We start from the raw sequence: 139,469 nt of genomic DNA, 5'->3' as shown, positions 1-139,469 counted from the left end.
GGTTTAACATACAAGAACCATATAATACATACACTCTGTTAAAGGAATTTAAAAAAAAAAAAAAAAGACATGATCACCTCAACAACTGCAGAAAAAGCATTTGATCAGAACCCAACAGTGTTTCGTGATTTAAAACAAAACAAAACAAAAACACTCAGCAAAGTAGAAGCAGAAGGGAACTTGCTCACTGGATAAAGGGCATTGACAAAGCAAGCACCATATTTCATAGTGAAAGACTTAAAAGTTACTTCCCAAGACCAGGAGGAAGACAACACTGTGTACTCTCCCCACCTCGACTCAATGTACTGAACGTTCCAGCCAGGGTAATTAAACACACACACACACACACACACACACACACACACAGGAGAAAAAACACACCAGACTGAAAAGGCAGAAGTATGCTACCCTATCTGAAGATGATATGGTCTTGTACAGAGAAAATCCTAAGGAATTCAGACACACACACACACACACACACACACACACACACACACACAGCAGAACTGATAAACGAGTCGGGAAGGTTGCAGAATCAATACATATTGATTGGTATGCCCTAGCAATAAACAATGAGAAAAATTAACTTAAAAAAGCAATTCCAGGGTTGCCTGCGTGGCTCATTGGGTTAAAGCCTCTGCCTTCGGCTCAGGGTCCTGGGATCGAGCCCCATATTGGGCTCTCTGCTCAGCGGGGAGCCTGCTTCTCCCTCTCTCTCTCTCTCTGCCTGCCTCTCTGCCTACTTGTGATCTCTGTCAAATAAATAAATAAAATCTTAAAAAAAAAAAAAGAAAGAAAGCAATTTCATTTATAAGAGCATGGATGAGAATAAAATACTTGGGAATAAATTTCGCCAAAGAATTGTGAGCTTCGCATGTTAAAAGTTACAAAAACATCACTGAAAGAAACTGAAGATGCAATATTACAGTCGCAAACTCCCAAACTGATCCACGGATTCAAGCCCTGACAAATTGCTCGCTGCTTTTTCTGCAGAAATTGCCAAGCTGATCCTGAAATTCAAACAGAAAGACAATGGACCCCCGATAGCCAGAACAGCGTTGACCAAGAACAAGGTTGGAGGATGCACACTTCCCGATGTCAACCTTACCAGACCCTGCCATCATGAGGACGGTGCGGGGTTGTGCAAGGAGGGACGTAGCCTCGAGGGTCCAGAAATAAACCCTTACATTCACCATCAACTGAGTTTCAAGAAGGGTGTCAGGTCAATTCAACAGGAGGAAAACAGTCTTTCAACAAATGGACGATGACTGGACATCCATGTGCAAAAAAATAAAGTAGACCCCTTCCTCACACCACATACAGAAATGAATTCAGAATAGGACAAAGACCTAAACAGAAGAGCTAAAACTAGAAACTCTTAGGAGGAAACATGGTTCTAAATTTTCAGGGCTGCATCCCCTAAAATCATCCTGGGCGCACAAATTTTGGGCAACTCTGGTATACTATGGTCTCAGGTCACAGGTGAGACGAAGGAGGCCCAGAGAGGGGGCAACCCTCTGTGCTGCCCCCCCCCCCTGTCTAGGAACCACCTTGGTGTGGGCTCTCTCCAAGACAAGGACAAACGAATGAATGAGGAGCTTCTGGAAACCTGGAGACATAGCCACAGCCCCTGGCTGTCTAGAATTTGGGGCTTGCTGGCCCTGGAGGCCGTCCAGGCGGGTGCTGCTCTGGGGGAAGGGGCAGGGAGCGTGGACACTGCCAGGCTGTGTTGGAGGACAGGGTGGAGGGCCCTGGACCAGCACAGGATAGGAAGGTGGCCCCAGGGTTGGGCAGAATTCACAGCAGGCACCGTGGTGCTGAGCCGGGAGACCTCGGGTCCTGGCACCGTGCAGGAAAGAGCCTCCTGCTCCGGGTGGCAGCCGCCTCTCTGGGAGCGCAGGTCCCAGCAAGTCTGCAGAGGCCTCTTTCTCGCCAAAAATGCAGCTGTAGGGAAAGGCTCACAGGCTCTCTCTGGGGCCCAAGGAGACCTGGGGCCCCTGAGGGCAGGCACTGGGGGATAGGATGGGAACAGCTGCCAGCTCTCCCTAAGGCCAGGGGTGGAGGTGCAGGGACCAGGAAGGACCCTGGGGGTAGCTGGACGGAAAGGCCAGGGTCCCAGGGCCTGTCCCCTGTCAGCCCCAAAGGAGGACCCCCTCGAGACACCTAGAGAAGGTGCTGGTGCTCCCCCACCCCACATGCCCACCCAGGCCCGTTACACCAGCAGGCATCTCAGGACCAGCAGGGAAAGGAGAAATGGGGTGCCCTGCCCAGGCCCTCCAACAGGCACCCTCTGCAAAGGGCACAGTCAGCCCAGAGCCCAGAGGGGTGACAAGCACAGGGCTGGGTCACTGGCGGAGGTTTGGGGAACCTGTCCAAGGCTGGCCACACTCGGCTCTGTGCTCTAAGCCCCTTGTCCTTGACAGTCAGGATGACATTTGGTCTGGGAGGTACTCCGAAAGGCCTAGAGTCCCCCAGATAAGGGGATGGGGACTCACTGCCCACATTCTGTGGCTGACCCCACTGGGGAGGGACATAGCCCTCCCCCTCCATCCCCAGCCAACCCTGAAGCCTGCAGGGGGACCCCACTTAGGGACCATCTCAGAGAAACTTGGAGGGGAAAGAAGTATTTCTGTCCATCTGTCTGTCTGCCCTGCACATCAGAATCACAGAGGGCCTTCAGGCTGTACACAGCACCTGGGAAGCCCTGATGGAACATGGCAACGCAGAGCCAGGGGCCAGAAAGGCTGGGGTGGGGGTTGGGGGAGCTCCATCCCCCGGGAGCGCCAGGCAGGGGCCTCCGGGGCGGCAGGCCCAGCAGGGAATGGTGTCTGGTGCACGGCGGGGCGTCCTCCCAGGAACGCTGCCCACGATCGGCCGGCTGGGGGCCAGACAGCAAATACGCCACATTTTTTGGCGGCTCAAGGGCCTGGTTGGAAACAGTCACCGTTTTATTCTGCAGGAACCACACGCTTTGCGTCCTGGTGCCCTGCAGGGCGTGGGGGTGGAGCCCGGCTGCGGCCGCCTGGGGTCTGGGCAGCTTGGGGTGACAGGCCGGCTCCTGTCCTCTGCTATCTCCTCCGAGGCCAGGCTGGGTGCCAGCCACGACCCCGGGGTGACACCAGGGCCTCCTCCTTTGGTGCAGTCAGGACAATGGGAGATGGACCGCAGGGGCCCATCCCTCCCTTCATGGGCTGCTGAGGAACCAGAAAAGACCGGACCCCCAGCCCTGCCTGAGGTTTTCCAGCTGGGGAGGAGACACACTGGGACCCGGGAAGTCACTTGGCTGAAGGTGTGAATGGCCCAAGTGACCTGGACTAGGAGGGGAGGGCGGAGAAGCTTCCCAGCCCTCCCACTGGGCCCTCCTGCACCTCCACCACATGCCCTGTGCTCACAGCCTGGCGAGGAAGAGGGACAGGTGCGGGTGTTTGGACACCGCCGTCCCTGTCTGAGAAACTGCCTGGGTGGGTGGACGTGTAGGTCTGAGAGTTCTGGGGTCTGTGCGCCCTCCCCCTCATGCTCCCCCAGCCTGGAGGGCAGCTCCTCCCTTACCCCTTCTCTGTGTGGCAAGGACCCTGGGACCCCACCCCAAGGGTCTGCTCGGGGTCAAGCCCTTTGCACACACCAGCACAGCTGTCCACAAATGGCTTCTGAGAGCAGGAAGGGACCTACCAAGGTCACACGGTGAGGACACCCAGAGTCACATGGCAAGGTCGTCCAAGGTCATAGGAGATACCCAAGATCACACTACCGGGTGGTTCACGGCATGGAGGAGCCCAACAGAGCCACATTCCCACCCCACACCCTTGGCTGCCCCCAACAAGTGGACGCAAAGGGTCCATGATGGACCTCTTTATAAAGAGCCCTGCTCGGCCAGGATGGGCTCGGGGCATTCGCTCTGCTTCAGTTCATGGGCCCCAGAAACACTAGCTCCTCCCAGCCCACCCACTCAGGCCCACGCAGGCGTGTCCCATCCACCCACTTCCCCCCAGCAGAGGCGGCCTGACAGTGCCCTCGGGCCCTCGGCCCGCCTCCTCTGGTGCCAGGAGGGCCCCTGCCGAACTCAGCACTTACATGGGCACTGCCATGCACAACTGTGGTGGGCAGCTGCTCCAAGAGGCACTCGGCAAGGCTCCTTGGGTCCCATTGGCTGGAGCCCAGCGGTGGGCACCAGCGGTGCTCAGGGCTCCCTGCCTCATCCCGGGATCTCTTCTCTAAGAGCTGCCTGCCCAGCAGCCTTTCTCCAGCTCTAGCCTGGGGAACCTGGGTTAAAGGTATGACCAGGGCACAACTTCATGGCCCCCAGCTCTGTGGCCACATGGCCGGCCGCCTACCATCACCCGGGAGTATGACTGTCCCCAAAGCCTGGCTAAGGCTGCCAGCCACTCAGCCACCCGGCACTGCCCGACCCCTGTTCCACCTAAATTGTTAACTGAAGCAGAAAAGTCACTTTATATCACTGCCAAAAATGAACTATCACAGCACCAAGGCACCGAGGCGAACTGAATTTGTAATGCAACGTTCAGTTAATGCAGACCCATCCCAGCCACACGGGGAAACGCTGAGTCTCAGTCTGGGCCTCTGCAGAGTGGGCCGCATGACAGGCAGGACAGACGGACCCACATGTCCCCTTGCTGCCTCCATCCCCAGAGGGCTCTGCAGGCAGAGTCTGGGGTGCCTACCACAGCCCAGCCAGGCCCTGGTACCCGGAGCCCCAGGACAGGGCCACTTGGGAGCCACCTGGGATGCAGCTGGCAGGGTCTAGATGGGGACAACAGCAGGCTTCCCAGGGGAGCTGCAGCCAGGAGCCCAAGTGGACCCAAGCGGGGAGGGGACCAGACTCAAGTCCCACCTCCAGCTGCTGCCTTGGGGGATGTCTGAGCCTCGGAACCTCTGTTTCCATTTGCACGAGGAGGTCACAGGCCCTGGCACGGACGGTACCAGTACAATTGTCCCCACAACCCTGACACCCACCAGGGGCCTGGCCCCAGGACCAGGCGTCTCGGCTCCGTTCCAGGCGAGGCAGGACGTGGGAGCACCTGGGATGAAAGGTGGGCCGGCCTGTGTTCTGTGGGACACGGTGTCGGCAGCAGTGACAAGGAGGAGAGGAGCTAGAACTCAGCACTGCTGGGGGTGGAGGGTGGGCGGAATGGAGGAAGGGGCTCACAGGACAAGGGAGTCGGGGATGGGAGTAGAGCACAGGGAACGCAGTCAGTGAGGCTGAAAGACCGTCCTGCGGGGAACATGGGAGTAATGAAGAGAGCGGTCCAGTCCCCACACTGAGTCCGGAGCCTGCAGGGCACCATGCCAGCCATGCTTCCATCCCAGGACCCCAGCTCAGCAGCACGTGCCCGGGGAGGACCTGCTCTGGGGACAGCCCAGAGCTCAGGGCCCTGGGTGCCCCCCACCCAAGGGCTTCTTCCTCCTCTGCTGCTCTCCCTGGGGGCCTGGGTGGCAGCCATTCCGGACTGGGTCCCACAGTGGCGGCTCCAGGGACAGATGCGTGCTGGCACAGGGCATGGAAAGGCCGCCATTGGGCCCCAGGCGCCTGACACCCACAGGGCCAGCCAAGGCCCCAGCAGTGTGGAGCATCCGGCCTGGCCCACTGGTCCCTGGCAGAACGCTGCCTGCCATCCTTCCACTGCTTCTCTGCTCAGGGCCCACCCCCGGGAGGGTCAAGGGCATGCCAAGGGCACAGTGCCCTGTCCTTCGTTCCCACCCCCTGGAATGTGGGAGGTGCGCACGAGAGGCCTCTCCCCAGCAGCAGCTGAGACTAGCCCAGGCTGGCAGGCGGCACGGGGACACACCAGGGACAGCCACCCAGCCAGGTGCACCCACTACGCAGACCAGGACACCAAGTCGGTGTGGAGTGGGAGCTGCTCTGAGGGAGGTGGGGAGGCACCTAGTCCATCTGGCACCTGGCGGGACCCCCGACACAGGGCAAGGACAGGTGTGACCAGTGGCTATGGGTCTCCAGGCAGGTGCACCCATGAGAGACCCACCAGCCCAGGGCTTTGCCCCTCCGCAGGGCCAGACCCACAGAAAGGAGGGTATGCCGAGGGTGGGGGGACGTGCTTCTGTACAGGGAGGCCAGAGACCCTGAGGCCTGTGCTGGGTCCTTGTGCGCCTAATATAGAATCCTTATTGTGTGCCGGGCTACCGTCCCCAGGAGGTACAGACAGAGGCCCATGGCTCAAGAGCACAGGGCTTGCAAGAGTGCGAGGGACCAGTCCCAAGCAGACGCTGACTACTTGGGCGCACCCAGGTGCAGCCCAGGGTGACAGGCCGGGAGGGGCCCAGGCAGGAGCAGAAATGCCAGGAATGCAGGGCAAAGCCGCAACAAAGCCTGTGGGCCGCGTAGGCCTGCAATCCAGAAACAATCCCGCCACAGACCGACCGCAGCCTCCGCTGGGCGGGCGGCAGCCCCTTCCTGGCTGGGCGTGGAGGCCATCCGCCTGCCCCAGCTCCGCCAGCAGCACAGGCCCTGGCCAGGGCAACAGGCATACACCCCGGGGCTCTGAGCCCTCTTCCAGCACCGTCCCCTCCCCAGAAGCACCCTGAAGGACAGACAGGTCCTTCATCAGGCAGCTTTGGGCAAAGGAAAACAAACTGGGCAGTACTGTCAGCATCTCGGAGAAACAAATCCATAAATCACATGTTGTCCACCTACCATCATACACGTCTCCACCGCCCCACGTCCCAAGCAGCGCAGCTGCGAGACGCCCAGCACGGAGCCTCCACGGGGACAGAGCCTTCACGGGCCGCACACAGCTGAGCACGAGCTGGGGGGATGCTGCCATCTCTGCCCACCCCTCGAGCCCCTACCCCCTGCCGCCCTTCGCGTGAACTGCAGACCAGGAACCACACCGTGAAGATGGACTGCTGAAGGAATGCTTTTATAGAAACTCTCCCACGAACACACCAACTCCAGAGATGCTCGCTCTTGCTCCGGAGACCCCACAGGCAACAAAGGGATCGTGACAGTCACACAGCCTCTCTGTTTGGAGCAGGGAGAGGTCATGGGCGACACAGGGCGGCTGGCCTTCCCGGGTTCAGCCCGCGGACACTGAAGTCAACTCACTTCCGGATGAAGGCCATCATCTGCTTCGCTGCTCGGGTGGGCGCCTGGCCTCCGTCTCCACGAGGCCGCACACCCAGGCAGGACGGCATTGTCGGCCCATTACCATCAGATCCCGGAATCCCAAGGGCAGGCCTCGCTGCGCAGGCTCTGGTGGTGGGGTGGCCCGAGGTACCCCCAAGCGACGGCCCCAGGCCGGGAGACAGGGTCTAGACTCAGTTACGCAACTAGAAAAATGTGACCACAAAGCACTTTTCACGTGTATGGGTTTTGTTGGTGGGTTTTTCTTTTTCCTTTTGATTCAAAGAAAAAAACATAGCAGGCTCTCAGGTATACAAAACTGGTAATATTAGATAAAAATACAAACTTCACCTTTACAAAACAAAAACAAAAACACAACACACACACACATTTCTGTTGAATACATGTAAAGCGTAACATCTTACCAAAAATAAAGAATTCAGATTCTGTCCAAACACTGGCACAGGGCCACCTCGCCAAGGCGAGGACTGGGAGCGGCAGGCCCGGGACGGACTCGATTGGTTCACGCATAGTTCTCTCGAAATGGCTTAAATTAAAAGGCAAGATAAAGTGGGGGCAGGGGACAAACACGTAAAGCCAGAAACATTTAGGAAGTGATGCATAGGTGGATATACCATGTTTATTTTAATACATCTCATTTGTTCGCATCCTGCGAGGGGAGATACGGTCCCACTGTCCTGACTTACAGCAGCCTGGTGTTATCGGTGTAAATGTCATCCAAGAGATAATTAAAAAAAAAAAAAAAAAAAAAAAGGCTAGCCAAAGAGTAAAAAGGAAAGCTTAATAATCACTTTATGGTGTAAAAAAAAAAAAATCCACTTAAGGCTCTCGGGAAGGTTTCTGTATAGACTTAAACACTACAGCAAGGAGATGTGTTTCTAAGTCCCGTGGCAGTTCTGGGACATCCCTGCTCCCGCGTGCCCTGCAGGGCCCTCGGCCCCCGCCCGGAGTCCTCCAGAAAGCAGGCTGTGTCCCTGGCAGAAGCACCTGTGACCCTGGACAGAAATCCGGTCGGCCGAGGCATGTCGCTTCCATCCCACGGGGTGTCCCTCCATTCCGACAACTGTTTAGATATTTTTGTGAGTCAGTTTTGTTTGTCATGTTTTGTGGTTCTGTTTGCTCTGTGTCTCTCTCTCTCTCTCTCTCTTTTTTTTTTGACAAGGAAGCTTCTTATTGTTTCACCGAGTGCTACAATACTTGCTTTGATGTCACATTAAACAAATGTATACTGTCTCTTTGTTCTCCCGAGTGTGCATGGAGACAGTTTTTCACGGAGGAGAACAAAGACCGCACGCTGGCAATGAGCACCGTACATAGTAGGTTCAGGAATGTAACACGCCATGTACATCCGTGTCCCGGAAAAGGGCTGCTGGCTTATCCTCACCTCACATCTGCAGGGAGAGGGGAGAGAGACGGACACTGACAAGGAGCCGAGCACGCATGCCGCCGCAGTGATAGTGACCACAGGGAAACACACTCACACACACCAAGACAAATCTCAGGGTTTCAGGGCTTTGTGGCATTTTCCAAATCAAATATGCCTCAGTACCCTTTCTGTAACCTCCTACCAGAACTGGGATGAGGCTCTTGGGATCTCATAGAACATTCCTTAGAACAAGCCCCATTCTCCCATTGTACAGATGAGGGAAACTGAGGCCCAGAATGGTTCTTTCTTTGCCTTTTTCCTCGTGTTCTTTCTCCACCCCCACCCCAGCAGAGGGCTTGATGTGATTTCTGGAGCTCTGGCAGCCATCCTGGGCCATAAGACAACCCTGAGGATGGGTGCTGCCAAGCAGACAGGTGGGGTCTTGGTAACCAGGCAGATCTACACTGAGCTCTGGGCTAAGAACAGCTCTTCTCCGTCCACATCATCTGTACCACTCACAAGCTAGCAGGGACTCTACGTCCCATGCACTTGACATCTCTGTCATCGGCTGGCCCATGGAGGCCAGAGCCCAATCGATGGTGTGCAGACTGGGTGCACATGCAGGCACAAAACCACCCCCAGAGCCACACCCTCAGGGAAAGCAAAAATCACAGGCAAAAAATTGTTTTGAGGCGACTTCAGGAACCCACCCTAGTGGATCCTTTCCTCCCCAGAGGAATGGACGAGACCCACCAACCTCAACGCGGCTGACCTGGCAGCTTTCTGCATCACTCAACCAGCACCTGGGCTCTGAGACACCATCTCTGAGAATCTCTCCCACAACCACCTGTATGGGATGCCGTGGGCTCACACGTGGCCAGAGGAAAGGACCAGGCTCTCCAGAAAACACAGGCCAACAACAAGGAGCAAGAAGGCTGGAAACTACCTTCATCATGACTGTGGCTGCCCAAATCCCATTTTCTTCTGGGAAGCAGCAAGCCTCTCTACAAGACTACGCTGCCCAGGTCCTCTTGCAGCTGAAGGACAGCCAGGGTATCACAGCAGAAGTCACTGAGTGGGACCTCTAAGAGGGTTCTTCTGCCCCTCTCCCAACTTTACTCTTCTAGCCTGGAGTGTTGATGTGATTTCTGGAGCTTCAGCAGCCATACTGAGCCATGAAGCAACTCTGAGGATAGATAGCCCCCAGACGCCACACCTGCTCCTAAACGCCTGCCTCACCCCAGCCCTTGTTGGTTTTGGTGTTACCAGCAGCCAAAGAGAGTTTCCAACACAGCAGTCAACAGCCCTACATGTCTATGAAACATTTCCAGACAGGACCCCCGCAGTCTTCAATTCTCTCACCTATCCTCCCTGTAAGCCTCAGTCTTCCATCTGTCAAATGGGACGGGTAACCTGCCCAAGGTGATCCCGGCTAATAGACATCAGAGCTACCCCACTGCCGTTCAGGAACCCGACTCACTCCACTCACGTGACGCCAGGGCCTCCCCCATTAACGCAAGAGACCCAAGCCAGAGCGGGGACTCGGGAGCAGCAGGACACGCGAGCGAGCAGACCCGCAGCCCAGCCAGACACCGGAAGCTTGCAGGCCGATCAGGGCCGATCAATCAGAGCCGCGAGCTGGCTGCCGCGGGAGGGATTCGCCGTGTGATCAGCCGGGCACCTCCCCCCGCAGAACCACGGCGCGGCCGCACACAGCGCCTACCTGGTTGACTGCGTTAGGTGGGTTTTAACCTTTTTCTTTTCCGTTTTTTACCTGACTCCCTACGCCTTCCTGTTAACAGAAGGGCAGGGAGGGTAAGCGGGCCTAAGGGTTAGGGCTGCGGACCTGAGGCAATAAATAGCTGAGGTGTTTGTCTTTCTGCAAGAAAACGCGATTAGCTTTGGCACAGAGACACTTCCTGGTGCCCTGGAGCGGGCCCGACGCCGCGGGTCAGAACGCCACGCTGCCTCGGGGCAGAGTCCGCCGGGGACCAGGGACGGGAGGTGTCCCGGTGCCGCCCCAGCCGCGCGGCTCCCGGGGGCACCCCGACCCGGGCGGGGACGTCCAGTGTTCCCCAGCAGGCCACCGGGGCTGGCGGGCGCCCCGAGGACTGCGCCAAGTGAGCCGAGGCGGAGGCCGAGGGGACGGGGAAGGAGGGGCCGCGCCGAGGCGGGACTTACCCGTCTCCTCCTCCCGGTGGTCCGGGTTCGGCCCGCCGGCGGTGCACGTGCATTCCAGATGCTCCTCCAGCCGCACCTGCACTTCCTTTAACTTTGGCTTCTTCCTGACGTACTCCACCTTGGCGACCTGCCCGAGACAACAGCCCCGCCATGACGGCCGTGGCCACGCCCCGCACGTGGTACACCGGGAGCCCCGTCGTGCCTACGTGCTCAACCCCGCCCAGGCCGACCTCTGACCTCCAACCTCTCACCTCCTCCCCGCAGAAAGGCAGGAGCGCCAGGGGGAGAGGTAACTGTGGGCATTTGTGGTTTGGGGCAAGTTCACTGGAACCTGACCGACCGCAGAGGGGGACCCCACAGGCGCCAGGCCCCCCGCAGCCACCTGGAGGCCTTCCCGTGGCTCCCCAAGCTCACCTTGGCCAAGGGAACGCCAGCCTTGTCAGAAAGATGGGCATGGACCCAGGCTGTCGTCCCAGGACGTATCAGGCCTAGCCCTGAGCCACTGACCCCTGCAGCTGGGCCTCCCCGGTCCGCTCAAACCTCTGTCGGCCCAAATCATCAGGGGGCACGATGCGGCAGACCTGCCTCTCTCTGCACCTCTCCCGGGGAGCCACCAGGAGCACATGGCTGTGTCCGGCCCATGGGCACAAGCCCAGGCAGCCGAGAAATCGAGTCCCTACGGACCCCAGCTCGGGTCTGGGAAACTGGCTCACTCTGTCGTGGGAACACCAGTCCACCCTCCACAAGTACATGCGTGTGCACACACATGTCCTGTCCCAAGAGCAAGCTCCATGCTCACACGTATATGCACATGGCGTCCGAGCACACTCCACACTCACAGTGAGCATGGTCGAGGTGGGCTCACTCCATCCCAGCTCACGAAGGAGATACAGAACACTAGACAAGCTTTCCTCCAGGGGGCTCCCCTCCCAAGCACCCAGCCTGAGCTCCGTCCCCAGCAGGGATGGGACCACCATGTCCCCACTGCCCTGGACCCCGAAGATCTAGGCACACTGCCCATGCTCCCATCTGTGTTGACACTGGGCTGCAGTCCTGGGATTGGCCTCCAGGGATAGCCATTCCACCCCATTTGCTTGGGGAAACTGAGGCAGAAAGGGATCAGAAAGGGGTTCCTGCAAGTTATACCCCAAGCATGTGGAGTCATCAGGGAGTTGGCAGGGGTGAGGGGCTCCCTGGTGGAGAGCAGAAGCCCCCAGCCTGGGGCAGCTGGGAGGGGAGGTGAGGGGAGGGGGAGTTCTAACACAGAGGCCTGGAGCCCAGAAGCCAGAGGACCCCAGGCAAGAAGGATGGGCCCCCCCCCCCCCACAGGTAAGCAGGTCTCAGGGCTTGTCCAGACCCACCGGTAGCCGCTGGGCCACATTAATGGTTAACCTGCCGTGCAAAGGGTGCCGGGTGCCCGCCAGCCACGGGAAGTGGTGTGTGGCCTCAGGTGTGAATGCGGACAGCCAGGTGTGAGCTCAGAAGTGCAGTGGCAGCCAGGCCAGGTTTGGGGCTACACCTGGCAGGTTTCCTAAGGAGGGAAGAGGTAGAGGAAAGGACCACGGGCATGAGCAGCCCCAGCTGCGGGGCCAAGTCAGCTCCTCATGGCACCTACCGCTCCAGGAGACCAGGACCACAGAGAGAGAGAAAGAGAGATCCTCAGGACATGGGCGCAGAGAGCCTCCACTTTCCCGTCTATAAAATGGGAACAAGGATTGTGCCCCAGGGCTTCACATGTATATAAGTACCTAGAACTTGCCACTGGGCCACCTTCTGTTCAGAACAAGCAAACCCTGTCTCAGCACATTGAGCTTAGCAAAACCAGCCCCTGGGGCCCAGAATGAACCTCCCCTCGAGGGCACTGGGTGGGGTGTACCTCAGTGGGCCTCCTGAGAGGGCAAGGGATCCCTGCCTGAACCTGGCCAGTGTGCCAGCCCTCTGGGCATCAGAACTTGGGGTTGGCCTCAGCCCCCTCCCGCCCCCACCCAGCCCCAAGGCCTCTCAGCCGGTAGGTCGGAGGCTGTGGCCCCCAGCTCGGAGCACTCAAGCACCCCATGCACACTGGACTGTGTTGGGGGACACAGGGAGGCTGAGGCAGGCAGGGGCCTGGCCCTCTGCACGGCACAACCTCTGCTAGGCGAGTACCTCACCTACTTACTCTAGGGGAGCGGGTACTTGGACCCCGGCTCTGGGCGCGGGCGGCAGGCTTGTTTTCCACAGACCAGCCATGGCGGGGAAGGCAGGCGCTCCAGAAAACCCCCCCACTGTCCCCTTGGCAAAGCACTCCCAACACCGGCCACTCCAGTCTGGGAACCCACTTTCTCTGCAGACGGGCTGTTTTTATCAAAGAAAAACAAACAACAATCTATGATTGCACCTGCTTCTGGGTATGTGAGGATTCCAAGCCGTTCCACCACCTCCGTCTGGCCAGGAAGTAGCTGCATTTTTCCCCCGAGAACACACTGTGAATATTAACTTCTCCAAGCAGCCTCTACACCAGCCAAGTCCCCAGAACAAGATGTTTGTGTCTCTGGGACCCTCGTTCCTGTCGCCTCAGCCCCCAGACCCATCCTGCAGCCCAAACAGGATCCCCATGCCCCTCCCTCCCTTCTCCCTCTGTCTGTGTCCCAGGTGTCTGAGCTGCGCCCTATAGAGAGGACAATCCACTTCCCGTGGTGAGGCCGTCTGGCAGGAACCACCCCACCTGTACACTCACAGGGCAAAGCCACCCAAGTGTGCCATCCAGTGATGCCATTACTCCTTCCAGACAAGGGACACCGAGCACAGAAGCCCTGAGCTCCTGCTACTCATGGTGTCCCAAGCTGGGCCAGGGAGAGCAATGCCCCTGTGGGGACCCCCTCCCCAGGTTATAGCCTGACCACCCCATAGTCAAGGGCACAGCACTGTCCACGACAAACACCAGCATTTACTGAACCCCTGTGTCGCTCACTGCAATGCTCACAGCTACCCCATAAGGACCCACTTACAGTCTGTTTTCCAGATGGGAACACTGAGGCAGCTCGGACAGGAGATCCACGCTGCTGGAGTCCCTGATTTCCCCCAAGGTCCCTGAGCTGTATCGCACACTCCATCAGGGTTCAGAGGCCCATCCTGGGTTCCTTGGCAGACACACCCAGACCCAGCTTCCAGAAGTCTGAGGTCAGGTGACACAGAGCCACAGCCGGCTGCCCCATGTGTGGCCCAGGGGCTGGGTCCCAGCTTCTGGAGACCTGGGGCCTAACCAAGTTAACAGACTTGGGTGTAAACCCACAGGATGCCCTGAAGAAAACGGGAGCCCCCAACTTCCAACGTCACGCCGTGAGAGGCTGGAGGTCCGCCCCACAGCCCCAGCCGATGCGACCTGACCAGAGTCTCGGGCCCTGCTGTCTACACCACCCCTTCTCCTAGCCCTCAAGCCTGGGGTCTAGGGGACAGGGTCAGCTGCCTACAGGGTCTGGGAGCAGCATTCCCTGGGGAGAGGAAGAGCTGGTTCATCTGGGACCCCAGTCAGGGAGCACGCTTGGCCCCCCTAAAGGCAGACCCCAAATGCTGAGCACGGCGAGCTGACACAGGGACACACAGGTGTGGCCCCAGCCCGGACAATGTGTCCACCCCTCCCCAAGATCTGACGGCAGCTGTCCCTGCAACCCCAAGGGGACCACCCTGAAGGCAGGTCCCAGGAGACAAATGAGGGCCCAGCCCCAGAGAGCAAAGGGCCCACACCCAAGACCATTAGAGGACTAGAGGCCCTGCCTAGAAGCCTCAGGCCACTGTCCCTGGTGGTCACAGAGCAGAGGCAGCCATCCACCCCAGTAAGTCCTGACAGTCAGGGCCTGGGGGCCTTCAGGGGAGCATACCAGACAAGTGACCATCTGGGCCTCGTGTTGGGGCTGCTCTCAGCCTGCCCACTTCTCCATTAAGTGCCTCTAACTGTGATCGAAAGGCCGTAAACCAAAAAAACCAGGCATGTGTCAGCTCGGGGCAAGACCTCCCACCTGCCCAGCCACAGGGGCCCCCGGTAGCCCCAGCACCCCTCACAGACACTGGGCGCAGGACTCCGCCAGGCCTACCAGCCCGCTCCGCCTCACCCCAATGCAGCGGCCACAGCTTCCTGGGCAGCCGAGGGGACCAGGCCGCCCTCCACAATGGACCTCCTGTTTTCACTGACCTTTTGTCCCTTCTCGGCCAAAACCCCCAGTGTCTGGGGCCGGATGTTTTCCTGCCAACCCTCTGATGGGTGGGCAGGGAGAAGGAGCTGCCTTCCCTGAGGGAGAAAGAGGAAGGGGTCCGAGAAGGGCAGGGCCGGACATGGAAGCAGGCCACCAGGCTCCAGCTGCAGGACTCAGCCCGTCCGTCCCCTTGGGCAGACCGCGACCCCATCCAAGCAGACGAAGGCCTGTGCGGGGAGCCCTGGCTGAGCACCACCACCCACTGAGTCCTCCGGGCCTATGCCCAGGGCCGACGGGGGCCCCTCCCAGGAAGCAGCCCCTGATGCCCACACACCCGCCCACTCAGGGTGGGCTGGGAGGAGGGGATCACAGCCCATACCAGGACCAGACACGCCCCAGTCCTTACCCAGGAGAGGCAGGAGCCCACAAGGCAGGGAGCCCCACTTCATTCCAGCACTGCTGTGTCTCCGAGAGACCAGCTGGACGCCCAAAGGGCAACCCTATGCCCAGCGCCCACGTGTGGGACTGTCATTGGAGCTCCAGCACCCCCACTCCCAGCAACAAAAGATCTCAGGTGTCTGGGTTCTCAGGGCTCACAAGACCCCCTCACAACATCCCATAAGCAAGGACACAGAGACCCAAGGGGTCCCACAGCAGGCAGCAGGGGACAAGTCTTGGTGCGGAACGCACAGCCCCATCCCCTTGGGCCTGTTTCCCCCTTTAACAAAGGGTACAGAGCTGGGCCCCATGCTGGCTGGGGGCCCTGCCAAGACCGGAGCCAGTGCCTAGGCAAGTGCACCAGGCCGCTGGGAGCCTCTGCCGTGGAGAGCACAGCATGGCAAGCCGTGGAATTTGCTTACTCAATGCCCCAGGTGCTCAAGGACCAAGTCCCCGGAGGTCAGGTGGAGCCCCAGTTATGGGCCTGACGTGCCTTCTCACGTGACAAACAAGTGTCCCAGCCAGCTCCATGGTCCGTAAGTAAGAAAGTCTCCCCTGCACTTCACTCTGGGGCCAGGGGCCAACATCCAGGGGCCCCGGACTGGCAGCGGGCCCACGGGCTCTGAATCTCCAGTTGAGGAACAGCTTCTGACGCACCCCTAGAATCTGGGGAACATGGATGCACTGGCCGCTGGAGGCTTAGCTGAGTGGGCAGGCCATTGCCACTCGGTAGGTGTCCCGCTGCCCAAATCCACAACCCAGGTTTACATGGGACCACAGCCTTCCCAGAGCCAGTTTCCAGGGATGGCAGCCCCCTCCCCTAGACTGAGAGCACCCAGGACTCTGCAGCCTAGCCACACATCAGAGAGCCCAAGACACTCTGGTGCTATCCTTTCGGAAGCAGAACAGCTTCCCTCCAAACGGGGGCCCAGCTGCCCTGGGACCCACATCCCACACAGCCTGAGATAGCACATCACCATGATTCAGACCCATTGCACAGATGGGGCAAGTCAGGCCAGAGAGGAACAGACCCATGCCCCAGGAACTCCTCCAGCCACTGGGCCAAAACACCACCGTCTGGCCAAGATCCCAATATGGCAGCCCAGGGCGACCTGAAGAGGCAGATTTCCCACAAGGACTAAGGCAGGAAGAACAAGGAGCCCCCGCACTGGTAATCTGAACGTGACCTGGAAGTCTCCAGGGCCAACGCCCTGCCCCAGACAGGGTTCTGGGGCAAGCGCCCAGCTGTGTGCCAGCACCCAGGGACTACGGCGAAGACGGCCAACCCAGCACCCATCCTGAGGGTCTCCGAGCAGAGCACAGCTTCCCAGAGTGAGGGGAGGGGCTGGCTTTGCAGGCCCAGCCCCCAGGACTGAGGCACCCCCAGGAGGGCGCTCGGCAGGAGTCCACGGACACCTACCCCACAGCAGAGCGGGGTGCCCTCCCAGACCTACAGACAAGGGACGGAGGCTCAATGTTGCAGGCCCTGCTTCCCATGTGCTTCCGGGGAAAGGCTGAGAGGCCCCCGCACCCCTCTTGCCACGCGCCATGGCCCGTGTCCTGAGGTCGGTCCACGATGTCGCCTCACGCGGAGACAGGGGGAAGGGAACCACACACCTACCCCCCCTCCCCCGCAGCCGGCCCAGCCCCGGGTCCCGGCTCTTCCAGCACCCTGCTGTGCGCCCGGGCCTGGCGGGCACCCCGGGGCGGGCCGGCTCACCTTGACGCTGCGGTGATGGACGCGGGAGGGCTGACACTTGACGCTGCTGGTGTTGCAGCAGCCCGCACAGCGCTTCACCTCCACACACGGCGGCCAGATCAGGAAGTTGGCGGACGTGGGGTCGACCTGGCTCCGAGGTATCTCGTAAATGACGGTCCTGGTCTTGCAGACCGCGGGGATGGCTTCCTCTGCAGAGCAAGAGCCACGGTGAAAGCCGGGCCATGCCCCGTGGCCCACAGGAGCCCAGCACCCCCCCAACCTGAAGGCCTGAAGGGGGCATGTCCCCACGTGGCTGAGTCCCTGCGGCACATCAGGCCGCCCTAGGGCCCATACACTGGGCCCCCAACAGGGTGCACTGGGGCTGGCCCGAGGAGCAGCAGCAGTGAGGGCCAGGCAGGGAGTCTCCAAGGGAAGGGCACTGCTGGCAGAGGGGGCCACGTGAACAAGAAAGCCTGATGCAGCCTGCAGGGGGTAGGGAGAAACCCAGAGCTGATGGGGTGGGTCGGGGGTTGGGGGTGGGGGGAGTCTCTTCACAGATGGTTAGGGAGCTCCCAGGGCTAGTGGAGAATGGGGAGAAACAGGGAAGCCGAGGATGGGACCCCAAGAGCGAGAGGGCAATGCCCCCCACAGCCACTGGACAAATCAGGGCCCAGCCCCAGCAGCTGCCACAGCCCCTAGGCCAGGCCCAGGAAGGCAGGACACCTGAGGTGGGCAGGGGACGCAGGACACGGGACTCAGGTCCACCTCCCCAGCCCACGAACCACAGACCTGCTCACTAAAGGTCACCAAGAGAGGAGGGACGGGCTCTACATTCCGCTCTGTGCTCCTCGGCACGGGCCATCTGTCTGACCCGAAGCCCCAAGCGCAGCAGAGGCCAGGGCACCACTGCCCGATGAGACGTCCACCTGGGGACCCCAGCATGTGCACCTTCCTCCCCACATGCTGCCCTACGAATCCACACCAGCCCCAACGGCCACTGGGCCTTGAGTAATCCAGGGCTGGGGAGCTCGGGCAGGCAGGCAGGACCCCAGAACCCACAGCGGGCCCAGCACGACCCGCACGGCCAGCACCAGGCAGGGCAGGGCCCCGTCCCCTGCAGACAAGCGAAAGTGCCTGAAATGCAATCGAAATACAACAGGGGCCTGCCTCCGCCCCAACACCAGGGACAGGTGCCCGCCTCTCCCTTGCCCATCCCCCCCACGAGGGTCAGAAGACTCCTGAGAGCCCCAGGGACTGGGGGGCCTTGCATTCTCCTCCCCAATGGCCTGGAAGCACCTGGAGAGGGGGAGTGCTGGGTCTCCAAGAGCAGGCCTGCCAACATGGAAGGCTGGGCACCGGAAATCTGGCCGCCCCAGCGTGAGGAAAGGGCTCTGCTCATGGCAAGCAGCCCAGTGCCCACTGGCTGCGAGGGGCCTGGGGGCCCTGGCCGGATGGGGCCGAGGGTGGAGCCAGGGAGACGGCCCAGGGCTCCCCATCTGGAGCAGGACAGGCCTGCTGGAGCGCCCTCACCTGTGACACAGGTCTGGAAGACGAGAAGTCTACCACAACAAACGTCATCTGGGTGGGCCCACCCGCCTTCAGAAGGAACCCTCGCCCACATGCTGCACCCCAGGCCAGAAGCTACTAAATCTACGTCCTGGGAGGAATCTAAGCTCCAAGGCAGGGAAATGCAGTGCGGGGGGCGCACCCCACGCAGTTAGGAATGGAGGAGGGACCCCCGGGTGGCATGGGACTCAGGGCAGGGGGAGTCACACTCCCTGACCCCGCTCGCTCCCAGGGCAGCAAAGTGCAGGCCAAGATCTGTCTCAGAACTGAGCCACCCGCAAACCCCCACAGCCTCGAGAGGCTACACGGACACGGGGTGCTCTGCTAGAGGATAGGACACAAACACCCCCCAAACCCGCGCCCAGCGAGTGGGGTGGGGGCCCGTGCCGCAGCCGCCTGCCAGGCCACGCACTCCAGACTGGAAAGGAAACGCGACCACGTTTGCAGCAAGTCCTCCACCAGAACAGGCCCCGACAAGACCGGGCACTTAAGGAATTTATGACGGCTCCCCTCTCCTGGAAACTCCTGGCCCAGGCCAGGCTGCAGCAGGCAGCAGACGGGCTGGGGCAGGAGGGAGGCCTCCAGAGAGACGGCGGGAGGCCAGGGCTGAAGGCGCTGGGGCCCCTGTGCAGGCTGGGCCTTTGTTTTGCTTCACTGAAGGCCCAGTGGGGAGAGCCCCCCAGATCCCCCATGCACCCTCCCCTCGCCCTGGCAGGCCCAGGGCTCACCAATGCTTCTCTTCCTCCGGATGGGCACGGGCCGCTGCTCAGGTGCATGCTTGGGGGCCCGGCCTGCATGGGCTCTCACACTCGTTTCCAGAGCATCCTCGGCCCCTGCAGGCAGAAAGAGGAAACGGTGACCAGCCGGCCCACATCCAGGTATGCCCGGGGGGCCTGTCCAGCAGCACTGCCTACCTGCTTCCAGGAGACAGACAGGGTCCCCTGGGAGAGCCGCCACTCCCACGTGCCCCAAACGTGGCACCCCTGCTGTGCTCTGTGGCGGACCCATGCGACCCGTGCGGAAGGGGCAGGTGATCTCCCTGGGTGAGGGCCGGCTGTCCTTGTTGTTAAGACCCAGAACTACCAGGGCCGCTGCTCCTAGCCAGACCCACGGGGACGGCCCAGAAGGGGCAGCAGACGTGGCTGCGTGGCTTCCCTGATGTGTGTGCATCTCTCTCTCTCTCTCTTTTCTTACTAAACCATGGAGCACCCTAACCTTCGAGGCCCAATTAGGCCAACAGCCGGACCCTGCTTGTTCCTGGAGTTAGTCCACTCAAGAGGCTACAGGAAATGCAGGTGGAGGAATAAAGGGCCAGGAATCCTGGTGCCTAGCAGAGGGGGCCAGGCAGCCGGAAGCAGACCCACGGTCCTAGGGTCAAAGTCAGAAGTGGCCCCCAATCCCCAGGCCTGCAGTAGTGCCTGGTACATTGCCTTCGCCCCAGAGCCCCTCCTGGGCAGCCTAGAGTCCCAGGTCTCTCAGATTCTTAGAAGGGACACACGGTCCCACCACCTGCCACCGGGACCTACCCGCCTGGATGAGGCAGGTCACCCCAGGCCTCCCTGCCTTGGCCCCAGACCCAGCTGGGGGCTCTCCTTCTACTTCCCCCTCCATCCCTGGCTCCCCAGTAGATCAGCAGGGGCACCAGTTCCTGAGAAGCAAGTCCCCACAGGGAGGGGCTCCGGCGGCTGCGCAGACCTCCCCCGTGTCCTGCTGTCCCTTCCCTGAGAAGGCAAGTGGCTTCCTGGCCAGCAGCCCGGCCCAGAGGCCCCCCGCTGGGTGCCCGGCCCACCGGGGCCTCAGCGACTGTCCACAAACCAGCAAATCCAAAACCGCCGCTCCCTTAAAATGCAAACTGAAAACCAGGCAAAAGGTGCAAACAGCAAAAGATGCGTCTTTTCAGAAAACTAGAGTCTGGGAAGAACCCAAGTTCTCACTTCAAATGACTCAATGTTCCACTGCCACTAATTTTTCTGAGACCCAAAATAAGATCAGAACACAACTATTCATGCAGTAAGAATTTCCCATCAACCAACTGTTACAAGAAGCATTTTTCACCAAAAAGTGACATTTATGAGTCACGTCCTGGTGGTGGCCATCTTGCCATCCTCAAACCAAAGAGCAGCCAGCCCATCCTTGGCCTCCAGGAGAAAACGTCCCTTCGGCCACCATCTTCCTAGCCGCCTGAAAGCCAGGTGTCCCGGCTCCACGGGTGACTCGATCCTGATGTGTCTGAGGAACAAGGACAGGACCGCAGGAGGGGGCCGGGAGCCCCATTCCAGCCACTCGCCTGGACGGACAGAGGAGACCACAGCCCTGAAACCCAAACCAGTGAGCAGACAGCTTGCAAGACAAGAGCCCTCCCCTGGCCCCCGATCAAGATGGGTGGTCGCCGTCCACACTGATGGGGGAGCGGCCTTCGGCCTGACACCACTTGAGAAATGACCCAGCAGTGACTTAGCAGAGAAGACCCTGCTGGAACAAGGCTCAGGACAGTTAATCAAGGGGGTTTCCCTTTTGTCTTGCATGCACAAGTGTCCACGTGACAGCTCAAGATGGGGACCAGTCATCCTGCCTTCAGTCCTGGGGGGAGCACTAATGGCCCAAGATGGGGAAATTCATGTGTTCGACCCTCAGGGACCCCACCGCACAGGCACCAGGCCAGGCTGCTCAGAGAACAAAGCTCCCGGGCCGTCTCACTGCTCGATGGCTGATTTTTCAACACACTCAACGCACAAGTCCCGAACTCCAGCCACTGGTCATTCAGAGACCACATGCTGTCTCTCCACCCAAAAGCCCTGCGTGCAAAGTCAGCTGCCCCCGAACTCCACGCGAACTCTGGGAACTCTCCAGCTCCATGCTGTTCTCACTGCTCCTGGGAGAAGAACCCCATCGCCTCCGGCTTCATCTGTAAAATGAGGATGCGGCCACCTGCTGTCCCATCCAGAGTTCATCACAAGGCCCCTCCAGGGAGGAGAGGGCCTGGGAGAAAAAGTCTGCTTCCCAGGCCTGGTTAGCTCTACACCCAAAAAAACACCAACCTGAAGGGGCTGGTTCACCCTTGGACTACCAAATGGGTTTCTCCACACCCCAGCTCCTTTCTCAGGGATCCTACAGAGACCTCCAGCTGGACCTCATGGTAGGGGGGGGTCCAGAGCCTGGAGAGCGGCTTAGTCCTCAGGTAACTGACCCCCACAGCAGCAAGATCTGCTCCAGCTTTGGGCGGGAACGGGTGTTGGGGGAAAGAGAGCAACTCAAGCTCTGGGAGCACCCGACGGCAGCTCCGGACTCCGGCCAGAAACTGGGCCATGCCCTGCCCTGGCTCACAACTTCCCGGTCTGCAGGAGGGTGTCAGACCAGGACGGAGACCCACGTTGGGATCTGTGTCACAAAGGGCCTCCTACGGTGAAACCCAGGGAGTAAAGGTGATCCTAGAAAACCCCCTCTGTTTGCACCCCAGTTTCCTAGGCATGAGGAGTCCTACCCCAGAATCCTAGTCAGTCAGACCCCAAACCATGTGACAGAAGGTGGAGGGCAGGGGTGGGGGTGGAGGGCAGAAGGGGAACACCCAGGGATTTTTATAAGGGGGCAATTTGAAACCAGTCAGGGAACTGGCTGAGGTGTCCCGCCTTTTCAGTTTGGACCCTCCCAAAGAGGCTCTGGGCCCAAAGGCCCCCAGGTCAGGAATGCCATCAGCATAACCCACCAAGCTGCAATGCAAAAAGTGTTAATGGAGGGGGGGGGCGGGACGGCAGAGACCAGAATAAGAATGGCCCCAACAGAAAGTGAATGGCCCATTTCCCGGTGGCATCCCAAAGCCATCCCACAGAGAGGCCCCAGCCCTGCACAGGCCTTGCTCCAGCAAGCCAAAAAAGAAAAAAAGGCCTGAATCTTCTTGGGGAGGCAGCCTCCCCACTTTCACAGATCCGCCAGGGACCAGCAGAATGTAGGCGAGTGTTTTCCTCAGCTAACCAAAGCCAAATCCTTCTCCCCAGGGTTACACATCAAGGAACCAGACCAAAATCCCCCCTGGCCCAACTCTGATCTCCAAGTGAAATTCTACCCCCTTCCTGATAAGAATCAGCCAAAGGATTTCCTGGGTCACGAAACTACAGAAACCATCGGCCTTGCTAGCAAATGGTCTTGGCATGAAATGAAAATAGTTCAGGCCTCTCCACCACCATAATTAGGTACAAATTTCCAAATGACTAGACCATGTGATTTTACTTAATTCCCCCCCCCACGCCTCCCTCTTTGAGGATAGTCTGCAGCGAGAGCGAAATCTTCACTGAGAATTGTTCCAACCGACCTCTACTACCTTCAGCCTTCCATCTGACAAGCCCATTTGGGGCCTCTTTTTAACCAGACATTAATGAGACATGTTTCTGTAACTAACCCTCAAACGGGTGTTGCCCCACCAATTACTAACTTGGAGCAGGACACCGCAAAGATGTGGGCCAGAATCCCTGCCCTCTAGGAAAAGGCACCCTCCCCGCCCACACCACAGCCCCCACCCCACCAGCAATAGCCTGGGTCCCTGGCGACCTTTCCCCGTCCGTCCAGCCCCTCCAACTCTCTCACTGACACCAAGGAGGTTCAAAACTATGCCTTTACAAATAAACTCTCTTCTAAAGTGGCTAGACTCCAGGGCCTGACGGTGAGCCCCAAAATAGTCCCCAGACACCAGATGTGTCCAAGATGCGCCTCTTTATGGGCCTGTGAAAAGGAGAAAGGCACGGGACTCCTGCAACCACAAAGGCCGAGCTGCGGCAGGAGCGGGCCACCAGCTACCGGCAATAACAAAGCCGCCCCGGCCGGGGGCAGCTCCTCCCGCGCGTGCCTGCCCGCAGGGCATGCGTCCAGGGCTCTGCGCCCAAGCCCCGGCCCGCTCAGCCGCTCCTCCCGGCCCCACAGGGCAGGCCCGAGGCCCGCACACCTGGCCCGGGCGCCTGCGCCCTCTGCGCTGCTGAACTTTGTGTGACACGCGCGGCATTTTCCTTAAATGCAAAAACAATCCCCAGGCGAGCGAGCAGCTCGCGGCCGCCGCCGGGAGAGAAAGTGGGGACTGGAAGAGAAACTCCTGACTCATCCGCCTGGGCTTTTATGGCCCGGGATTGGATTCTGACCTTTCGGTGCGCTCCTGCGCTGCGCCCGGCCGCCCGAGCGCTGGAGGCGGCGCGGGGCGCACACCCCGCACACCCGCCCCGCGCGCCGAGGGAAGGGGCGCGATTTACCTACGGAGTCTATCTCCAGGAGTCGCTGGAGGTCCCGGATGCTGTGGATCTGACTGTACGCCAGCCTCTCAATCACCTCGCGGGGGATCTCGGCGTCCTGCAAGCAAAGCCACACGGTCAGCGCCCGCCGCCCGACCGGCTCGCGCCCGCGCCCCCGAGAGCGGAGAGCGCCGGGTCCCCCAGCCGCGGTGGCCCGGCCCCAAGTCCCAGGCCCTCCCAGCTCGCCGGCCGTCCGACCCCTGCCCGGGGCCCTGAAGTCAGACGCGGGGAGGGGGGCGAGGGGGAGGGGACTGGGTGCGACCCCAAATTCCCGGCCCCTATCCAGGTCCGCCTTTGCAGAAAGCAAGCCCCCCCACCTTTAAATTTGCAAACAAAAGCCCGGCACCCCGGCCCCACCGCCCCCGGTGTCAGTTACAGGAGGTCTAGCGGCAGCGAGGGGACCGAGGAGTTTCTGATTTAATAGTGAAATCGACATCCAGAAAGATCAAGTTGAAATGCGTCACGGATCGGCGACGAAAGTCACGGCAGCCCTAACACTTTAATCTAGCCAGGGGCTTAAATTTCACACCCCAGAATCCCGGGCCGAACCTGTGGGGTCGAGGGTCTCCGTCGCAAAAACGCGCGCGCGCGCGCGCACTCACTCGTTCACACGCGCGCCCCACCCGCTCTGGCCGGGCTGCGGTCCTAGCACCGCCCAAGGCGCCCCAAATCCAGCCGACGGCTGGAAGAGGCTGCCCGGCAACGGGGGGGTTAAATCTCCACCTCTAGCAGCTCCCGGTTCCTGCCCAGACCACCCCCACCTCCCGGGCTCTCCCCACTCTCCAGATTTTTAGAGGGAGTCGGGGGTCGCTGTGTGGGTGTGGGTGTGGGAGGGAGGGGTCTCAGGCACTAAGTTCCCACGACGGGGGCTGCAGAAAAGTCATTCATCACAGCAGAGTTCCCGGGGATTGGGGATTCGACATGGGGGTGGGGGCGGGGGGAACGCCCGCGGTAGGAGGACGCGGGCGCCTGGCCCGGCCCCGGCTCGTCTCGCTCAGCCACCTGTAAGCAGGCCCTGGGCGGGCGGGACTGCGCCGGCCCGGCCGCCCGGCCGGGCTCAAGAGCAGGGACCGGGGGGCTGCGGACCCGCACCGCCCACCCTGCCTGCCGGGGGCTTCCGCCGCAGCCGCCCTGTTTATCCGCCGCTCTTCTCCCCTCCCTGGTTCCGCCAGGTCACACACACACCCCTTTCCGCGCTCCCTGCACCCCGATACTGCATTGTCCCCCGCGCCCCGGGCCCCCCTCCCCGGAGAGGAGCCCGCGCCCCCCGAAGTTTCTCCCCACTCGTCCACCCCGCGCCACTCCGTCCCTCCACGGCAGAGCGACGCAACACGCTGGAAACTCACCAGACAGACTTCGGCATGGCAGAAAATAAAACCCAGTTGGAAAAAATAAAAAAATCCGACCACCCGAGCAGAAATCAAAACGCGCTCTGCAGAGCCCCAGAGCCCGAGGCGCCCCGGCCCGCGGGTGATTGCAGGGGGCGTGCGCCGGGGGAGTCGGAGAGGGGACGGGGCGCGGGGGTGGCACCCACCTCGGCCAGGGCATGGGCGAGATATCCGCAGCCGAGGAGTAGCAGGCAAGCCCAGGTCCTCATCGCGTCCCGAGGCGCTGGCGGCTCGGCGGGGAGGCGAGGCCGCGGGGCGGGCGCTCCAGCCGGGCTCCTGTGGCGGCGAAATTCAGTACCATCCCTCAGGGAGCGCGGCCCGGAGGAGGGTGGCGCGGAGAGCAGGGAGCCGGCGGAGCGCGCCCGGCGCGAGCAGCGAGTGCGGAGAGGCAGGCAGCGCCAGCGAGGAGGAGGAGGAGCAGGGAGTGCGCGCTCGCCGCGCCCGCCGCGCCGGGAGCCTCCTGGGCCGCCGGGTAGGGGGTGGGGACGGAAGGGGCGGAGGGCGGGGGCTGGGCCTCTTCCTTGGTGCGTTCCCGGTGCTGGCCGCCGCCGCGCTCGCTCCCCGGCGCTGGCTTTAGGAGCGACCCGGCCGGTAATTCTGCATATTTGCGGGCGTCAGCCCCGAGAGGGACCCCGGAGCGAGGCTGGAGCCGCCGCCGCCGCACCACCCATCACCTGTCTGGACGCCCGGCCGGGCCCCGGCCGCGGGCTCGCGCTCTCCCTGCGGGCTGCGGGCGGCCCTGCGCGCCCACCGCCGGCCCCGCGCTCGCCTCCGGCCTCCTCTCGCAGCCGCCGCCCGGCTGGGCACGGCGCGGCCCAGCACGGCGCGGCCCGGCGGCCTGCGTGCGCCCCTCCGCGGCGTGCCCTCGGCTCTGGAGCCGCGCTCCGCCCTCCGCCGGCCGGAGCCGGGCAGCGCCCGCGGCCGCGCCGCCTGGCAGCCGCCGCCCGCCTGGGGCCTCGCCGCGCCGGCCTGAGGGCGGGTGCAGGGCCGAAACGGAGCCGCCGCCGGGGAGAGGAGGAGGAGGAGGAGGAGGAGGAGGCGCGGGCAGGCCCGGCTCGCCGGAGTTGTGCGGGCTCCGCAGGGCGCGCGTGTGGAGCCGGCCGGCGGCGGGGAGGGGGTTATAGCGCCGCCGCCGCCGCGCCCCTCCCCCGCCCCCTCCCCCTCGCCTCCCCCGGATTCCGGGCCCGGGACCCGCACCTCGGAAGCGCGCGGGGGCCGCACGGGCCGGGCAGGGCCCGGCCGCCGCCGCCGCTGCAGTGAGCACACAGTGGCGCTCACGCAGGCGGTGAGATCCATCAAAGCCCCGCTCCTGGCTGCGAGCACAGCCGCGGGGCTCCGCTCGCCCGGCGGGCTCCCCGCGCGCCCCTCCCTTTAGCTTGCCCACCCTCCAGTGGCAGCTGCAATCCTGCGGCACCGGACGGGGAGGGGAGGAGGCCGCCGCAGAAGAGCCGCCGTCGCCGGCTCGCCTCCCTCGGGCCCCAGCGGCGGCAGAGGGCAGCGCCCAGAGCTGCTACGCCAAAAAGGGCAAAAGCGAACCTGCCCCCGCCTCCGGCCCCCCGCCCCGGCGCTCGGGCCTCTTTCCACCGTTAGGATCCAGGGCCCCGGCCTCCCCGTCTCCATAAAAGGAGGGGGAGTGAGTTTCTGGTGAGAGGTGGGGCGGGTCTAGGGGCGCGTCTGGGGCACTCACCTGGCGGCTGCCACGCGCCCCCGCCCAGAATCCGATGCCTGGGGCGCCTGAGTGAGGAACCTCCACCCGCATTCCGAGATGGGAGAGCGCCCAGGTCGGAGGAGGGGGTTGCAGCGTGCCTGGTCCCCACCCTGGGACCCCGCGTCCCCACTCCCTCGGAGAAGCCTGGGCTGCGGCCTGAGCCGGGAACTCGAGGGGGCGGAAGGGAAGGAAGAGAAAGGAGCGGCTCGCGAGGAACCCCCGGAGTCGGAGCCTCCCACGCCGGGATCCGCCGGGCGCACAGAGCGCCACCTCCGGCCGAGGCGCCGCACCGAGCGCGATGCGGGGGAGCAGCGCGCCGGAGGCCGAGGCCTGAGGCGGCTGGACCGCTCCCGGCTACCAAAGGGCAGGTGCACCCGAGCTAGGCAGATCCTGCCCGCCTACGGCAGGTGGGATCGGACCAGCGGGTCCCTCGAGGGGCTAGCCGAGCCTGGAAGCAGGGCTAGGAGGGAAGACCGGCCTGGCGACCCCAAAGCTAGACGGGGAGGCCCCGAAGGCTCGGAGACTCCCTGGCGGGTGGGAGGTTGGACGGCGGCCGGGAATTCCTCCCGCCCCAGGCCTCCGCCCCCTTCGGCCCCATCCTGTGGATTAGGCCTGCGCCCTGCCGCGGCCGCCCTCCCGCCAGACAAAGGCAGTAAAGGCGTAGCCCCGCGGGCAGTCTTTCATCCTTGGCTCGGCCGGCTCCGGCATTTCAAAGGCCAAGTCGGGAGGGCGATTCGGGGGGTGCTCGCTTTCCCCCTAATACCTGGGGAGGGGGAGGGGGGACCTCTTCTGCCACTCCCAGGAGGCCGGGGTCTACTGGCGTCCTTCCACAGGCTTTCACACCCCTGCAGCCTCCCAGAGCCCCTGCCATCCCCAGGCAGCAGCCTCACTCGACCACCCACCACCAAGCCCAGTCTGCGAGTGTTGAGGGTGACGAGGGTGAAGGAGGACAAGGCGGAACCAGGGAAAGCTTGGAGACGTTTAGAAGCACGTGAGGGCCAGTCCTTGTCCATCCAGGTGGAACCTTCTGTGATTTTGGAGGGGGACACCGTGGCCGGTTTGGGGAAGGCAGCGGAACATGCACCACCAGGACTCGGGCTGGACTCCCTCCGAGCCATCGCCTCTGCAACCCAACGGGACTGCCTCAGGTCTGGTTGAGCCTTGGACTCCCCTCGGGCAGAGGGACCTGAGGACACGCCTTCAGGATTAAAGGACTGGGCTCCACAGTGGGTATAGGAGTGAAGGAGGGAAGACCGACTTGTGTTTTGGCAGGGGGCCCTTCCAGCCCCCACCCCGCCACATGTGCGCCCCTTCTCCCCGGCCTCCAGGGGTGCCCAGCTGGAGTTTGCTGCCAGCAGGGGAGTTAAGAGGGAGCCTGCCACAGCAGTCAGGCCAGCTCCAGGGCGGGAAAGCAAGGGCACCTAGGGCGAGGCCTAGGTGCATCCCACCACCACCACCCCCACTAGAGAGCCACGGGGGAGGTGGGGGAGCAGCGCCTGCGGCCCTCGCTCTGGCGGCCCTCTCTAATCGCCCGCGGCTATTAAAAATAAAACCTCGGCGAGTCGTCATAGCGACCAGACAACAGCGGCTGCGGGAGGGTGGCAAACCGCACCACCGGGCGCCTCTGGAGGGGACTTAGGACACTGTGCGTGCTCCAGCTGGAGTGGGGCAAGGACCCCCAGCCCCACGAGCCCCAACCTCCCTTGATTCCCAGAAGAAACCAGCAGAATTAGGCCCAGGAACCCAGTTTCCAAGAACTGGACGTGGAGACAGGAGAACCGACTTGACCAAGAGGTCACCAACTTAGATGAGAACGCCCACGGATGGGTTCCCTCCCCAGCCCTGGTTCCTCCGGACACCCTGCCCAGCCTATTCAGGTTCCCACCACCCTCCTTTTGGCCCTCGGGAAGGGGTGGCCGGGTGAGGAGGTGGGCTTCGGATGCTCCCCCCAGAGAGGGGACCGTGAGCCCGGAGGCAACTGCACCTGCCCAGCGCTGCTGTCCCTGATCCTTGCCGGGCAGGCGTGGTCACGTGCTCCTTCCGCCCGGGATCCAGTTTCACTTCCAGCCGCTATTAGGCGGTTCGCACGGTTCATTGCAAATATTTGATAATGAGGCTGAATATACATGGGAATTGGAGGAGGCGTGGGCGGCCATGCCGAGTGCGTGGGAGCGGCATTCCCGGCTCTGCGGGCATCCCCGCCCAGGCCCCAGCAGAGGCTTGGGCCCACAAGCGGTGGGGGAGACCTGCCCCGGGTGCGCCGCCCCTGAGCTATTCTGACCCCAGCCTGGGCACTGTCCGGGAGGCCAGCCAGAGGGCCCCGCGCGGAAGTGGGGGGCGCCGCGGGGATCTCCAGGGTGGGGAGGTGCTGGCGGGAGGGGACAGTGCACCTGGCGGAGGGCCGGGATGTCCGGTCGCCCCCGGAGCCGGTGCTTCCGGGCTATCTTGGGCGTCTCTGGCGCGCCCCGACGTGCCTGCAGGCCCATAATTAAAGTGAGTCAGGTGCTCCAAAGAGGCTGAGAGTGGGGCTGCCGTGCGGCAGGGGTGACTGGTTGGGCGTCCGCCCCTTGCTGGTGGCCTGCCGGCACTGCCCATGACCCCGAGGCCAGGAGCAGTGGGAAGGGCCTTGGCCATTCCACAGAGCCAAGTAGGGGGCCTGTGGGAGGGGCATCTGCCATTATTAAGCACCTTGGGGGTGCACGTCCCCCTAAGTTCACCTCACAGCCAATGTGCCTGTGTCTGCCTGCTCCCTCATCGCTCTGATGTTGTTCCCCCTGCAGGAGTCCTGGCTGACACCCACTGAGCCTCTCCGGTTTGGCGTGATTTCATTTCACACACACAGACACTGAGCAATGGATCTCTCCCACTTCTCCCCACGTTACAGATGGGAACATGTAGGGACCCGGAAGCCAGGCCATTTGCCACAGCGCCAGGGCCGAGGAGTGGCACGGTCCCCGGCGGTCAGCCCTGTTAATACACCGAAGCAGAAGTCCTCAGGGGGCATTTGTCCCGAGGCACACGGATGGGAGCATGAACGACGCTGGGTCCCCCAGCAGCACAGGTACCAGGACTAGAGCCCATCCCACTTGGTCCCCAGGCCCAACATGCACAGGGCAAGAGGGGCACACCCCAGTCCTGGCTGCCCTCTGTCTTGGCATGTGTTTGTTCTTAGACTACCTTGTCTCAGTTCTCTCTGGAAAATGGGGGCCAACCCCCCTTCCCACGGCCAGCGACACTCCCTACCACCCACACGCGCACACACACATCCACACATGTGCACACACACACACACACCCATATACAGAGCTGTAGGGCCCTGGCACCCAGGCTGGTTGGCACGGGAGGGTGCCAGCAAGGCCTCCAGAGCCGGAGTGGATTTCAGAACAATTTGTAATGACGAAACACCACATTTCCCTTTATCTCAGGGCAAGGATTTCTGGGTTCAGGGCTCTTCATCCAGGAGCAGCCCCAGCCGAGTGGGCACGGCTCCTTGAAGATCAAGAGTGCCTGTGGGGGCGTTCATTACGTTGTTAGCTCAGGCTGCCCCAGGCCCCAGTGGCTGGGATTGGGTCTTTCCAGCCCAGGCTCCCCAGAAGTGGTAAGAAACCTGCCCACAGGGCCAGGAAGGCATTCTCTGTGTTGTTTTTTGCTCCCTATTAAATGCTTTTATTTTTCTTTTTAAATACACAAACAGAAACAGAGTGTAAAACAGTTCTGAGCCCATAGGCATCTTGTGACTATTTTGTGCAGGAAGACCTGCGCTCAAGGACACCTGGTGGCTCAGATGCTGTCCTGTGCAGGAGCCACCAGCCCCCTGTGGCCACGGGCATGTGAAACGTGGCTGCTCTGCCCAGTGACTGGCTGCACAGGCAAAACACACGCAGCCGAGAGGGCTTCATGGGGAGGCAAAGAGTGCGAAATTTCCCGTTACGAATATTCATGTGAATTACACGTTGAAATGATAGCATTTTTGAGGCATTGAGTTAAATAAACTACAGTATTATAGTACAAGAGATTAAATTCACTTGTTTTTCTTTGTTTAACACGGCTCCTAGAACATTTGAAATGCCCTATGTGGCTAAAATGGTATTTCTATTGGGCGAAGCCAGTGTAGACGCATGGAGTTTACACCTGCACTGTAGAGCCAGCCAGGTGAGTGGGGGCGGGCCACCCCTAGTCTGGAAGCCAGCAGAGCTCTGGAAGCGCTGAGACCCCAAGACCAGGGCTGGATCCAGGGCTCAGTCACAGCCCACCAGCCTCACCAGCTATGTGACCTTGAGCAAACTGCATGGCATCAACATCCTCCTCCAGGTTGGAGGGTTGCTTTAAGGAATGCTCACTCACACATCCAATAGATACTCATGTTCCAAGCACTACACGGGGCACTAGGGACACAAACTAAAACAAAGCTCTCCTGGAGCTCGGCATCTCTCCCTAAGCAAGTAATGGATAAGCATACGCTATTTCAAGTAATGTATTTTGGGGATGGTCAGTAAGGCCTGTTTGAGAGGGAGCCAGCTGGCCAGCGAGAAAGTCTAGATCCAGCATTCTAAGCAGAGACAGCCACAGCACGTGCAAAGGCCCTGAGGCAGGAACTGGCATGACTTGTTCAAGGAACAGCAAGGGGCAGGAGGTGGTGGGAGAAGGTGAGCTAGGAGAGGTAGGCAGTAGGGCAGCTCACACACACCTCGAGATCAAAGCAAGGCATCTGGATTTTATTCCAGGGGCATGGAAGGCATTGAAGGGCTGGGGCAGGAAACACAAACTGTGACAGCATAGACGGGAAGCTTAGCTGCCAGCCTCCCAGCCCAAAGCAGCAAACCCCTCCTCCCCTCCCCTGCCTCCTGGGGTCTTCCGGACTCATGGCCAAGTTTCTGTGTGGTGTGTGTGAATTCCAAGGATGGGGCTGGTTACCCAGTTTGAACCCAGAGCCACCCCCACACTTCTCACCCTGGGTCCCTATTGGGTCCATGACTGTGGATGGGGTGGGAAGAACCCGCAGTGCCCCTTGGCCATCAGACAAGACAGGACTCAGCCCCGCCCAGACAGAGGTCAGAGTGTGGGGCTGGGCCCTGTGCACTTAGGGACCCAAGGGGCAGGCCTGTCACGCCTCCCTTGGAGAGGACATTGAGGTCACGCCCTCCAGAGACCTGCTGCCTCCAGGTGGAAAAGCCTGTCTGTGTCCCGATGGCCTTGCCCCCCACTCCACAGGAGCACAAAGCAGATCAGAGACCTGGGGTCAACTCGGGGGTGCGGGCGTCACTCACTGGGGGAGAGGGGAGATGCCAAGTGGCCTGCAGCAGCCAGGGTTGGGGGCTGAAGGTGTGTGCAAGAAGCACAGAGACTTCTAGAAGGAAGAAGAGCATGGACATGTACGAGAAGGAAGTAAACGCATCCTAGAGCTATAATAATCAGAACAGCGTAGCTCTCGTGTGACAAATGGATCGGAACCATGAGCCTGTTTGTTCAATAAGACAGTTTAGAAAAGCGACCTGACTGACCCTCACCTTACCCCCCAACACCAAATCCACGTCAGATCAAGAAATGTCTAGAGAGACATTCAGGAACGAGCGTGGGCTGTGTGGGTCTTGGTGTCAGGAGAAGCTCGCACGGCCACCTGCCGCACTCTTGCCAACGGGTCTTATCTTGGTCAGCCTTGAGGAAGCAAGGGGACACATCGGGACAGAGAGGCGTCCCCAGACACCTGCTCTGACCTTCAGAACATCATCGTCACAGAGAAGCATTGGAGGGGGCTGTTCCAGGGACAGCAGATGCCGAGAGCGTCTGGTCGGCCCAGGAAGGATCCTGGTAACACCACCGTCGGGGCACAGGTGGTCTCCCTACCTCTCCAGAGAGGTCATGGGACCGGGTGACACAGCATGAGGTCTGTGGCTTATTTTCAGTGGTTGGGGGTTGGGGACTGTAGATGACAGACAGACAGATGACAGACGGATGGGTTGATCGATACAATGATGATGGACAGAAGACCGAGGACAGTAGATGCTGCCGGTGCATGTGGACGGGGACGCGGGAGGCGGGGGAGAAGGGAAGGGGTCATAGCTGCTCACTGTACCATTCTGACGACTTTTCCGTAAGGCTGAAAGTTTTCAAAACATAAAATTATGAAAAAAAAAGGCCAATTCCTATTCTCTAATTTTCCCAGAGTTTACCAAACTTCTCTAAGGCTGAGAACTTTCAGAGCTCCAGACGACAACACAAATCACAAATCAAAAACCAGCAGGAGGGTCCTATCTCACATTCTTTAAGTTTAAAAAAAAAAAAAAATCCAATTTGACAGTATAGAAATGTAAAACATAAGGGTAAAAACGTAAAGACCTGAACCAATGGAACCCTTCCATTGCGGGTTCTGATTGTGTCCTGGCTACCCTGGTACCTCCCATCTGTGCAGAACACGTGTGTCAGCCAAAATTTAACAGACATTTATCTGCGGGGTCTCTGCCCCCGTTCTCTCCTCGGGAAACCGTGGACTGACACCGACAAGAGGGATGACAACGCGAGATGAGCCTGCCGAGAGGGCACTTGGCGGCCCTGCCAGGGGACGCGTCCGGCGGGGGTAGGGCAGCGCCGGGTGGGAGGGGGTGCTGCCGCTACGCTGACAGCGACTTGGCACCCGGAGCCGGGGACGTGGCTGTGACCCGACCCTGTAGCCCTGGGTCTGGGCACCTGGCCTAAGAAAATGGCCTGGCAGCAGAGCGGCCACGTGTGGGCTCCGGGAGGCACGGCTGTCGCCACAAACATTGGAAACAACCTAAAAGCCCAGGTGTGAGCAGGCCTTGTTTTCCTGGCCCTCTGGCTGGAATCCGTATCCACTCCCGGGGCGGCGGCGAAGAGGGTTTCCCGTGGGGTGCAAACGGACGGATGGGACGCTGACCACGGCGGGGTCAGAGCATGGGGCCACGGTCTGGCTTCCTTCTGCCCCACATCCAGGTGGTCTGTGATGGGTGGAAATGACTTGTCTGAGCGATTCCATCACTTCTGGTTTGGCGGGCAGGGGCCTGGGGCCTGGAGGACTGTCTTCCTGCTCCCCCAGGGAGGTGGGCGGTACCGCTCCCCAGGCTCCCTTCATCCCCACTCCAGGGCAGGGCGGCACTGGGAGCTGACGGGCCGCATCTCAGGGGCCTCGCCGTGCCCCAGGCCCCAGTATACCCCCGACCTGCCCCAGGCCTGCCCACGAGGGCTGCTCCGTCCCGGTCTAGCAACTGTGACCCCTGCCAGGTGGGGCATCCGGATGGGGGCACGGGAGCCCAGGGCTCCCACCTCTGCTCCGGGCGACCCTGGCAGTGTCCTCCCCCCCCCCCCGGGGGGACGAGGGCTGTGGGCCCAGTAGAGGGGGAGCCTGACAACCCCTCCCTGTCTGTGACTGCTGGAGAAGCTATTTTCATCTGTGGCTGTTTTTCTCGACAGGAGAGAGCAAAGTACGTCAGATAATCTTATCCTTGTCCTGCTGTGACCCTCGGGGAGATGGGGTGGGGTGGGGGGGACTGGCAGCCTCTCCAGCAAGCTTCCCTCTGGCCAGCACATACAGGTCCTTCGGCTTCCTGAGCTCCTACTATGCACCTGCCCATGGGGGTGTCAGAGGGGTAGGAAAGAGCCCAGGCCCAAGGCCCAGCGAGGGGACAACCCAGGTCTAAGGATGGGTCCACCACCGTCTGCTGTGTGACCTGCGGCCAGTGGTTTCACCTCTCTGAGCCCCTGTGGCCTCACACGTACCTGGGAAGTGCTCAGCCCCGGGGTATGGAGAGCACAGCATGCGGTTCCGGTTCCGCCACGGCTCTGAGGTCCTCCACCCCTGGACCCCAGGAGCCCTGGGTGGGGCAGCCGGGGGCAGCCAGGGACATCCTGCACATGCCTCGGGGCCCTCCATGCCCCACGCCACCTGCCCTCATTTACCTGGGACAGTGCTGAGCTTGGCCCTTTAAACCTCCATGTCTGGCTACAACCCTAGGGAGACCTTCATCCAGAGAGTCCAAAATAAAGTCACCAGCCCCTGAAACCCAAACTTGGGTATACATGGGGATTGTTTCCGGGTCCTGCTTTGACAACATGCTAAGACGCGTTCATTCAGCAGACATTTGTCATGCACCTCGTGGGAACACCGTGTCTCTCCAAAGACACAAGCATGGGTAACAACATCACTGCCCTCGTGGAGCTGACCTTCCAGAAGGTGGAGGGAATGGGTGGCAAACACGGAAGCAAGGGACCTACCTGCCTGCTGATGGTCCTTGGCTGGATGCTTTCAGCTCCAGAGAAGGAAGCTTACACAATGAGGGATCTTACTGGGAAGCACAGAGGTCATGCTTAAGGAGAGGTCTGATCAAGGATCCAGCTCTGTGTGTTAGTGGTCCTCTCCCCTTGACACCCTCCTTCAGCAGATGTCCTCATGGTGACAAGACGGCTGACAGGAGTCGCTTGGGCTTCCTCGTTCACACTGAGTAAGAAAAGAGCAAGAGCATTGTACCCCTTGTTTCTCCCCAGACTGACATAGCTCCTTCTCAGAATGCTCTCCTTGGCCCAAAATGGTGGGAGGCCATTCCCATGTCCCTTTCTCCACTCCCCCGTTGTCAAGAACTCAAACCCAGGGCTCCCTCCTGAGCCCCAGACTCCACTCGGCACCTCTGCCTGGGGATCCCACAGACAAGCCCACCCTCACACGACCAAGACAGACCCCCAGACCTACTGCAAGCTCTGACCCTGAGGACCCCATCCTCCCAGCTGTTCAGACCATAGCCTGGGAGTCAACCCCGAAGCCCTCTGAGTGGACCTCCTGTGTGTCAGGAAACATTGGTGACTCAGCCCTCAGGATGTCTTGGAAACCTGGCCAGTGCCCCACCCAATCTTACCTCCTGGTCCTAGCCCCCATCTTCCTCCAGGAAACCTGTCCCATCATCCTGGGCACCACCCCCTACCCGCCAATCCATCTCAGTCCTACAGCTAGAGTAAGCCCCTCAGACGAATCAGCCCCCTGCTCCTTCTCTGCTTCAGGGACAGGGAAAGTCACCAGACCACAGGGGGAAATGAGCCATGCGGCCAGGCTCTGGCATGAATGTACTCGATGGCCCCCGGGGCTGGCGTCCATGGTGCCTGCCAGCACCCCTATGGCCAAGTCTTGGGCCGTCCCCCGAGTTAGAGAGCACTGTCCCGGCAGATAGTGGGTTATAAATAATCCTTTCTTCCCTGTCCAGGCTCCAGCTGGCAAAGCTGGTATGGGCAGGAAACAGCCACTCAGGGTCTCACCTGGGCTGGGGCCCAAGGCCTGCCTAGCACTTTCCCTCGAGATCCGGGAGTCGGAAACACCACTGAGCTCTCTTCCTTCTAAGCAGCTGAGAGGCCCTCCCAGTGTCCCCAAGGGTCTATCAAGGACCCCAGAACTCGAGCGGCTGTGGGATCCAGGTGAGGGCAGCTCAGCACCCAAGAAATCCTGGTCCTAATCCACGCTGTCTCCTTTCAGCATGTTCCGTGGGTAAGTCAGGGAGCCACTCTGGGCCTCGGCTTCTGAGGAATCCTAACCAACCTCTCCCAAACCCGGAGGTTAACCCACTGCAGAGTGCATAGCTCTTTGTATCCCAAGGCCAGCCAGGTGGTTCTAGGTGCCAGTGCCCTGTCCTTGCTGCTTGTGCGTCCCCGTGACCGGGTGCCCGGCTTCCCCACAGCAGGGGACCCCCAGACCAAGGCCCGCGCAAGGCCCTGTCCTCTGCTTCCGCGGTAGGTATCCTCCTGGTAAACAGATGGCGACTCCGCCTGGGTGGGGAGGACCCAAGGGCATGAAGCCCAGCAGCGGCTGCCCCTGACTTAGGAGTGGTTTCAAGGATTAGGTGAACTCACACGGGGACACGCCCGCCGCTGCCGGCACGTGCCAGAGGCCTGGCCCTGGGCACCTCCGAGGATGGGCCCCCACCACGTCTCCCAGATGCAGAGGGAAGCGGTGACCCAGGCCCCACAAGGCTGGTGGGCGCAAGGCCTCGTCCAGCAGAAGGGACGCACCCCTCCCAGTGGTGCACATGCATGGTGTCATGGCCTGTGGCTTTGCTGAAAGGCCCCCCAAAACACCCTCCCCCAGCTCCCACCATCCCCCTGGCCCGCCTGGACCCTGCCCCAGAGTTTGGGGACTAGCCCGCGTCTGACGGGAGGCTGAATGAATCCAGGCTCCCCAAGGGCGCCCCTGGGTCCAGACAGCAGAAGAGGAATCTGAGAAGGCTTCAAGGAGGTGGCGGCACCTGAGTTGAGCCTGGAAGGACCGCCGCCAGCAGCTGGGCTCCCCAGGCCAGGAATTTTCTTTCCAGCCGGGCCCCACCCATCTTATCTCCCTCTCCGGGAGCGTATCCCAGGGACCTTCCCAAGCGGGCAGCCCCGCCGGCTCCCCTCCCCGGCCCGAAGGCAGCGCTGAGTCATCAGTCTGGAATGCACTTTCAATTCCTCCGCCGCCCCTCCCCCTCCCCTGCGGTCCCCATCCTCCCCCTCCCGGTCCTGTCCCCCCAGTGCCAGCCCATCACTTCCCAACCCAGGCACAAGGTTCTGGCCTGGTAGCCCCGGTATGGAGGATGGGTCGGGGACTCCCCAGGGTTCCCCGGCACCCAGGAGGCCAGGGCAGGAGGGAGGAGGGGTGTTCCCAGACGGGGAGGGGCTTCGTTAGGGACCTGCCCACAAGCCGCTGGCCCAAGGGGGAAGTGCTGGCTCCAGCATCCCTCCCAGCAGGGACCCAACCAACCCAGAACCTCCCAGCCCATCTCCTCCACACCTCAAGTGCTCACTGGCTTCTGGAAGCTGCTGAACCAGGACCTCATGCTTTCCTGGGGGTCTCCCTGGAGGAGGGGGCACCTGGAAGACGACCATGTGTGTCTCCATGGTCTCCCTGCACCGCCAGTGTGGGGACCTGCAGGGCAGCATCCGGTGGTCCCGCACGTCCTTACACCCTCTGGGCTCCGTAGCCCCTCTGAGCCCAAAGCTTGGGCCCAGCCTCCGTGGGCCCCCTGTCTGCTTCTCGAGGCAACCCCTCTCCTTCACGTGTCCTTGCCTTCCGCAGCTCACCTGCTGACCCAGGAGCCCAGCAAGGCTCACTGTGCAGAAGGGCGGGGCCTGGCAGAACCTCCGGGGGAGGCGTCCACCCTCGGTGGCGTGTTTGGAGCTGGGGTTCCTGCCCAGTTCTGCAGCCTGTTCCAGAAGAGGGCTGCTGGGCTTTTGTCAGGGCTGACCTCCAGGAGGGAGCTAAGGGGGGAGCTGTGTTCCCAGCGGGGAATCTGCCCTCAGGGTACAACTGGCCCAGAGCAGTAGCTTCCTCCATACTCTCCAAGGCAGTTCCTGTGTCTCTCTAGGCTCAGGACTCCCTGACCCCTGGCTCCCCTCCCCACCATTTCCCCTCCTCACCCCCATATCCCCCACCTTCCTCCCATCTCCCTCCCATTCCCATCCCACTCCCCATCTGCCCCCCACTGTCCCCCATGAACCTCATCCCTGCCCCCATCCCCCATCTCCCCATCTCCCTACCATCCCCCCCATCTCCAGCCCCCCACCCTGACTCTCCCACCTCTCCCCACCCCCACCCCAGCCCTGTCAAAGCCATGGCCTGGCTGTATTTTCTTTCTTTGCAGAACACTCTGAAATTCACTGCTTGCCGTATACAGTCTCGTGGCCCCACCAGATCAGGGCTCCAGGACGGGGCCCACTGGCCACAGGACCCTGGTCCTGCCAGTGTTTGTGGGATATGCCAGGCCCCTACTCTGCCCACCCTCTCCCCAGCTCAGCCTAGAAGCTGAGGTGGCGGGTAAGTGGCCTCAAGGACAGGCCTCTGCTGGGCGACTGCCCCATGTGCTGGGGGGTGGCCTGGGACATAAACAGAGGGCTTTTGATGGGGGCAGGCTCAGATCCCAGCTCCTGGGTGAGGGAGACCACCGCTGAATGGGAACAGGGAGACGCAGGCTGGCACGAGGGAGGGAGCCCTTCAGAGCCCAAGAGAGGCCCCCGCAGGTGTCAGCCCTCTCCAAGCTCCATTTCCTCATCTGCAAAATGGGTACTATGGGCTGTCAGGGCTCTGTGTGGTGGGGACCGTGGCACCCAGCACACACCTAGCACACACCTGGCCCACACTTGGTCCTCAACACACAGCAGGAGCTGTTGGGCGGGTGGCTCTGTGTCAAGGCCACCGCCAACACTGGACCAGCTCCCCCTTTGAAGGCCAAGGCCCCTCTGAGCTGTCATTGGGCTCCACTGCCCTTGAGGCCTGGAGCAAGGTGGCGGGGAGCTCCTCGGCCCTGGCTGGCACCGGCCTGCTAAGTGACATGGCCTCAGCTCCTCGTGGCCCCGTGAGGTGGGCTTTGAGGTCTCCCAGGAGCATCCCCGAGGGGCCCAGAGCCCCTCAGCTGGTGTGCCCTCACTGTGGGGGCGGTGACCAGGCTCTCCTGTACCTCCTGCTGAAGGAATGGGCCCCCAGCTCCCCCCAGGCCACAGGGACACTGCAGAGCCAAGACCCCTGTCCCCTCTCCAGCACCTCAAGGGTCCTTGGAGGTCCAGTAGTTCAATGCCCCCAGTTCTGGAGCAGCAGCCCCCTGAGGGATGGAGACAGGACGGAAGGTCGCTGCACAGGAAGGCTTCAACACCCACAGGCGGGCTGCATTCCATTCCAGAAGGTTCCCAGACTCCCACACCTCCTTCCAGAGCTGAGGCCTGGAACGTCCCCGGGTCCCCACATGGCCCAGCAGGGAGGCTAGGGGCCTCCAGGCCCTCAGAAGCTAAACTCCCCCACCCCGGCAGGTTGGTGGTCTGGACTCGGGCCCCACTCCGAAGCCTGAGACTCTCCCATTGGTTGTTTCCACACCTCAGATATCTAGGCACAGGCCACCGTGGGCCAGGCCTGGGCAGAGTGGGCAGTAGGGCAGAAGGGGCCTCTGGGATCAGCGGTGGGGTGCAGGGGAAGCTCGGGACAAGCACCGAGGAGGGGCACGGGGGCAGGGTGGGTGAGGATCAGGGCTGCCTGGATCTGGGGGTTGGGATACCAGGAAAGGGAGGGGTGCAGTGGGAAGGGCTGGTCTATGCTGGTCACTCTCTGAAGGCTCCCTGGTCCCTGGGGCCACTCTGGGGCTGGACTCGGAGGAGGTAAGAGGGGGTGGAGGCCGGGAGCCCCAGGAGGCTGGTGACCGATGACCAGGGGCTGGGACCAGGGGTGGCCCTGGAGGTGAAGAGGGAGCCCAGAGGCAGCCAGCCCTGGACTAGTATGTGTGGGGGCGCCAGGCATGGAGGGCTGGGGGGCAGCCTGGATTGGCCAAGGCTCCCCTGAGCCCCAGCCCTACCAGGGCCAGCCTCCAGTTCCCTGGGGCCTAGGCCTCGTGGTCCCAGAGCGTTCCAAACCCAGTCCCCAGTGTGCGGCCCCAGTCAGGCTGGGAGCACGGGGGAGTCCTCCCCTGCCCCCTCCCCCAGGCCAGGGATCATGGAGGTTGTTCCCAGCCACCCTCACTTCCCCCCACACACAACACACCACAGATACTGGGTAATTCGGAGAGTTCACACTGGAATTGTCTAAATGCGTCAAGTTTTTCTGGGCAACCTATTTAGCCCGTAGAAAAATGAAGCCCGGGGGCCCCTGGTGTTTCCCGGGAGGACCAGGGCGCTTTCCTTGGAATTGCACACAACTTGCTGGAGTGCATTTGGAAACAATGACGAGCCAACGACACGCAAAGTAACACACGTTTTTTCTGACTCAGTAGCTTGGAGGGGCTGTGTGGGGGTCTGGTGCCCAGAGCGGAGGTTCCAACCCTGGCTCCGGCATCTACTGGGACCTGGCAGAGTCCCTCTGGCTCTGGCTCGGCCTCTGTGCCCCATTTAAGGTTCCTGAGGACCCTTGACTCAGCAGTTCAGTTCATTTTGATCCAAGCAGTCCCTACAAGGCCTTTTGTGTGGGCTTAGCCAATCATGCATTCATTCAACAAACGTATGTGTGGGGCTGGAGGGGCGGGCAGACAGCTGGGGACCAGACCAAGAGGGCCCCTGTGCGGGGAGACACACAGCCTAGTGCACACTGAGGAGCTGGCCGGCAGCCTCAGCCACACAGCACTGCAGAGGGGTCCCTCCCAAGGCCCTGCAGAGACACCGGGCCCGGGGCCTAAGGGGACCTCTGGCCAGGTGGCTCACCCTGGGGGGCTGGTGCCCACGTAGGGAGACCAGCTGGCTGCTGAGGCCCATAGCCCCAGAGGGGCATCCGGGCCTAGCAGAGCATCCCAGACAAGGCAGGAGGAAGCCCCCGCTTCTATCCCCCCAGGTCCTTAGTTCCCAGGGCCCCCACATTGGGGAGCAGAGACCAGCCACACATGCTGGGCCCCGTCCCACGTTTTAATCTACAGAACCCGTGGTGGCTGTTAATGTCGCAAGGACTTGGAGGGACACTACGCAGTGACCACAAACCACACCCAGGGGACGTCGTGGGTCCCGGGACTGTCCGTCGCCTCCACAAGGCTGGGTCCCCCAAGTGGCAGCTGGGTGGGCTCCGGGCTGGCCCTGGGCGGCAGAGGCTCCGCGTGAAGGGAGGGGAGGAGAAGACAGGACCAGCTGGCCTGTGTGGGGGGAGCGGTGCAGCTGCCCGGATTCCAGGCCGAGCGCCACCACGGGGTCCCCCTGCTGTCCAGAGGCCACCCCCATTGGAGCCCAGGGCTCTGAACACACAGGCTCTGGGATCCACGCGCTTGGTCGCGGACGTGTGCGCCCTGCTGCCGTAGCTCCAACCCCGCATGTCCCTGTGTCACGGGCACATCGCTTCGCACTCTCACTTCGCAGAGGAGACGAGACGGTCCTTGCCGCAAACAGCAGCAGGACTCGGGGCAGGTTAGACAGCACCCTAAGGGTTCTGTGGGTTCGCAAGCCCTGTGTATGCCCACCCGGAACCGTCACGGGGTGGTAGGTCAGCAATGGCCGAGTTCATGGCCCAGCACGTTCCTGAAACACACCAGCCTGATTTCTGCAGCTGTGAAAGTAAAAGCAGCGATGGACCAGGGCGGCTGAAAGGGAGGCCTTTAGAGGCATGGCACGGGGCTCTGTCCAAGCTAGAGCAGACCCCCCATGGCGGGAGCAGCAGAAAACCTAACGACCTCCCACGTGGCCAAGTGAGAGTTCTGCACGTGGATTCTAGAAGTAATGCGGGCTCGGCCTCTGGGAAGTAGCTCCCACAGAAGGGTCCTGAGGGCCTTGGTGGTCCCCAAGCATGCCACTGTCTTGGGTTTCTAGGCCCAGATCGAGACTAATTGAAGGTTTCCCTGCCCTTGGCGCTTAAGTTAGAACCAGACTAGCTGACCCCCACGAGAGAGGGGATGCTCGGCCCGACGGGAGGTGAGGCTGGGGCAGAAAAGTGAGTCACCAACTTCCTAATTTGGTCACATCCCAGAAGGCAAGAGCAGTCCAAGAGGGGAGAAAGAGGTCAGCGCAGTCTGTGGCTTCCGGGAAGGGGATGGGGTGGAGCCTCATTCTGGCGAGCCCAGGGCAGACCCCAGGGACCCTGTCTGGATCTGAGTCTCAGGGACCGGAGCCCCCATGGCCTGCAGTTGCCATGGGAGCCCTTGAACCGCAGGGCCCAGGTCCCCCAAGCCAGCCCAGACGGACAGGCCGCTGCTGAGGGCGAGGACTTTCCAGACAAGGAGTCAGCCGCCCCTGGGCGCAGCCTGGCAACCGTGGGCCTGGGAGGGAAGTGCCAGACCTCAAAGTGAGTCACTGCCTGGCTGATTCAGCCACCAAGCTGGGCGAGGTGAGGCAGGGGTGGTAGCAGCCAGGGGTGTCCTCCCAGCAGGGTGTGCGGGACGGCCTTGGTTTGCAAGCTGCCTCCTGCCGGTTAGGCTCTCATTTCACATGGGGCTGCGGGGGTCTCTGATGGACGGGAAAGCTGCAGCTCAGAGGCTCACACCCGTGAGACCCATGACGGGGAGCATGGAATGGGGCACCCAGGGTGGCCCCCGGAAAAGCTGCCACACCTGGATGCATGGGCAGCAAGAGGGGCTGCTGGGCCCAGCACAGGTCCATCCTCTGAATGCCCAGGTCAGATGGCCAGAAAGGGTGTCTCTGGGGAAGCCAGGCCACCTCCGTGGCCAGAACAGTGTCAAAGGGGCACAGTAAGCGGAAGAGGGCTGACGGGATGGTGAACTAATGAATGGGCCCGGGTGTCCACCACAGGGCGGGCCTCTGACTCTGGGGCTCCCAGCGCCCAGCCCCCCATGAGCCCTCCCCAGGTCAGGAAGGGGATCCTGGACCACTATGTTCCCTTCCAGGTGTCGTGGGGAGTGGTAAGGCCCAGAGATGCCCAGGGACTGGCTCAAGGTCACAAACCAAGTGGCAGAGTGGCTCTGGGGGACTCTGGGTGTGTGGGGAAAGGGGCCAAGGCCAGGCTGGGCTGTGCTGCCTGGGTGTGAGGGGGGTGAAAACACAGCTTGCCGACCCCCCCTGCAGCACCTCCTGTGTTCCTGCCCCATCTGAGGCCTCCCCACCCCAGGCTGTCCTCCCTGCTCTCCTCCCCAGTGGGGCCCAAGGTTCTCTAAGGGACATCAGACTCCTGGCTCCTGGGGTCCCAGTTCCGCAGGTGTAGAAGAATGTCTGATCCCATCCCCGGTGCCACCTGCCTTCCCTGCCTCGGCCTTCTCTTCACTGCCCCTGAGACACCCAGCCTCTCTCTTTCCCTTGGGATCAAAACACAGAGATGTGGGCTGCCCTTTACCCGGTGCCCTCCTGTGCCCATGTCTTGCAAAACGCATGTGCGGTGCCACGAGCCAGATCTCCATGTGGACCCAGCAAACGTGCAGGCCACCCCATCAGTGGGAGGGGCGCTGTGTGTGAGCCACTCCCTCCCCACCCCCACCTAAGCCTGGCTCCCCTCCCACATGTCATCATTTCACAGAGGGCATGCAAGTGGCATGTGGAATTCCAGAGCCCGTGACCCTCAGGCTGGCTCTTCTGCTCAGCATGGCTCTCTGGAGACGCACCAGGGCTGCTGCTGTATTGCCGGCTGGCTCCTCACCGTGGCCAAGCCACATCCCGTGGCAGCTTGTGGACAGCCCGCTGAAGGATGCCTGGGTAGCCTCCAGCCTGGGGCCGTGTGAATAAGGCTGCCGTGAGGCTTCCCTTGAGGTGCTGCGTTTTTCTGGAGCAAGTACCCAACAGGACAGCCACTGGGCCAGATGGTAGTCCCTGGTTAGGTGTGGGTTTTTTGATTTTTTAGTATTTTTTAAAGGTTATTTATTAGAGAGAGAGAGAGAGTGCTAGCGCACGTGAGTGGGTGACCCTGTGGCCCTGGGCGTTGTCACCACTTTTTCCCGTGGCCGCCCTGACAAGTGTGGGGAGCGGGCCCTAACCACGTGCATGTTCTTCTGTTCCCGTATCTGCCACCCGCCTGTGCTCCTGGGTGGGACGTTCACTCACGCCCCAGCCAAGTGTCCAGAGCTCTTCCCTTCATGGGCCGTGTGGTTTGAAAACCTCTTCTCATCTATGGCTCGAAGTTTCTGAGGCTGTTGCAGGACAAATGGTTTTCATTTTCAGGAATTCCACGTAATCCCATTTCCCTTTCATGGACGGCGTGCTGGGGGTTCAGCCTCAGAGCAATTTCCCAGCCGGCTCGCCATCGAGGAGCTTCCGTCTGCGTGTCTGGAAGTTTTATACTTCTGTCTTTACATGTAAGCTGTGAGCTGTTTTGAGCTCATTTTGGTAGAATCTGGGAGACCTTGGTCAAAGTTTCCCTTTTTTTCCGACCGGTGGAAGCCAGAGGCTGACTTCCCAACATTTTCCTCCTTCAACCAGAAGGTTGCCTTTATGTATTTATTCAAATGTCTCTTGGGACCGAGGGAGCGCCCGGCCCTGCGAGGCACCCAGCACCTGCGCGCACAGGGTTCACCCACGGGCCTGCCCCAGCCACGCCCTGGCCCCTCCGGAAGCCCCTCAGGACCGTGGTGTCCGCTTCAGCCCCCTGAGCAGCCAGGAGGCACGGGGCCCCTGGGGATGGAGGCAGTCCTGGCCCTGGCAGCTATTCTGTACCGCGCCCCTGGCACCGCCCTGGGGGCCGTGATGGGACAGGAACAATTGCCTGGCTTGTTGTCTCAGGCACACAAAAGTGTGCTTTCACGAGCCCTACAAGACCCGGTCTATGCCCGCCAGGCGCCAGAGGGAACAGGCCCAGGGCCCAGCTGGGGAAGATGCTGCTCTGGCCCACGACCCCCGCAGTGGGCAGCAGGGACCAGAGCCCACCCTCCAAGACAGGGGCCCCCACCCTGCCCAGCCCAGGGCTTCCTGGGAGGGGGCCTGTGTTCGAAGGGGCACAGCTGGTGGTTGACCCCAGCCTCCTGGATGGGCCCGGAGCTCGGCCCCAATCCCGGCTCAAAGTATGAGCTTATGAGCTTATGAGCTTATGAGAAGTATGAGCTTCCTTCAGCTGCTGTAACAAACTGCCAGGCCTGGGGGCTCAAAGCGTCTGCCTTCCTTCTGGGTCCCCCGGTGCCACCACGCCCACACCGGGAACCGGGCTCTGAGGACGATGGAAGGATGCTCGTTGCCACGGCCAAGCCCAGCCTTGCACATAGGGGCGGGGGGGCTGGTGGGCAGTGACCACCACCTCCAGCCTTGTTTCTTCTCTGTAAAATGAGACCTCAGAGTGCAATGTGGCCTCTCTGCCTGTGGTTGTCTGGACACCCCCCATGCCACGGTGTTGGAGGTGCCCGGGGCCCCCAGTACGGCTCAGGGCTCCACTTCTCACAGGGCTGTCTGGCCACCAACAGCCATGGCAGCAGCCAGCACGACCCAGCAGTGAGAGCCCTGCCCTCGGGGCTGCCCACAATTTCCGTGACACCCTGCTTCCCTGCAAGTGTGACCATTACTAATGACAGCATGGTTCAAAGTGACTTCCAGGATGAGGCCTGCTTCTTTGCTCCCTCGGGCCACTCACTGGGGGAAGCCAGATGTCACATCACTGAGTCATGGGGAAGCCCAGGTGGCCCTGGGAGCCGTCCTGCATCAGAACCGAGGCCTTCTGTCCACAGCAGGGACAGTCCTGGGAGGCAGCCCCAGGGAACGCAGACCCAGCCCCCTGGCCTCCACATCTTGAGGGACCCAGGCCAGAACCGCCCAGTTAAGCTGCTCCCCAGGTCCTGCCCCGCACGTGGAGATGGCCACACAGCGGGCGCGTGATGACTGGGGCTGCCAAATTTGGGGAAATTGTTACGTGGCAAGAGGTAATGAAGAGGCTCCAGGCCCCAATCCCAGTTCTGCCTCCTTAAAGTGGGTCCCACAAGACCCATCTCCACTCTGCCTGGAGTCTTCCCCCAGTCTTTCTCGCTGTCCCTCCCAAGCCCAGCCCAACATGCCAGGGTCCCACTGGGGTCGGGCGCCTGGGCCTCCTGCCCTCGGGGATGCTCTAGCCTCAAACCAGGACCTTCCCGCGCTGAGCCACAGGATGCTGAAGATCCCTAATGGACTTAGAAGGCCGTTATTCACACGTAGGTCCCTCCCAGGTCCACGTGTAACTTTCACAGAAGCAACGGAGGAAGCCACTGACGACAGTGTGTGTCCAGGGCTGCAGATGGCGGCCACACAGAGACGGGGAATTTCCTCACTGGCTTTGTTTTCACCGGCTCCTGGGGAATCCGCGCTCACACAGGATCCAGAGGCCCGGGAGGGGTGCCCTCCAGGTCTGCACCTGCGCTGTCCCGAGGGACAGCCACCAGCAAGGTGCGGCTGTCGTGGGGCGCAGGAACGCACCCGGGAGAAGGGCTTCGCAATACGTGTGCCAACACCAAAGACACGATTCCTGGAACACGGCGTCTCTTGTCCACTGTTTTCTATACTGGCAAGGTGCTCGAAGCACAAATGACAATGTTTTCGGAGCACTGAGTTAAATAAGATATATTAGTGTTATTACTGTTTTTAAGTAGGCTGCAAGCGCAGCAAGGAGCCCAGTGCGGGGCTTGAACCCACGGCCCTGAGATCAAGACCTGAATTGAGATCGAGAGCTAGACGCTTAATCAACTGAGCCACCCAGCTACCCCTAAATAAAATCTTCATCAAAATGAACTTTTTTATAGAGACAGAAAGCCGACAGCAGGGCTGGGGGAGCAGGTGGGGGTTAGTGTGTCACGGGGACACTGAGGGGGGATGGAACGTTCTGGAGACAAGACAGCGGTGATGGTAATGAATGCACTGAATGCCACGGGACCTTATGTTTAAAAATGGTTAAAACGCTAGACTCTATGTTATGTCTATTTTAACTCAAAAACCTGAATCTCACTTGCTTTTGCTCCTGTTTTTGTAGTGGCACCAGAATGCTCAGAATGACTTACTGGGCTCCCGTTACATTTCTATCATGCCGTGCTTTGAAGTGTGAAGGTTTTTTATTGTTCAAATAGATACTTTGGCAAGAAATTTGAGCAGAGTATGTGTTGAATTCCTAAGACAGAGCAGAGAAACGGTTTGAAGACCACTGCCAGTCCCAGGCCCCTGCCCCTGCTGTGAGGTCCTGTGGCTGCCCATTTTGAGCATCTGGGACCACACGACCTGGACAGCTGGAGGCCAGGCGGCCCCATGGCCCCGAGTTCATGGGAGGAGCCTAGAAACCTCAGGTGGCCAGCACTTGTGGTCCTTTAGCAAGCTCCTGGGGGTGGTGGGACAGAAGAACAGGCCAGCCGGCTCAGCATGGGGGTCCAGGAGAGCCTCCCGGGAAAGACCCCGTGGTCTAGCGTGATGGACCACCGCCTGGTGAGCCCTCCTGAGTACACTCCTCAGAACCTCACCTCTGGCCAGAACTCGGGTGGACTGGGTCTCACTACAACCCTCCCCCTCAAAGGGATCACTGGTCAGAGCTGAGAGCCACACCTCTCACCCATGTCCTCTGTGAGAGGAGATCCTTCTCCACCCATCCCCTCTTACCAGCCTAGGGATAACTTCGGGGAAGGTGCACGCAGGGTTCTCCCCATCCTGGACCCACTAGCTGCTGCCCAGCCCAGCAACAGTGACTTTCCGTAGGTCATTCCTCATTCTGGAGTTCCTGCATGGCCAGACCAGGGCAGAATGACCTGCATGGGGGCTGGCATCCCTGCTCCTGGCTTGGCAGTGGCTTTCCCAAGGAGCCTGGCCCCCGTCCAGCCAAGAGAAAAGGCACTTGGCTGGTGGCCGCCCGGCTCCTATGGGCCCTTCCCAGCCCCACAGCAAGGCCGGCAGTCCCGAACGGTGGGGCTCTGTGTGAGTCCCTGTTTTACTCCAGGGTTGAAGCCTGCCTGTTGGCCTGGGAGAGGCTGGGGGAGGCTAGCAGCATGGGGTTAGGCTCTGCCCAGAACTGCGGCTTCCAAAGTCTGGACACGAGGACTGAGTCAGGTGGGCTCCCCGTCATCACCCCCAATTCCTGGCTTAGAAACTCCACCCCATCCAAAGCACCTGAGGTGGGCAAGGGGCCTGTGTCCTTGCCCACGGCGCCCTACACCCAAGACACCATAGAGTTCTTGATAACAGGATGGAGGGCGGAGATGCCCACGCTGACAGAAGAGACAGCCCCACTCTCACATGGGTGGGCGGATAAACACGACGTGGTCCACACAGTAGGTGTCACTCAGCCGTTAAAAGGAACCGGACCCCCCTGCCTCATGGGGACTAGCCCTGAGGACACCAGCCAGACACAGAAGGGCACGCACAGGGACCCCACGCACACGAGGACCCGGCGTCGTCAGACTCACAGACACATAGAACAGACAGTGAGGCCGGGGCTGGGGGAGCGGGTGGGGATCCGTGCGTCACGGGGACAGGTCTCCATGTGTGGGAATGGAACGTTCTGGAGCTGGACTGGGGTGGGGGGACAGTGCCCCTGAACTGGATGCTGAGAAATGGTTAAAGTGGTCAGTTTTAGGTCATGTGTATTTTACCACAATAGAAAAACAAAAAGAAAACGCTCCTCTGTGAGGGATTTCAGACCAAGAGGCCGGGTCGAGAGGGGAGAGTTCATTGCACATTTAATACGACATGCAGCATTCAGAACATCGCGACGAGTCGGGCAGGCTCACGCGTCACAGAAACTCTGCGGGCAGGGGCAGGGCTGGCGGGGGCCCCCCGGACGTGCACAGGAGAGCAAAACCGGGGGAACTGCGCCATGTGGTTCTTGGCTCCGGGAGGCTCTGCGCCGCCCCCAGGCCTCTCTCGCTCACATCTAGGGGGGCGCTGAATGGATCTGGCCTTGGGACTGTGGGGCCTGGGGCTGTTTGCTCCTCTTCCTGCTACAGGAGGGTGGGGCTTCGTCTGCACATGTCTCCTGGGCAAGGGCAGAGTCCAGTGGGGCATTGCCAGGCATCTCAGAAGGGGCCCCTGGCTCTCACGTTATCTAGCACGTGTCTACAAGACCCTTCCCCTCTCTCGGAAGGTCGCCAAGAAGCTGTCTTACAAACAAGCTGCAGAGCAGACGTCATCCCGACCCCCTGGCCCCGGGAGAACAGTGCTCCTCAAATGGTGGGGCGTCCCCAGCTCCTCACATGCCAGGCCACCCCAGGGGCACCGCCCAGGGGAGACGAGGGCACGCGCCACTCGACCATGTCCTCTGCTAAGGGTTCCTGTCAGCCTGGGTCACCAGAGGCTCTCATGCCTGGGGCCTTCTGTCCCTCACACTGACTTCCCCAGAAGCTGGGGGTCCCTCCAGGACACCCCCCAAAGGTCACCGCACCACCCTCAGGACTGGAGCCCTGATCACATGACCTTCAGCCCACCTGGGCCAGCCTGGACTCTCATTTGGCCCTTTGGCCACCCGGGGGCAGGCTGGTCAGAGAAGACACACAGGGAGGGACATGGGGAGGGGCCGCTGGCATCGCCTCGGCCCAGGGGTCCCTGGGGACCTTGTTTTTGAAGTGCACAGGGTGACTGTTTTTTTCCAAACAAAAGCCTGGAGGGAGGGGTGGCCCCACGCGGCCGGGTGCCCGCCCCCCTCCACGGCCCGTGGACATAGATGAGCTCGCCAGCGCACAGAAGCTGGGCAGCGGGGCCGCGGGGCTCAGACGGTGAGGGAGATGAAGCTGTTGTAGCGCTGGATGTTCCTCTTGAGGATCTCGGAGCAGGGACCCAGCACACGCTCAAAGCGGGGCCGGTCCAACTTGACACACTTGAGGGGCCCCCGGGCCACCACGGTGGCCGCCCGGGGCCGGTTCAGCAGCAGCGCGATCTCTCCTGGGGAGCAAGAGGGTGGTCAGGAGCCCGGCCCCCAGGGCTGCCCGCACTGCTCAGTTCCACTGGATTCCAGCAAGCTCGTCCCGGGGAGCACTGGGTGTGCTGACACCCACACGCAGCTCCCCATCCAACTGCCGCGACCCCGACCCCGCAGGGACTTGGGGAGCTAGGGGTTCGAGGTCATGCCCTCCCAGGGGCAGCTGCGTCCAGGACACATCCGTCGAGGGCATCCCAGCCTGCCCCCCGCATGCCCCCCACGGCTCTCCACCTCAACACCCTTCCAGGGACCCCCCCCCAACCATGAGACTCGCACCCTGTGAGGGCGGGGACTCCAGACTCACCAAAGTAGTCGGAAGGCCCCAGGCGCCCCACCTCCACGTACTCCTCGTTGGGGGACCGGCGCTGGAGGACGGAGGCCGTGCCCTGCAGACGCCAAGGGGATACATGAGGATCAGTGGCTGGAGTGGGCATGGGCGGGGGAGGGGAGGATGGCTTGAAGTCAGCCGGGGGGGGGGTGATCACACCCAGTGGGGGTGCCACAGGTGGGGGGGGTCACATGTAAAGAAGTCAGAGGTGAGGAGGTCACAAGCAGGGCCCACAGGTGAAAGGTCACCCAGCAAGGGGACATGCCCAAATTTCCCTCCTGCCAGCTTCCACCCATGTGCCCTCCTTTCTGAGGTGAATTCAGGGTTCTCCTCCTTGGGGACAGAAGGGTGTGGGGTCGTAACGATGCTGGGGTCTGGCCAAGGGCATGAGGCTGCCAAAGGCCATGCAGTGGGGAGGATCTTGGAGCTGACCTTGGGCTAGCTCTCAAGGACATGGCACTCTTGCAGGATGGACGTGGCCTTGGGTCCTGCTCCCTGTGAGCAGAATGGCTCCCTCCTGACCCCCAAACGGGGGTGTTTGCAGACGCTGCCAGCTCAATGACTAATGCAGGCCTGGGTGGCCAGCACGAGGCAGTCGAAGTCTCCCACTCGGCGGGCTGACAGCCTCACACCGGGGCAGGGATGGGTGGAAGCTCTGGTGCTGGGCGGCTCTGACCCCAGGGACCCCTCGCCTGCCAAGCCCTCGGGCTGGGCCCTTGTTTAGGGGAACTGAACACCAGCCTCATCCACACTGTCTTGTTGTACACCTGCCAGTAGGCTGGCCCCACTGTGGAGACTGAAAGGGAGGCTTTAAAAACGGCCTAGAGCACCCAGTCAGGGCTCAACACCGACCCTGCAAAGGGGTGTCAACCAACACACAGTGTCCCTCCTGCAGCCTCCCTGCGGGGGGGGAGGCCACCTGCTTCTTCAGGGCGGCCAAGGGGACTGGCCCGGGAGGACGTGGGCCCCTGCGCCCCCCACTGCCCTCTGTCACTAGGATGTGCCCACAGCTCTGCAGCCCAGCTCCCCAATGCCCTTGCCGCACGGACAAACGTGATCTTTCTCCAAGGTGGGCTCAGTTCTCCGGCTCACCATCTCTGGCCTCGCTGTGTGTGGGTTAATGAGTAACCCCTGCCTCTCCATGGTCTGGAGGGAAACGCCGCGGTCAAAAGACCCTGCCAGTGCAGCCGAGCCTGGAATCTCCGAGCACCTATCGGCAACCCCTCTGGCTGGATTCCCCACACCGGGGCCACTCAGCTCGTGCGTGTCTAGGGTGTTTATGAAGCTAGCTGATGGATGGCGCCAGACGTCTGAACAGCCGGGCGACGCCGCCACCCCCCAGGAGCTGTGCCTGGCAGGGGGCCTGGAGAACATGGGCCCCCTCCCCAAGCCCTGGGGAGGAACGGAGTCCTGGGCCCCCGGCCCACGCTGCGGGCGATGGCTGAGGGTGACATGCGGCTCTGATGTCATCAGTCTCGGTCTTCCTGCAGCGGGACGTGGGACAGGTCACCCGAACCCCGCATGTGGTTGCTGTGCCCGGGGCCACTGGGACGGGCATTATTTGTCTCGATACCCCACTGTGCCGACCTAATTCTCTTTCACACTGACGTTCTTTAACTTGTGATGCACGTAATCTACATGTCTTTCATTCCCGTTTTAGACAACTTTGCACTTTACAATCGGATTGTTTTCTTCTTCCAAAACCGCAGGCATGGAACTGGAGGCCTCCGGTTTGCAGAATTACTCTGGGACACTCCAGGCCTACAGCTTCCTTCAGAGGCTTTGAAGCCCCCAGTGTCAGCAAAGCCGAGCAGAGGGGCCTGAGGGCTACTGGGGTCACCTGTCAGGCCTCAGAACCACAAGATGTGGCAAGGCCTGGGGGCTGGCTGATTCAGCCACCCAAACGTGGGTCAGGGACCTGGGCTCATTCCCACCTCCTGCTCTGGTGACCTCGGTCCCTCCTGGTGGCACAGCCGCTGCCACAGTTGGTGGGAGTCACCAAATGTCTTCCCCTGCCATCAGCAGGCAGAGAACCCACTTTTTCCTCCTACAGCTCTCCTATCAGCGGGAAACCTAGAAGCTTCTAGCAACCTCTCCTCATGCTGCATTGACCCAACCAGGTCAGACGCTCATGGAACTGCTGAAGAGATGGTGGACACCAACAGGGAGGGGCTGGGGATCCTGGTTGGGTTCACAGGGAGGAGCAGGTATGGGCTCCGTGGGGGACAGCTCAGGTCGACCACGCTGACGTTCACCTGAGCCCACCAACACCCATGCGATGGGTCCTACGTCCTTTCTGGTGGTGCACAGAGACAAGGCAGGCCGTGACCTCCGACACAGGGGAGCACACACACCCTGTCTGCAGGCCCTCAGAGGACGTGTGTGCTCCTGCACGCAGGTGTCCCTGTCCTAGCCAGACGGTCACGAGACTTTGCGAAAAGAAAGCGCCCACAGGGAGAGCCCTCAGCAAACACAGGGTAGGGAATAGCCCTGTCGGTTGTGGGCCGCAGCCCCAGGCCTCCTTCGTGGGGATCGTGACCACGTGACCCTGTTCTCACAGACAGAGTCTGTTTGTGTGGCTGTGACGCAAGCCGCCAGCCACGTGGGAGGGCCACGTGGAACAGCTTCCTGGCCCGGGACACATGCTCAACAGAAGACGCCGATCTGTTTTGGGGCCCCCGACCCAGCAGTACCGACTCCCTGAGCCCAACACCATCCCCCAGTGCCCTGGCAGGACTGTCGAGGACCGCTGTCTGCCCAGCACAGGTCCAACCCTGAAGGGCGCAGACCTCCACCCAGCAGAGCGCCATTCCCACGGCACCACACACCCCGGGTCCTGGAAATAACCCTCCAGTCCGAGCTGCACTTCCCAGCCTGCCGTGAAGGCAGCAGAGACACCCTCGTGGGACCGTGAGCTGGAACGTTCTGGGCTGGAAAAACATGCTTGCCAAAACTCCGGATCATATTCCTCAAACTTCTCACTCAGTGATTCTAACCCTGGTCTGAAAATAAACCAGGTCACACGGAACGCGGCCTGGGAGGACGTAGGAGCAGCGAGAGCACCGGTGTCCAGGGGCGGGGACCGTAAATGACCCGTTTCTTTCAGCATCTGTTTGAGGTTTTTTTTTTTTTTTTTTTTAAGATTTTATTTATTTATTTGACAGACAGAGATCACAAGTAGAAAGAGAGGCAGACAAAGAGAAAGAGGAGAAAGCAGGCTCCCCGCGGAGCAGAGAGCCTGATGCGGGGCTCGATCCCAGGACCCCGGGATCATGACCTGAGCCGAAGGCAGAGGCTTTAACCCACTGAGCCACCCAGGCTTCCCATCTGTTTGAGTTTTAAACATCTCCTATGAAAGCAAAACCCTAACCATCACTTTGGTTTTCTACAACAGGCAGGCAGGGACGACTTCTGAGACAGACCCAGCAGAGGTGGCGGCAATGACTGGAGGGCCCGGCAGGAAGCCCGAGGCTTTGGGCCAAGAGGCCCCCTGACCAGTCCTGCGGGGGGGCGGGCCCTTGGGGTGCACACCTGGCCCCAGGCCTGGGCTCCGGACCCGTGCTGTGTGTGCAGCAGGCCCCCTTGCTACACCCCCTTTATTCGTTCTCCAGGGTGTGCCTTCCCACAGCCCTACCCACCACCCCCCCGGCCTCTTAGAGCCCCAGCCTGGTGGGATGCTAGGTGTGGCCAAGTCTAGTGGGAGCTGGGGGCTGGGGGCAGACACCCCAGTGCCTGCTGGACCTCGACAGCCCCCTGTCCAGGCTCAGGAGGGACGGTGTCCTTCAGACCCCACATGTACCCCTGAGTGACTGAGCGCCGGCTCTGAGGCTCCTCCTGCATTGGCCGTGTGGGCAGTGTTGGATTTCTAACGGAGTAATCGTCCCGGCAGACGTTAGTGTGTCCCGGTGTCGGGCCCATCGAGGGTCTCCTCTATCTGTTCTGGGGATCTGGACCCTTATCGCTGCCCAAGCACAAGTCCGCCTCTTGGCGGTGTGGTCAAAACACTCGGCGGACGGCTTCACATGCACGCGGCTAACCGCGTGGGGCGCACACTGGCCTGCACTCCTGCTGGTGTCCAGTGGATTCTCCGTGAGGCAGGGGCCAGGCCAAGGGAAGATGGCACAGGCACGTGGGCCCCAGGGCCGGGGCTCCAAGAAGGGGATGGGGAACACCAGAGCGGGGGGCACCACAGGCCCTGCGTAGGGAGGGTTCCTTCTCCAAACCGGGAATGGTCTCATCCCCTCTGAAGCCAGGCAGCACCCGTGACAAGCTCAGGAAAGTGTCTGGCGACCCATGCTCCAGTGGGCAGGGGCGATGTCTAGGAGACAAGCAGGTGGCCCCACCACACGTGTCCTTGAGCGGAAGGACGGAGGGGTGTGCGGGTCACATGGCACGGCTCCGTCCCTCCAGGCTCTGCTACCAATGCCCAGTTCTTCCCTGCCACACAAGCGCCCATGGCTTCTGCAGGCCAGAGGCTGGAGATAAGCAGGAGCTTGCCGACTCAGCGGTGTTCCAGTGAGATCTCTGGGAGGCCTGGGTGAGGCTGGGCTTGGGGGAGCCGACGGCTTCCAGTGACTCAACCCTTAGACCCAAAGGAGGGTAGGTGACGGTGGGCACAGCTGGGCTGGCAGCCACCCCCTGTGCTCCCAGGACACGGCTGCCTTGGCCTGCAGACCTGGGCCAAAGGCCCCCCAGCCCAGCCCAAGGCCATGCACGGCACCCCCTCCTTTGAGAGAGACTAACACATGTAGGACAGGTCAGGAAGGTCAGGAGCGTGGTGCCACCCGAGCAGCTGAGAGAGAAGGTGAATTAAGAGGTTTCTCTCTTGCCTGATCACTGCTCCCCGTGGGAAGCTCTAGTGGGACCAGAAGGACGATGAGGCAACAGGGGGTGGGTTTTTGGGGCCTGGAGTCACAGGGCAGGCCTGGGCCAGTCCTGGCACCAAGAAGCTGTGACTTCTACCCTGGCTGTCTGGGGAGCTGTGAGCTTAGTCTCTGCTTCTCCTGGCCTCAGGTTCCCCCCAGGCCCTGGCCAGGATCCACGGAAGCATGGGTATGAGCATCACTGGGAGGCTCCTGGTATTCTCTGCACTGAGAGGATAACAGTCACTACCTCGAGGACTCGTAGGATCAGTGGGACACAGAGTGAGCTCAGGAAGCATTGGCAGACTCTGTCAGGACCAGCACCGGGAGCAGACCGAGCACAGAGCTGGTTGGACAGACTCCTGTGGTCCATGAGAGAGTGTCAGCCCGCCTTCTAAAGGAAGGAACAACCCCTGCCCCCACGGGGACGAGCCCCAAGAACACTAGCCAGACACAGAAGGACACTCATGGAGACCCCACACACACAAGGACCCAGAGTCGTCAGAGAGCAGATGGCGGGGCTGGCGGAGTGGGTGGAGGTCCGTGCATCATAGGGACAGGGTCTCCATGGGGGGGGATGGAATGTTCTGGAGCCGGATGGGGGAGGGAACGGTGACCCTGAACTGGACGCTGAGAAGTAGCCACAATGGCAAGTCCTATACTGTGTGCGTTTTACCACAATTCAGAGAAATGGAGATCATTTCAAGGAGGGCCTGGCCCTGGGAATCCCCACTGGCCTCTGCCTGGACTTGGGCTCTCCTGTTTCTGCATGGTTGGGGTCATGCTCTGGGCACCCCACATGGCCCCCCATCCACGTCCACACTCTGTCTCAAGCGGCTCACGGGCAGGGGGCCTTGTGCTTATTACTGGAAAGCTGCCCACGGCTGCAGACAAGCACTCGGCTGTCACTCCAGAGGGACACACTGGGGACACTCATCTTTTGGCCCACTGCTGGCACCCCAACTTCTGGAGGCGGGGCCTGCAAGCCCTGAGTCCCTGGGGGGGCCCTGGTTCCAAGGTGGGGGACTCGACACCCCAAAACCTAACTCGTCCCGAACGGCACATCTGTAAGGTTTTAACTGTCTTCGTGGCAGTGGTGTGCATGCTGCTTGGCCCTCCTCCTGTGGGGCCAGGGACCCAGCGGGACCATGCAGGACCCTGTGGCCAGCATGCACATGGCCCGCGGCCCCATCTGGGAGCACTCACAGGCCTGTTGGCACATGCACGGGCAACAGACAAGATCTGGAATCGCAGGCCCCAGGATGCCTCTGGCCTTGGTGGGGGCACGCTCTCCATCTGGGGAAACACTCCCCAGACCCCTCGCATTTCATATGCCACCAGCAAACCCAGGAGGAACCCGTCAAGAGCAGGCGCTTGTCAGGAACGCCCACAAGCAGCTGTGGGCAGAGGCGGGGGAACGACGCCTTCCTGAAGACTCTTCCATGTCACTGGCCTTATTCCAGCAAATGACACTGTCGTCACACGATTTTTCAACTTTGGGGTTGTTTTCTTAGAAAAGGCTCTCATCTGAGGTCCAGCCTCGGCCACCAGCAAGGCGACTTGTACAGCCTGGAGTCTTCATCCACAAACAGTCTGGGGGCAGCCGGCACCAAGGCCCCAGGTCACAGGAACGTGCACTGAGTCCACCCTCCAGCCCATGTGCCAAGGTCATTCCGGAGCCCAGAGAGCCAGGCCCAGGTCCTGCCTGAGGGGTCAGCGGGATGTGTGGCTGTGCCCGGTCGGGAGGCCATTGGGCAACCAGGTGGAGACGTGTCAGAGCCCAGGAGCCCCTCAGGCCCCTGAAACCCCTCCAGGGGCCATCAGAGCCTCCCTGGATGGAGCCCCTGCTGGGGTCAGAGTGGCCCAGGCAGTCACCCCAGAGGGACATCCAGGTGCTGAGCGGGCGCCGGCATGGGCCCGTCAGATGCAGCCATCATGCTCCCTGGCATTTACCCGAAGGGCCCAGATGAAGACTTAGGTCCACAGAAAACCCACGCAGGGATGTCTACGCACTTCGTTGCAACCAGCAAGACGACCCCGAGCAGGGGACTGGCTCCCATGCTCCGTGCAGACCGTGGGCCGCGAATCTGCACGCTGATCACAGAGACCCACCCAAATGTCACACCGTGGGACCCCAAGGGCCAGGCGCTCTGGGGAAGCAGAGCTGTGTACACCAGCGGGGAGGGCCGGCCGCCGGGGCTTTGGGGCAGAGGGACAGACGGTGCCAGGGGACTTTCAGGGCCATGAACACCAGGTGACACCATGCAGTGACACCGGTCGTCACTCTCCAGACCCACAAAATGCACACCCACCCAGAGGGACCCAGACCAACTGTGGTCTCTGGGTGACAACAACACGTCCGCATGGGGCTGATTGTGACAGATACCCCGTCTGGGGGACACGGATCATGGGGCAGCCTTTTGGGGGAGCAGGGGATATGGGAAATCTCGGCTCTTTCCACTCAATTCTGCTGTGAACCTCAAACTGCCCTAAAAAATGAAGTCTTACAAGTCAGGGAGTAAGAACTTCTCTGAAAACTCTCTTGTCTCTCCTTCTGGGGATTGGGGCTAGCAGGCCAGCAAACACCTGTGACCTGAGGCCACCCCCACCAAGCCTGGGCGCTAAGAGAGGGCGCCAACCCAGGCCCCAGGTGCTCTGGAAACGGGCTTCCTCTAGTTCTGCCCAGAAAGAAAGCTGTGACCTTTGTGCTAGAGAAGTCTGGGCCAGTCGACCATCCTTCACCACTGACCTGCAGCCTCGGCCTGGACACACACCCTTCATCCATCTCCGTCTGGACCTCCGGCCCCCAGTCCCAACCTGCACACCTCACCATCCCAGTCGGTGGGGGTGTCCCTGCTACCGCCAGGCCCACCTGCTACCACCGCGGGTTACTGTGCTACCTCCAGGGACCCTGCTTTGTCCTGGGACCCAAGGCGAGTCTGTGCCAAGTCCGTGGGGCGATTTCGCTCCTCCCCAAATAAATATCTAGCTGCCAGCGGCTGCCGCCCACTCCCCAGCCAGCGCACAGTGAGGCACAGCACAGCCCGAGTCACAGACGACCCTAAGCAAAGAAGAACACACCCAGCAGGGCGTGGGGCGATCCCCTTCCTGCTCCCCAGGATCCTGGTGAATCTGCATGCCCACCAGAGAGGTCCACGTGTCTGAGCGGCAAGCGGGGCGAGGCACTGGCCAGAAGGCGGCCTGGGGAGCAATGGAGGTCCCATCGCTTCAGCACAGTGGACATTCACAAAATTAATTTGCTAAGAGGGCAGATAAGCCAAATCTGGAGTTTCCATGGTAACACCTCCCCGGTGACCAGCTGGTGCAGGACGGAGCGGGAAGCTCTCTGTCGGAATTTTATGGGAACCAGCCACCCTTATCGTCCCCCCCACTCCTTGCCCCAGCCCCGGTCTTGGCGGGGTCCTCGTGGGCATGCAAAGTGGGGCCACGTGGCCCAGCCCCGAGCCCCATCCACATCCTTGTCCGTTTTCCTGGAGCACAGGAGCCAGGAGGCAGGTCTTGGCGCAGACACTCTGTTCTCTCTCTGCCCGACACCCTCTCCCTGCGGAGGCTCCGGCCGGCCTCACCCCACGGGCTGCTGCAGGTCCCAGCCCCGGGAAGGCCCAGTCTCTTCTCCATGTCCATCGCCGGGTTTATAGGGCAAGGGTCTCACTCAACTGCTGGGAACGTTTCCCTAGAGCTCTGGGGATCCAGTGTCCAGGGGATTCAGACACAGCCAGTGTTTGCAGGGCTGGGAGACAGGAAGGCCGCCTCTCCCGGGGGGGCCTGCCCCGCAGAGACACCACCCCACCCCGGGCTCAGCTGAGGCCAGGGGTCCTGAAGCCCCACTCAGCCTTCCACACTGGGCTCCCACCCGCGGGCAGGTGTTCATGACTAAGTGTCTGTGGGGGCCACTGCCCACACCTGTGCAGGACGGGGGGGTCTCTGCCAGGCTCGGCCACACCTGGGGGGATCCGCGCCGCGGGGAGGACACACACAAGGAAGCAAACTCGAGGGCCTTCTGCCAAACAGAGCAGACACTCAGCCAGGTAACGGCATGAGGAGACAAGGAGCCTGGCCCCCCTTGTTGCTCTGACGCAACTAGGATGGGCAGCACCAAGCCAGCCAGTCCGCCGAAGCCCCAGCCTGGGTCCCGTAGCCCCCATTCCTCACAACAAGTACATCAGCAGGCACCCAGTGCCCAGACCTGGGCCTCAGGGCCCTACGGACCCACCTACACAAAGACCAGACTGTTCTGGAAAAGCCTAGAAGCAGGGGCATCAGAAAGGCGTTCTGCAGAGAAACTCCCAGTGGGATGTGTATGTGGATAGAGGTTCACCTTACGGAATTCGCTTGCATGACAGCGGGGACCGCAAGTTCAAAATCTGCATGGCCAGCGGCTGGCAGGGAGTGTCTCTTCTTGGGGGGGCCCTCTGTTTTCTTTCTCTTAAGAAAAGCCTTCAACTGATCAGATGAGGCCCACCCACACCATGGAAGACCCTTCATCCAGCATCAGCTGATGTCACTGTTAATCCCATCTGAACCTCCGCAACAACATCTAGAGTGGTGTTGAGCAAACATCTGACATCTGGGGACCATGGCTTGGCCAAACTGACCCACAGAACTCTCACGGCAGGGACCTGCAGGGCCTAGGCCCCTTTCCTGCCATCTCCATGGGGCAGGGGGTCACACCGGGAGGAACTGGGTATTAGCGCGTTACAACATGCACGTGTGCCATTAGCATAAGGAAAAGAAGACAATTCAAACCAGAGAGATCACGCACCTGGACGCTTCCTGCCAAGTCTCCCAGAAGAACACAGGCCGTCCTCGCTGCATGTCCCGTGTGTGGCGTGGGAGGTCTCTGCTCCCACGGAATCATCTGCCACCGAATGCCCACCGGGGTCCCCAAAACTATCTAACCAAGGGCACAGCGTCTAAAGCAAAAGTGCTCGCTCTACAAACCCACAACCAGCACTACCTTCTCCTGCTTTGTTCTAGAACGTTCTTGATCGACTCCTGGGCATCTAAACCAGGGACCACCCAGGCAACCTCCCGAGGCCGTGGCGACACCCCCAGGGGACAGGCGTCCTCCAGCCCCACCTGCAACCCCCCCAGGAGCTCACAGGGCGCCAGCGGGGGAGCGGGGCTGGCGGGCCTGACCCGTGTGCCTGGCAGGTGTGGCCACAGGGCTGCTTCTGGCCGTGCAGCAAACCACAGCGAGCCTCTGATGCCTGCAAACCCTGGGGTCCCGTGTGACCTACCCGACCCGGCTGATCACAGGAAAAGGAAAAAAATCCAAGTTGCCAAGGAGACTACTTCAAATACATTTCTGGGAGCGTCGGGTTACATTCCAGAGCCGCACACCTGCATTGGTGTGCGCGAGCTCCCACGCCCGTCCATGGGGAGGACCCAGTCCCTGGACGGAGCCGGGGCGGCCCCCGTCACCCCACCGCTCCCCTGGCTGCGCACTGTCCCCTGACTTGCCCCCTCAGAGGTGGCTGCCGACGCCGCTGGGGGATGAGCAGTAGGGATGCCTGCGGAGCAGACGCGACCCCGGGAAGGACCTCCCCAGCATCCCCTGCAGCCAGCGAAGGGAGAAGAAACACACGTGTGGATGCAGGGAGCGGCACTCACTGTTCTCCGTGCCGTTGATGAGACCGAGGCGTGCTGCGACCCTCTGCTGCGCCCACACACACATATCCACGCACACCCACGCACCCACGCAACGCACCCACGCACATACACGCACACATACCCACGTACACGCACACACACCACATACACGTACCCACGCGCACACGTACCCACGAACACACATGCACATGTATGCACACGCAAGACACGTACCCACATGCATGCACACATATCCATGAACACGCCCGCACATGTACCCACGCACACGCCTGCACACGTACCCAAGTACATGCACACACGCAGCGGACACCCGGAACGCGGGAGCAAGGAGCAAGACCCGGCCAGCAGGGTGCGCGGCTGACACCGGCGGGCAGTGCGGCCTTGGCTGTGTCCCCCCAGGAAGCATCGCTGAGCTCTGACCAGACCTCCCTGGCAGGGAACGGACACTCACATAACACATCCTGGACCCGGAAATCGCCCACTCGCATCATCAGGAGGAACACACTGGGTAACGGCTCCCTTCCCTGGAGTCTTGCCAGGGCACTTTGCCGATCGGTGCCTCTCACACATGCTTCACGCCATGGTCTTGGACCCGGTTGGGCGGCGGCCTCGGTCCAGAGCAAACAATGGACAATTGTTGGGGCTGATGGGTGTGACTCCCGTGGATTGGAGACCACAAGCACCGAGGCCACCAACGTCGAAGCCTGCAGGGCATGCCGAGCAGGCTCGAGAGCCTGGTGGGGACTGAGGCTAACGTGGCCCTTTGCCACCCCCAGGGGCCCACCCCTCAGGTCTGCTGATCCCAGCTAGATAGGGATGCGGGTCCAAGGTGGTCTTTTTAAAGAGAAGACATCCAGATTGTTATGGGAAATATCTTGATTTTTAAATACTGACAATTAACTCAAATGTTTAAAAAAACCCACTGTACAGGCCAATACAAACGCGTCTCTGGGCCAAATCAGCCCCGTGAGCACAAGCTTCTTATTAATGTAGTTAAACCTAGAGCAGGAAAGGATTTGTGCTTTTCTGCTGGTGTCACGCCCTCCCCTTGGCCCCAGTCATCTAAGCCGGCCCAGGGTGGCCCCACGCGGGGATCGTCGTGGTGACAACTGAGGACGACAGGCAGCTCTGGGGCTCAATGACTTATAGCCGCTGTCTGTCCCCTCCCGCCGGCCTGGGGCCTGGCTGGGCGCCCTCCCTCGGGGGTCTCTGCTGATGCAGGCAAGGGGCAGCTGGGGCTGCTTGTGTGGAGACGCAGTGGGCTGGATGTCCAAGGGGGGCCCCACTGACAAGCCGAAGCCTGAGGCATCTCAGAGCATAGCCACTGGCACCAGGAAGGAGAGCCCCAAGGACGAGGGTCAGAGAGCCCCACACGACCAGCCTGGGTGCCCCACGCAAGGGCTGGCATGTCCCAGGCGTCCAGCACGTTGCCAAGGCCCTCCCATGAGTCAGACCCCACCTGCCCAGGAGGGCAGCGAGGACCCTGCAGTCGGTGACATTATAATGCAGATTTGGGGAACGGGGTGACCAGAGGGACCCTCTCCGCCTCCACATGAGACTCATGTTCTTAACCGCAAAGTGCCAGGCTCACACAGACCCAGACACGGTGTCACATCCGAGGCCACAGGTAAGAGGTCAGATGGTCTGGGGCATGTGGCCAAGGGGTGGCACCCTATCCCCACCCCGCCCCTCTGTCCAATGGTAGCCACAGCTGCTTTGGAAGGATGAGCTTTCTCGTCCTTTCAGAGGCCCCAGCTCCCCTCCTGGATGTGCAAGAGGACTACACAGGATACAAACGGGGGCGCCCACCCAACCCTGCAGCAGAAGTCTTGGGAACATCGCCTCTAGGAGCAAAGACGAGAGCCTGGCCGGCCTTCCACCCCGATGACGGGCTCCCAGTCAGGGTGGACCACATTCAGCCCGCATCCTGCCTGGGGTTTAGTCGTTCCTCCTTCCTTCCTTTTCCTTTTCAAGGAAATGTGTGGAGAGGGCCTCCCGCCCTCAGGACCTCGAGCCATGCCACTGAGAGTGCTTCCGCGCTGGGGACCCCTTTGGAGATGGTTACCTGGCTCTCAAGGAGCTCAGGCTCGAAGCAGCCTCCTTTGCTCGCACCCGTGTACGTGGGGCCCACCTGCCACCTGCAAGCGGGGTCTGTCCCAGGCCCAGAACTGGGATGGGGTAGGGGAGGTGACCAGGCCCCTGTGAGCATGCTCGCCATATGACCCAGCACCACCCTGAGGCCTCAGGTGCCCCTGCACACCCAGGTCTCCCCTTCCGCTCTTCTCCCACTAGACTTTACAACCTTCTGGAAATTTCCTGCCAGAAGGGGCAGACAGGCCATGGAGAGGAGAGACCCAGACATGGCCTCCTAGGAAGAGTTTTGCAGGAGCCCAGACTAGAGTCACACACACCAAATCTGTGTTGCATGTCTATGGGACCTTATCCGTGTCGCTCGTGCTTTATGGGCTGCGTGTCACCAAGCTCAGCTCCAAGCCTCACCGCCCACACCGGCAGCCTGGCGCACTTGCCTTCTCTTATTCTAACCTGAGAACATGGCTCACAGGCGCTGAGCTCTGTGTCCGAGACCCAGCAGGGATGGCCCACAGCCACGCTGGGCCCCCACGCTGCCACGCCAAGGGCTCCCCTTGTCCCAGCGGCAAAAGACACAGCTGAAGAATGTGCTTTAATGAGCGTGAACGTGAAATCCTTCCGCCCTCGAGCGCCACGGGAGGAGGAAGCCAGCCCAACAGACGGCAGCATTCCTCTGGGCCTGCGTCACCAGGGCTGCCCACACCGCGCGGCGGGCCCCCCATTCATTCCGGGCATCGCCGGCTGGGGGCTCGCGCTGGGGGTCTCAGCCCCGCCCCGCCCCGGGGACAGGCGGCCACAGCAGCTGCTCGCCCCTGTCAGCGCCGCGGATTACAGCCCCAGAGCCAGCTGTCGTGGGGCCTCGTCAGAGGGACTCATGTGTGTCCAGGCTGAGAACCCAGAACCATTTAAAAAAAAAAAACAACTAAGTTTTTTAATGAGATCATTATAGATTTGCACGGAGTTTTAAGCAACCACGTGGAAAGATTCCGCGTGCCCAGAACGTACACATGTCCCCCGACAACACGGAACTCTAGGTCTCAGCGTGGGTTCACGTTCCCCACCCCTACTGAGCCCACACGTGTGTTCAGTACTCTGTGGCCTCCTCACACGCCACCACACGTGTGGGCCTGGACCCAACGCCATTCTCTAAGAGACTTGAGGGCAAGAAGGCACGTCAGCGTGGGCCTGAGGTGGTGAGCGGGACAGAGGGCGCACGTGGGAGCGACAAGGGTGGGACGCCACGTCCCCTGCTGCCGGAGCCAGCGGCACTCACCTCCGTGATGATGAAGAAGTCATCCCCAGGCTCACCCTGGACCACGATCTTCTCTCCGTCCTCAAACTGCACGGGCTCCAGGGCGTCTGCCACGGTCAGGCGCTCCCATTTCTCCAGGGACTCTAGAGCAAGCGACAAGGAGACCGTCACCACAGCGTGCGCCCCTGCTCTGCCCCCTAGCTCTTCCCCAGGAAGCGCCGCGGGCCAGCCTCCGCTGGGACAGCAGTGAGTGAGACGGGGCGCGCGTCCGTGCTGGGAGAGCCTGGGCGTTTCACCGTGAGCTGTGCGGGAGGTACCCGGCTAGCGCTCCGTCCTCAGGGGGACAGGGTCTTGGATCGGGTGCATTGCAGTTTAGTCAGGCGGCGGGTGCAGGAAGTGGGGCCTGGGAATCCTGTGGGAAAATACTCCAGACGTAAGCTGCCTGTGTTCTGGCAAAAACACCATCACTGCTAAGCACGGGGCTACTACGCGGAGTAAAATATCTCAGAGCGGTTGGAGCGATTACCCGTCCAGAAGAAACACCATTCATCACGGTTCAACTGCAGGCGTACCCACGTTGCCGCACTGAGCACATCCCCCCTCCCATTATTTTAGGTCAAAACGCTTAATTCCAATGCCACACTCCTCTGTACAGCTCGCGGATTCTAGGTACCTTTCCGCCTCTCCCTGTGCTTTCCCACCCCATCACCCTCCATCCCCAGCCCTCGGGAAGGAAAAAGAGAAAAAACCCAATACGCTCCTTTGGAAGAAAACGATTCCCTGATTAACTATTTCTTTTTTGGCAGAAAAACCCTCCCTGGCCTGCACTTATCAGATGCTACTTAAGTAGGTCAGCGGCTAAAAATACAAAGCAAAGCATTTATTTTAGAACTGGGTTAGGAGCGGGATTTCTCCGCTGTGAGACGTCTGCCAGTACCGCGAATTGTAAAGGACCAGCTCCCGCCAGCCGCCGGCACAGGCAGGAAGTCAGGGAAGGTCTGCGCAGCCGGGACTGCTCAGGGACCCAAAGCTGGCGGCATGCGTCTGTGCTCACCAGGACACTGGCACGCCGGCCAACCCGAGGGCCACATAACCATGAGTCATGCCACCAGGGGGGAGTCCACTCCCGCTGTCCCATCAGCAGTTTCCTCCGTTCTATCTAAAACGGGTGATGCTCTGAGGTCTGGAAGTCGGGACGTGCGGCGCTGTGTCCCCCAATGGCCGGAGATCAGGAGACGCTGGCCTGGCTTTTCCACAGTACCCAGTCTCTGAGGCAACGCAGGACACACAAGCTCTGTGGGTGTTTTCACGGCACTTGGGGTCCGGAGTCTTAGGGTTCTGGGGCCGACCGGCCACCTTCCTGACCGCCCCTTTCCTGAGCGGGATCTCAACTCTGCACATGGTGTCCTGCTGGCAGCTGCGGCCCATGACCATGCCAGGCCCCAGACGTGGAGCCCCAGGGTGTCTTCCAGGCTCCCGTGTCCCCCAAACCTGCCAGGTTCCAAAACCATCACGGGTGGAGCCAGTGTCCATGCGCCAGAACCTCTAGGTCCCAAAGCATCACTGTCCCCTTCACGCTCCTTCCTGATGAGGGAGGGATGCGGGCTGAGGGCAGGCCTGCGCAGAGCAAGGCCTCCCAATGCTGGTGGCAGGCGCCTCTCCGGAGGATTCTCTGCAGCCAGGGTGACGGAGGGGCGAAGGGATTATTTTCCTTCGGGTGAGAATAATCGGGCCACTTCACCCGACGGCCACAGAGAAGCACTTGCTGGCAATCGATTCAGCAGAGGGAACAGAGCTTGTGGACGGGGCTGAGCAGAGCATGTGAGAGCATCCAGCAGCTGAGAAAAGGAGGTGGAAGGGGACCATGGGCCCCGGGGTCCTGGGTTCAGGGCTATCTCATGGGGCTACAGTACCCTTCATGCAGCCACTATGAAACCATGGGGACCAGCTCGTGCGGCAGCCAATTTTCGTTTCGCCGAGTATGACACCGACCACAGAGCCCAGCGTCCCTTCATAGGACACGTCCAGACCAAGCACCTGCAGGGACAGACTCACAGGCACAGGGCTTCCTTGGGGGGGCGGTGACGAGAAGGTTCTGGAACCATGGAGTGGTGATGGGCGCAGATGCCCTCAAGTTAGAAACAGCAGACACGGTGCCTGCCATGGGATGCATTTTCACCACCAGAGGAAGAGAAGAACCAGAACCTTCTCTCAGCATCTCACAGGGTCTCCGCGAGGACATGCGATCAACCTGCTGCAGGCGCCCTCCCTGCCAGGCCTGTTTTGGGTTGAATTACTCATATTCACTACAAAGAACTCAAGAAAAACAGCAAAGTGTAAAGAATGTGGAAAACTGCCAAGGGCCGCCCAGAAACGACGCGGCGATGACGTGCAGCCTGGCCGTGTCTCCAGGCCCAGACCCAGACAGAAGGATGGACAGAAAGACAAGCAGAAACGCTCCCAGAGACATGACCCACCGGCTGTGTCATCTTGTTCAATGTAAACTGTTAAACTCTCTATCATGCTTGAGTTCAACACAAGAAAAAGAAACCAAGAATAACGGAGTATTTTTTTTTTCAATGTAAGATATATTCTTTGCTAAAAGATTCCTCTAAGAAAGATGATAGAAAAAAACCAAACAGTCCTCGGGTCGAACTGTATGGAATGCCCAACTTTTAGGTCCAAAGGGGTAGAAAACGGGCCACTCTGGGGGCTCGCCTTGACAGTGGGCCCACTTGGCCTCCCTACGGGTTTTGGGCTGGGCTCCCCAACGCGGCCCATGAAGGTGTGAATGCACTGCAGGCCCCCACCCCAAACGGGGTCTTCTGAAACCTGCCTCGGGGGCAGGGGCGCTGGCCCTCCGTGGGCCCCTCAGGCCAGGCTGGGCACCTGTGCTCTGCCCCCACCGTCTCCAGGCAGCCTGTCCTTCCCCGTCCCCCGGGTTCCGGGGCGAGTCTTCATGGGGGTCCTGCCCCACCGTGGCTCTGCGGCTGTCTCACGCCGTCCCAGCACATCACCGACTCCATGCTCAATCTTGTCCACTTGTCTTCATTTGAAGAGAAAATGTCATCAAAACAGGTGTGAACGACATCACCAGCCCACAAGTCTCTCCTGAGTAAAATCCTATGACTATTTTGTCATAATGGCTTCAGATCTACTTGTTAAGGCTTTTAACTTGTTAAATCTTTTATTACTGAAGCACAGTCGACCTTCATGTCTGTTCCTTAGAGACGTGTCCCACACCACGGATGAAACCGCAGGCCCTTGGATGTCACGTTCAGGAGGACTCCGCTCCCTGTCGCGCGGCCAGGACTCTGCGCCCTTGCGAGGAACGCCCGAAGGCAAGGCCGTGGGGCTGTGGGCTCGTGACACGGGCTCTGCTCCCGTGGCCGTGGCTGACCTCCGAGGCTCTGGCTGGGACACATCTCCCAGCTCTGCCCTCCACACTGGCTCCCTGCATCCGTGTTCTGTTTCTGTGGACGAGCTCTCTTCCTAACTGGGTTCTGCTCTGTATGCCGCCGGCTCTGAGCTTTTCTCTGTACTTCTGGCTCCTGGGGCTGGTTTCTGCAGTGGCCGCGGCCTTTCCCTCCCCCTGCCCATGCTCGCCACAAGCTGGTGTGAGGGCTTTGTCCTGTCCTTCCCTCTGATCCTGTGCTGGAAAAGCTAGCGGCAAGCCCCCTTCTCGTCTCTGTGGTCTAGACAGCAGCAACCAGGCAGAGGCCAAGCCCAGCAGGGAGCCGGGGCTCCTCCAGGGCTGAGGGCCAGCCCGGGGTCCCCACCGGCTCATACCACGCAGGCAGGAAAATGGTCATGGGACTGGGACTGCCGCCCCAATCCTGTGCCCTCATCCCTGAGCGTCATCCCTGAGTGTCAGCCCTTCGCTTCTTTCCCTTCCTCAGTCCATCACGTTCTTGGGAAAGGAGGATACTCTTCATTCGGCATCTTTACCCAGCAGCCTGGCCTGGGGTTGCTGTTGAACGGTGGTCTCCAGCGGTTCCCAGAGGCTCAGCGCTCAGCGGCCCCTCACCTTCCCAAGCATGGCCCTTCCCATGGACCAGAGCCACCTCATCCAAAGTGCGAGTTGCCAGCCACATGTCACGGGCTGGACACGGGTAAGGAATATCAGCTTCGTGGCTGAAAGTTCCCCAGACAGGGCTGGTCTGCATCAGCCCATGATCGTCACACACGCTATGGCAACTTCAAAAACACTTAAACACTCTCGTCGGTGAGATGTTGTTGACACTCCTGAAAATCAACAGAAATGGAGCCATCGTGCTTATCAGACCCCAGGACAAGGGAGGGCAGAGATGCAGCAGGAGAAACCACATTGAGGAAAACACCAGAACAGGTCGGGGGATGAAGCTCAACATAGTGGGCCACATTTACTAAAGCACGAGATGGGTCTGTGGCTGAGAACTGACGGACACAGAGAAAGGGCTAGAGTGACGCTGGTGGCAGAGGGACAGAGGAGGAGCGCACGGGAGGAGACCACAGACACTTGAGGGAAGGATAACAGTGCCCTAGGGGATAACAGTGACCTAGGGGTGCATGTGTGTATGTGTGCAAGCGTACTGTGTGTGTATGTGCGAGCATGCATATGTGCAGTCATACCTATGTGTATGTGTGTATGTGTGCAAGCGTGTGAGCATGCCTGTGTGTGAGTGTGCATGCGTGCAGTCATACCTGTGTGTGCATGTGTGTTTGTGTGTGAACATGTGACTGTGCCTGTGTGTGTGAGTGCATTGTGTGGTCATACCTGTGTGCATATGTGTATGTGTGCGAGTGTGTGAGCATGCCTGTGTGTGTGCGTATGAGCGTGAGCATGCCTGTGTGCAGTCATACCTGTGTGCATGCATGTATATGTGTGAGCATGTGAGCCTGCCTGTGTATGCATGTGAATGTGCCTGCATTCGGTCATACCTGTGTGAGTGTGTGTGTGCGTGTGTGTGCATGTGTGTACCTGTGTGAGCATGTGAGTGTGCCTGTGTGTGAGTGTGCATGCATGCGGTCACACCTGTGTGTGCATGCATGTGTGTGTGCGGTCACACCTGTGTGTGCAAGCTTGTGAGCGTGCCTGTGTGCGTGTGAGCATGCCTGTGTGTGGTCATACCTGTGTGTGTGCATGCATGTGTGCAAGCGTGTGCGCGTGCCTGTGTGTGTGTGAGCGGTCATGCCTTGTGTGGGTGCATCCATGTGCGTGTCCCACGCTTCCACATCACCAAAGGCGCTGAACCTGCCAGGCATGCGGGAACGTGGAAGCGGCTGGGGCCGGCAGGCAGGACTCAGACGAGACGGAGGAGGCCGCGCGGCACAGAACATCGTAACCGGGGCCGGGGCCACTGACCCAGGATGGAGACCTTGCTGAGAAATTCCTCATACATCTTGCGCTTTCTCAGTGTGCTGCCCTGTTTGGAGAAACGAGAAGACAGAGAAGGTGGCTCTTCGTGCCTGAATCATTCTAGCATCTCCAAAGTTCCCCCAAATGACTCTCAGCTCTTGAAAGGAAGCCCTTTGAGGATCCCACGTCTCGGAAGCCCCTCAAAGACCCCAGTCTGCACCTCCCCTCTCATCCAAGCAGCTGCACCCCTCCCCCACCTGCCATGGGCCAGCTGCAGGGACCTCATCCAGCCTGGGCCAGTGACTGGCCCACAAAATGAGCAGTTGGCCGACCAGAGTCCTGCGCTTGGCTTTCCATGGGCTGAGGGCACGTGTCCCCAAGATAGGATGGAGAGAGCACTGTCTGAGCAGGCTCACAGCACCCCACCCCTCCCCCGGACACACATGTCTGGGGAGATGCTGGGGTAGGCTATAGAACCACGTGGTCATGCGCTCCTGAGGGGGCAGCCAGGAACGGCGCCTAACACCGGTCCCTGGGGAGAAAAGCCAACCAAACTCTGGATGAATAAGACAAATCCAGCGAAAAGGGCCCCATCAGCCTTTATGTTAATTAGAAATTAGAATCCACTCCAAAAATTAAAATCTGAATGTGAAGTAGAAAAAGGCACCCTCTTCTTCAAGCGTGAGTCCCAGTGAGCTGGTGGCCCAAGCAGACAAGGAGGAGGCCCAGCCTCCCAGCAGCCAGCGCCAGCCCAGCAGGAGAGAGCAATCTGGACTTCAGCCCCTCACCCTGCTGCCCAGGGCCTTTGCACAGTGTACACACTCTACAACTGGACATGGCAGCCCTGCCAATGAGCACTGATAAGTACCGCACGTTCAGAAAACAGGGATGTGCAGCCCACCAGCAGCTGTATCCATCGACGGGAGCTGGAAGGTCACCTGCGATGTGAAAAGGATGGAGAGTCCAACAACCACAGACTAGACACCTGATGTGGCAAAGTGTGGGAGGAAGGATGGTAACAGTGAAAAAGAGCTCCGGCCAGGGCAGTGGGGGAGGGGGGGTCCTCCAGATACTGGGGCCTGCCCAACCTTGTGAGAGAAGAGGCAGGCTCAGAGGGGCAAGTGACCACCTAGATGGGACCACAGGAGAAGGAATGAACCAAGACTGGGCTCTATATGCCCCAAAGCTTGGTGATGGTGGTGATGCTTATGGGGATGGTGATGATGGTGATGGAGATGGTGAGGATGATGGTGGTGATGATGGTGATGGTGAGGATGGTGGTGGTGATGATGGTGATGGTGGTGATGATGGTGAGGATGATGGTGATGATGGTGATGACAATGGGGATAATGACAGGGAGGATGGTGAGAATGATGGGGTGGATGGTGATGATGGTGGTGATGATGATGATGATGGGGAGGATGGTGAGGATAATGGTGGTAGCAGTGATGGTCCTTCCTGAGCACAGTGGAGGAGGGCTGACAGGAAGGATCAGCACATTCCCATTCTAACTCCAGATCACCCATAATCCACCCCCCCCAACTCTTGGTGCAGTCTCATCCTCTCTGGGCCTCAGTTTTCCCATCAGGAATATGGACATCAGCGCCATGTTCTTTGTATCTTTGACCTGGACCACTGCCCACCTTCCTCCAGACTCCCCACTGCTGCTTGGCTGTGTCATCCCCACCTCGGTCCAGCAGGCTCCTTGTCTGCTTCCCACTGGACTCCCAGCATTCACACACCCAGCAGGAGGCTCCCCTTGGACGCTCTGTGCTGGCGTGTGACTCCTGCTTCCCGGGTTTGGGGTGGCCTGAGGTTTTCATTTTTCAGGGAGTGGGCACCCCACACCTGACCCAGGACGGAGGGGCAGGGAGCCCACAGGCAGTGCTTCCCGACCCCCACCTTGCTCCCGATGGGAACACAGAGCCCGGCCCTGCTCAATGGCCTCACTGAGCTCCGTCCATCCTTCTACGCCACACAGAGCTGCAAAGAGAAGAGAAGGGATGTTCCAGGGAAGCTTCTGGCTCAGACGTCCTGGGATCCCTATCGCCTGAATGCACAGGTAGGGGCGCTCTCCCCGGAGACACTCCTGGCCAGTCCCCCTGCCCAGTCTCCCTCTTGGCAAGTCCCAGTTTGGTGCCAAGTGAATGCATGGTGGGTCCACTTTGCATGACGGATGCGTCCAGATCCGCCCAAACCCAGGACGGATGCAAACACGGGTGCTGTCCTGCGGGACACTCCCTTCTGGGTCGGCCAGCACTGTCATTTTCTTTGCCGAGACACAGACACTCTGCAGCCTCCCAGCACATTCATGGCTATTCTTAGCCCACTGGGATCCAGAATTAAGACAGAGGAAGTGCCGGCTGCCACCATGGTTTGGGAACTTCCCTGAATACAAGGCTGCAGCCACAAAAATCCCAAAGCCGAGAAGGACTTAGCACTGGGGAGAGTGAGAATCAATGGCTTATGCAACACAGGACCAGGTGCACGCAGGGGGGACCACGGGGCGGACAGACGGAGGCTGCTGGGCCCTTACGCAAACCTGCCCCTGCGGGTGGGAGGGAGGGGTTCAGGTGCCTCAGGGCGCCCCACCCACCGGGCTCACAGCCTCTCCTGGAGAAGACAGGACTTAGTGGGTTGAAGATGAAGAGGAGAGAGAGCTCAGCTCTCTCCTGCTGTATCCATGGCCCTAGAAGACCCCGTCACCGAGTGCGTGGATGACAGGGTCCTCATGCACACCAAATCTGATCGGTCACCCGCAAGACTGCACTGAATTCTCCCGGGGTGGGGTGGTGGGACCAGGGTAGGTGGGGCACCAATGTTCCCAAGAGAAGGAGCAGCCCAAGCAGGACCCCATCTGCAGGCTCCCGCCTGACTGCACCCCGGGGCTGTTTTAAACCATGTGTGGACTGTCCCCAGGCCTCCCCCAGAGCATCCCTGCATCACAGCCCCTCCCTGGAAGCTGCACTGTCCAGACAGGTCTTGGGGAGAGAGTCAAGTCCCAGAGAGCATGTGGGGGAAGCCAAAGGTCTCCCGGCACAGAGCTTGCCCCGGTCTCCTCCCTCTGGGCCTGTCAGCACCCTTCATGAGGTCCAGGCTCTGTGGGAGCTGGGTTTGAGCAGAAACCATCTGCAGGTGAGCCTAGGTGGCTGAGGAGTGAGGCTTCCCAAAGGCCAGGTGCTCAGCTCCAGTGGCCTCTGCCCGGCATCGGGGAAGGATGGAGAACCTGGACCGAGCTGGGATGTCCATGGACCAGTGTGGCTGGCCCAGGGCCATCTGGCTTCCTAGCTGCTCCCAGGGTAGGATGGTTTCCACCATCTCCAGGATAGCCCCCAATTGGCTGCAGGAGCTCCTTTGCTCAAACCCCTGCTGGGCTCCCCTGACACACTCAGGTGTGAGCCGAGGGCTCTGTGTGAGCTGTACCCGCCACGGGACCCCTGCATCCCCATCCACGGGGGTCTGCCTGCTGCTCCACGAGAATCCAAGCTCATGCCACAGGGCCTTTGCCCAGACACTCTTCTACTGGACATGCTGTTTCCTTGCTCAGAGGCCTCTGCTCCAACCCCACCTTACCCCAGGAGAAGTTCTTCTGGGCCTTTCTATAAAACAGCAGCCCCTCCCCACTTCATAGTCCCCTCACCCCCTTCTCTGCTGTAATTTCCTCCATGGAACTGCGGCCACCTGAGCTATGTGTTTGTTCCCTGACTCCTCTGCTAACATGCTGGCTTCCCAAGGGCGGGTGCTGCCTCCATGAGGCTCCCTGATGCATCTCAGCACTGAGAACGGTGCCCGGCAGGTGGTGCATGAGGGAGGAGTCCTGAGTGGGCACGGGAAGAGCCTGCCTCCTTCCCTGGGGAGGACCTCTCCATCCACAGCTCACCATGCCCCTGACCACCTGCACAGCCAAGAGTGGATGTGGCCAAATGGGAGAGAAAACCTAAAAAGACAGGGGCAAAAATACCGAGGGGTTGCCCCTGCATGAAGACATCTGGGGCCAGGCAGGCTGGCCCCGCTCTGCTGCGGCCCCAGACAGCCAGGCTCCCGGCATCTCTTGGCTCCACCACCTTGAAGAATGGGGTCCAGCCTCAGAGTCACCTCATGGTCCAGAAGAGAAGCTGGAGCTCCAGCCATCATAACCTCATTCCAGACAGCGCAAAGCAGATAGGGAGGGCAAGGTGGCTCCCCAGCTGCCTGCCTACCTCGTAAGAAGTTTCCAGACTCCATCCCACATTTTTCACCCACCCTGTCAGCCCTAAGCTATCCCCCCACTTGGACAAAGCCAGCATTCCCATGACAGGACTGGCTGTGGATGTGTGCCAGGAAGCCACTCACCATGAGGATACGCCGGTAGCTGTCCCGGTCGATGCCCCAGAGCTTGAGGTCTGTCTTGGCCTTCACGGTCGCTGCCCTGGGGGTGCCGTAAATGAGCGCCAACTCCCCAAAGCTGCCCCCTTCGCTGATGCTGGTCACCCACTCTCCATTCACATATACCTTCAGGGGACACAGCGAGAACGGTCAGAAAGGTCATGGGGGGAGTGTGGGGTCACTGTGGCCCGTCCCACCCTGAGAGCCCTCTCTGCGCCCACCAGAGCAGGCCCGGTAAGAAAGGGATTTGCGGCTGCAGCCCCCAGACTCACTAGCCCACAGGCACAGCTTCCCGCCCCCTGCCCAGGCCTGTCCTGGATCTCTGTCGGCCGTCCTGCCTGCCTCACCCACAGCACTGTGCAGAGCTGCCGCTGCACGGGCATGCCAGTGGCCTCCGCGTCCCCGCTCTCCACCGACCGTGAGACGGGCCTGGATGGCAGGCGGATGTACCGCCCAGGGCTCCCATCTGTGTGGAAGCCCTGCCCACTTCCCCGGCCGGCCTTGGGTCCTCATCAGCCTTGGAGGGATCTCAGGCCTGTCTCCCCAGCCGCACACGGTGACTCAGACTCTGTACTTCCCTGGAGTACGGGGTCTGGGCTGGGCTCTGCACCCGTACAGACCCGTGCTCATGGGGCCTCCCTGCCTGGGGCTGCGGTACCCGGCTCCCAGGGCCTGGGGTCGGCAGGAACGCTGCCGGGGCGCCGATGAGACCCGGCTGAGAGGGGCCCTTTCAGGCCGTGTGGGTGACCGGACACAGTGCGGCCACTATGCATTGACCCTGTGCATCCCATATCACGCAAGAATGGTGCAGATTGTTTATTATGCGCTGCCGATGCAGATCCCATTGCTGTAAATTGACACAACGCAGCTTTATTCGCCGGTGTGTCCATGAGCCCAGAGAATAGTGCCCATTGCACGTCGGGTGCACGTCGGGGAAGAACGGGTTGCCGTGAGTCATGGGCGCGATTCTTACTGGAATCAATGAGTCATTATCTGGGCAATAACCGAGGCACAGAGCCACGTATCCGCAGGAAAACGGCACGCCGGTGATAACGCAAGCTAGGGTCCGGGGGAGCCGGCCGGCCAAGAAGCTGGGTGGGCAGGAGACCACGGACACACAGAGGTGAAGTCGCCCATGCACGTGTCCCCGGAAGCCTCAGCCAGTCTGCCAGAGCGCAAGGTGCCTGCCCCTGGGCTGTGCCCTCGGGCTCCCGCTGGGAGGTTAGCCGCTGGGTCCCTCGCCACAAGGCTCCGGAGGAATAGGACCCTGTCCCGTCCCTCCCTCGAGGCAGGGATGCCTGTCCCAGGAGTTTTAGGACCACAGACAACACCCTCTAGGAGCTGCGAGCTGCATCTTCTCTAAGGCGCGGAGGGCCCGTGGGGATGGGGGCGGGGACAACTTCTTGAGGGTCCTGGCAACCCGGCCCCCAGTCGGCCCTCCCCGTGCTCTGCTTCCTGTGAAGTTCTGCCCACGGAGGTCTGACTCACAAACACCCACATGCCCAGATCCAGCTCTGCAGCTCGGTGACGTGGCCCTGCTCCCCCGGGACCCCTCAGGTGACAGGTCCCCTCCAGTGAGCATGGCTCCGCGAGAAGGAACCATGGGGTGCGTCCTTCTGTGGCTCCAGGTTCGAGCTGTTGGGTTTGGTGCTCTGGTTTTCACAGCCAGAGTGGGCGCCCGTGCGGTGAGGGATGCACATTCCCTGCGAATTCACCAGGGTGAAAGCCAGGCCCTTGTGTGTGCGCAGGTGTTGCAAACACTGTCCCCAGTAGCTGAACCCAAGGGCACCCCCCAACCAGTGCACAGGGCACATCTTCCCAGGGGCCTCTTCAAGTCAGGTGGTAACGGGAGCTCGGGAATGTGGGTTTGTGGTGGGGAGACTGCCTGACACAGTGGCCTAGGGGTGCAGGGGGTCTCTCCCTCCCACCTGAGGGGGCACAGAAGCCACCACTGCAACCAGCTGCTGGCAGGGGCAGGTGCCCGTGAGCGAAAGAGCACAGGCACCAAGGGACAGAGGAAGGGGGCTCAGCAGAGCAGGGCAGGACCCAGGGAACCCAAGGGACCCGTGCATCACTGCCAAAGGCCACCGGGGACCCCCTTCCTGCCCAGAAGCCCAGACCTCGGAGAACTCCCTATGAGGCGTCAGAGAAAACCATTGTGTGGAGCCCCAGACGGGCCCAGGACCACACTGTGGGTTGCCCCACAGAGCACAAAGGGGCCATCCTTCTCGGGACACTGGCCTCTGTCACCGCAGCCAGTGCAGCCCTGGGCCCCACCCCAGCTGGCGTTCAAAGGGACTACTTCTTGCTTTGTTTCATTTTTTGTTTCTTCTTCTTCTTCTAGAAGAAAAATGGTGGGAGGCCCCGCTGGGCTACACTTGTGGTCCCACCACTGACAGTGACTTCTCTGGCTGAACCCAGAGCTCCCACCCAGCCGTTCTGCATTCCTGCATTCATCCATCCATCTGTCCATCGCCCCCCAGCGTGGACTGAGCGCCCCTCTGTGTCCTGCATGTTCTAAGTGCTGACGGTCAGCAGCGGAAGGCAGGCGGGTTCCTGTCCACAGGGACTCACCCAGCCGGGAGAAAGACTGCAGGCAATGATCGTACGAATAACCGTTCATCATGGAGCGTGCTCTAGGCATGACGAGAACAGGAGGCACAGCGTTCAGAAGGACCATGCAGTGACTACGCATAGAGGGCTCTCCATGAAGGAGAATGTGAACCAGGTCCTGGGCATCCAGGGCCAGCATGGGATGATGCGGGAGAAGGGTGACTGAGGCCGAGGACAGGATGTGCAAAGGCCCCGGGGCCACAGTAAAATGGAGGGCACTAGATGCGGCATGACCAAGCGAGGAGAGATGCCCAGCGGGTGGGAGTCACAGTAGGGGAGGGAAGGGCTGGGATGTTATTCTAGAAGCAAAGCCACAGAAGTTTGCAGTACTACACCGGGTTGCACTGTGACGCTCCCTCTGGTGGAGTGTGGAGAAGAGCATGGGACCGCCAGAGGGGAGCGGGAAGGAGCGGGGAGTCACTCCACAGGTGGCTATGGCCGGTGGGCCCAGCAGTCCCACTGGCTGGGTCAGAGCACAGGGCCAAGGCCCAGTGACTGGCGTGGCCCCAGGTGGCTGTGACGTGGCCCACACCGGACAGGCTGCTTCCGCTCCACGCAGAAGGAGTAGCAGGAAGTGGAGGGTGATGGGACGGAAGGCGCAAGGTCCTGCTCCATTAAGTCCCAAGCTGTGACCCTGGCATCTGGAGCCTCAGATGCAGATGGGGGCTGAGGGCGTGCTCCCCGCCCCGCTCCACCGCCAGCCCTCCCTGACCTGCACATCTCGGGGCAGCGCTCTGCTCCCCAGGAAACAAAGATGGACCGGCAGAAAGCGTCTGGGCCATGGCGACAGAACACCAGGCCCCAGGGTTCTCCAAGGGACTGTGGTTTGCATACGGCCCACAGCCGGCCTGGCCAAACCCTTGTTCTGCCTTCACAGATGATGAGAAAAGCCAACGGCCTGTCTCCTCCCACCTCCCCAGGCTCCTGCCACGAGCAGCGGGCACGTCCCTGTGGTGAGCAGGCACCCGGGTCCCGGGCCCTCAGCGGGCTGCCCACACCGGCCTGAAGGGAGCAGAAGCCCCACCTCCGGGTGTGCTCTTCCCGCCGCACTCCCTCAGCTCAATGAAGACCAGGGGGTGTTCGGCTGGGGGCTGCTCACAGCGCACCCCCCTGCCTGCCCCGCACAGGCGTCCTCCCGAAGCTCCCATCTGCCGGGCCGCGTGGGCTCCATCTCTGTGCGGGTTCCCCCCAGAGGAGCCCCAGTGCTGTCTGGGTGTATGGCCCTCGTCCTGCGCTCTCCCATGCCAACCACTCAGGAGCTCACAGGGTGGTATTTTGGGGGGACTCTGAGCTCCCCTCCTGAACATGGAGCAGGAATGAGGTTTGTATGAATGTCACCACCACGTGGGGTGGTTCTGAGGTCCCCATCCTCCAGGTGCCAAGGACAGTCCTTATCAGCTGGCCACAGCTGGGCTGCCAGGGCCTCAGCGGAGAATGGAAAGGGTGTCCCCAGACACGCTCTGTGGAGAAATGGGTTGGAAGACCCCAAGATACTGCAGAAAAGCTTCACAGCTGGGCCCGGGTGAACCAGTGACGAATGATGGAGACACCGTCCCAGCACAGGAAGGCCAGACACCTGTGCCCATAACAGCGAGATGCGTGACGGCCAAGGGGTGGGAGCAATGCAGATGTCCCCTGATGTGAAAGAGGCACAGTGGGGTCTGTCCACCCGACAGGCTTAGAGGGAACCGGACCCCTGCCCCCACAGGGGACAAGCCCCAAGGACACGAGCCAGACACAGGACACGCACGGGGACCCCACGCACACGAGGTCCCAGAGTCGTCAGACTCACAGACACAGAGAGCAGACGGTGGGGCCAGGGTTGGGGGAGTGGTTGGGGGTCCGTGTGCCATGGGGACAGAGTCTCTGTGGGGGCAGTGGAATGTTCTGGAGCCAGACGGGGGGACGGCCACGCAGCAGCGTGGATGTGCTTGGTGCCCCTGAACTGGACCCTGAGAAGCGGTGAAGATGGCAAATTTTATGTTATTTGTATTTTAGCCATTAAAAAAAAAACAACAAAAAAACTAACAACCAGAGCTCCAGGCAAATGCTGAACAACTCACGGTACCCATGGAACCAGACAGCCTCCTCCTGGGCAGCCCGGTCCCAGGGATGCAGCTCAGAGGTCTCACACCACCTCAGAGGCTGGGAACCAGATGGGGCCGCAGCCGGAGGGCGGGAGGGTCCCAGCACAAAGGAGGGTCCGAAAATAGTGAAGGCCTCGCAGGATTAGGGAGGAGCCGGGCCTCAGACAGAACTACGTTCCTGAGCCCTAAAATCGGCAGCCGAGTATCCTTTTAAGTAGAAATGCTATGTTCCACGAATAAAACAAATTGGAAGATATTTTTATACTTAGAAAAATGGATTATAGCTCTTGGCAACACACATGCTGCGGTGTCTCTCTGGAAAACCATAATTTAAACTGAACCTAGCGCTTTTGGCACGGGTCACCTGGCCGTTCCCCTCGGGCGCCTCTGGTCAGAGGGCAGCATCCACCCTGCAGAAGGGGAGGGGGCACTCAGGATGCCCAGCCCCGAGCCTGGCCAGGCAGAGGGCCACGGTGGAGTTCAGGGGAACCTGCCTCCTGTGGGGCATCGGCACTTAGTGTCCCCCCCCACCCCGCCTCCCAGCAAGACTATTATCCCTGGGGCCTAAGAGCCGGGCTCAGCAGCCTTGACACCATCCTGGGCACGACCCTGGGCCAGGTCAGACAGGTCACTCCCCTCTGTCCTGGAAGGCAGTTTACAGAAACGAGCACACGAACGGGCGCTCGAGGCCTCGGAGCATCTGGGACGATTTCACACCGCGAGCACTAATAACAGTCATTATTATAATACATACACCATAACTCACCCCGGCTAGCCAACATGCCACTTTTTCATCCCAGATTCCTGACTGAGCTCTTTTGATTCCCTTAAATGTGGCCTTCACCCACACGGCTGCACTGCCCAGGGTGTCCCACATCACAGGAGGGCTCCCCGCCCGCCAGCCCACCAGGAACCCGGACGGGCTGGCAAGGGACCCCGAGGGGCATCATGGGGCGGCCCCACAGGTCACTGCCTGTCCCTTCAAGGGCTGGCCGGCCCAAATTTGAGACTAGAGCCGGACGCAGACGTCCACCCACGGGGCCCGGACATCCTGGCTCGGGCGAGCCCAGTCCAGCAAGCACCTTAAAGCCGCCCTTTGTACCTGAGCCTCTGAGTCTAGGGCTGGGAGGCTGGACCTGCCAAGACATCATATTTGGAGAGTTCTGGTTGCAAGAAGTGACCTCACTCTTCCCACTCCCCAGACTGCTTCCATGGGTCCCCGGCCTCAAGAAAAGCCAGCTACAGCTCCTGGCATGGCGTGAGGTAGCTGGCACACTGAGCCTGGGGACGGCCGGTCAGCCCCTGTCCCATCCCAAGGGGGCCCTGGGGCCAGGCTCTGGGACCTCCCTTGGGGGGCGGGTAGGGGTTCCTGCTAGGATGAGTAGGCCAAGCCAGCCACCTCCCTGTCAGCCACATCCTACCTTTGTGGTACAGAGGGAGGTATGCAGGGACCGAGTCCCCCCAGGCCCAGAGGGGACCCATGTGCAAGCACAGACGGAGCCAAGCCATGGAAGGAGGCTGCTCTGGCCGCAGAGGGAGCCGTGAGCCAGATGCACAGGCTGAGGAGGGATGACAGAGGGAGGCGATGGAGGACAGGAGGGGGCGGTGGGGGTCCCGCAGAGGCAGCCAGGCGCCCATGGATCATAGGCAGTGAGGGAACACCGTGGGCTCGGACCCGCCCCGTGGCCTCGCAAAGGGCTTGGGCCTCATTCGAAGAGAAGCCCGTTGGAGGGCTTTACCCGAGACCGGAGCACTCGGGTGCGGTTGGAGAGGCCCCGCGTGGACGGCAGCCTGTGGGCCCAGGGAGGGATGCCCTCAGCCCTCAGCGAGGGCCCCGCGTGGAGCCGGGGACACGCGGCTACAGGAGCGGGGCTCCCCCACGGGGAGCAGGTCCACACCGCGTGTCCTTCAGCCCGTGACCGGCGAGGTGGACAGAGCAGGGTGAGCGGGAATAGGAAGGAACGCTGTTCTGCCAGATGGTGGGGCTCCAGGTCACGTGGGCAGGACGGCCATCATCGTGGCCTCTGTGTCCATAAACTGCTCCCTCCTGCCCACTTGCCAAGGCCCTGACGCCCACGGCGGGGGAGGAGGCCCACATCTGTAGCCGCTGCCTTGGGCGGGGTCCAGCCGAGCTGCAAGGACCCCTGTCCACAGGTGCGGGCCCCACCTCCTGCCGTTTAGATGAGACACGCTCCCTCACTGAGCCGGCCATGGACAGAGGCGCGACTTTCTGGAGCGGGTAAGGGATACTCACATCTACTTCTCCTTGGTCAATCACATAGAAGTTATCCCCTTCGTCCCCTGGAATGAAAGAAAGCAGAGGCTGGGGACACTGTGGAGGGGACCACGTGTGGCACTCGTGGCCTCCCTGGGTACAGTACCTCGCTTCACAGAGGCCAGGCAACTCTGCATCCCACCCATTTTCCCTTGTTTAAAAATAAAGCTTGTACAAAGACCACGATGGTCTGACACCCACAGACACAGTGACGTGGCCGGCACGTGGTCCTGTGGCACGGTCACCCATGTCTCACCCAAACCCAGAGGTGTTTGACTCTGTTAACGGGAGTGCTGAGTGACATGCTCTGTCTCATTAGTGACCTTCCTCGAGTGTGGACAACGGGTTTTGTGTTCACCCCCAGGCAGAGCCATGGCCCACGGCCCCAGCGCTCTGGCTCAGAGAAACAGGGACACTACCTTGCTGTATGACGGTCTCCCCAGCGATATGCGTGACAGGGAACATGGCGTCGAAGATGTCACTGGAAGAGAAAACACACCACATGTTGGAGCCAAAGTGACAGACGGGGTGCGGGGACCTCATGGCATCACCTCCCATGGACTGAAGGGCTTGGCTCCCCACCTGGGGACAGATAGGGTCTGTCAAAAACAGAATCACACCGGACACATTGTTTTGGACACAAAAATTGTAACACACCCCCTCTCCCATCGGCAAAGACCATCCTACGAGAACACTATCTTCTGCGTACCTCCCGAAGGGAGATGCTTCCCCTCGAGCAGCGTCCTGAGACCCCAGAATCAGAATGACATGTTAGACACACAGAAGCTGGAGAACCTGACTTCGGCGGTGCCAGCAGGCAGCTGGGCCATTTAATTTCCCAATGCCACAGTAGGGACAGTGGGGAGGGGGCATGTGCCCACTGGGGACTCTTTGTCTCTGCTGACCGGGAGGAGAATGCAGTGTCGGAGGCCAGGCTCTTGCTCCTAAAATGCACAGCGGCCTTCAAGAGATAGCACCCCATCCCCCACGGTTTCCTGACGGAGAAGCGGGCAGCTGGGGCTTTTCTGGGGCAGAGCTCAGGGCGACTTGCCTCCTCCCACCAGAAGAGTCTCAGAGACCTTCGCCCGTCTGCTCAGGCTAAACCGACCTCAGGGGGACTCATAGGCACTGAATCCGGGCTGGGCGCCCAGCCGCCAGGAACAAACGTGGAATCAGATATGTGAGCCGCCCTGGGCTCTGCTGTTCCCAGGGTCCAGGAAATGCTAACAAGTCCTTCTCAAAGTAGTAGCTGTTTTCACCGAGGTGGGGGGAGGGTGGGGCAGGGGTCCCTCCCAGCCCCCTCTCCTCCCCACCCGGCGCAGACCTAGTGTCTCTCCCCTGGCCCGGGCTGCCCTTCTCAGCCACACCTTCCCTGCGGGAGCAGACGGGCCTGGTCTGGTTTTCTGCATTTCTTCAAAACCACAGCATCAGGGATCTCAAAATGAGCAGATCGTTAAGAAATGATTTTTCAATTCCTACCTCACTGTTTAGAAACTTGCAGTGGTAATGGTAAAATATTTCCCCAGATGCCATTACCCGTGAAGCCAACCCTAGGACCCAGCACCACGCGGCCTGGACAGGGGCTCTGCACGGCCATCAAGCCCCACGGTGGGCCCCAGCCCACTGCCCACCGCACACACGGCCAGCGGTCTGCGGCACACAGACGAACCTGTGAAAAGGCCTATGGCTATCATTCACACGGAGGTCCTGTTTCTTGATGCGTGCATCCACGGAGACATGCGGACCTGGTGAATTCCCTAGCAGCTGCCGTCCCTGGGCCTGCCCTAGGCCCCCACTGACCACAGAGGCCTCCCCGACCCAGGGTACGTTAAGAGCAACGAATCCCAATCTGTGAACAGCAAAGTCAGAGAGCCCTATTTCCTCTGGAAGAAGCTAAGGCCCCAGTGCCCCCCAGCTCATCACCAAGGCTTGGACACAGGCGGCGTATGGGACAGAAGCTCGCGCTCCTGCTGGCTCGGCCCAACCCCCTGAGAGGCCCTCTCTTTCCCCATCTTGAGTCCTCAAACAAAACCCAATCCTTCCTGCTTCTTAGCACTTAATGGTATTCAAAGCCCCTGTTTGCTTCTGCCGTGAAAAGAAAACCGGTTTTCTATTCTAGTCTGGAAGTGACCTCTGGAAGGCTTTCCTGAAGCTGTCGCCCGCATCTCAGGGAGTCGGACACGTGGGTCCCACCGCCCACGCCAGGATCCGGGACACTGGGCTTGGCAGTCAGGCATCAGGGTTGTGCCAGGCCCGGGGACACAGAACTGTGAAGATGTTCCAGTCCTCACTCCGTGAGGCCCCAAGGACGGGACCAGCGCTGGCCGAGCGCCCTTCATCTGTCCGCTTGGTCTGAGGTCAGACCCTCAGCTGTCTCATCCAGACGAGGAAACCAGAGACGCTAAGGATCTCTGCCAAGGCCCACAGCTGGGAAGAGGTGAGGCCGGGCCACCCTCCTGTCTTCCCGTGCAGGGCTCTGTGGGGCGCCCAGGGCTAAGCAAGGCCTCCAGGCGTGGAAGGGGTGGCGTGTTTGGGGGCACAGGGCCTTCCAGGTCTCAGGTGGTGGGAGGCCCTGATGCCAACCCCCGGGGAAGTCATTGGCCAGGGAGAGGTGCTGGTCGTCGCCAAGAGGCAGAGCCCTCCAGTCCCAGAGGCAGCCCTGACAAAGAGGCTGCTCCCTGACCGCCCCCCTCGGCCCAATGGTGGGGTCCTCAGGCTCCTGGGTGGCCCTAGGCCAGAGCAGGTGCCACTCCCTTGATTGCAGGCAGCAGCTGAGAAAGGGGTGCCCGCTCGCCTTATCCCAGTGTCCCTATGGCCCTGTGGGCGCTTTTCACCAGAAACCCCCCACACCCCAGAGGTAGCCCAAGCAGCCGAGGGACCCTCAGCATTGGACCAGGAAGGACGGGGTCAGGGGCATCACCTGTTAACTGTGCTTGAATTATAACTATTTATCGGTACTGTTGGTTTTTGCCCCTCCAGGTCAGGGGTTGGTTCTCCGCCCTGCTGTAGCACGGACACCTCTGCTTTCCGCTTCTGTCTACACACCCTTTCCAGAATAAGGGTTTACGGGTGTAAAGTGGAGTAAATAGAAAAACCAGTGAAATCGACAGCACGGAAACGCAGCAAACTGCCTCGAAAATCTGCCTGCAGCATCGTAGGCTGGACCTCCCCCCGTGCTCCCGCTTCACACCGTGAGGTCAGGCAGGCCCAGCGACCACCCCAGTGCTGAGGGGGCCACGGGCGTAATATTCCAAGATGATCTGCAACAGCCAGGACACGTACGGAAGCGCCCATGCCACCCTCAGGGGACAAGATCACAGGCACCGCTCAGGCCTCAGCAGCCTGCTCATGACAGGGAAAGGCCATCCACGTCCACAGGCTCCTTCACAGCCCTCCTGCCTCCCTCCGTGCCGGCCGGGCCTCTGAGCTGGGGGCCAGGACCCTGAGCAGAGCACTTCCGGCTGGGACTGGTGGGCAGAGAGTGGTGCTCCTGGACCCCAGCCACACCTGGGCCTGGACCCAAGCAGAGCCACCGTGACACTTGGGGCCTGCAAAGTGCTGGGTCCCCCAGATGGCGCCCGGCTCAGAGGCCACAGCCCCTTGGAAGCTCCCACATGAGTCACTCCTCGTCCTGGTGCCCCTCCTTCCCTGGGCTCTTTGCTCTTGCCCTCCAAACCCTGCTGCTGATGGCATCCTGACGCCCTAGTCTCCAGCTGACTGTGGGTCCTGAGAACGAAGCCCGTGTCTTCGCTGCAGCCTGACACATGGTGCCCAGGCTACGTCTGACTCACCATAGGTCTTTGGATGTGGACTGGGGAGTGGGGGTGGATGGGTGGGTAGTGGCTCCCGTTTAACTTTCTTGGTGTTAATCGATTGCTCCTCATTTTCTATTTCTTCATGTGCTAACGTTGGACCATTTTCAAAGTTAGTTCCCAACGTTTAAAGATTGACAGAGTTAGAAAAATCCAAATTTTTGGCTTTTCTTTGAAAATAAAAGGAAGCTCTAGCAACATGGGTCCTGCGTTCTCACAAAGCAAGACCTCAGCCCACTCCCACCCTGGTCAGAGCACAAGCTCTTGGGTCTGCCACGATCCCCGGAAGGGCACGGATTCCCGGCCCTCGGCCACGTGTGTGTGCCAAGCTACCTGTGTGGCTCACACTCTGGGTGTGGCAAGTGCCCACGTGGGACTTCGTCACCAGGAGGGGTCATCCTGATAGCAACCCAGGACCTGCCGCCACTTGTAAACTTGCCTGGAGAGACCCAAGGGGCTGAATCTCTAAGGACTTAACCCATCTTTCTGTAGAATGGGCACAGCAGCCCGTCCGCCCTCCTAGAACTCTGGGAGCCTAACCCAGGTACTGATGCTCGAGAAGCCTCGTCAGGAGCTTCTGCCAACGTTTCTGCCACTTCCAGATTCCACGCACACAGCAGCGGGGAGCCCCTTCTCCTAGTCCTGCAAAGACGGTCACGCACATCTCAGGAACCCCTGGGAGTGAATTCCAATGAAGTCAGAAGGTGTTGGCCTGCCCTCATTTCTTGAAACGTCCTGTTTTGAAAGATGTGAGACTTTTGGAAGCACGGGGGGACCTGAGGGGCCAAAAAAGAAGCATGTCCTACCCCCCCCCACCACTGGTGACGTCAGGAGAGCAGAGAGCCACACGGCACAGACGCACCACGGTAGGTCTGCACAAAGTCACGCATGTGTGTTGATGAGGACCAGAAAGAACAGAGACCACCCAGACTGCAGGAAACATGTCCAGTGCCCACGAGTGTGTTTTGCTGACTCCAGAATGACGCATGGATGGGGAAAGTGCCCCTGACATTGGTCCGTCCCCTCTAGAAGTAGATCTGAAAGACCCAAACCTGCTGTTGTGCCCTGGGGAGAATCTCTCCCTGGCTGTTTGGCTCGCGGGTCACTGTCACCAAAAGAAGGCAGCATCTTGGGTCTGCAGACAACGCCCTAGGGTGCTGGGCACCATGGCAATGTCCTCTTGGACGCTGCAGGTCTCGGCGGGAGGGACAGAGCCAGCGCTCCAGACACAGCGGCCCCGGGTCGTGTGTAGGCGTCTCCACTGTTTGGGTGAAAGCTCACTGTTTTTCTCTACAGACTGCGAGTTTCTAAATAATTCTCTCTAAACAGTGATAACTCAGGCATTGCTGAGGACTGTGCTGAGATGCGAGGTCCCACCCGCTCCTGCTGGAGCCCCAGGAACACGGTGTTTGTTAACACCGGGGGGCCTCTGCCTCAGGGGCCGCCGTGGTTTCTTAGGCACCCGGACCCAACTGGAGGGTCAAGCACCAGCCATCCATTAGGGCCACACTCAACTCTGACTCAGCCACCGGGAGGCCATGGAGAACAAGGCACATGCAGTGCCTGCCTCTAGAGGCACCAGCAAAACAAGGGTAGACATCAAATGGATGGGGCCTCCTAGCTGTCATTCATTCATTCAACAAACACAGAGGACCAGTGCCCTTCCTGCCTCAGGCTGTGGCAAGAGCACAGGTGAGAAAGACCAGCCCGGCTTACCACCTGGCAAAGACTTCACAAGAGGCATCCGGGCCCCTGCGTGGACAGCCATCAGCAGGTGGCTCCTCGACCTGGGGTCCAGCAGTCAGGATGTCCCAGAAGCAGCTAATGGTTTTTATGGCGGATCAACTAGAGACAGAGGACGGGCACCAAAGGCTCTGGGTCAGGCCCATGTCCCGCATGTAACCAGGCTTGGCTGGAAATCTCATCACACTTCTGCACGACGGGCTCAGAGACAGGGCCTGGGAGCCAAGGGGAGACAGAGTCACCTCTAAGGGCCCATCTCCTGAGACTCAGATTCTGGATCTTTCTTCAAGGAGTTCATGCTGGCAGCCAGGACCGGGCTTCCAGCTCTGGGTCAGGCTGAGGGGGGCGGCGGTGGCGCCGAGAAAGCCCGCCAGCAGCAACTCATATGAGGTTCAGCGGGGGTCAGCATGGCCTCCCAGCAGGCCAGCCGGAGACAGTGGGCAAGCACGTTCGCCCCCCGATCCTGACTCCTCGGGTGGGACACCTGAGGTGCACAGAGCTCCCCAGCCTGGTCTGTCTTCACCTCTTCCAAGAAATCCCTGGGACTCCTCCCCCTGCACACCAGTCAGGGCTCCTTGGCTCCCAGGCTCGTTTGCAGAGTGGTTGGTCTGAGCCCCTTAGGAACGGGGGTTAAGGTTCACTGTCCTGCAGCTCACGGCCAGGGCTTCTCCTGGGAGAACACAGGTCTCGGGAGGCCCACGCTGCCCAGCGCTCTCCCCACAGTGCAGGGGGCCTTCCCAGCTGCTCACGGGAGCTTCCCGGACTCCGGACCAGCTGCACGTCCACACCCACTGGCCTCACTGCCCTTTCTGAGGGAGCAGCGAGGGGGCCGAGGGTGGCTGTGCAGATGTCAGTGCCCCGGCATGCCCGAGCTGTGAGAGGCCAAGTCTGGCAGCCGCAGGCCGCTCCCTGGGGCGCTGGAACACACGGGCCATGTCTGGCACCTCCAAGGCCCCTGGGACTCCATGCCTGGCAGAGTGCAGGGAAACACCCAGCTCCTGCCACGACGCAGCAGGTGGAGGGAAGGCCCAGCGCTGGGACCCTCAGTTCTCTGGAGCTCAGCGAAGAGAGGCATGAGGCTGCTGGGCTCTGGAGCCAGGAAGTGACCACAGGCAGGGTGACCACAGGCCAAGCTGAGCCTCAGTTTCTCCATCTGTAAAATGACGCCATAGAGAAATGAGCTCACAGGCACAGTGACTGGCAGAGGGCACGGCTACCTCACGGGGCACCGAGGCTCCTCCAGTGAGGGTGGGTCCTGAGTCATCTCCTGCCCCAGACAACCCCTCCTTCTCCGACAGCTGGAGCACAGTGACCCCAGGTGGCCAGCTCCTCCACCCAGAACGCCCAGTCTACTCTATTGTGCAGAGTGTTGGGTGGTCTCCGGTTTGGGGCTATTACAAATAAAGCTGCTGGGAACCCTGGGGGTTGAGCTCAACCCCCATGGTTGAGCGTCTGCCTTCAGCTCAGGTCATGATCCCAGGGTCCTGAGATCGAGTCCCCCGTCAAGGGGGGGGGCGGTCCCTGCTCAGTGGGGAGCCTGCTTCTCCCTCTGCCCTCCTCTGCTACTTCCCCTGCTTGTGCTCTCCCTCTCTCAAATAAATATATGAAATCTTAAAAGAAAAAAGAAAAAGAAAGAAAGAAAAGAAAAAGGAGAAAACTAACGCGCAGGTGTTGTACGGCCTTCCGCCGCCACTGCTCCAGGACAAATGCCCGAGAGCACCGCTGCTGGGTCACACGGCCGGCAGTTCAGGCCTGGTTTTCCAGGCTGTACCATCTGACATTTCCCAGAGCCATGACCCTGCTTCTCTGCATCCCCACCAGCTCGCAGGGCCCTGCCTGCCGCTCCTCCCGATGACCAGACAAGTGCGGCGCCCGGCGTCCCGTGCACAAACTCCCGTCTCCCTAGATGCTGGTCATCTGAGTATCTGTTCTTGTGTGTGTTCCCGTCTTCAGGGAGGGGTCTCCCCCGCCCTTCTGCCCAATTTCTGGGCAGACGGTTTCGTTTTGTGTTGCTGACTTGGGGAGGTCTTCGAGTACTCTCGACACCCAACCTCATCTGGGCCGGTGGCTTCCTCCTCACAGGGCCCTTCAAGGAGCAAATGCCTCCCCTGTGAGGAGGTTGGCCGACCGCTTTTCCTTTCACAGATCAGAGCCCTGATATCGAGGAACTCTGCTGCTCAGTCCTAGGGCCCAAAGATCTTCCCCTCCCAGTTTCACAGCCCTATGCTAAGTCTGTGATCCATTTTGAGTTAAATTCTGAATAAGATGGGAGATTTCGGTCGAGACCCGCATTGAAAGCCTCCTCTCCCCGCCCCCTGCGTCCTCTCGCGTGGCTCCTCTGCAGTCCCCCCAGGGCCGTGCGTCTGCACCAACCCGCCTCCCCCCCATACTATCTCATACTCTGCCGTGTTGTTTTCGTGCTCCCAGGCTCTGAACCTTCCCATATCAGCTTTAGCATAAGCCTGAGCTTATCTACATCAATCTGAAACACTGCTGAGATCTTGCGAGCAATTGCATTAAACCCACAGCTCAATCTGGGGACAAGTGACATCTTTACTATGCGGGCTCTTCTAACTCATGGACACGGTACATTTCTCCATTTACTTAGGGTTCTCTGACTTGTTTCCTCAGCATTTTGTAATTTTCACCACATGCACCTTGCAAACGTAGAGTCTGGACCTAAGCTTTTCACTCAATTTAGAGCAACCATAACGACATTGCGTTTTTCATCTCAGTTTGCACAAGATCGTTGCTTGTATATGGGAACAGGTGATTTTTGCAAGCTGACCTTGCGTTCTTGATCGGACTGAACCTCCCATCAGTGTCCTTAGGATTTCGCCTGCGCAGAACCCTTAAAGAAGCCCCCATCGAATCTCCCGCAATACCGGAGCTCCCAGCGCATCCCAGGAAATGCACTGTTGTCACTGGAGCCCCAGCAGGGCCCCGCCTTCCGTTTCGCCTCTGGCTCACTGTAACTGGACACAGTGGTGAACTCAGGGGTGCCTGACGGCAACACGACGGAAGGCCCTGTAATGACCCCAAGGCTGGAAAACTCAGTCACAGCTTCTGTGCGTGGAGGGCAGCGCCCCCACATCACAAGGACACATGGATGGATATCAGGGCGCTGTGTGCGTTTACGTACACTGTCTCCTTCATACCCCATGGCAGGCCCTGCAACGTTGCCACACAGCCCCCAGACGGCAGACGGGGGCGCAGATCTGGTATGTCGTCTGCCCACAGACATGCATGCAGGTAAGTCCAGACACAGGGTGGCCATGGTCAAGTTCACACTGGGCCCAGCAAAGCCCGGGACCCTGGATCTCAGGAGCTATAGCTCCCCCCAAACTCTCAACCTCACGCTACAATTCTAAGAGGAGTTTCAGTGTTTCTGGAAGGTGGTGCACAAATCCCCAAACTGGGGAAGTCTAATGTTCATGAACTTTTCCAGTTCTGCAAATCCAAGTGCTGAGGGGCAGCGTGGCAGGTGGAAAGGACATCAGAAGACCATTGCTTCCTTCCTAGATTCTAACAACGGCTATAAAATTACTGAAAAGAACAGCAAAACACTCCCCGAACTGAGCCACTTGCAGAATCATCATTATTTCCACACAATTAAACCTTGTTCTCTACGAAAGCATCACTTGGAAATGGGCCTGTTCTCGGCCTGGACCTCTGAACCCACAATGAGCCACATAAAATTGATTACTAGTTAATTGCTCCGTGAGACGCTTAGCTTCGAACTACAGGCCATCACAGCCCCAAGTAATTAAGAACAAGCCATGTTAAACAAACGAAATTAAAACCAAGACAAATGCTTCAGTGGGCCACCGGCCCCCTGGTAAGAGGAAGGGGGTTCAAATCAGGAAGGTCCATCAGCTAAGCTCATCGTTGCACAGGAGTGGGGTGGTCTGGCAGATCTGAGCCGGTGATGCTTCCCCAACAGGGAAAGTGTTTCTAAGTTAACAGCTAAAATGTTTCATTGTATGTTCACTGAGTTGCACAGTAGGTGATTTCTGGCCAGCTGCAGACACCACCAGCCCTGTCCCTCTTTAAACAGACCCAGGCACTACAAACCCATAGTGTGATGGGTAAGTGTCCGCTGACCGGGACGCAGCACGCCCAGACGATGTCCAGACGGCCAGCCAAACGTTCTCTCCAGGCTGCGGGGTGCTTCTGGAGGATATGAGCACCTGAGCCAGAGGGCTGAGGGGAGATGGCCGTCCCCGAGGCAGGGGGGCCCTGTCCCATCCATTGAGGGTCTAGAGTGGACAAAATGGGGAGCAGGGGAGTGGGCTCTCTGTGTGAGCTGGGACATTGCCTCCTCCTGTCCCTGGAGGAGGGGAGGCTCCCGGTTCTCAGGCCCTCAGACTTGGCCGGACCACATGGCCGGCCCTGCTGGGTCTCAGCCTCCTCAACCATGCACATTGGCTCCTATAATAGATGCCTCTTGTATACCTGCGTCCCACTGGCCCCGTCTCTCCAAGAACCCATATGCCCCTGTGGCCAGACACTCACCAGCTACTGAAAACAAGACGTCACTGAGCATGGAGTATTTTTTAATATTGGCTGACTAAACATAAACATTAACATTTTTTATAAACTATTGAATTGAAAGATTACAATTGTTCTGGAAACATGGCATTCAGAGGTTTTTCTTAAGAGATTTATTTCTTTATTTTAGAAAAAGCAGGTGTGCAAGCGGGGGAAGGGGCAGAGGGAGAGAGAGAGAGAGAGGGGAGCAGACTGCCCGCTGAGCACAGAGACCAGAGCCTAAATCTGGAGTCGGATGCTTAACCGACTGAACCACCCAGACGCCCCTCACTTAGAGGTTCTGTACCTGCACTGATTTTTTTGTGCTTTGCTTAAAAATGGTCTCTGTCCTGATGTCTGATGTCCTGATGGCCTAAGGGTTCTACACCTCTGGGCAACCTACCCAGGTAAAACCCCCTCTCACACTGGAGGTCATTCTAAGAGTCTAAGAGAAAAGGCTGGAAAAGGTGACAGCAACTGTAAACATATCTCCAGCCACTCTGATCCAAATATGAATCTGAAGCTGAAACTGGGGACTCTGACCCTGTGTGAGTAGCCCCTGGAGAGCCTGCACCCCGGGGTCCGAGTGTCCTGCTGGAAGACTCCGGGCTGCAGAAAGGCAGGATCCAGGTCACTCTCTCCTCCCCCGTACCTGGTCCTCTCCGACCACCTGGGCTGTCCCTGGTGGTCAGACCAGAAACAAGCCTCCTGATGTTCCACTTTGCCGGTCTTTGCCGGTGAAACATTCCCTGGCCCCCCAAGAGGCCTTCCCTAGCTGCTGTGTCCGGCAGAGACCCTCCCCCATCCTAGAACGATGCAGAATCACATACTGAGGAGCAAGTATGCGGGGGAGCAAGCTTCTGCGTTCCGAGACAGAGGGAGCACTCCCGAGACTCGCGAAAGCCATGTCGTCTGCCAAAGTCACAACCAGCAAATGGCAAGGCCAGGCCCGAGCCCAAGGTCGTCCCAAGTGGCTCTCCCTAGACACCTCTGGCTCCCCTGCCTGACTCAGCCTTCATTTACCAACAAAACAGTCTCCAGCACTGCTGCCTCTCAGAGCATAACCCAAGCCCTCCACCTTCTAGAAGCTTCCCTGGGCTCCTTCTCTTTTGGTGCTGAAACTCGAAGGCCTGGAATTTGAGGGCTTCTCAAGGACAGGAGCCAAAGCTCTACCACCCAGCTCATGACCCCTCACAGCACCCTGCCCAGGACAGAGCACACAGCCACGCTCAGGGAACCCGGCAGCCCCAATGTTCATCCCCCGCCCCAGAGCAGAGAAGACCCCTCTGGGCCTGGCCAGACACTGACGCAGGGTCCCTGCGAGAGCTTCATGAGATCACGCAGGTCAAGGGCTCTCCAGGTCCACAGCGGGGAGGAAACCCTGGTCCACAGACTTGTGTGAGTCCCCAGGCAAAACCAGCTCTGGAGACAGTGATACCTTCCAGCCCCACGACCAGTCTTTAGAAAACTGCCTTTTCTAAAAGGTCAGGGAGAGGCGCCTAGGGGCTCAGTCGGTGAAGTGTCTGCCTTCAGTCAGGTCATGATCCCAGAGTCCTGGGATCGAACCCCGCATTGGGCTCCCTGCTCGGCGGGAAGCCTGCTTCTCCCTCTGCCTCTGCCCCCTACCCACCTTGTGATCTTTCTCTTTCAAATAAATCAATAAAATCTTAAAAAAAAAAAAAAAAAAGGTCAGGAAAGGTCAGGGGAACCTGGATGGATAAGGAATGAATGAAGGAGTGAGTGATGGAGGGACGACCGGAGGAGCTCACCCGGCCCCCCTCCCTCAGCGACAGGAGCCAGCCTCTGCTACAAGAGGGCTTCGTGCCAACAGCCTCACAGTAGGGGCGCAGGCAGGGCTGGAGACCGCGCTGCAGGCAGGTCTGGAAACGGGGATTTAGCAGCTGATGGCTGGAGGTCGCTCGTCCCCACGGCGGCTTCTAGAGTCAAAGCACCCCATCTCTGTTTCGCCAAGTCCCAGCAACTGCCGCTCTTCCCGAAGGAGGAGGCCGGCCAGCTGTTGCCACACAGGACGCAGCTCAGGGAGGCTGAGCCTTCAGGAGCCACGTGGACAGCACGCAGAGCCCCACCGGCTAAGTTCCGGGGGACCCTGGCTCCCTTCCGCTTCTGGGGGGCTCACACGTTCAGGGCGCGATCTGCAGACACCCTGGACAGCACCAACCCCCGCAGGGGGACTGCCCAGGAGGCCGGATCCAACGTGGGAAGGAGTGCGCCCCGTTCAGAAATGCGAGCCGGCCCTTGGCAGCTCTGGGTGTGACCAGCGAGCAGAGCCACGCCACCCCGAAAACGCGTGCCAAACGTGGAGCGATCTCAGGCACGGGCGCGGATGAAACCTCCGCCTCTCACATTGAAATATTTACGGCCCAACCATCTGACGGCGGAGGCCCGCTTCGGGAATCCAGGGTGGGAGAGTGGGAGGGAGGACAGAGGGAGGACGGAGCGGCGCGGAGCGGGAACGGGAGCGCGGGGGCCGCGAGCTTCATCACGCTCTTCCCTCCCCGACTGCTCACGTCTGCGATTCCCCACCATAAAAGAACTTGTAAAAATAGTACCTTGCAGTCATTTCTACTAACAGAGAGTCACCAGAACGGCTTGCACGATGCCCCAGAGTAAGGAGTTCTCTGGTAGTAAAGGACACACACGCCTCACACGCCCACACACACGCGAACGCACACACCACAGGCACACAGACAACACACACGTGTACACACACGCAGCTCTGGGATGTCCGTCCTCAGCAGGGCCGACCTGAAACCCCCACACATGTGCTCCCCCCACCACTGGTAGGCTCCCCACAACAGAAACCTGAACGTGCCTTCCTGGACGCCCCTAGGGGCTGCTAAGTCCTGGGCCGACCCCCTCGGAGGCTCCTGGGACCCCCACCCAGATGCCGGGCCAGCAGCAGCTCTCCCCAGAGAGAGCCGCCGCCCCCTGGGGTTTCCAGGCCCGTACACCCCCTCAGAGGGGCCTTCTGAAAATGCAGCCCCAGCCGTCCAGAGAGCAGACGGTGTCCTGACACAGACCCCCACCCGTGGGGCGGTTCGGGTGAGCAGACGAGGGCCGACTCCGTGCAGAGGGCAGAGTCCACATGCACGGCTGTCTGGGAAGACTCAGCTGCGTTTATGCTCTTAAACCAAAACAAAATCCCTGGTGAGTCAAGCCTTCAATCGCTGAAAGAAAAACAAGGGGCAAACTGGGAAGGTTCTAGAAAAGATCACAGTGTGTTTGTTTACTTACGGTCCTGACGTTTGGGAGGCGTTCTGTAGAACGCCAGGAGCCATAAAGGAAGGAGGGTCAGCCTGCTAACATGAAGGACAGCTTGCCCGTGGACGGGTGACACGAAAATGCTGTGGCCCACTCCATGGAAGAGCAACACATCAGCCTTCAAGACAGAGGGACAGGACCCTGCCCCCACGGGGACAAGCCCCGAGGACACCAGCCAAACATGAAAGGACACGCACAGGGACCCCACACACACCAGGACCCGGAGTTGTCAGACTCACAGACACAGAGAGCAGACGGCGGGGCCAGGGCTGGGGGAGCGGGCGGGGATCCGTGCGTCGCGGGGACAGGGTCTGTGTGTGTGTGTGGGGGGGTGGAAGGTTCTGGAACCAGACAGGGTAGACAGTGCCCCTGAACTGGACACTGAGAAATGGTTAAAGTGGTAAATTTCTGTGTTGTACATGTTTTACCACAATAAAAGAATAATGGAAAAAAATTTTTTAAACTTCCACATGACAAAAGAATTTCATAGACAAATAGTCCAATCACAAATTGGAAAATAATTGCTCTACAGCTAATCATCAAAGGCCTGATTTTGTGAGCTGACCAATAACTCACGCAAACCAGTCGAAAAAAAAAGTACAGGATCAATCGGGCGATTTGCAGAGAACGCAGAAACCAAGTAACTGGTGGACGGAATCGCGGGTCCTTCGCCCTGATGGGTGCCCTGCGTGGGGGCCACGTGGGGCCTCTGGTGCAAAGACTGTCGATTTCAGGACAGCAGAGCGTGAAAGGGTGAGCGGGGCCTCCCAAGCCCAGGGTCCACACCCGGAAACGACCCTGACCTCGAGCTGCCATTTCCCAGCAGGTGTTGGGGTGAGCAGGAAAGGGGGGAAGGGCCAGCGCAGGCGCCACACACAGCACAGGGCCGTTGGAAGGTGGAGCCGTCCCTACCGAGGCAACTTCCAAAATGAGAAGGGGATTCCCTTTGACCCCAGGGCACTGACACCCGAAAAGAATAAGGCGGGACCATGCGGGGCCAATGCAACACCCCGTGTGGGAAGAATGCCCCCGGAAGTGTCTGCACGGGGGATGGCCGCATGGGTCCCCCTGGGTTATCGTCTGTACCTCTTGGCACTTAAGACAACGGCGGCCTCCCACGGAGCCCATGGCTCCTGCCTGAATTCAGCACTTGCCGTGGCAAGTCCGTCCTTTCTTTGCCCACACTGTTTCCGCCACTCCAGCGCCCTCCCCACTCTCCTCTGCCTGTCCTTGAAGACCATCTCAAAGGTCGCTGGGTCTAGTACATGAGCTCCCCGAAAGGACGGGGAGGATGGGGTCCGCTCCTCCTCTGTGATCCCATGTGTTGGGCAGATGGCCGTGGGACAGCCACAGCTCGGACAAGGACTGTTCGCTGCGTGAGTACCGGTCCCCACTAGAGGAGTCTCGCAGGAGATATAGCTGTGTCTCGGGGTCCTGACACCTGCACGGACATGCCCCCCCCACAGGACCTCATCAGCGAGCACCAGGTTTTGGTTTAGTCACCAGCTGTGGGACGCCGGGCAAGCAACGTGCCCCTTAGCCCACCACTTACTTGCACGGCTGTGTGGGTCAGGAGGGACCCAGAGCTGCCAGCCACCCACTGGGCTCTGACGCAGGGCCCAGCATTACCCAGAATGACGCTGCAGGGTCCCTCGGCTTTTTCACTCTGCATAAACCCAGGGCGTGTGCCAGACTCTCTCAGGAAGACTGGGGCTGCCCCAGGGAACCCATGTAACCTTGGACCATTCAGCTGCCTCCTCTGGGCTCCATTTTCCTGGCTGACAAATGAGAGCAGGGACACTGGCCAGGCCCCCATGGAGTCCTCGTGGAGATGGGGACAAGTGTGGGGGATCCCAGTCCTCCTCCTGGGCCACCCGCCCTTCACCCTGGCCTCTCCTTACAACCCCCCGACCCCAGCCAGCTGGCAGGCAAATCACCTAACTTTAGTGGCCACAGCTCAAGAATGGAGGGGAGCCAGGACCTGAGGCACCCACCAGGTCTGGAAGCCAGTGGGCCCACTCACCACCAGGGGGCATCTTGCCGCGCATCCTTCCAAGACTCGCTTCCTGCCCCTGAGCAACTGGGCGGCCGGGCCATCCTACCTGCTCCCTGGGCCTCCATATAATGGGCACGGGCAGCAGAAAGACCTTGGGGGCCCAAACCAACCATCTTTGGGAGCCAGTGGGGCAGCATCAACAGGGGAGCCGATCAGGGGCAGGGACATGGGGAACGGCTGAGCCTGTGGCACCCTGGGCACAGCCCCTCCTAATTCTAGATGTCTTAAAGCATCACAGCATCAAACCACCGAGACCACAGACTGGCAGAATCCACAGCAAGCTGCTAGATGTCCACAATGGACAAAAGAGCCCTGAGGCTCTCCCGCAGATCCCATAATCAGATGGGCCGGGCTCCGCGACCCGGATCCCCAGGAACACAGGCCCTGGACGCCCCTCCCCAGCTAAGACGCCACAGAAAACCGAAACTGCACTTGTTCGACTTCCGACCACACAACTTGATCCTGGACACTTTTTAACAGACTGTCCCTTTCCCTGGGGCGGGGGGGGGGTCACTGAGCTGGGTGGTGCCAGCACGCGGGAAGCAGGTCAGCCCAGTGCAGCCTGGTCCTCACTTCTCTCCATCCTCACTGGGGGCCTTTGAGCGCCGGCTGATGCTCTCTGCGCCCAGCAGCCCAGCAGCATCAGCAATAAAGCCAGTCTGCCTTGGTCTTTTTTTTTTTTTTTTAGATTTTATTTATTTGTTTGACAGCAAGAGAGTGAACACAAGCAGTGGGAATGAGAGAGGAGGAGGCAGGCTTCCCGCCAGGCAGGGAGCACGATGCGGGGCTCCATCCCAGGACCCTGGGGCCACGACCCAAGCCAAAGGCAGATGCCCAACCGCTGAGCCACCCAGGCGCCCCCGTCTGCCTTGTTCTAACACGACGGTGCCCATGAGGCCTGAGGTCCGGGGACCAGCTCAGAACACGTCATGTGATGCAAGCTCCAGCTCCCAGCTTCGCATGGAATACGGCTCCCATGCCCCGGAAGCTAGCAGCTTCGAGGTCTCTGCCCAGAGCAGGAGGCTGTATGCAACACGAACACGAACCCCGTTGCTTGTTTGACCATTAACCTCTCCTAAGAGGAGGCCCTGCATTCCCCAAAATGCTAATTTTGTGTTTTCGTGTTGCCTCAAAGAGAAGCCACAAGGCCTGCGCCAGAGCCAGGTGGGAGGGAAGGGGCCGAAGCAGCGGGGGAGGGGGGGGAGCAAAGGCTGCATGTGAATCCAGCAGACGGCATGTTTTTCCCATCACCTGGGGGCCCCAGCCAATCTGGGGAAAAACAAGCTGCTGGAGATGCGAGGGCGTGCGGCAGAGCCGGTGGCAGATACCAGGAGACAGCAGCTCGGGCCAGCGGTGCGGCGCTCCTCCCAGAGCCTGTTTTAATTAGAGCTGCAGAGAGCGGGGCTGCTGCCAGGAAGGCCACCCCAGGGTGAGATGCCCTCGCCCGCCCGTCTGGCGGCTCTGGTAATGAGGCCCCAGCCGAGGGACCAAAGCACAGCGCTGCCTGCATGGCCCAAACCGCACACACGGAGCCTCCTCATTACCGCGCTCTGGACTCCCAGGGGCACGGCGATGCTCATCTCCAGGCATCTGAAGCACAGCAAGCCGGGAAGGGACCCAACTGAACCCAGCAGCTCCCTGCTCCCTCCCTTAGTCTGGGGTGTACCCTGGGGGCCAGGCCACGGTTCTCGGATGGCCCAGGGCCTAGAGGACACTGCAGGCTGCCTTCTGAGGCTCTTTAGGTCCCTGAGCAGGGTGCCCCTGGCATCCCCAGGAAAGACAGGAGATCCGCAACTGCTCACAGTAGCTCACACGGAGCAGGGAGTCTGCAGCCGCCACTGGCACCCTCACCTGGAGGAACTCCACACAGCAGAGGGGTGATGGAGGGGCAGGAAGACACCTGCTCCAGCCCCAGCCTGGACACCTGCTGCATGGCTCAGAGGGAGTGGCAAGGGGCAGGCCCAGGGCACAAGGGGCTCCAGCCCCAGCTAGCATGTCTACTGTGACCTGGAGCAAGGGACAATGGGGAAGGGCCCTCCCCTCCCTGAGCCTCAAAACCCTCTTCTGTACCCTGATGTCAGGGGATGAGCAGGCCTTCCACATGCCTCCCTGAGGCCCACAGCAGCCAGCATACCTACCTTAGGGCCAGGATGGACCTGAGAACGAGCTTGTGGAGTGGCCTCAGACTAAACACTGAGAGGAGTGAGGCCTGGCTGTGGGGTCTGTGTGGGGGTCTAGGCCAGCATAGGAGGGGCAAAGTGGTATCCAGGGAGAAGCCCACTGACACAGCCTGCCCTCCACCCCACAAAAGAGCTACCAAAAAGAGGAGGAGGAGGAGGATGAAGACTGTGATGGTGAGGAGGGGAAGAAGGAGAGTGATGGTGATGAAGGTGATGATGATGGGGATGATGGGGATGATGGGGATGGTGATGGTGATGATGGGGATGATGATGATGATGATGATGATGGGGATGATGGTGTGATGATGATGATGACGATAGGGATGATGGGGATGATGATGGGGATGATGGGGATGATGATGATGATAATAGGGATGATGAGGATAGGGATGATGGTGGTGGTGATAATGGGGTTGGGGATGGTAATGAAAGTGGTGATGGTGACGATGGCTTTGATGATGATGGGGATGGTGATGATGGTGGTGATAATGGGGATGGGGATGGTGGGATGGGGACAATGTTATACCCATAAACATTACTATACTTGCTCTTCACTGTAACCCTCAAAGTAGGTCTTATGACTCTCATTTGACACTTGAGGAAACTGAGTCCCAAAGAATGTCATTACACACCCTAATAACATGATTCAATGGTCTCCTTCCAAAAGACCTTTTAACACACATTCAATTTTGTAGCATGTGTGTGCGTGAGTGTGCGTTTGTGTGTACAGGGAAGTGTGTGTGTGTTTGCATACATGTACCGGTGTGTGTGTGTGAGTTTGGGTGTGTATGGGTTTCACACGTCTCTGGTCTGACACAGTGTGTTTGGGGGTCTCCTGGTCCTCCCTGTGGCTGCCCAGACCCGGTAAGCCAGAGACAAGTCCCTGCATTCCCAGTTCACCCCAGGACATCTGGGCACCACCTGATGACCATCTCTGGATCACCTGCTTTCCCGTGTTCCCTCCTCCTGCAGGAGCACATGACCTGTCATTACAGGAGTGGGGGAAGGAGAGCACAGGCCTTGGAGCCCCAGGGACTCCTGCTGGAACCCTGGCTCTGCTGTGACAGTCGGTGTGGCCTCGGGCAGCAGACACACCCTTGTTACAGACAAAGGAAGCCTCCAGCAACTTCACTGGGGTGTGTGTGGGTGGGGGGGAGCCGTCCTAGGAGAGAGAACAAGGATGTTTGGAGGGTGAGCGGCCCTCCCCCACAGCTCCATTGCACTATCTTCTGCTGAACAAAGAAGCTCACACAAACCCCTTACCCCTCCACTCACAGGAGCACCCACACACAAACTGAAGGAGAGATGCCGTCGTGACCTGACCTGGGCAAGACCACCCTGCCTGCGGCCATGGGGGTCACCTGTCTCCCATCTGAGCTTCCCAGGGGGAGCTTTAAGCACAAAGACGCTCACCCCACTAGAGGAGCAGAGGGCTGTTTCCACCACCCCCGCGGGAGGCAGCTCCGAGTCGAGGCGTGCCAGGCACTCTGCGAACCTGGAAAGAATGTGCCCCAAACCACAGCCCGGGCTGCCGAGCCCGGCTTCTAGTAAACTGGAAAAAGCAAAGAATTTGGATGCTGTGCAGGGGACATCAAGTGAAAGGTCAAGAGACCTTGTCTCCGGCCCGCTCCCGCTGGAACCCACTTCCTGAACCATCCCCTGCTTCTTCAGAGGCTTCGGCCAGAAAAAGGATCCCCTCAGGGTTTCAAAATGGAAAGTGAGTTTTCCTGCAGCAGAAAAGCGCTCTTCCCAAGCCCGCCTCGCCAAGAGGAATTTCCAATCTGACCATCTGCTTCCTGCACTTCTAGTCCACCTGGCTCCTGGATCCAGAAAAGTCCGAGGCAGTGGGAACCATGTGACTCTGGAAACTCGGGGCCAAGGGCACAGGACCCGTGCACAAACTCTTCCTGGACACAGGCAGCCAAGACGGCCAGAGAGAGCACTCAGATCTGCTCAGCCCCAGGCCTCACCGGTCCTGCACCCGTTCCTGCCTGGGACCCCTGCCTGGGACCCCTGCCTAGGAGCTGCGGATGGGCTCCGAAAGGGTGTGAAGGCCATGCCACAAACACAGCTGCCACGGAGGGGGCACTTGGCCCCCACGGAAGGGCCGGCTCAAAGCTCAGTGGGGCCAGAAGGGCAGCGGAGTCTGGGGGCTCCTTGGAAAGGCACACGTGGGGGGAGAACATGCCCTAAAGGCCACTCCTAGGTGTGTGCCCCAGAGGCTCCAATACCCACACCCCGAGGTGTGCGGCCCAGAGTCTCCAAGAGCTGTGTTCACAGGAGTGTTTTGCACAACCACCCAAAAGTGGGAGTAGCCCAAGTGTCCCTCAACTGGTAAGTGGATAAGTGGGTGTACCCTGCACAACGGGAGACCCCCTACCCTCACACAGGAAGGCAGCACCGCCAGACAACAGGGGCACAGAGGGCTCTGCTCACAGAGCTGTAAGCCACACATGGGAGGTCAGGTGGAGGCTGCCGAGGAGCCCGTTCCCCGTCTCCCTCCTCTGAGCACAGTCTCCCGGCAGCCGGGCCAGGCCCGTGGTTCCGGCCGGCACACATCTCTGGTGGCAACACAGGACGTCTCCAAACCACAGCCGGAGGAGCCTGGGCCTCCATGAACATGCAGTCCCCACGCCTCACCTGCTCTGCTGACAGTGGCCTCGTCCGTCAGAACGCAGGCTCTGAGGAGGGGCGTAGCGGCTAAGCTCCGTGATGCCGGGGTTACGATGCTTGGTTAGCCTCCACTGTGGCTCTGGCAATAGGAAGTGAAGCTCCCAGGACCCCAAATCACTGTGCCCCAAACTCCCTCCCTGCACTCAGGGTTGGGCCTGACCTGGGGGAACACCCAGCCTGCTGGCTGGCAGGAATGGGACCAGGACCTGCCGTGTATAGGTGCACATTACAGGCCCGCTCTGAGATCAAAGTCCAACTGCACCGCTGGGCAGCTGTGTCCTCTTGTCTACCCAGAGGGGCGGCTCCTCCCCCAGGCTGGCACCAAAGTACACATCTACAGGACCCCAATGGACCCAGGCACGACCCACAGCCGTCCATCCCCTGACCACCGAAACCCGGTGAAGAAAGGACAGAGGTCTGTGTGGCCACTGTGGGGAGCCTCTGACCTCCTGGCTGAGGGTGGGGAGTCTGTCTGCAGAAAGGGACCTGCAGAGAGACCCAGGGATGAGCCAGGGTCCTGGGGCCACCTCCATACAGCTCGCGTCTTCCCTCTGGACCCCTGGCACCTTTGGGTTTTGATCCATGTGGGTGCATCACCTACTCAGAAGCCAGGTCTAAATCTGGACAGAATTGCTGATGTTCACTTTCCAGTTCATAAAGATACTGCTCTCGAGTCATCTGGTCTCACCTGGTGACAGAGACCATAACTGCCAGGTGCACGCCATTAGGAGGGCTGAGAATAGTGGAAGCATTCAGTCTCCCAGTTCTGGAGCCCAGAAGCCCAGAATCAGCCCCAGCAGGTGGAAATCGAGAGGCCGCAGGGCCCTGTGCCCTCAGAGGCTCCAGGAAGGACCCCTCTAGCCCCTCTCGCCTCTGGGGTGGCTGGTGGCCTGTAGCCCAAGGTCATCTTGCTCCGTCTCCACCTCTGTGGTCACAGGGCTTCTCCTCTTGGAGTAACCTCCCCATGCCCCCTCTTGCAAGGACCTGAGACTACGTTTGGGACCTGCAGAGGCTGAATCCTGAGCATCTCAGCATGGCAAGACCCTCCTGGGCTGCCGGCGCTGTGGGGGGCCTACGCCGAGACCTGGCCTCTCCACCCTGCCCGTCGTGTCCCCGTGTGGCCCCAAGGGGTGGGCATTGCACATGCCCCCAAGACATCCTGGATCATGGCTGGAGCTTCGCCCCGCCATGGACACTCCAGAAGCGGCCCCACCCCTGGCGAGGCCCGGAGCGCCAGGCCTCTGGATGCACCCGCAGCCTTCCCAGATGGCCCGCACCTGCGATGCCACAGCAGCCCAGGAAAACGCACCACACCCACCAAGACCCTCCCTCCCTCCCCCACCCCGCCACGTCTCTCTGCCGCAGCCTCTCTGCTGCTGGGGCCCCTCCCGTGTAGGAAGCGCCCTGCACTCGCCCGCCAGCCCGGGACACTCGCGAGGAAGGGCCCACCGCCATCACGGAACAGGGCTGTGAGGGGGCTGTCTCCCTGGTCCACGGATTTGCGTGCCATTTGAACTCTGTAGAGCTCCATCATCCAAACATGCTCGGTGTTCTAACCGAGAAACAGAATTCGCCGAAGTTGAGAAACAAGAGAGAAAAACCAAAACCCTACACAGCCTTTCATCCACATCAAGGGATTTAACTTGAGGGAAGAAACAGTCAAAGACCGAAGGTGAGCGCACAGGACAGCCATGGTCATGGAAGTGCCGTGGACCGTGACAACGGCGCAAGCAGCCGTGGGAGGGGAGTAAGGGCTGAGGAGCAGCTCCGTGGAAACGGGAACTACAAACCACACAAACCCTTCCTGACAGACGGATGTTCCCCGCCCCATGAGCGGGACGAACCGTGCGAGCTGTGAGCCCACGCTGTGACAAGAATTCACGCACATGCATAAACCCACAAGCACTAACCCAGAACAGTCCCAGGGATTTTCTCCCAGTTATCTGTAGGGTCTCAATTCCTGGCGCTTGGCCCCTGAGACCCCCACTGATGTTGGGAGCCGCTCCCTGGAAAGACCCCACCCGACAGCCACTCCTGGGGCCCGTGGGGGGCTGTGTGACTTGGTGTCGAGGCCACAGGTGTCTGTGGATGACCAGGGCGCATGGAAGCCTCAGAGCCTGACCCGGGCAGGCATGTGTCCCCTGTGGTCAGGGGCCGGCAAGGCCCAGGGAAGAGTGTCGGTCCTGGCCCCACTGTCTCATGGGTTCCTACCTTCTCTCGTTGTCATCCAGGTGAGCAAACAGCACGTTTTTGGAGATGGCTTTGGCCAGCGCCGTCATGGTTTTGTAGTCCTTGGGGATGACCTGCAGGGGAAACCACAGTCAGACTTGCGAGCATCCCCGAGGGTCCTGCAGACAGACGGGGGACAGCGGCTCGGCAGCATGTGTGTGCTCGAGGCCCCTCAACTCTGCACAGAAATGCGGCCCGAGTGTTGCACGGATGGACTGTCCCCAAAACCCATGCGCTGAAGCCCCGCCCAGCGTGTGGTGTCTGGAGGCAGGCCCTGGCGGGATTAGCCCGCTCTCCCGCTCTCCCGCTCTCCCGCTCTCCCGCTCTCCTCGCCGCGAGCGGCTCCCGCCAAGAACCAGACCACGGGCACCTATTCTCGGACACCCGGCCTCTAGACAGAGAGAGAGTGAGCGTCACAGTCACCCGGGCTCACAGACATGGGGAGCTGCATGTTACGTGTATTCCGCCAGATTAACTTTTTTAAGAGATCGAGAGCTAAAAACACCAAGAGAAAAAGTAAAAATGAGGGTCTAGAGGGTATAAACGCACAAAGTGGAAATGACAGGCCCCACGTGCCTGGGGAAGGCGGGAGGCCAGGCCCGTACACTGATGCACCCAGGGACACTCTGTGGGCTCTCACGCTCCAGAGCCCATCCTGATGCAGATGCACCCACTGCGCTGTAGCAGCGGAGGGCTGGGCACCGGCCCTGAGGGATGGACACTGAGGGACAGCACGTGGAAGAGGAAATCCCCACTGGTGGCTCTGAGGCCGGGCTCCAGGAGGACGGACGGGGTCACGTGATCTGGATACCGGTCTCCTCTACCCATACACCGCAAGCCTGTGGGCAGAGACTGTGACAATGACAGTCCACCACTGTGGCCCCTCTTGGAGCAGAAGGGAGCACAACCAAGGTCAGGGACCCCAGGGTGAGGATGGGGAATGGGAGCAGGGACCCCAGGGTGAGGACGGGGAGAGCCGGGACCCAGGGGTGAGGACGGGGGAAGCAGGGCCCCCAGGGTGAGGATGAGGGGAGCAGGGACCCTGGGGTGAGGATGAGGGGGCCCACCTTCCTCACGTAGGACACGGCATCCTCCTCCGTGTACACCTCGGCACTCACGCCCCCTCGGCGGCGGCGAGCTTTCACCACGGGGTTTGGCGGGGTCGGGGAGACCTCCTCGTCGTGAGAGTCTGACTTTTGCTGTGTCAGAATCTGTCTGTTTTCTTCCTGTGGGGGAAAACATGGGAGGGCTGATAGCAGCAGCCAACGCGACCTATCCACCTACAAGTGCCACCGAGGAGTCCTGTCCAGCCCTCCTCCCTCTGTGCCAGGCAGACCCCCAGCTTCAAGGGCACCTCCATCTCTCCCCCACCACCCAACCCCACAGAGCACCAGCTCAGAGGGGTTCTGCCTGCCCTCACTGCAAGCGACATTTCAGGTACCAGGTGCCTGAGGTCTGAGGTCTCCGTCAGGCAGCCCCCCGTACCCCCACGTCCCTATAGCACACATGCAGGAAATGGGAGGAGAATACATAAAAGGAAAGCAAATCTCTTTTGCTTTCTTCCTTCCCTTCGTTATTTAATTGCTTTAATGACTGTGCGTGCAGAGGGCACAAGATTCCAGAAGCACGAAGGAACATACACTGCCTGACAAGCAGGGTCCCCACCCTGGCCCCTGAGGCCACCACATCCCCACGTCCCAGAAGCAGTCTGGTGATGGGCTGGGTGACCACGGGGAGCAGCACAGGGGGGCGTGGGGGTCCGTCGCAAACAGACCCGCACCTGTCTCCCCACATGCCCAGGACAAGGCCTCTGTCCCCTTTGTCTGCAAGGACCACCTTTCCCAAACACCCGCACCTGGCAACCTCCCCCACCTGATTTTACCTGGCAGTCACCCGGCAAGAATGTGAAGGGAGGAGAAAGAGTCCTCCCCACCACGGCTCCTCCCGGGATGCCCGCTGCCCCACCTTCCAAAGCACCCCTCCTGCTCCACCAACAGCACGTAGTTCAAGCTTCCCGGGTAACCCGAGAACCCCAAGAGGAGCATGAAGCCATCCTATTTCATACTATGGTATAAACGGGGAGGGAAGCGCTGAGGCCTTGCTTTCTTGAGACCATTGACATCGCTGTCCTACCACGGGCCATTTTCCATGCTGGGCAGCCAAGGGCCTAACTGGGCGGGATCCAGAGGCTTCAAAGCTCGAGGCCACTTGGGGAGGCATTGGGCGGAAATGGGGAAATGGGATGGCACCCCCCTCTCCTCCCCCTCAGGATTCCAGGAAAACCTCTCATTTTCCGGAGCCCCCTTCCTGCCTCCTGTTCTCACGCTGATGAGCTGTCTGGGGCTGCAGGACAGTCAACGCCACAGGGTCAGAGGACGCTTCACGCAGTGTGGGAACCACATTTCCAGAAAGCTCCGTGGCCAGGATCTGCCCCAGGAATGCCTAACACAGCTCCAGGGACTGTCCCCGTTCTGCCCCCAAGGCCAAGTGCTCCCTCAATCGTAAATGACGGTCACAGTCTACTTCGGACCACGTTTTTCTGGCATAAGGGGTGAAAGGCAGACTCGCGGCCTGAGAAGGGAAAATTCTCGGCCACAGAGGGGTGAGACATGGGGAGATTCTCTGGACCTGAGTTCCCACTCCTGAGAGAAGCCCACATGCCTGGGGCCCGGGACCGGCAGAATCCCTCCCTCCACGCCCCATGCCCAGGCACGCTGGCTGAGGACACAGCTGGGCGGTTAGCCATGTCAGCCTGAACCCGTGCACAGGCCCTGAACACCCCAGAGGAGGAGAAGCTGCATCCTGGTGGCAGCCAGACTCCCAAGCGGCTGCTCATGGTTAGCATTTCTGGGCTCCCCTGGGGAGGCAGTCCCTCGACCCCATCCCCTCAGACCGAAAGGACACCGTGGTATTTGGAGATGTGTGGTGTCCTGGGCTGGGGTCACTGGTGCCAGCCCCGGGCCGACCACAAGCCCCCGTCTCGGGGCTGCAGCCTGTCAGAGCAGAAGGCAAGCCCGGGGCCACCATCCCCGTCTATGCGGCCAGGAGAGGTCCAGGGCCGTGTCCAGGGGCACTCGACTTCCAGTGGCAGGGTGAGGAGAGATAAGTGTGGTTTGCATCACTTCTCCAGTACCTCTGTCTACCAGCCTCACACAGAGATTGCCTTACAGAGGAAAAGGCACAGTTTTGTCATGAAGATGTCCACCTAACAGGGAAGACAGGTGAAAAGTCAGCAATGGTAGCAGCGTGAGGCACAAAGGACTAGGTGCAGGGCTGGGCAGCATCTAACAAACCAGTCATTACCCCTCGAAGGACCGGTTCTGCCGCAACTCAAAAGTTTTGAGAATGGGCTGCTTTGTCACTCAGTTTTGCTATTTCATGATTTTTTTATGACGACGGTCTTCTTTGATAAATCACGCAAAAGCTTGCTATTGGTTTCAAAGTGTGTGGGGAGGCTGGCTTCCTCCTTTTTTTCTGGTTACTGCTCTATCAACGATAATAAAAAGACTCTATCGGATTATAATAAAAGAATATAGTTTCTAAGTAAGAAAAAGATTTAAACTCATCTGGGGATCGTTTTAACTAACACGTCCCACTGCGTACTCGGTTGGAAATCCCTGACTTACACACACCTTTCCAGATCTCGTAGGTTGCCTGATCACACAGGGACGGGACCCAGAAAGAACAGAGCTCAGTAGCGACCACAGCAGACTGGGGCCTGCTGCCTCGTGCAGCTGGGTGCAGGGATGTGGTGCATGCCTGGGGGGGGGGCACAGCTGGAGACCCCGGTGCCGGGCATCACGACCCAGCACCTGGAACAGCACAGGGCCTGCAGCTGGGGTTCAGTGAGGATCTGTGGATAAACGTGTGAATGGATAAACCCTTTTTGCCCAAGAGCAGGCTTCACAAATCCGTGCGTACATCCAAGCCCCATAGTTCTATTTCTTAAAATACATCCTAGTGAAGCAATGAGAGCTGTCAAGGAGATACGGGCACTAGAATGTTCTCTGCAATGTTTAAACATTTTTTAATCCAAGTAGCAATAAAAAACTGCTTAAGTCAATTTAGAAACATCTGCATAACAGGAATCTCTGCACCCTGAGATCATGTGTTCAGTAATATTTAGTGGTCTTTTAAACAATCGTATAAAGTTTGGTTTAAAAAACCAAAAGCAGGAATCAAATCACATATAGGGAATGAAAACTCAGGCCACAGACTGGGAGAAAAAAATCTACAAAACACACATCCAGAAAGGACTCGTGTCCAAAATGTACAGAACCACCCCCCCCAAAAAACCATCTCAAACTCAGCAACAGGGAAACAGACATCGTGACCCAGGGCATCTGCGCGGCAAACACCCACACGGGAAGGTTTCCCCCATGGTGCGTCCTCGCAGACATGCAGAGGAAAGCAGCAAGGAGACGCTGCCGCCCCCTGGCAGAATGGCCATGGACCAGAACAGGTCAGCACCAGACACCGGCGGGACGCGGAGCTGCGGGGCCCCTTGCCCCTTGGAAACGCAGAAAGGCGCAGCCGTGTCAGGAGGGGCCTGTGGTTTCTTCCAAAACCAGCCACGTGCTCACCATGCGATCTAGCGGCCGCACACCTTGGCATTTACCCCAGGAGATGACTGCGTGGGTCCGCGTGACCCCTGCACATGGATGTCCATGGGGGTGTTACCCACAGCTGCCTGAACTGAGACACGACCCGGGTGCCCTGGAGTCGGGGACGGATGCCCAGGCTGTGGGCCATGTGGACAGTGGATGGTGACTCGAGTGCTGCAGAGACGTGAGCTCCGAAGCCACAGGGACCCTGACACGTGTGTTCCTGAGCCGGCTCCCAACTGTGGATTCCAGTGGGGAGGGGGGCGTTCCCGAGAAGGCGGGACTGCGGGGACGGTGACCAGAGGCTGGGTGCCAGTGGGCTGGGGAAGGGGCACGGGGCGGATCGCGGTGGATTTGTGTCATGTCGTAATCAGATACGTGTCATTCCACAAGTGTGCGCACCCAGACACCAAGTCTGGGGCAGGCAGCGGACTTCAGTGAGCGACAGTGAGCCAGGGGCACTGCTCTTCAGCAGCGGGGTGGCACAGGGGCCAGAAGGGTCATCCCAGGGCCAGGCGGGGCGGCAGGGGCGAGGACAGTGCTGCACGTCCTGCTCGATTCCCCGGCAGGCCTGTGACACCCCAGAGGGCCATCTCTGCTCAATAACTACTACACAGACATCACGCTGCACGTGGGAGGGAGGGCGGGAGGGAGAGCAGCTCTGGGAAACACGCCTCGGAGGACACACAAGGACGCCGCGGTCTCCCTCAAGAGAGCCAATGAGGCAGCTTTGTTTCCTGATCCTTTTCTCTACTTTCTTAATTTCCCCAAATGTGGAATCAACCTTTCTCTTGTTGATGTTACTGGGCGGGACCTGAAGCTTTAACCCTTCTCTGGAAAACCGCTCTAACGGTCTGCCAGTCGCCCTGCCCAGCAGCACCACGTGGCCTTCCAGCCGAAGGGGGAGCAGCGGCCCTCCCCGCGCTTCGGCCGCGGTTCCTCTCACGGGTCCCGGGTCGGCGCGGGTCCCCACGGCTGTGTCCCTGATCGCACCCGGACTCGGTGCCCACGACAGGCCCTCCGTCCCTGGTCTCCACAAGCATCTTCCATGGGCCACACCCGCTTGGCGGGCAGGGAGGGCAAGGGCACGACCCTGAGCTCACACCTACCTGACAAGCACGCGGAAAGTGCAATGCACACAAACGCGTGGCAAAGGGGAAAGACGGCTCGTGTAGGGTTCTGTCGGCAAAGGTTATTTTCTGTGGTTCCTAATGTGAGTTATAAAAGCACTCTGGAAATAAAGTCAAACGTAAGAAAATTAAGAAATCCCCGTTTTGGAAGAGGAGCGAGATGCCAGAAGGGAAGCAGGCCCCACCCGCCGTGCACCTGGTGGGAGGACCACGGGCCGGACAGCAGGAGGCTGTGAGGCAGCAGGAAGGAGGGGCCGGCTCGGTGAGCGGGTGGCGTGGGTCCTCCTGGCAGGAGGACACGCATGTCCCTAAGAGAGAGCAGCCAGTGTGCGGAGGCTCCGTACTGTGGGATTCTGGGGAAGGCGGAGCTGCGGGGATGGGAAAGGTCAGGGGTTTGGAGGGAGCATGTACAAGGGATGTTTAGGGCAGCAGCACAAGGTGACATGAGGCTTGAATGAGATACGTGACATCATGTGTTTGTCTGAACCCACAGGACTGTGGGCACGAGGAGGGACCCCGAGGTCAAGTCTGGGCTGCAGCTGACAATGGCATCCCTCATCAGATGTAATGAGCCCTCAGCAGGTGAGCATCACTAATGGGAGCCGTGTGCACGGGGAAGGGCTCGGGCAGAGGAGGGGGTGCTGTGGGCACGCGGCACACCGTGCTCAATTTCTCTGTGAACCTGAAGCGGCTCTAAAAAGCAAAGCCTATCGGGGCGCCTGGTGGCACGGTCAGCCGGCTAAGCGAGAGGTCAGGGTCTCAGGATCGTGGGCTCTAGCCCTGCGTGGAGCCCCGTGATCGGTGACGAGTCTGCCCGAGATTCTTCCTCTCCCTCTGCCCCTTCCCCACTCCCCCATGCAGAGTCCCCCTCAAAGAAATACATAAATCTTTAAAAAGCAAAAGTAAAGCCTATCAATGTCAGAGGAGTACCACTGAAAATAGAAAAAACGAGAAAGCAAAATCTACCGAAACGTGTAAATGATCTGTATGTTGAAAACAAAAGCTTCTCTTTCTGTTTTTTGTTAGAGATTTCATTTATTTATTTTGGGGGAGGTGAGGGCACGTATGAGTGGGGGTGGGATGAGGAGGGAGAAGGAGCAGCAGACTCCCCACTGAGTGTGGAGTGCAATGCACGGCTGCATGTGGGCTGGACGTGGGGCTCGATCCCACGATCCCGAGAACCTTGAGAACACAGCCTAGGCTGAAGGCAGATGCCAGACGGACTGAGCTACTCAGGCACCCCAGAAAATGAAAGCCTTTCTTTCACAGAAGAGACACCACAGACCTAGGTAAATGAAGAGCTACTCTCTGTTCCTCAAGTGAAGATTCAAGATTGTTCTCCGTTCTCCTCTGACTGATTTATGTGCTCGATGTAAGCCCACTCAACATCCCATGACTATTTCCTGGGCCATCTCACCGAGATCACTCTAAGATACACCTGGAAAGGAGCAAACGAAACCCTCTTGGAGAAGAATGACACGGAAAGACATCGATAGCTCCCATGAAGACAGAGGGAGCCAGACGGCGAGGGCCCCCAAGCACAGCCAGCCGGCTGGCGGAGGAGTCAGTGCAGAGCACTTCCACTAACTTATGCACAACAGCACAATTCATTAATAAATATATACACGGATAAACCCAACCTCAAAAGCAGAAACTTTCGCTCCGTGAAGATACTGGTGAGCACATGAGAAGACAGACCACAGACGGACCGGAAGGTGTTTGCACAGCAGGGACGGTCACGACTCACATCCGCAGAGGTGAGGGTACGAGGTGAGTACATAAAGCAATCCTGAGCCCAATGGTAGAAGAGCCTAGCAAGACACACGGACAGAAGACCTTGACAGGCACCTCCCCAAAGAGATGCGCGGATGGCAAGTAAGCGCGTGGAAAGACATAGTCCTCAGTCACGAGAAAATGAGGAAGACAGCCAGCAGAAGGGCCCCATGGACCCGTCAGAATGGCTCAAGTTTTTGGGAGCTGGCAATATCGAGTGCTGGCAGTCTTAGGGCCAAGAGCCGCAGCTGGTTGGAACAAAGACAGTGCTGCTGGGCTGTTCGTTACCAAGTCAAACGTGCGCTTACCCTACAACCCAGACACTTTCTCCAGTTAAAAACCTACATTCACACAAAAATCTGTAAGACAAACACATGCCAACAGCGGCTTGGTCATCACCAGAAACCAGAAGTGATCCAGAGGTCCCTCCGCTGGGCGGGGGAGGAGCAGACGGCAATCGGTGTACACAGTGGAACAACGCTCGCTTGTGACGCACACAAAACCAGCACAAATTTCAGATGCCCTTGGAAGGGACCAAAGCCGAACTGAAAGGCTACATGCCGTAGGCCTCCCCTGATGGAATGTTCTGGAACACACAGAGCTGCAGAAACTTGAGCGGTTGCCAGGGGATGCAGGGACAGGATGGTCTGGCCAGCAAGGGCAGGAGGCAGGGGACGGCAGCAGGTAGACAACCCGACACATCTGTCAGAATCCGCACAGTTGCACACCACCGAGCACAAGTTTCAGAGTATTTGAGTTCAAGGAACTTTAACGGGAGAGGGGAGTGGCCCGAGGTCTCTTTTCTCCGATGTGTCCGCTCATTCTGAAAGCGAAACACAACGTAACTTTCGTTTCCACTAAAGACCAGAACCTTAGTCTGGCTCCTCGTGTGATGTCCCTGGAGCCAGCGTCCAGGGAAGGCGCCAGGCCACCAGGAGGGAAGGAGCCCCCAGTGCGGCCAGGATGCGTCCGTACCCACAAGGTAGCACGAGAACAACTGGGAGAGAAGCGGATGTTGGCACAGATTAGGGAAAACAGCACGACTCCAGCAGGGGGGCGGGGGGGGGCACAAACTCATTCCATCTTTGGGAGTAAAGGGACAACGGGGCTCTAGAGCCATGGAAATGAGCCAGACCCTGGCCCCAGAGCGCACACCCCAACGGCGTGAGTGCTCTTCCTCCCCCAAATCAGTCCTAGGCCTTGAGGTATTTTCTGAAGAAAACGAAAAACCTGAAGACCATCAAACAGAACAATGTAAATAAAGGCAAATCTGTGACCCCACATGGTTTTATGGCTACAGACACCGTAACAATGCCACTGAGGAGAACGCAGACACTTTGAAGTGGCCCAAACGGTAAATGTGACCTGTGCAGACGTCACACAGACGATGCTAAGGAGGAGAGCCAGACCAGAGATGCGCACACGCCACAACCACCCATGTCCACACGCCTGTGCGTGCTAAGGAAGGTGCTAGAGAAACATGGCGGGGGGGTCCACCGGGGAAGGGGGTGGGCACTTTCCTCCAGCCTCTGACGGGCGTCCCTGCAAAGACCAAGGACCGCACGAGCCTCAGCCGATGTCCCGGGGAGAAGCCCTGCCTGTGCTTTGCCAGAGGGTAAGGGCTATTCTACCCCCTCACGTCTGGACCTTTTAAACGGCCTGAGGTGAAGAAGTCACTCACCAAGGCCTGAGGGCTGGCGGCGGCACGTGGCCTCACGGGACAGCACACCGGGAGCTGGGCCATCCCCGCTGGTCTGTGCGGCCCGGTGACATCCTCCCAGGGCTTTATCAGGTCGTGCATACATGCTTCCTGCTGTCACACATGCTGAGAAGTCCCCCTTCCTGGGCTTCATGGCCACTCGGCTGACCTCATGGGGGGCGGGGGGTGCTGACTGGGACTCTGCCCCTCCCCCGGGGCACCCGCTCCTGGGGCCCAAGACCCCAGGCTCCGCCGCACCCAGAGTGAAAGAGCCTTCCTGCGCCCCCATCATAGACACTCTGTGGCAGCTCACAGGGCAAGCCAGCGTGAAGACAGAGGAGACACCTGTGGGCTCTCGGGGACTTTAGGTTCTGGGGGGCTCAGAGCCATCTGTCCCCGGGGATAATATGTAGCCTCGGCCCCAGGCGCGTGTTCTCTCAGCCCCCACCACCCGCTTCGGAGCGTCCATGTTCCTGCGTGGACAGATACCCCGCTGCAGGCTCTGCCTCTCACAGGAACGGAGCTGTACCCCCGGAAAGAGGAAGCCTGCCACGGAGGAACAGGTGGCCAAGGGGCTCAGACCCCTCCTGCTCTGAGCCCGTCCTCCCACCGATGAACCAGGAAGGGAAGAGCGCCATCATTCACGGAGGAATGTGGGGGGTACCTCTCAGAAGAGAGGTGTGGATGCGTGTATGCTCCCCACACTGCACGAGTCTGAGGGGCATTCTCCTCTGCCTGTGCCTGCCTCCTCCCACAGGCGCACATTACCAGGGAATCAGGTCTCCAATGTCCCCCATCGCATGCCCCACCACAGCTATGCTCTTCCATCCCAAATACCAGTGCCACCTAATGACACCCAGTCCCCATCTCTGTCCCCCTCCACTGTCAGTGGGCCCCAGCAGCTCTTCCCCGGGTTCTGCGTGCCGTAGGGCCTGCCCCAGTGCGGGGAGACAGAGGGGGCCTGTGACTGAGAAGGCCAAGCCCTGGAACATGTGAGGCCCCCACGGACGGCTGCTCTCTCCACACTCCCCAAAGGAGCCAACAAGGCCCGGGAAGCAGGTGCAAGGCGCCGCGGCCCAGCACACCTGCCCCAGGGGAAGCAGGCGGTGGCAGTCACTGACCTTCTCCAGCTTCTCGAAGTGTTCGCGCAGGAACTTCATGGGCCTGTCAGGCTTGGAGACGCACAGGTGCACAATGCAGTCTTTGAGGACCTGCTGAACGCCATGCTTCTGAACATAGAGCTCACATCCCTTCAGGCTCTCATCCTCCTCCACTTGGTAGGACGACGGGGACGCCATGGTGACCCCACTTCTGACTGCCTGGAGGGGGAGAAGGCATGTCAGGGGGGCGCTCAGGGAGGCGGCATCCCACAGGCCCCCAAGGTGGGCCGTTGTAGTCTCATCCAGTGAGCGATGGGTCCCAGGGTCTGTGGTCATGGGCCTGTCCTCCTGAACGTGACAGCGCAAAGCCTTACCTCACAGATCTCTGTGGGCTTGGAGGAAGAACAGATTTGCAGGGCTGAGCAAAGACCTGGTCTCTGAGAAATCTGAAGGGGGAGAGCAGGGGCCCGGGTTGGGGGGGGGGCCCAGGGGCCATGCACCCAGCCCAGCTCTTATGTGGTCTCAGTTGCCACTAACCCTCCTCCCTTTTTAGGAACAACTGTGGGAACTAGGGAGATGGAGAGGTGCTGTTCCAGGGCCGGGGTAGCCTGCTCGGCAGGAACAGAAAGAAAACAAGGCAAACAGTTGAAACCCCGCTAAAGAGCCTTGTGGAAGGATGGTCCATGGAGAACAATGGCAGGGCCGCGCGTTCTCACCCCGGCGCTCGCAGCTAAGTCACAATGATGGCTCAGGAACGGGGCTGCGCGCCGCAGGGTCCCAGGTCCGGGCTCCCAGTCGCCAGGAAGGCCCCAAAGCCGTGCCCCTCCCCCGGCCCTGCGCCCGCGGTCTCTGAGCGCCCTGCTCCTGGCCTCTGCGCGCCCCTAGCCGCCTCTCCAGGCCCCGCGCCCCCAGCCCCTGCCTCCCTGCCCCAGGCCGCGGCGCCTCCAGCCCCTGAGCCCCCGGCCTCCGCGCCTCTCCACGACTGCGCCGCGGGCCCCGGTTCGGCCAAGGGGGCGGGGGCTCCCCCAAGGCCCGCATTTCCCTGGGCCTCTTGGCCGGCCGAGCTCAGCCCCTTGCCCTCGCAGGCCGGGGATCCCATCGCAGACCCCATCCCAGCCCGGCGTACCTGGATGCGCGGCGCCCGAAGACCGAGGAAGCTGCGCGGGGACGCGGCGGGGACGCGGGGACGGCGGGCGAGCGGGTCCCCGCACTGCAGCGGCGCCGCCCTCCACCCGCCCCCGCGACGCGCCGACCAACCCCCACACCCCCCTGCACCCGGCCTGGCCCTGTCCCCTCCCGCGCGCCCCCTCCCCGCCCCCGCATCGGACCTCCCCACCCCCCATCCTCCTCTGCTTCCCACCCCTCAGCGTCCCTCCATCTGCGCACAGAACAGACCGCTCCCCCCAGCAGCTCACCCCTGCGCCCCTCCCCCACCCCTCCCTGGCCTCCCCAAGGACCCCACGCACCTGAAGCAAGCCTGGGCAGGCCTCACTGAGGTGGACAAAGTCCCAGGTTTTCATGAACAGGTGGCCAAGACTACCACCACTGCCCTCCACCACCCGCTCACACCTCCTCACCCCTCCACTGGAGACCCTGTGATGGCTTGTCCTGGCTGCTGCAGCTGGTGGAGCCTCAGGTTGATGGCCAGGACTCCCCACTGCTCACCCTGGGCAGGTTCATCCACCTGTCTGCAAGCCCCCACCCTCCAACTCAGGGCCGCGAGAGGAGGCCAGAGGGCCCCAGGCCAGCCCGGGAGAAGGGAGCTGAATTCCTTTTCTTGGTTCAGGGCTCCAGCATCACCCCAATGCCCCAGTGGGAAATCACTGGGTCATGCTGAATTCTTCCCACCATCCTCCAGCATCCAAGAGGCCTGTGGAGCCTCTGGGGTGACTTCCTAATCTACAAGCCCAGACCTGCAGAAAGGGGACTGTCCTTCTTCCTCTGGCCCAATGTCATGCTTTGCCCGCATTCTGGCAGGTGGTGGCAGGAACTTCATCTCAATCACTTGGGGGTACCCACCCTTTCCACAGAGGGGTGGTGCACCAGCAGAGGGGATAGGGAGCTTGGGCCTTGAAGAAGAAGGGGACAGTATCTGTTCAGCTCTCCCATATTCCCCTGTCCACAATAACCTAGCCTATAGTTCCCTGTCCCACAGTCCCCTGTCCACTGAAGCAGACAGACCGCAATGTGACTGCCCCGGCCTGCCAGCCCCTCCGGAAGGGCTGACACCGGTCCCACTCCCTCCTGTGTGACAGTGAAGAACAGGTCACACTCAGGCAGACAGACTGGGAACTCCTTTCTGCTTCCCCTGCCCTTGCCCTCGATGTGGGGGGAGGTCAGGGGTCAGCAGGGAAGCTGGCCGGACAACCGGTAGCCCGCCCCTTACGTGAGGAATGGCTCTCACAGAGCTGGAGGGGAAGCCATGGGGTCCACCATGCGGGCATTCCCGGCTAGGTCGCCTCCCGTCCGACAGTGACAAACCCGGCTTTTGTAGGTGTCTGAGCAGCCGTTTCCTTCCACCAAAAACACACCACAGGTGTCAGGTGACCCAGTAAACCGTGCTTGTCTGAGAACATCCCCTAAACCCATGGGGAAGAACCGTCCCATGTGCTCAGCCCTCTGTGTTTCCCAGCAGGAGGCAGTCACATTGCCCAGTTCTGGGGGGCTTTATTTCACCCCAGAACTGGGGCAGCCAAGCCTTGCAAAGACCCCAGCTTCAAAGCCGCATTCTCTCCCAATCACTGCCCACCCACAGACTCCTACCTCTGCTGACTCCGTTTACCCCCAAGATTCAACCTGAGGGGTCCTTCTGCAGGAAGACGTCCCTGAGGCACCGCATCTCCAGACGGGGTGGGACTCGCTGTACTTTGTAGCTCTCCCGGCAAATGCCGCCCAAGAGCTGTGTGAGTCTGTTGGCTTGATGTGGAGAGCAGCACCTAGGCCTGGGGTGACAACAGGGTGCCGGGACCTTCCTGGAAGAAGCGCCACGTGGGCGCTTCCAAATCTCGTGAGATCTCAGTCCAAATCTCATCAGATCTCAGTCCAACAGGTGGGCGCTACTCGAGTGCAGCTTTTGGCTGAGGCTGGGGGTACAGGGAGGAGCACATGGCAGGGGCCCAGTGGCCATGAACACCGCTGGTGACTATTGTCGGGGCCACAGCCATTCCTAAGGGAGAGCTCTGAGTCCCGTCCCTGGGACACACGGGCAGGGCCCTGGAGGGATGCCGAAGACGAGGCCACAGGGGAAGAGAGAGGTGAGCTGCGGAGGAACACAAGGCCAGGGGAGAGGTGGGAACCACTCCTCCAGCCCCATGCCTCTGAAAGGGCCATCGGTGAGAAATTCCCCGGGAGGAGGCAGTAGGAGCCGTCGTAAGAACAGTGCTAATTTTCACCTTTCACATGGCTCACCAGGTAGGTCTGGGATGCAAAATTTCACCTCCGTATTGCCACCGTACGTCAGCGCATTCTGATCATGCATGCTCCCTGGGGAGGCCTTGGGGCGTGGCCACAGGTGGCCATGTGCCAATAGCTCGCCCTGAAGCAGACACCCCGTGGAGCCTCCTTGGAGAACCCAGTGCTGCCCCGTGTGTACCGGCTAGGGGACCCAGACTTCCGATCTGCAGACACCGCGAGATCCTCTGTGTGTTAGGTTTTAAGCCCCTAAGTTTGTGGTGACCGTCACGCAGTTCCTGAGAGCTATCACAGGGGAATCCAAGGAAAGGCCCAGCCCTGTGTCTGGACGAGGAGGAACCCGCTGCAAGAATTCGATGGGCTGAACGCTGTGTCACCCCAAAACTCCCGCTAAATCCTAACCCCCTGTGTGGGGTGTTGGGAGGCGGCCTTCGGGTGAGTCGGTCAGGGGCGGGGCCCTCACGCCAGAGACCCCAGAGCGTGCCCTTGCCTCTGTAGCTGCATGTGGACACAGCAAGGGGACAGCGCAATGGAGTCAAGGGCCCGGCTTCTTCGTCTGGGACACCAGCCTCCAGAGCTGTGAGGGAGACATGTCTGTGGTCCTTCTGAACAGACCGAGATGGGAGGAGGGCAGAGCACTCAGCAAGGCCATATGTGAAAACATAGGGATAAAGGAAGTAACGTGTTATGAATCTGGCACAGGAACGGACAGACCTTAAGGAATCAGAACAAAGAGTCCAGAAATAAACCCAAACCAAAATTTACAGGGAATTTGTATGTGATAAAGGTGGCATTACATGTTTGCGGGGAAAATAATAATTCAGTAATTACTTTGGGGAGAACTGAAAAAAAAGTCACGTGTGCCTCTTCGTACAGATAAACTTCAGATGGATCTGGAATTTAACTACCAAAGCCGAGGCAGCTGCGTTGGGAAATGTCTTAGCATCTCGGGACACAGGAGGCCTTTCGAGTCCTACCAGGATATTGAGGGGCCATGAATGTACAAATCCACATACTCCATAAACATGAAAACTTTGTGCACAAAAGCTCTCACACGTTCAAAATAAAAACAAAACAAGAAGTAGATTCACGATGCCCTGTCACAAAGGGCTGATTTCCTTGGCAGGAAGATGCCCAGCTTCATGCAAACCAAGAGTAGTGCAAATTCAAGGTACACGGAAGGGCCCTGGGCCACCTGGAAGGCTGGCACACGTCCCCCTAGGCAGGAAGGTCTGTGCGGGGAGGGCACAGGAAACAGGCCTCACCAATACGGGGCTCCCATGGAGCCTCGGCGACCCCCGTGCGGAGGAACCTCCTGCACAGAGTTAAAGATACAGCCCAGCAACTCCAGCATCGCGAGATAATAAGTCAATATTCCGGTGACCGTTCCTGCTCGTGCATGTTTCTGCTCGAGGGTGAATGTATCTGTGGGGGCGGGGGGGCCTGCCGACCAGGGAGAGCCCCCCACTGTTCACAGGGACACGGCCGCACTGGCTGGACCAAGCCTAGCCTGTCTCCACTGTAGGTTCCTAAGTGAAAAAACACAAAAACCACGGAAGGAAACTTGGCGTGTATGCCACCACTGAAGAGGTGGCTTCACAGGGCGCCTGGGGGCACAGTCAGCTGAGGGTCGGACTCTTGGTTTCGGCTCAGGTCATGGGTCTCAGGGTCGTGGGACCGAATCCCACGTCTGGCTCTGGGTTAAGCTTTATCCCTCTCCCTCTGCTCCTCCCCACTGCTCCCGGGCTGTCTCTCTAAAATAAATACATAATATCTTTAAAAAGAAAGAGAGAGCTGACTTTACAATCCGGATTTATGTGGATTCAGGCACAGGGCATAGGATACCTCTAGACAGACCTGAAGGGCAGAGGTGGCCTGAGGGGGAGGGAGGGCAGCAGTCCCAAAGGGACCAAGTCCCCGAGTGCCGTCCCAATTGTATGCCAAATGCACGTATTATTCAAGAGTAATTTTCTATTAAATTTTTAAAATCTTCCTGGAAAAGACAAAGGAATTCAAGACACCCATTATTAACTCCACAAACCACATTAAAATCACAATAAAGGCGTTTTTTAAAAGATTTTTCTTATTTGACAGAGAGCAGGAGTGGAGACAGGGACAGAGGGAGAGGGAGAAGCAGGCTCCCCGCTGAGCAGGGAGCCCAACACGGGACTTGATCCCAGGACCCCGGGATCATGACCTGAGCCGGAGGTCACCCACTAGCTAGGCTCCCCAAAGGGATTTTGTTTCTAAAGGCACGCCCTCAAGGACTGGAAGGACCCAGAGAAGACCATAACAAAATTCTGGGAGCCTGAAAGAGGACAGGAGAGTCATCACTGACTAACCGGAACCAAGAACACTAATTGGTGAACTGGGAACATCGAGAACCCAATTCCCACCACAGAATCCCCCAAAACCTCAGGGACAGTTTCACCAAGGAAGTGAGAGCCAGTGGTGAGGGAAGCTTTGGCCTCTCGGCGCCCCCTTCACCAGAACGGGGAAGGGGCCACCCCGCAACGAGGTGGCTGCGTGAACAGGTATACACCAGATGCTGACCACAGCCCCTTACGGGACAGAATGTCTGGAGCCCCAGGTTCGGGGAGTCTTTGAGGCTCCCAGTTCACGACGTGTGAGGCCAAGCCAGCAGGGCCTAAGGGCAGTGGGCTTCCCACGAGCTCCTGGCTTGTGACCCCCTCCTCAGCTTCCCCCGAGGGCCTGTGTGGCTGCAGAGCCAGTGATGACACAGGCATTCTGAGGCTAGATTTAAAATGCAGCACTGGGTGCCTTTAGAGCCACCCGCCAAGGAAGCCCGCGTCGCTGTGCGGAGAGCTGCCTCCCAGCGAGGCCCCAGCCTTCCGCCGCCAGGCCCAAGCCAGAGACCTGGAGCGCCCGAAACGTCGCCCTCTCCCTCCGCCCCAAGTGGCTGCTGGGTTCTGCAAAGGAACTCAGGTCCTGCCCACAGGCCCCATCACTTCCCAGCCCTCCTGCTGCCTCCTGACTCACCCCTCAGGATGGGTCAAAGCCAGTGACATCTTCAAGTCAACTGAGGTCCCACATTCCCTGAGCTCCCCTTCCTTCCCCAGACCAGCACTCCGTTTCTCTGTGCCTGCTGAGCTCCTGGGCCTCGGACCCTACTTCCAGAGTCCCTCCATCCCACGTGGCACTGCTTGAGGGCCCCGTCGGTGTCACCATTGGGTCAGTGACCTCCCCTCCCGGCCATCAACTGCGTGAGAAGTGACTGCATCGGCTTTGACTCACTGCAGTGTCCCAGTGCCTCCCAGGACGCCCGGAAATGTCCAACACCCCACAAATACTTATTGGATGAGATGATGAATGAATGAACCAGCTACGTGCTATCTGCTAAAATCAGTTTATTACACTGACTTAAATGACACACTTTAAAGTCTGTGTCACCAGAACACTGAATAAGCAAGACTCCGGAGCAGACATGGAAATCCCCTTTCCTTACCTCTCCCGGCTCTTTAGTATTTATTCCTTCGGTGGAGGAAGTTCTGTCTCTCCCGTGGTACACATTTGGACAGCTGCATCACATTTTGGCTCAAAGAGAGAGAATTCCAAAGTTCTAGGGTTATGTTAAGGTACAAACCCAGTGTCAGCTCAGTGTTTCTAAGTGTCCAGGGCCAGGAAGTGATGGAAACGCCAGACTTAGCTCAGAGAGTTGGAACACATCGTCCTCTGGGGAGTCGTGTCTGTGGCTGCGAGCAGGTGGGGCGGGCGAGGGGTCTGCTAGCTCCTCCCCGAACTCCGAGCGGGGGTCTCTGCCTTCTCCCGCATCGGAACAGCCTCTGGCATCTAGACTTCCCAGAAGAAAGTCACTGCCGCGGCCACCGTGTCACGGTCAGGGGCCCCACGGAAGGAGAATCTAGGATACCGTCTCCGATGTCCGGCTTCTCTCACTGAGCGTGTTTCTGAGGTTCACGCCCATCGCAGTCCGTGGCAGCCCTTCCTTCCCTCCTAAGGCTGAAGGACGGCCCATCGTGTGACCGACCACACTGTGTTTCTGTCACCCATGAGGGCCACTCGGGACGCTTCTGCCTCTCGGCTGCAGTGAGCACAAGCCCACAGGTATCCGTCGACCTAAGGGGACACATGTTCGCTGGGTCACACGGGAACCCCAGGCTTCCTTATCTGAGGAGCCGCCAGGCTACCTCCCGCAGCAGCTACACCATTTTACCTCCCCACCAGCAATTGGAACAAGCTTCCAATTTCTCCTGTCTTTGCCAGTGCTTGTTAGTTTCTGGTGGTGGTTTTGTTGTGTTGTGTTTTTTTGGCGATAGCCCTCCCCATGGGTGTGAGGGGCTGCTCCTCTCCTCCCTGCGGGGCAGAGAAACCGCTTGGCACCCTTTCTGCCGTGTGCCGGGGCCCCCAGGGAGTCTGCAGGCCAGCTCGGATTCCACGAGAGGCTGGATCCGTGCGCAGGTGTGGGAGAAACGTCAGCAGCTCTCTTTGGAACCCATCCACTGCATCTAATAGGACATTTGCTGTGGGGTATTTGCGGATGTGCCTTCTGGTCCTCCTCTGCCAAGCTGCTGTGGTGAACAGGCGTCCTGTTGCATCAAATGCTCTTTCTGCCATCTATTGAGATGATCCTGTGATTTTTCTCCTTCAGTTTTTTTCTTAATGCGCCACCCAGGCGCCCCAACAGTAATTTCTTATGTTAAATTAACCTCATTCCTGGAGTAAACTCAATGTATTCTTTTTAAATTCCTTATTTCCAGGCTGAACTGGTTAATATTTTGTTTAAGATTTGTGCACCTGTGTCCAGTGAAGGAGGTTGATCAGTAACATTCCTTTTGTGTATTGTCCTTGTCACTGTGACGCTGGCCTCACAAAAGGGGTTGGGAGGTGGTCCCTGTCTAGGATGAGAGTTATTTCCCAGGAAAGTGTTTGGAAGTTAATAAAGCAGCTGCCCTTCCAGCCACTGTCATGGGAAGCTTTTAAATCACAAAGGCAGGGTGCCTGGATGGCTCAGTGGGTTAAAGCCCCTGCCTGAAGCTCAGGTCATGATCTCCAGGTCCTGGGATCAAGTCCTGCATCGGGCTCTTTGCTCCTCGGGAGACTGCTTCCTCCTCTCTCTCTGCCTGCCTCACTGCCTACTTGTGATCTTTCTCTGTCAAATAAATAAATAAAATCTTTTTTAAAAATAAATAAATCACAAAGGCGGTTTCTTTTTCTTTCTTTCTTTTTTTTTTTAAAAGATTTTGTTTATTTATTTGACAGACAGAGATCCCAAGTAGGCAGAGAGGCAGGCAGAGAGAGAGAGAAGAGGAAGCAGGCTCTCTGCTAAGCAGAGAGCCCGATGCAGGGCTCGATCCCAGGATCCTGGGATCACGACCCAAGCTGAAGGCAGAGGCTTTAACCCACTGAGCCACCCAGGCGCCCCTCAAAGGCGGTTTCTTTACCAGACACTGGACTCTCCTGCCTAGTTCTTCTTGCATAAGTTTAAGTAAATCACGTTTTCCTAGGAATCCTCCATTTCCTGTACTTTGGGAGGGATAAAGGGGATTATGTGATCTGTTTGGTGTGTTTCTGTTCTAACATTCACTGTTCTCTTTCTCTTACTGGGTTCAGATTTGTCTGTATATTTTGCTACTGGGTTAAAAAATCAACACTTGGGGCGCCTGGATGGCTCAGTCGTTAGGCATTTGCCTTCAGCTTGGGTCATGATCCCAGGGTCCTGAGATCAAGCCCCACATTGGGCTCCCTGCTTGGCGGGAAGCCTGCTTCTCCCTCTCCCACTCCCTCTGCTTGTGTTCCCTCTCTCTCTGTGTCTCTGTCAAATAAATAAATGAAATCTTTAAAAAAAAAATCAACACTTAGAAGTGCGCCTGGGTGGCTCAATCAGTTAAGCATCTAGCTCTTGGATTTGGCTCAGGTCATGATCTCAGGGTCATGAGATCAAGCCCCGTGTCGGGCTCCACACTCAGCACAGTCTGCTTGGGGATCCTCTCTCTCTCCCTCTCCTGCCTCCCCCAACTCACGCTCTAATCAATCAATCAATCAATCTTTAAAAAAAAAAAACACCTAAATGTCCGTCCAGCCACCATCATCACCAAGATGCCTAAATACCGTCTGTCCCCACACTCAGCTGCTCTATAGCTGCATTTATGGTCACACCTAGCCCCACCCCTGACCCCAGAGAACACAAAGCTGTTTGTCATGAACATCATGTATGTGGAGTCATGCTACAGTCACCCTTCAGCGATCATCTGACTTGGCATAATTCCCTATAGTCGCCAGGCCGTCCTGTCTATCCGCAGTTCATTCCTCTTTCTGGGTTGAACCGCGTTGTTGAAATTCCACGTCTGAAGCTTTTCTGGTCCTCTGCTATTTTCAGTGTGATTCCATTTTCATCAAAAGACATACTCTGTATGATTTTGATCCTTTCCATCGACTGAGGTTGTCTTATGGCCCAGGATTTGGTCTCTCCTGGAGTCTGTTTCACGGGCACTGGAAAAGAATGTGTATTCTGCTATGGTTGGGTGGAGGCTTCCTCAAATGTCCATTGATCCTGTCAGCTGATGGCGGTGTTCTATGTCCTTGCTGAGTGTCTGTCTAGTAATTCTAGCAATTGCTGAGCGGGTAGGGACGTCCTCATATAAAGTCTTCTGTATGCTCTGAACACCGGTTGTTTGGTGCACATGTACTTGGGACGGCTAGATCTTCCTGGTGGATTGATCACTTCATTGTCAGGTAATGTCCCTCTTTGTTCCGAGCCATTTTCTTGGCTCTGAAGTCCACTTTGGCTGGTATTAATATAGTCTTTTTATTTTTTTTAATTTTTTAAAAAGATTTTATTCATTTACTTGACAGAGAGAGATCACAAGAGGCAGAGAGGCAGGCAGAGAGAGAGGAGGAGGAAGCAGGCTCCCCGCTGAATGGAGAGCCCGATGTGGGGCTCGATCCTAGGACCCTGAGATCATGACCTGAGCTGAAGGCAGAGGCTTTAACCCACTGAGCCACCCAGGCGTCCCTATAGTCTGCTTTTTAAAAAGTAGTATTTATACGATATATCCTTTCCCATCCTTCTATTTTCAATCCACCCATGTCATCATGGTGGGAGTGAATTCTAGCCTGTGTTAGACAATGTAGTGCCGGGTCACAGTTCCTACTCACTCTGCCACTCGGGTCTTCTAACTGGTGTGTTTACACCATTTACATTTAAAGTCATCATTGATACATTAGGGCCTCCATTCGGGAGTTCGTTTCATCACTTGTGTTTGTTCCCTCTCTTGTGCCCTGTGAGATCCTGCAACCGTCTTTGGAATTCCCCATAACGTTTTTGCTTGTATTGCTGTTCAGTTTCCTTAGCCTCTTCTCTAGACACCACCATACACGTGGCACTTAGGAGTCCCCTGCTATGAGAGCTGTGTCACATCGAGCACAGTGTAGAAACCTTACTGCCACTTCTATGCCTTCCCCCTTCCCGATTTTCAGATATAATTATCATAAATACTCCCTCTGCGTACACTGAGCACTGCATCAGTGTTACTACTCTTACTTCAACTGTCCACCGTGACTAAGGAATCATACAAAGTGAAAGACGGTCAGTCATGTTTGCTTACCCACCCTACTGTCGTTTTCTGAGGGTCCCTGCCTTCTTTTTACAACTTTCTTCCCTTCTGGAGAGCATCCTTTCATCATTCACCAAGGGCAGGTCTGCTAGCAATAATTCTACTTGTCTGCCTGTCTGGAAGTCTCTTTCCTCCTCCCTCATTCCTTTTTTTTTTTTTTAAAGATTTTATTTATTTATTTGACAGAGAGAGAGATCACAAGTAGGCAGAAAGGCAGGCAGAGAGAGAGGGGGAAGCAGGCTCCCCACTGAGCAGAGAGCCTGATGCGGGGCTTGATCCCAGGACCCTGGGATCATGACCTGAGCCGAAGGCAGAGGCTTTAACCCACTGAGCCACCCAGGTGCCCCCCCCCCCCATTCTTGAGGATGGTTTTGCTGCTGGGACTCACTCCCCTTTCAACACTTGCACAATGTGCCACATCCTTCCCGGCCCGTGACTTAGGATGAGATGCCTGCAGTCCATCCGCGCTGGCGCCCCTCCATGGGTGATGCAGTTTCTCTGGAGCTACGATGACCATTTTTTCTCCCATCTTCAGTTTTCAGAAGTTTAGCTGTGCTGTGTCTGGGTGTGGGTTTCTAGAGGTCTTAGCTTACTTTGGGGTTGCTCACCTTCTTTAATCTGTGTTTCTGTCACTCGCCAGATCTGGGGCGGTTTCAGCTGTTATTTCTTTTAACTGTATCTTCAGCCCACGTTCTTCCTCCTCTTTTTCTAGAACCCTGGTGACGTGCATCACTGTCCTGCAGGTCTTTCAGCTCTTCTCCTTCTGTCTGGTCCATCTGATCTGTCAGATGGAGTAAACACTGTTGTTCTACCTTCAAGTCCCCTGATTCTATCCCGTCTCCCCTCTGCTGTTGTGTCCATCCAAAGGTACAAGGAACACTGTGTCCACTGATAGATGCAATACCAGCTTGGCTCTTGTAATTTTAAGTTCTATGATTTCCGTCTGGCTTCTTTTTATAGTTTTTACTTCTTTGCTGAAACTTTAATTTGTCTCAAAAGACTCATAAAAAAAATTTTTTTTATTATTATTTATTTGACAGACAGAGATTCCAAGTAGGTAGAGAGGCAGGCAGAGAGAGAGAGAGAGGTGGGGGAAGCAGGCTCCCTGCTGAGCAGAGAGCCTGATGTGGGGCTCGATCCCAAGACCTTGGGATCATGACCTGAGCCGAAGGCAGAGGCTTAACCCACTGAGCCACCCAGGTGCCCCCTCATAAAAATTTTTTTAAAAGATTTATTTTAGAAAGAGTGAGAGAGAAAGAGCATTCATAAGAGAGAGGGGAGGGGCAGAGGGAGAGAATTCTCAAGCAGACTCCTGGCTGAGCCCAGAGCCTGACGTGGAGCTCAATCCCACAACCCATGAGATCACGACCTGAGCCAAAAGCAAGTGTCAGTCCTCAACTGACTGAGCCCCCCAGGCACCCCAAGCCTTCATGAATGATTTTTAAAAGGCATTTTTATGATGACTGCTTTAAAATCCTTGTCAGGTAATTCTAACGCCTGCATTGGCATTTATCTTACTGCCTATCTTGGCATTTATGTCAGTTCATTGTCTTTTGCCCCAAAGAGCAGTTTTCCTGGCTCCTGATAGGAAAAGTGATTTCTGAATATGTCCTCAACATTTTGCGTATTGTGTCAGCAGACTTCTGATGGTACTGAAATTTGCTATTTTAGCAGAAAGTTGCCCTATTTAGGTCTAGCATGTAGATCTGGCCTACTTTTGTGGCTCATGGTGCCAGTGAGTCTGGCAATGCTCTCCTGGTCTGCTTTCTTCTTCTGGGCACTGCTGCGGCTGTTGGGAGAGTGGAGCAGCACCTGCTGGGTGGCAGGTGGAAAGCCAGAAGACACTGGGCTGCACAGACTCTGCCCCTGCGCAGGGCACTGCCCACCACCACCACAAGAGCTGGTGAGCCTGAAGGGGCTTTGATGCCAGTGCATACTGTGGGGTGGGCGTGTGGCTCCCCACCAGGTCTCTCCTGGGTCTCCCCTTTCCCAGTCCTATAGCCAGAAAGAGGAGGCTTTTCTTGCGGTTCTCTTGCCTGTGCCATGACCCTGTTAAATGAACATTCATTAGATGGAGCCTGGGGTGTCAACAAAGACCAGGTGAGAAAGCAGAATAGAGAAGCTCATGACTCAGAGGTCCCGAAGGTACAGCATATGGGGAGATCAAGGCAGGGTGCAGGCAGAGAGAACATCTGTGGATGGACTGCTTTGGGGTTTCTGGGCTAAGGCCGGATCGGTCAATTCAAACCAGAAAGAGCAGGGCTTTGATAAGCTTTGCGGGGGCTTTATGTAAGAGGCACATGGGGTGGGACCTGGGCAGCAGGGGGAGGTGCTTACCTCAAGGGCTGTAGAAGACTGACATCAAGAACTTGACTTACTGTGACTCTGCAGGTTTTATCTAGGGCGTGTGCTCACGGCAGGGGCTGGTGCTGGTCCAGAGGCTCTGCAGGCTGCCTGGCCATACTCCGTGGACGTCGAGGCAGCAAGATCATGGACTACTTTAGTGAAACTCCCAGTGGCCTGCAGGCAGTTCCGGCTTGAGCTGCTGCAGACCTCTCCAGCACCTGTTCTGGAAACATGTAAGAGAGAACAGGAAAATCCACGGAACCCACTGCGCTGCCACCACCCAGTCCTGAGGACCCCAGTTAGCCAGTCTCCCCGCAGTGACCGGAGCCCCTTGACCATCCATGGCTGAATGACTGGCAAGGTACTCAGTGGCACCTGGAGGAGGGACAAGGAGCAGTGGGGCTGCACCACCCCTTTCTGGAGCAAGAAGCCTCTCCATGCTCTTTGCTGTTCCCCACCTTGAGCAGAGACTCAGCCTTCAAAGAGCCAGGAGTCCTTCCTTACACCTCCTCCTCCACAGCAACCAATGTAGTCTGGTAAAGACGAAAACCTGATGGGGCCAACCTTCTCACCCCGGAAGCCTTCCTCTAGTCTCCCTTAAGAAAAAGGCCCCCAGTGGCCTGACCATGCACCTCCTGGCTTCCATCCCCACTCCCCTCTGGGTCCCTGGGCTCACCTCCTGGAACAGCATCAGGGCGCCCCAGATATCGGTTTCCTGGACAGACCGGTTGCTGATTTCCTCGGTCTGGAGGCAGGAAGTCTGAGATCAAGGCATCTGCAGGGGCTGGTGCCTACTGGGGCTGCAAGGGGCAGCCTGCTCCAGGCTGCTCTCTCTGGCCTGCAGACCGCCATCCGCGTTCACGTGGCATTCTCCCTGTATCCTGAGACCTCCTTCTAAGTCCCCCCTTCTAGAAGGGCACTGTCACATTGGACTAGGGCCCCCAATGCCCTATTTCTAACTCGATCAGCCCTGGAAGGGCCCTATCTCCAAATAAGGTCACATTCTGAAGCCCTGGGGGTTAGGATTCTGATGCACGAACTTTGGGGAGCACAATTCAATGCAACACCCTCACCCCAGGCCTTTCGCCCCTGCCTGCCCTCAGACCCCTACAAGTCTCCCGCCACCGCCTCTGCGGAGCTAACTGTCACCAACCCTTGTCAGTCACCTGTGTTGGCATTTCACGGGCGAGCCTTACCTGCCCACCCCAAACTCCTCTGCCATTCACTCCCTCAGGACCATGCACTTCCGAGGAATGCCTCCGGTCGCTAGGCTGAGCCCTCAGCCCGCAGGGACCGTGGGGCTTCCGGCTCCCCGCCCCCAACCCGCCCCGGATGTGTCCTGTCCGTGCCCGAAGCTGCCAATAAAGTTGTATAAGGAGCCAACCGGAAGAGGAGCCGTAAACCGCACCGCAGCCGTCGTGAAAGCGCCGGTCTCCCCGGGCGACGGGCAACGCGCGGAAGATGGCGGCACTGGTGGCGGCGGAGGCCGCGGCGCCTCCGGGGCCGGCCGAGGCGGCCGAGACGTCTGAGACGGCCGAGGCAGCGGAGCTGAGTCGCGCCCTGAGCCGCCTGTTGCCCGGGCTGGAAGCCGACAGCAAGCTGGGCCGGCGGCGTGCGCTCGAGGCGCTGCAGCGCGCGCTCGAGGCGGCGTGGCCCGAGGCGCCCGACGCCGACCCCGCCGCTGCGGCCGCCGCCTTCCAGGGCCCGTGGGCGCGCCTGCTCCTGCCGCGCCTGCTGCGCTGTCTGGCAGACCCGGCCGAGGGCTGCCGCGCGCTGGCGGTGCACCTGCTGGACCTGGGCCTGCGGCGCGCCGCGCGGCCCCGCGACGCCCTGCCGCGCCTGCTGCCCGCGCTCGCCGCGCGCCTGGCGGGCCCCGAGTCCGCGCGCGGCCGGCCGCCGGAAGCCTGCGAGGAGCTGCGCCTGGCACTCGTGCAGCTGCTCAGCCTGGCCGTGCGCCTGGGGGGGCCCGCGCTCGCGCCCCACCTGGACGATGCGGTGCGCGCGCTGCGCTGCACTCTGCTCGACCCCTTCGCCGCCGTGCGCCGCGAGAGCTGCGAGTGCGCCGCCAGCCTGGCGCGCGCCACGCCAGGTGCCCTCCTCTTGCCGGGGTCGGGAATGGGGGGCGCGGGGAGGTGGAGGGGCGGCCGCCGCCTGTGGGCTCCTTCTGGACTGCGGCAGCAGCCGCCGCTCTCCTCCATCTGGTGGTTCTCAAAATGCAGATTCATGGAAACCGTGGCAGAAATTGCTAAGAGGGTCTGGGATGCGGTGCGTTTCGGTAACTGCCCCTCGCCAAACACCGCTGCAGTCTTAAACGTCTTATCCCCCTTTCTCCACAGAGCCTACCTGTCTTCCCTCTTTGGGTTGGACCGCTGTCCTAAATGGAGGGAGGCCGCATCTGTCCTGTTTTCCTTTAATCCATTCTCCGTTGTTTAAAAAAAAAAACAAAACTAATCTGATCAGGACAGTCCCTTTTTCTAAGTAGCCATTTCTGCAGGATATTGCCCCACTTAACTCCTTGCTGCCTCGGGCTGGGATATGAATTGGTAGGAGGCCTCTGGGAAGGGTTCCTGCAAGACGGGACAATTAAGTTGAAGATCAGTGATCTGTTGTCAGGTGGAAACGAGCTTTGAGAAATAAGCTTGGTAGATATGAGAAGCAAAAAGGAAGTCAAGGTGGCCAGAGGGAAGGAGGGTGGACAGGGGGGAGCTGCTGGGGGTTTGAAATTATTAAGTGCAGTGGGGAGCGTGTGGAGGGTGTGGAGAAGGGGAGTGAGAGGCTGAGATTCAGAGTTTTAAAAGATTGCTCTTGTGCTCATGGAGAGTTGATTAGGAAGATGACAAGAAGAAATGAAGTTGGTTGGGGTCATAATCCATATTTAGATGACGGGTAGTTTGGCCTTGGGTGGGGGTGAGCAGTCTGCTAATAGAGACAGGAAAATGGATTGATGTTGAACTTGGAGCTGGCAGGATTTCTTGTTGAACTGGGTGAGGGATGAGGGAGAAGGAGGTTTTGGTGGACAGGAGACCCAAGGAAACCAAACCATCTCCCTGCTCTGCCCTCTCCTGGTGAGGGGCCTGTGCTGGATCCCCATCGCACTGGGCAGTGGTAGGTTAACATCCTGCCTTGATCTGAGGACCTCAGGGTTAAAGAAGTCAACCAAAGCATCCCTGAAATAGCCATCTTATGGTTGGGTCTCAGGCAGCGGCAGAACTGAGGTTAGAACTCCAAGACCAGCACTCTCAGAGACATTCTGGTTCTGACTTTCTGGGAGGCCCTTACAAGTAGGAAGTGGAATGGCTTTGCCCAAAGCAATGTTGGCCCTGCTCTCTGTGGTAGTGCCCGGTGTCTGGCTTCAGGCACACCTGATGTGGCGACTTGAACAGTGTTCTCTAGGCTGTTTCTCCATTTTGGTCTGCGTCCCTCTCAGGCACCCAGTGCCACTGTTATCAGCTTTAGACTCCTCCTTACAGCTTCTGCCTCCAGCTGAGATGGGGTCAAGCCCTCAGCCTTTTCCCTTTGGTGCTGTTTGGGTCACATGCCTGTCCTGTGCCTCTCCCAGTGCCAGGCGTACAAAGCTGTGCTTGGCAGGCCTGAGTCGAGTGCTGTGCCTACAGCAAGAACCTGGGTGGGGAGAGGAAGTTCCAGGGCACAGGGGGCCTGTCCTCCTGTGAGCCCATGGTGCCAGGCTGGGCCAAGGCCCACGGGGAGCAAGTGTGGTAACGGGTGTCCTCCCCTGTCTCACAGACCACTTCCACATGCAGTCGGAGTCCCTGATCGGCCCCCTGATGCAGAGCATCTCCCACCAGCACTGGAAGGTGCGAGTGGCTGTCACCGAGGCCACGGGCACCGTGATCCAGTTCGGCAGTGCCAAGTCGGTAGATGATGTGCTTCCTCACTTTGCTCAGAGGCTCTTTGACGACGTCCCTCAGGTAAGAGGAGCTTCTCCTCTGCACCAAAAGCATGCTGTTTGGAACTCACTCCTTTTTCTTTTTTGAAACTGTTAACTTGTTACAACAAACATGTTTTATGGTTTTCATTCCCAAGGTGTTCTTAGTTCATGTCTCTGAGAAACTGGAGAGAGTTGAACGGTTTTAATGTATTCATTATTCTTAATTGTGAGCAGTATGGAAGAGGGCTAGTTCCTCTTCAGCAAATAGTCTGGCCACGCCTTCACCACAGTTTCAGAGGCGTCGGTAACATGCCGATCTAGCAAGGCACGTTTATTTGACAAACCACAGTGGTTGGGGTACACGACCTAGGAGGGAAGAACGGAAGAACGGGGCCTTGGGACCAACCGCAGCGGGGAGCAGAGCCTGGGTGCATGCGCCACCCGGGCACCCCTTGTTTTATTCTTTTAAACAGTGTTATTGAGCCACAACTCACATACAATGTGGGGAGCAGAGCGGTGGGCAGGCCCCCTCCCGGGGGAGGAGACAAGTGAGGAGGGAGTGCATGCTTCTGGCCACATGGGGTAGGAGGAGCAGTGGTAGGTGGCGAAGTCGCCTGGGTGGTTAGAAAGTGCCCCTGCCTCATAGCTGCCAGGATACAAAGTGGCCTGGGTGGCCAAGGACTGAAAAGCTGGTGGTGTGGTGGCGTAGCCTCTGCTATCCTGATGGTGGAAGGGTTGGTTACATGCACGTGTGTGTGCCCGTCCTGCTGTCCACACGCCATCTCGTTCCATCCTTCATGTCCGCTGCTCCCGTGGCCCCTGTGGTTGGGAAGTTGTGTTACCTACTCAAGGTCGCCCAGCCTCCGGGCCCAGATCCAGGGACACTGTTCTCTGGCACTGTCCAGCCTGCCAACCACAGGCACACTTGAGTTTTCTCCCGAGGTACTTTGGTTTTTAAATTTTTTTTTAAGATTTATTTATTTATTTTAGAGAGCATGAGTGGGAGGGGCGTTGGGGGGAGAATCTTAAGCAGACTCTGCACTGAGCACAGAGCCCGACACAGGGCTTGACCTCATGCCCCTGAGATCACAATCTGAGCCGAAACCAGGAGGTGGACACTTAAACTGACTGCGCCACCCAGGCACCCCTCGTTTTATTCTTTTAAACAGTGTTATTGAGCCACAACTCACATACAATGTAATTCCCTCATTTGAGTGTCCAGAGTTTTGGATAGATTATGTTATTTTTAAAGTATTTTGTAAAAGATACATAACACAGAATTTGCCATTTCAACCATTTTTGTGGTGGAGTTCAGATGCATTAAGTACGTTTCCAATGTAAAGCAACTATTGCCACCAACCAAAACTTTTTAGCATCCCGAGCAGAATTGAGCAGTAACGCCCCCACTCCTCCCTGCACCCCCCCCGACTTCTGATAACCTCTTTCTCTGAGTGTGACTGTGTCTACTCGGTGCTTCATAGAAGCAGAAGCCGTGACCGTTGTGCTGACCTCCTCCCTTGAGTGTGGTGTATCTGAGGCCGCCCCTGCTGGAGCACGCGTCAGTGCTCCACTCCTTTCTGAGGCCGAGCAGCACGCATGGTGGGGATGGGCTGTATTTCGTGTGTCCATTCATCCATCGGTGGACACCTGGGGTGTTAGCACCTCTCAGCTGCTGTGGCTGGTGCTGCTTGAACATGAACATGCAATTCTCTGAGTCCAGCGTCACTCATTTTGGGTGCGGGTGTAGACCAGGGAGTAGGATTATTGGGCCCACCGCAGCTCTACTGGTAGCTCACTGAAGAGGCACCAAAGCATTCTCCACAGTGACTGGACCATCTTAAATGCCCAGCAACAATGCATAAAGGTTTCAGTTTCTCTAGGTTCTCCCAACGCTTATTTTCTGGCTTTTGTTTGTTGATTTATAGCCGTCCTAATGGGCGTGAAATGGTGTCTCATTGTGGTTTTGACTTCTGTTTCCCTCATGATTAGTGATGGTGAGCATATTTTCATGTGCTTATTGCCAGATGGTCTACGATATGCTGTAACCTTCAACTCGTGGGGCTCCTGGTGCAGTTTTCCTGCAGGCGCATGTGCGCCTGTGGGCTGGAAGGGTCATGATGCCTGTTCATCCACAGAAGGGTTAAAGCCGCTTAGCACCTGTTGTGGGAGTCCTGAGGGGGCAGAGGGGTGAGAGGGAGTGGCCCTGGGCATCCTTCTCAGCAGGATGCTGGTACCCTTTGGGGCTTTAGGGGCTGGGACAGAAGGCCCCACTTAGGTGTGTGTCTGTGATGTCTTGGACCAGGGTCCAGGCGTGGCACACTGCCTGCCCAGGATGTCTGCTTCACCTTCCTTGCTGGTTTTTATCCTCTGCGTGTCTCCCTGAGTTGTAACAAGGGTGCAAGGAGAGACAAAGGGACCCTCCTCCAGCCAAGAACCAGTCTGTCCATTCAGTGTCAGGGCCAGCTGAGTGTAACGGGCCCCTCCTGAAGCTGGGTGGGGTCAGCATGTCCCAGCATGGGATGTGGGGACCCAGAGCAGAACTGGGCTCTGCCAAGGGAGGAGGCAGGGTGCTAGGTCAGCGCTCACAAGAGACCTGGCTGCAGGAAGTGAGGGCCAGAATGGATTTCAGTGAAAAACAATACCACTGCTCTGACTGGGACAGGGTCTCAGCTTGCTTGAGATAGGGCAGGGGCAGAGAAGACAGAGGCTTCCTTGTGTCACAGATGAAATGGCTTTCCTCAAGGTAGTGTAATAACTATGTACTGGCATCTTTCTCTAAACAGCATTATGTGTATCAATCAGAAGCTCCCTATAAATAACGTAGTTATGTCATAGGTCTCTGTAAATAGTATAACTATGTATCCATTCCCTGAAAATAGTGTAACTATATCCAAAGGTCCCTGTAAATAGTGTGACTGTGTATCCATAAGTTCCTCTAAATAGTGTGACTGTGTATACATAGGTCCCTGTAATAGTGTAACTGTGTATCCATTGGTCGCTGTAAACAGTGTAACTGTGTATCCATCGTTCCCTTTAAGTAGGTCTCTATATATAACTAGCTGGGGAATGGCTTATATCTGTTTGTTGAGCTTACAACATGGGTGTTTGGTGCCCTGACTCCAGGTTGTAAGAGTTTGCATTTCCACAGAAGAGAGAGGAAGTCTTCAGCTGATGGCTTTCTCTTTGGGCCCACCAAGGACAACACTATGTTTCTTTGGTGACAGGCTTTCCTGAACTTTGGGGCTGCAACTATTTCTTATTACTTGATATTGCAGAACAAGTGCACTCCACTGTTAATACTATTTTTTTTTCCATTTCTTCCCAGTGGTGTTTGGTTTGCTCTGTACGATTTCCAGGGCTGGGTGATTGAGGTGGGTTTTCAAATCCAGTGTGGCCACTGCCCACCGTCTTTCACGCTGATGCAGGGTCCAGTCCATGGGGTGACTACAAAGTTCCTTCCCACGAGCGGGCAGGGAAGTCACATACCTCCTTCCTGCGTCTGCATCAGCTCTCAGGCCCTCATGGTCCTGGGCTCTGTGGATGTTTGCTGGGACTTAAGGGGCTGGGCCACTTATAGACCCTCAGTCCCATGGACAGCCCAGGGCTGTCAGGATCCCACCACACTCTGCGCAGAAGGTGAGGTCCTCACTGCTTTTGTGACTTGCAGAAAATGTCCAGCAACTCCTGTGCCCACTGGGCTGTGTTCAGGTCGCTGAGCTACAGAGTAAGTGGCTGCCTGGAAGTCACTTCCACTAAGTGCTTTGCCTGAATTGACCCATTTGGTGCGTGTTGTCCTTCCATGGAGGGAGTCTGTGATGACCTCCACATCGCAGGTGGGGAAGCAGGGCACGAGAGACACAGAGCTCACCGAGGAGACATGGGGGCTCAGAGCATGGGCCGTGTAGCTCCTGGAATTTTCCCCTTAGAGCTTTGTCACCTCGGGTCTCCAGGACATGTCTGAGGACGTAGAAAGGAGTTGTCCCAGTGTGGTGGGGCTAAGGTAGCTTCTCCAGGCCCAGAGAGGCCCACCTCATCCTGTGTGTGCCATGGGAGTGGAGGAGTACCAGCTAGGGTTCTGTCGTGATCCGTAGTCACGCGTTCATTACAGGCCTCGGTTGCCCTGGGGTCACAGTTACCTTCGGGAACTCCTCCGCTTTACTGGAGGTGGTAATGTTTTGGCTAGAAGCCAGAATTGCGTGTGCTCTTTGTAGTTTGGATAAAGCACTCTGACCCTGTTGCTAAAGCGCCTGGGACATGCGAGCTACATGGGTGTCTGTGTGGGAGCCTGCCTGGGAAAGCTCAGCACGCTGGAGCTTGGCCGGCCCACCGGCCCCACTGCTGGGGGCCTGGCAGCCGCCCAGGATAGGTTTCAGGCATTTCCCGGCACCTGCCCTCCGCAGCATCCTAATGACACATGGAAATGAGCAGGTCCTGCCCCAGCCCTTACAGGGGACGTAGTCTCACAAGCTCTGAGGACTTCACTGGTGCTGAGGAGTGAGGGGTGTAGGGACAGAGGGGTGCGTGCGGAGAGGAGCGTGTTCCCCTATCAGTTCTGGTGGCTTTGGAGAGTCTCTGGGATTGGATGTTATAACCTCCAGGCTGCGGGGGGTGGAGTCCTGCTGGAGGCGACTTGAACAGGTATCAGAATCCTCGGTCCAGTCAGAACACCATAAAAACAGAAGCCTGTCGCTCTGTCAGAGAACTCTATGGCTATTTTTTGTTAGAGCAGGTATGAGATTTCTACCACATCGGTGAAAACCTAGTGTATGTGGGTGCGGGGAAATGAGGCACAGGGTGCACTTTGCTGGTTGTGATCTTCCTGCCTCCCCCTTCCCACTTTCTGTCCCCTGATGTCAGGCTGAAGGAAGAATAACAACAAAAATACAGTGGCTGTTTCCATCCACTGCAAGCCTAGTAAATATGATGTGGAATCTTTTTCAGGTTGAAAAATGAAAATGTTACAGATTCAGTTGAAGCCCCTTTCGCTAATTTTTAACAGAATTTGAATACTATATATTTGAAATAAAATTTGGTTTGTTACTAAAATATTGTTACTAGTTACTAAAATATTGATACTAGGAGCGCCTGGGTGGCTCAGTGCGTTAAAGCCTCTGCCTTCGGCTCAGGTCATGATCCCAGGGTCCTGGGATCAAGCCCTGCGTCGGGCTCTCTGCTGAGCAGGAAGCCTACCTCCCCCCCTCTCTCTCGGCCTGCCTCTCTGCCTACTTGCGATTTCTGTCAAATAAATAAATAAAATGTTTAAAAAATAAAATAAAATATTGATACTAGTAAAACTTTTATTTTAAAAATGGGTCTTACTTAAAATGATGTAAGATGCTTAAAATCCAAGGCCTTCGGTCAGCATGGGACCGGAGTGGTGTTCTGCGGAGCCACTGTCATGGGACAGTTGTTTACACGCAGATTCTGGGTAGAAAGATCCCGCTGCCTCCCCCAGCCCCCAAATGTGCAAGTCTGAAATGCTTGAGCTCAAGAGAGTGAATTTGGAGAAGGTGGTTTTGTCCAGCGGGCGGCGCCCAGGGCTGCTGTCGCATCTTGGCACGGGGTGCAGGACTAGAGGGCCTCCTGATGAGGACTGGACAGTTCTCTCATCCTCAACTGAAAAAGCAGAGGCAAGATGTTCCAAGTTAAAGGAGGGTGGGAAATTATCTTTCGTGTTCGTGTGCGTGTGTTTCCCCCTTTGCTCTGTGTGCCGACCTAACAGATCGGATGCATGTGGGTTCCCCAGCCCAACACCCCAGATCTATAAACCTGACTCAGGAGAGTAAGAATTCTCAGTGCATGTCGCTTTTTTCCCCTCAGTTGACGGATTTCCTGCTTAGTCAAATTGTTACTTAGCAACTCCACTCAGAGCTGTTTTCCTGAGCTGAGAGAAAGGGGTAATTACTCTCGTGATAATGGGGATGTGCAGCTTTCTTGAGGCTGGGAGAGACCCATCTGTGCGGCTCAGGAGCTGCGTGGAGGCCAGCCCCCAGGCTCTCCCAGCGCACTGGGGGAGATGCATGAAGTCTTCAACCTGCAAAAGAGCCTGGTCTTGGGGGATGTCAGAGTGTCCAGAGTATGGGGCCCCCTTGTTGTGCCAACATGTGCGTAGGGTGTCAGAGTCATGTGAGCGCAGCTAGATGGGCTCCTGTGGGTCCCTGCAGGTCCCTGATGCCCCCCGCTAGCGGCACACACCTTCGTTAAGAGCCCTCTGGGGTCTGGTCCTCCTGAGTGCCTGCCACTGTCCCCACGGAGGCCCCACTCACTCTGCATCTGTCTGACACCAGACTCGGTCACAGTTGGATTCCGGTGTCTGCCGAGCTCTGAGGGAGTGCCACCAGCACGTGGTGTGGGCTGAGCTTCGAGTGTGGTGCTGCTTGTTACAGGTACTTTTATGGTAAGAGTGACCCTTGGGCCTCTCACGACATTAGCTGTGAGGCATTTTGATTCCGCAGCAGCCTTGGAGCCACTAGGATCACGCACAAGGACAACATGGAAAGATCGCTCTTTGCTAAGTCTGTCCTCGCCGTTGCAGGTGTCCAGTTATTTCTAGGTCCTTGGACCTTTAATAGGGCGTGTTTTTGTTGAAAGAATATCAGATTCTCTGGGATCCTTAGTTGTGGTTTTGATTGTTAATTACATGCTTAAGTCATTAATAACCAGCCTTTTATTTCATCTTGCAACTTTGTATTTTAAACTAATTTAATACAAGAAGTTGCAACAGTAGCAGGAGCCCCGGGGCCTGCTCCCAGGCTTGTTTGCCTCCCACCGTCGGTGCTGTTTACACTGGCAGGCGGGCAAGTGAGCCAGGTGCCCGGCGCTTCCCGAGAGTCAAGCACTGTGCCAGGGGCTTTCCCTGCTCGTCAGGAGCCAGTGGCACGTGTCCTTTCCAGAAGGGAGAATGAGCTTTGGAGAAGGCAGCAGGCAGGTCAGGGTGCACTCTGCTTGTCTAGCTGCCTGGCTGGCTCCAGGGATGAGCAGCCCACCCCAAGTCCAAGTGCCTACACACACCCTGACCTGGGTGCCGCCCGGGGTGTACTATACCCGCAGTCCCTGCAAGTGCTTCCCCTCCCGTGGTCAGCCCCAGCCAACAGCAGACACACACTGCCAGTAGTTGGGCCCTTGCCTGTGGTGGGACAGCCTCCGTGTGGTGCCATTGTGCTCCTGAGCTCCCCCAGGATTCAGCCGAGCCACATCTCCACTTGGCCTCTGCCCCATCCTGCTTCCTTCCTGTGATGATTTAGCACGTCTGGATTCCCGCCTCAGGCTCGCTGTCGGGGAGCTAGACCTTGGGCACCTCGTGTGTTTCTGAGCTCGTTTCTTCCCTGTGGCGGGCAGAGTAGGCAGAAGCATGCACGTCACCTTCTCAGGTTGCCAGCAGCAGAGCTGGGGTGCCCTGCTGGCTTCCCCAGGAGGCCCTGGGGCTCCAGGACCTGAGGGCTTGGCAGCGTGGCCTCTGGAAGCTGACATTTCCTGGGGGCTTGCCGTCAGTGCCCGGCCTGGCCGGGAGGGTCCCATGCAGAAGACTGCGAGGGCGGGCATCCTGCAGTGCCTGGGGCTGTAGTGTGGTTCTGCTTCAGCCGGCAGGGGATCAGGCCATGCCTCAGGGACACGGGCCTGTACGAGCAAGACAAGGTGGCCCAGACGGTTTCTCTCCAAGCCGAGCATGGATAGCAGAGCTGCTCTGGGACCTCAGGCCGGTGTCTAGCCTGGACGGATGGCATGGTGGATGCCCGGTGCCCGGCTTCTTGGTCCCCAGCTAAAGCCTCCTGTTGCCTTCTCATGTAGGTGCGGCAGGCGGTGACCAGTGTGGTAGGGGGCTGGCTGCTGGACCTGCGCGACCGCTACTCCTTCTTTCACAAGCTTATTCCTCTGTTGCTGAGCAGCCTTGAGGACGACATACCTGAGATCGCGTGAGTGGCCGTAGTGCTGGGGGGACTGTCAGGCCTTCAATTTAAGGGGCTCAGAGGCCTATTGAGAGCGTGGGGTCCTTTGTTCTCTGGATATCTGTCCCTGAGAGCGCAAGTCTCTCCTGGAAGCCCACCTTGTCCCCGCAGTTGTATTTGCTGGTCTGTGGTTTATAAATAGCCTTCTGTTTGTAGTGCCTGGGGCGCACATATAGACATCGGTTACGGACGAACCCCTTGCCTCCCGTGGGGAGAGATTCAGGGCCTCATCTGCAGCCCCCGCCACCCCCAACCTGGCCTCTGCACAACCTGCTGGCCCTGACGCATATTGTGCTCACAGGCTTGCGGCCGCCAACTTCTGGGAGAAAGTCGGCCTGCAGTGGCAGAGGGAGAATGAGGATGACCTCAAGGACAAGCTTGACTTTGCCACTCCCCCTCCAGCCCATCACCCCTCACCAGGTGAGTGCAGCCTTCCCCAGGTCTGCATAATGGGCGGGGTGGGGGGTTCTCTATCCAAGGTGAAGGGCGTTCCTGAGCTGCACCGTGGGGACTGGGCTGAGGCGGCATGC

General features: G+C 59.0%; 3 protein-coding genes and 1 long non-coding RNA gene across 8 annotated transcripts in view; 1 reads left to right on the top strand and 3 right to left on the bottom strand.

The window, feature by feature from the left end:
• Nucleotides 1-7,373: 7,373 nt before the first annotated feature.
• Nucleotides 7,374-26,683, bottom strand: PDGFA (platelet derived growth factor subunit A). 4 transcript variants are annotated; one of them, XM_080830709.1, is made up of 8 exons: nucleotides 25,869-25,886; nucleotides 25,341-25,470; nucleotides 23,768-23,864; nucleotides 19,265-19,369; nucleotides 16,992-17,179; nucleotides 10,665-10,791; nucleotides 10,207-10,275; nucleotides 8,274-8,508 (listed from the first exon to the last, which is right to left on the bottom strand). In XM_080830709.1, the coding sequence occupies exons 2-7, from the start codon at nucleotides 25,401-25,403 to the stop codon at nucleotides 10,220-10,222; spliced, it is 636 nt and encodes a 211-aa protein (XP_080686835.1). In that variant the 5' UTR covers nucleotides 25,404-25,470; nucleotides 25,869-25,886; the 3' UTR covers nucleotides 8,274-8,508; nucleotides 10,207-10,219. The 4 variants fall into 4 exon arrangements, with proteins under 4 accessions (XP_080686836.1, XP_080686837.1, XP_080686835.1 ...); XM_080830710.1 differs by lacking the exons at nucleotides 10,207-10,275; nucleotides 25,869-25,886 and adding an exon at nucleotides 26,392-26,683 and having other exon boundaries at nucleotides 7,374-8,508; XM_080830711.1 differs by lacking the exons at nucleotides 10,207-10,275; nucleotides 25,869-25,886 and adding an exon at nucleotides 26,579-26,668 and having other exon boundaries at nucleotides 7,374-8,508.
• Nucleotides 26,684-48,822: 22,139 nt separating this feature from the next.
• PRKAR1B (protein kinase cAMP-dependent type I regulatory subunit beta) lies at nucleotides 48,823-113,968 on the bottom strand. Its single transcript, XM_080830555.1, has 10 exons — nucleotides 113,777-113,968; nucleotides 104,517-104,675; nucleotides 103,432-103,523; nucleotides 81,364-81,425; nucleotides 80,924-80,970; nucleotides 73,937-74,095; nucleotides 69,611-69,671; nucleotides 64,288-64,409; nucleotides 50,404-50,485; nucleotides 48,823-50,062 (listed from the first exon to the last, which is right to left on the bottom strand). Exons 1-10 carry the CDS (start codon nucleotides 113,951-113,953, stop codon nucleotides 49,890-49,892), a joined length of 1,134 nt encoding a protein of 377 aa, XP_080686681.1. The 5' UTR covers nucleotides 113,954-113,968; the 3' UTR covers nucleotides 48,823-49,889.
• A 6,546-nt stretch (nucleotides 113,969-120,514) lies between these two features.
• LOC308359489 lies at nucleotides 120,515-128,392 on the bottom strand. The gene is made up of 3 exons (XR_013968431.1): nucleotides 128,301-128,392; nucleotides 127,096-127,327; nucleotides 120,515-121,261 (listed from the first exon to the last, which is right to left on the bottom strand). It is a non-coding gene; the product is annotated as an uncharacterized lncRNA (long non-coding RNA).
• Nucleotides 128,393-128,559: 167 nt separating this feature from the next.
• The window catches only part of DNAAF5 (dynein axonemal assembly factor 5), a gene marked incomplete at its 5' end in the record, with an annotated part of 45,983 nt that continues 35,073 nt past the window's right edge, over nucleotides 128,560-139,469 (top strand). The window contains 4 exons of one of the 2 annotated variants that reach the window (XM_080829867.1): nucleotides 128,560-129,193; nucleotides 130,849-131,033; nucleotides 138,782-138,906; nucleotides 139,241-139,359. In XM_080829867.1, coding sequence (XP_080685993.1) covers nucleotides 128,566-129,193; nucleotides 130,849-131,033; nucleotides 138,782-138,906; nucleotides 139,241-139,359 — 1,057 coding nt within the window. The remainder of the gene's footprint in view (nucleotides 129,194-130,848; nucleotides 131,034-138,781; nucleotides 138,907-139,240; nucleotides 139,360-139,469) is intronic. The other variant, XM_080829868.1, reaches the window with a different exon arrangement.

The sequence above is a fragment of the Martes martes genome, assembly GCF_963455335.1.
Source record: "Martes martes genome assembly, chromosome: 18".
Lineage (NCBI taxonomy): Eukaryota > Metazoa > Chordata > Mammalia > Carnivora > Mustelidae > Martes > Martes martes.
Note: the sequence above shows the minus strand (reverse complement) of the source record. Positions and strands in the feature narration are given on the sequence as shown.

Coding starts and splice junctions, on each gene's coding strand:
- PRKAR1B (XM_080830555.1), bottom strand. CDS start 113,953: ATGGCGTCCCCGTCGTCCTACCAAGTGGAGGAGGATGAGAGCCTGAAG. Junction 74,096..80,923: donor TTGACCAAGGAGAAGTAGAT/GTGAGTATCCCT, acceptor TGTCCCCTGAAG/GTATATGTGAATGGAGAGTG. Junction 69,672..73,936: donor GCTACCGGCGTATCCTCATG/GTGAGTGGCTTC, acceptor TTCTCCAAACAG/GGCAGCACACTGAGAAAGCG.
- PDGFA (XM_080830709.1), bottom strand. CDS start 25,403: ATGAGGACCTGGGCTTGCCTGCTACTCCTCGGCTGCGGATATCTCGCC. Junction 23,865..25,340: donor TCGCCCATGCCCTGGCCGAG/GTGGGTGCCACC, acceptor CTTTGCTTGCAG/GACGCCGAGATCCCCCGCGA. Junction 17,180..19,264: donor CCGGAGGAAGAGAAGCATTG/GTGAGCCCTGGG, acceptor CTTGCTCTGCAG/AGGAAGCCATCCCCGCGGTC.